General features: G+C 43.5%; 3 protein-coding genes across 3 annotated transcripts in view; 1 reads left to right on the forward strand and 2 right to left on the reverse strand.

Annotated features, from left to right (window-relative positions):
• The window catches only part of DSCAM (DS cell adhesion molecule), a 439507-nt gene extending 416783 nt beyond the window's left edge, over positions 1 to 22724 (forward strand). Inside the window, exons 32-33 of the mRNA XM_039729460.1 lie at positions 1305 to 1607; positions 21754 to 22724. Of these exons, the coding sequence (XP_039585394.1) occupies positions 1305 to 1607; positions 21754 to 22097 (647 nt within the window). The 3' untranslated portion in view covers positions 22098 to 22724. The remainder of the gene's footprint in view (positions 1 to 1304; positions 1608 to 21753) is intronic.
• Positions 22725 to 59847: 37123 nt separating this feature from the next.
• On the reverse strand, positions 59848 to 108440 carry PCP4 (Purkinje cell protein 4). Its single transcript, XM_039729488.1, has 3 exons — positions 108355 to 108440; positions 89923 to 89974; positions 59848 to 61820 (listed from the first exon to the last, which is right to left on the reverse strand). Exons 1-3 carry the CDS (start codon positions 108361 to 108363, stop codon positions 61693 to 61695), a joined length of 189 nt encoding a protein of 62 aa, XP_039585422.1. The 5' UTR covers positions 108364 to 108440; the 3' UTR covers positions 59848 to 61692.
• Positions 108441 to 128057: 19617 nt separating this feature from the next.
• Positions 128058 to 144179, reverse strand: part of IGSF5 (immunoglobulin superfamily member 5) — a 27662-nt gene continuing 11540 nt past the window's right edge. The window contains exons 5-9 of the mRNA XM_039729467.1: positions 141948 to 142076; positions 141461 to 141485; positions 137295 to 137407; positions 135996 to 136072; positions 128058 to 129082 (exon numbers count right to left, since the gene is read on the reverse strand). Coding sequence (XP_039585401.1) covers positions 129014 to 129082; positions 135996 to 136072; positions 137295 to 137407; positions 141461 to 141485; positions 141948 to 142076 — 413 coding nt within the window. The 3' untranslated portion in view covers positions 128058 to 129013. The remainder of the gene's footprint in view (positions 129083 to 135995; positions 136073 to 137294; positions 137408 to 141460; positions 141486 to 141947; positions 142077 to 144179) is intronic.

Here is a 144179-nt window from a genome sequence, read left to right on the forward strand (position 1 = left end):
TAACATCTGAGAGCTACTGCCTTCCTATTTGACCTTTGTTCTCAGCATTTTCCAAAAAAAAAAGAAAAAAAATGTATGATGGAAGAAGGACAAAAAGACTTTCCTTTCTCACCTGTACATAGCCCTAGTGAAATATTTCTGAGATGCATTAAAAAGATAAGGCAAAAAAAGCTGTTTCCTATTTTGCAAAAATCTGGTTTGTGGTTTTGAAACCTTTTGAAGGCATTTCAGATTTAGAGAAATCATTTTTTGTTGAAAAAGTAATATTTTTCATGTAGTAAAGGTTATTTTTTATAAAAGAAACATGACTTTAATGCTAAGGCATCTAATGCTGCTCACAGGATAAGGCTGCACTTTAGATTATCTGTAATTGTTGATTTTCTGACTAAACTAACACTTGTGAAGGCTGTCACTGTTAGGTTGGACGTGATACACACACACACGTGATGAGGATCTAACAGGAAAAAATTTTTATTTTGCGTGTTCTCCAGCTTGTATACTCTTAACAAAGCATGATCTTCAGTCATTAACTACATGACAATGATTTATTATATTCATTGGTGCAAAGCAATTAACGTCAATATAATTGGCAAAAGTTTTACAGAAATTTAACTAGGCACGTATACACATCTACTTATGCACATTTACTTAGTCTAGCTTACAAAAATATTTATGAATCTTTTCTAATCTGTTCCCATGCTGGTGGCCCTGTCTTCTTCCTTGCTGTAGGCACACTTGAAAATCATCAATTGTTATTTCTTCTGTGTCAAACCATGACATTCTGCTAACTCAGCTTTGCTTGTAGGCCAGCTGTCAAGCCCCTCCATAGCAGGCATTGAAGTAGATCCATTTAAATCACCTTGATAATTTCAAGGGCTCTCTGCTTTACTCTGAAATACAATTAACGTCGATATAATTGCTAAAAGTTTTACAGAACAGTAGATGTGTGTATACACATCTATTTATGCACATTTACTTAGTCTAGCTTACAAAAATATTTATGAATCTTTTCTAATCTGTTCCCATGCTGGTGGCCCTGTCTTCTTCCTTGCTGTAGGCACACTTGAAAATCATCAATTGTTATTTCTTCTGTGTCAAACCATGACATTCTGCTAACTCAGCTTTGCTTGTAGGCCAGCTGTCAAGCCCCTCCATAGCAGGCATTGAAGTAGATCCATTTAAATCACCTTGATAATTTCAAGGGCTCTCTGCTTTACTCTGAAATATCATGCTTGTGGCTTTCCTCCTAAAAACAGACTGTGAGATGTTTTCTCTCTCCCGTTGTTCCCCTCCTTGGCACTCAGACCGGGCGAGGAGCAGCATGGTCTCCACAGAAAGTGCCTCCTCCACCTACGAAGAGCTGGCCAGGGCCTACGAGCACGCCAAGATGGAAGAGCAGCTGAGGCATGCCAAGTTCACCATCACGGAGTGCTTCATATCAGACACGTCCTCGGAGCAGCTGACGGCAGGGACCAACGACTACACGGACAGCCTGACGTCCAGCACGCCGTCCGAGTCGGGCATCTGCAGGTTCACCGCGTCCCCCCCCAAGCCTCAGGACGGAGGGAGGGTGATGAACATGGCAGTTCCCAAGGCACATCGCCCAGGTGAGGCAGCAGGGAGAACGTCTGGGCCACCCCAGGGAGGGTTTCATGCCACGCCCAGGCTGGGAAGAGGGTGGATCACAATATTTGCTGTTACTCAATGACATAACCGGGGTGTTGTACTTGCAGGGATTCCCTGATGAAAGCAGGAATGATGCAACTGACTCCATGTTCTCAGGAGGCTGATTTATTACTTTATAATACTATATTATATTAAATAATACTATACTATACTATACTAAAGGATACAGAAAGGATACTTACTAAATGTTTAAAAAAAATAATGAAACTTGTGACTCTCTCCGGAGTCCCGACACAGCCTGGCCCCCGTTGGTCATTGAGTCAAAACAACTCACCCCAGAGTCCAATGAAACAATCACCTATGGGAAAACAATCTCCAAACACATTCCACACATGAGCAAAACACAGGAGAAGCAAATGAGATAAGAATTGTTTTCCTTTTCTCTGAGGCTTCTCAGCTTCCCAGGAGAAAAATCCTGGGCGAAGGGATTTTTTCAGAGAATGTGAATGCCATGCTGGGGTTTGTGCTGATGTCTTTTTGGGGCTACCTAAAAACAGAGGCCAGAAAAAAATAGGTAATAAAAAGTAGTTATATTTATTGGAGGGCCTTCAGGTACATTTAGGGCAGACAAAGCCCCTCAGGGGCTACACCCAAAAAGGGATGATGGATCAGGGATTTTCACACTTTTATAAGTTTGGTCCATTTGCATATTGGGGGTTAATCTTCCAATTACAGCTTCAGGTGATGAAGTCATTCACCCCAAGTTTGCTGCCCTCCAACTCAGTTTTGTTTCCATCTCTCAGGCCTGAGGCAGTGAGGTGTCCTTGATCCCCAGGCCCGGAGAGGAATTGTTTTGTCTGGCCAAAATGAGACAGCAGCAGCTCACACTCTATATGGAGTTTAGAGCTATACACTAAAGAATTGCAGGGTTACAAATATATGAAAAATATAAAAGCTAAAATCCTAATCCCAGCTAATGGAACATGTGAGCACATTCTCCCGTGTACAGAAAACTTGGGAATTTAGGAGCAGAAAGAGGCTGGCTGAGCCATCAAATCCACTCCTCACACTTGCAGCCATCAGGCCATTGACCCTCCTGGGATAAATAAGACCATATGTGGGTGCATCTGCCCATCTCCAGCTCCAACCAGCCTCTAATAAACCCTGTCTCACTGTGCTGCTTCATGCTTGGGAGCAAAAGTTGGCTCCCATTAACTGCTCATAAAGACAGATTGCAGGAGATGTGCTTGTCCCTTCTGCCTTGTGCCTTGTCAGACATGTAACAACCCTTTGGTGATGTCCTGGAGCTGTTCCACTCTCTCTCTTTGACATAACCCAATATCAAACTTGGGATATCTAAATCAGGAGGGAACAAAAAAAAAAAATAAAAGGAGAAAATTAAGGCTTCATCTCCTTGCTGCCTGAAGGTATGTTGCAATGTATTTACAAGGGTTAAGCCATAGTGTGCCCCAGCCAGCCTGCTTCTAAGTTTGTTATCAAAGCCTCAAGAATTTGTCAGAGCTACTGAAACAAAAATTGTACTGAATTAAAAAAGAAGAGACTAAGAAACCAAATATCAAGACCATAAAAACTAAATAACAAAAAACTATAAAACATCTAAACTATAACCAGTCTTATACTCAAAAAAAATACAAACAAAAAACAAATCAACAAAACAAAAACCCCAATCAAAACTGTATACTTAATAATTTATTTATATATATATAAACAACTTCTACTTAATCAAGTTAATCAGCTATACAGAAATCCTAAATTTCCCACAAAGGTACTTGAGGTACATTCAACTCTTGGGCTCAAACATATTTCCAGATCACAAACATGGTGTTTTACTGATGCCTTAGTTCCCAACAGCACAGGCAAATTTTTGTGGTACTCTGAGGTCAAGCAGGTTAAAAAATCTCAGAAGATTTGTCAGTCTTTGTTACAGAATAGAGGATGTGACACAGCCGAGTAGGATTCAAATGGGAAAAAGGCATAATTATATTTGTTTGCTTTCTGAAAACATGATTTATTTTCTTTTCAATTATTTTCTTTTGAATTATTTTCTTTTGAATTATTTTATTTTATTTTATTTTATTTTATTTTATTTTATTTTATTTTATTTTATTTTATACATTTGCCAGTGGGAGTGCTGCTACTCAGAACCACAGAAAGTAATCTGAGGTGCTCATCTATGTGAAAAAGAGTAATGAATAATCTCTGGAGAGTCTTTTGTTCAATATTCACTATAGCAAGCAGTGGTTGTGAGCACAGAGGAATGGAAGGGAGGCAGTGGGATCAGAAAGGGTCATTCAAAAGCAGGAAAACTGAAAAGAAAGCATCAAGGGTTTGGCTGGAGAAAGCTGAAAGAAAAATGTGGGAAGAAAAAGCCCAAGCAGAAGGGAGACAGTTGTAATACTCAAGGCAGGAAATTAGTGTGTCACACAGATAGATAAGAGGGAAAACAAGTAAGAAATAAAGTAGTGGGAGAAATTGCTGATTTCTGTGTAGTCAAAGGGTAGAACCACAAACCCAGGAGCTGTAGAAACAGATAAAGATAGGAATTCTTTTCATTTCTAGCTCCAAAGAAGTAAGATAAATATTTGTCCGTGCTCTGCTAAAGGGAAGCATCTGCATTCACAGCTAAGTCAAAACTGAACTCTTTCCTTCCAAGCAGTCAACAGATATTTTTTTTACTATTTCTTTAACAAATATCTCCCTCTCTTTCCTTCCATGTTCCAAACACATTACTTTTGCATATTTAGTATTTGGAAATATTCTAATATATTCCATATTAAGCTCATTTTCTTGAGGGCAGATAGAACCAAAATTTGGTCCCTGTGCTTGAGCAAAAAATCTTCCAGGGTTGGAACAACCTTAGAGCCCCTCCAGTGATTTACAGACTTGTAGTCATGTTTAGCTCTGTTATTTTAATGGCTTTATTTTTTCCCCTTACTTTTCTTGATTAGCTTTAGCTTTCCTTTGCAGCAAAGAAAACAAATGTATTATAAAATTAATAATTAGCTTCATTACCTTGAAAGAATAATTGAGTGTTCCAGTGGGGCAATTTGAATGTTTGCCCATAAATATTGAATAATGTATTATTAAAGGTCACTTTATGAAGGGTTTTAAACAAAACATATGGATAGAAAAACTTTCAGCAGTAGCTGACAGACCAATATTTTAATTTTCAAGTCAGTGAGGAAACACTTACTGGGCATCTTTCTTCTTTTACCCACCACTTCAGAAATTTGCCAGAGGTAATTTGTAATTCAAATACAATTAATCAAAGTCATTCTCCATTTAAGGACATGGCAAAGAAATAAAAAAACTTTGGGTATTTGGTTTCAGTTGACGAGAACATTTGAGATAAATCACTATGCTGCTTCAGCACACCTTTATTCTTCCTTGAAGTAAATCTTTTCTTTCAAGAGGACTTTCACCTGTTTTCATGGTGCTTTGCTTTTCTTCTCAGCCAATTCAATCTTCCTGGGAAAATGTAATTTTCACTCACTTCTGCCTCTTGTACCTAATTTCTGTCCTCCATTTTCAGACTGCTGCCTGTTGCATCTTATGGGTGCAGTAAAGTTTTGAGAGTTTGCAATAAGTACTATTTGTTTTTCAAAATAATTCCCAACAATTACAGGACAGTCTGAAGAAAGACTGTGAGAAAAACTTATTTTGATAAGTGGGGCATTTGGCAATGAATCCACCCAATGGAAAAGGCTGAAAATTATCTCACAGAAGGTAACGATGGAGTTTGCTGGTGAATTCCTGTGATGGAGATGAGGCTCGGAGGTTTCTGCATCCTCTTTTTTGTCCTTCGCTTAGACAGGAGTGGCATTTGCTTTCCTCCAGTCTTCAGGCACTTCTCCCAATCACCATGATCACTCAAAGTGATCAAAGTGACTCAAAGACTACTGACAGAGGCCTCAATGGCATTGCCAGTTCCCTCAGCCCTTGCAGGCACATTCCATCACAGTCCATGCATTTACACATATCCAGTTTGCTTAAGCATTCCCTGACCTGATCCTTGCCCACCAGGGCTGAGTCTCTTGCTCCAGACCAGACTGTTCCACTGATCTCTTGGACCTGGGATTCCCGAAGGCTGCCCTGCCAGGGAAGACTGAGGCCAGTAAGGCATTCAGGGTCTCAGCCTTTTCCATGTCCTGTGTCAGCAGGTTCCACTCAGCAGTGGGGCCACATTTTCCCTGGCCTTCCTGTTGTCACCATAAACTTACAGAAAATCCCTTCCCTTTTTCCCTTCCTTCCCTTTTTATTTTCTTTCCTTTTCCTTTCCTTTTTCCTTTTCCCTTTCCTTTCCTTTCCTTTCCTTTCCTTTCCTTTCCTTTCCTTTCCTTTCCTTTCCTTTCCTTTCCTTTCCTTTCCTTTCCTTTCCTTTCCTTTCCTTTCCTTTCCTTTCCTTGAATAATTTCTTAACTGGGATCTCTAGTTTCTTACTTTTAAAAAGGAAATTATATTGTTTTGGAGAGCAATTCAGTATATTTAAAGTGCTGCTTTCAAAGATGTGCTAAAATGTTGATGAGATCAGTTACTTTTATTACAAATTTTTTGTATTAATTGCCAAGTAAATGATGTTAGGCTGAATCTTACTCAGCTGCAGTAGTCATTACTAAAGAAGAAAAAAAATTCTCAATAGAGAAATGGCAATCCCATTGTCTTTGACATCCCTGGACAGATTCATCTTCAGCTGGGCTTGGCCTTTCCTAACCACATTTCTGAATGTTTGGACAATGTCTCTGTATTCCCACTGGGTTATTCTTGCCTGCTTCCACCCTCTTGGGTACTCCCTCTCTGTGTCTGAGTTTTTCCAGGAGCTTTTTCTTCATATATAGAGGCCTCCTAGAATTTTTACCTGAGTTTCTGCTCACTGAGCATGGAGAAGGTGATCCTTGGATATCAACCAGCTCTCCTAGTCAGGAGGACACTTCAGCTGATGGTACAAGCAGCTGTAGATGTTTTCTGCATCATTGTCCTCACACCAGGCGAAAACTTTCAAGTATATGGAAAACATTTTTAAGCAGTCTTAAATTAAAAAAAAAAAAAACAACAAACCTATAGGAGTTTCTCTGAGTTTTCAAAAGGAAATGGAACATGGAAGTAAGATATTTTTTAATTAATTCCAACATTTGGTGTTTTGAAAGCATGTCCCACACATCCTTGTGTTCTGATCTTTACAACATCCCAAGCAGATTTGTGGAAAAAGATAAGATGAGAACAGATTGTCCAGAGAAACTGTGGCTGCCCCTGGATCCCTGGCAGTGCCCAAGGCCAGGTTGGACACTGGGGCTTGGAGCAGCCTGGCACAGTGGAAGGTGTCTCAGGGTGGCACTGGATGATCTTTGAGGTCCCTTCCAACCCAAACCATTCTGTGATTATTTGTAGTTCATGCCTCGTCATTAACAACAACACCACTACTTTCCCTTTTGTATTACCACATTAAATCTGCCAAGCAAACTGGAATTGCTGCCTAACAACAGCCTTGGCACAGCTTCCCAAAAGTGCAGGGGTGGATGCAGACCTGCCCAGGAGGAGTTGTGGACTGCACAGAGCTCTCAGACCTCATCTGCCCAGACCTTGGGTGTGAGCACCTGTAGATGGTGACATTTTTCAGGAAGCCATCAGGATAGTCATCATTAACAACACCACTACTTTCCCTTTTGTAGTATCACATTACAATCTGCCAAGCAAACTGGAATTGCTGCCTAACAACAGCCTTGGCACAGCTTCCCAAAAGTGCAGGGGTGGATGCAGACCTGCCCAGGAGGAGCTGTGGACTGCACAGAGCTCTCAGACCTCATCTGCCCAGACCTTGGGTGTGAGCACCTGTAGATGGTGACATTTTTCAGGAAGCCATCAGGATAGTCATGTGTCCCAGGAGGCACCTTAAAAAGAAAATTGAAGCAGTAAAAACAGCACAGCAGGATTTTAAAGCTGTGGGATAAATCCCATCCTTTACAAAAGTGAGTCTTCTCAGCCCCTGTGCATTGTTAAAATCCTTCAAGCTGTAAAAATGGTGGCAACACATTGTTTTCCTTGCATCTTTCTCAGCATCAAAACTCCCAGAAATTTGGGATTTGGATTATTGTTCTCCTCCCCACAGCTGTCATACACTAGCAGTTTGGTTAGTTAGATCAGGTCCTCAAGGAATCATTTAAGCAGGGCAAAACTGAGGCAATTTTTCATATAAATATTCATAAATTTCAACAATTGTAAACCCAAGTTTACCTGTGAGGTTGACAAATGAGCCAGTCCCTCATCCTCCAAAAAAGGGACAGAAATTGGAAAGAAATGCAGTCTCTTCCTACCTCCCACTGTGCCATCAAAGGGTCTGTAATGTAGAAAAATGGAAGATAATTGTAGAGGTTCAAAGAGTTTTATAATAATGTTCCCTTTTTTTCTGTTTTAAGAATAATAATCACAAATTGAGTTATCATAACAATTATTCTTCACTGCAATAAACATTGCTGGAGCAGTTTATTAAAAATAGATTCCCATTATTATAAAATTAAATCTCAGTAATAGCCTCAGCCAAGAAGCCTGTTGGGCTTTTTCTTCTCTTTACTCCTAAATTATTGTGCTGGAGAAAAGAACTGCTATTAACTGGGAAATATTTTGATACTTTTGTTTTTGCATCCTTATTTATGTCTGGGGTTCTTTTGTGGACAGACCACTTATTTGTATCCCCTGGCAGTGGAGTTCATGCTTGGAAGGAATAACATCAGATGAGGGCTTGAATGGGAAATATCTAGAAAATTTTAATTTCTTTCAATTTGCAGAAGCTTCCTTTCCCACAGGGGTACTGCAAAATCAGATCCCAAATTTTTCTCTTTTGCTAGTCAGCAGTAAAAAGAACCTTTGATTATATTTGACATTGCCCTTAGGGGTTTGTTTGACTTGGACCAGGAATTTCTCTACCTGATGTCACAAAACAAGTTCAAGGTCATTTTTGACCATCCCACCCCCTTAAAAGTTGGGAGAGATCACATGAAGGACTAAAGCATCCCAAATATGACCCCAGAGAAGAAATGTCTCTCAGGGATCTCTAGTAGATTTGGAAATCCATCCAAAGCATCTCAAGATTTTATATCTCAGAACTTCCTCCACAAACTTTCAGCTGGTGAAAGGAACCAGTTTGGAAAGAAGCCTGCTCATAAGCAGGGACAAACGGCATTTTTGAAGAGGCAAACTCTGAAAAAAAAGATTTTCAGGGACTGATTTCACAGCTATGAAGATTTCTGGGACATCCCACTCTCCACAGGGAACCTGAGTGCTTTCCTGGGTCCTTCCGTTTGACATTGCCCCTAGTTTGTTTGACTTGGACCAGGAATTTCTCTACCTGATGTCACAAAACAAGTTCAAGGTCATTTTTGACCATCCCACCCCCTTAAAAGTTGGGAGAGATCACATGAAGGACTAAAGCATCCCAAATATGATCCCAGAGAAGAAATGTCTCTCAGGGATCTCTAGTAGATTTGGAAATCCATCCAAAGCATCTCAAGATTTTATATCTCAGAACTTCCTCCACAAACTTTCAGCTGGTGAAAGGAACCAGTTTGGAAAGAAGCCTGCTCATAAGCAGGGACAAACGGCATTTTTGAAGAGGCAAACTCTGAAAAAAAAAGATTTTCAGGGACTGATTTCACAGCTATGAAGATTTCTGGGACATCCCACTCTCCACAGGGAACCTGAGTGCTTTCCTGGGTCCTTCCACCTGCACAAAGCAGGAGCTCCCCTTCTCCCAGCCCTGCTCCCCTGGAAGCACTTTCCTCCTGCTGTCCTTGTGTTCTTGCCTGAACAGCAAGAACACCATTTCTCTCCATTTTCCAGCCCTTCTCCTTGGCCCCCATGTCCCAGAGGAGGCTCCTTGTGTTCTTGCCTGGAGAGCAAGAACACCACTTCTTTCTCTCCATTTTCCAGCCCTTCTCCTTGGCCCCCATGTCCCAGAGGAGGTTTGAACAGCTGACATTGCCTTTTAACATCAGCCCAAGGCCTGCTCTCAACCCAGCCCTCACCATCCAGATTTGGGCACTTTTTGGGTTTTCACAGCTGGGCACCTCAGACCAGCAGCCCCAGTCTAGCTCTTAAACCTACTGCATATTAACTAGGAAAAAATACTGATTTACCTCTCCAGCTTTGCTGAATGATCAGGTTCTCTCTGTATTTCAAATGCCTTAATTAGCATTTTTGACCCAATTTGGAAATTTCTCGCTGTTTTGACTAATCCTGATGACTGAACAGCAAAGCCTTAACATGCAGACAAGCCTTGAGCTAAAGAATGCAAGTAATTTATTAAAAGATTTACCAGGGTCCCTTAAATGCAGTCTGGATATCACCTGCAGTGCCTAAATGTTGTTTTAAACACCCAAGTCAAGAAACAAATCTTCTTTTCCAGAATTCAGTCACTGCAGCTAAAAATAAGCTGCTTAGCATAATGAGAAAAATAAGAATCAGGCAGCAGTAGAAGGCACAGTATTTTTCCAGTGTCAGCCCCGAGATGTGAACTCTTTAGCACTGCCCTGTGAGTTCAGGGGTGAAGGAGCTATTTCCCTCTGACACAGGGATTGGAGTCTGTTTAGGGACTGGATTTTTGTTGGAAAGCTGCTGACAGAGCTCCACTGACCATGGCTGAATCCGACACAAATTCGGCCACGGGGGATTCAGCAAAGGCTGGGACTCTTGGCAGCTCACCTTTAGCCTCCTTTCCCCATGCCTGTTATATGATCCTGACTGAAAATGGGGAATAATTCCATTAATTCCATTGTTTCCAGATCCAAAACTGAATGTCTTGAGGATGCAGAGGAATCTATGTATCTTTCTGTTGTTGTTGTTCAGAAATCCCACAGCAAAGTACACAAAGGCTGAGATAAGGGTTGTTTTCTGGTCTGGTTTTATATTTGCACTGTCTGGTTCGAAATGCAGAATATATATGAAATCTATATATATGAAAATTTTGAAATAGAATATATATGAAAAAATATGAATATATATATACACACACGCTGTGTATCATGTGTATACAGAACAAAGAAATCCCCATCCTGACTCTACAGGGGGAGACCAAAATTCAGTTTTGAGAGAAGTACATAAGGAGACAAATCAAAATAAGCAGGTGGAAAAACAGAAGGACAGGCATAGAGTGGGGAAAAAACCTTCTTGTCTACATTTTTAACAGTAGTAAATACTCTTAGCATGACTGTTAATTTGTATATATATATATATGTGTGTGGTGTATCCTGAAGTTACTCCCCTAGATGAGCATCTCTAATGTTTCCATATTAAATCTTCTGTGCATGGAACACCTTCTCTTTAGTTTCTGTGCACTGTTGGAAAAGCAGGAGCACGTCACAAAAAGACAGACTGTGCCATTTGCTGCTTATCCTAGAAATGGCACATCAGTGATGAGAGGAAATTGCCTTTATCTTGTCTCAGGTTTTATTTCTGTGGAGTATCAAGAGCTTTTTCTCCCTCAGCTGAGAAAAGCTGAATGTTCTGCAGGGATGAAAACCATTTAATTCTGCATTTAATTTGATGTGACTACATGCTTGATATTGTTGGCTTTGTTTTTCATTCTGGTGGATTTGCAGACAGGAAGACTCACACTGCAAGTTTTTTAACCATGCCAGTACAATAAAAATGAACTTAAACAGCTTCAGATCAGAAGCTGAAATACTCTGGGATCAGAAAGGAAAACAATATCAGTGTGAATCTTGAGTTTAAATAGGAGAGCTGTTCAGTTACAAGATTTCTGTGCAATTGTGATGTGGAAGTTCCATTTTAGGTACTAGGGGAGATGTCTGCAACATAAATTGAAGTCACTGGTGGCACTGGACCAGGTTTTCCAGAGAAGCTGTGGCTGCCTCATCCCTGGATGTGTTCAGAGCCTGGCTGCACTGGGCTTGGAGCAGCCTGGGATAGTGGAAGGTTTTGAAACTAAATGATGTTTAACATCCAACTCAGACCCTTCTGTGAGTCTGTGATTAAAGCAATATAAATTATTTTTAAAATTGTCACCTCTGAATCAGTGATAGTGATGTTAGGAAGAGATTTTTTTTAATTAGAGGAGAGAAACAAGTGGTACCAGTTCCTCAAAGACACTGTGAGGAGTGTGAAACAGAAAAATTACCTCCTCCTGTTGCTTCCTAATTTAGTCTTTATTTTGATTTCAAAATAACACTGGCTTTGGAAAAAGAAACAGCATCTCAAACTCTGCTGGTTCAGGATACTCTTGGGGGGTTTTTTTACCATTTCTTCCAGACTAAAATTTGCACATTAAGGAAAACCCCTCCCTCCCTCCAAGAATGCTCATTTTCTATATTTTGATTAGCAAAAAAAAAACTTACTAAAAGTGAGCAGTTTTTAAAATTTTATTTTGGTTTTCTAAAGTGGATTATTTTGTTTATATATACATATAAGCTGCAGCTATTAGACTACCCATGTTGTCTGTAGCTTTAGACACATTTGATTGAGCTGAAGTTACTGAAGAGTTTTATGCCTTAAGCAAGGATTACATTTATCAGTAAATTTTCAGCTACTTTCGTGTTCTTACATTCGTAACTTCAATATTAAATTGTTAAAACTACCAGCAAAAGTTCCAAATCAAACCAAAGATGCCGTGTCCACTTCAATAAACACAACAGATATTTTATAACACTTCTGCGAAGTGCCCCTAACTTGAACCTCACTTCTACAAAAACTAGATTTTTAATTTTGAAAATGCCAAATAATTTCACCTTCACAGTGCTGGGACACAGTGTGTGTGATTTTTGCTGTCAGCCAGCTCAAGGCTGGGATTTCCATCCAGACAAGAACAGATCCAGCCCTGCTTTAAAGTCCTTTCAGACATTTACAGCCGTTCCTGATTTAATTAACTCAGGCTCTGTTGTTCCCCCCTGCCAAGAGGACCTGAGTGCAATCTGAGCTCTACAGGAGAGCTGGCACTACCACACCTGAAAATGGAAACCAAATCTTACCTGCAAGAAAGGTCATGCTTGTGCTCTTCTTGGGAATTAAAGCAGGAAATCATACCACTAGAGAAAAAAAAAAACTTTCGTTTTTAACAGTCCTAATCTGACTGTAGTGATGGTCTGTGCCATCCATGGAAGAGCTTTAAGTGCCGGCCTTGAAAGCACAGCTCTGCAGATGGATTTCAGTGTGGAAATATTCAGCATCACTAATTTAAATGTGAGAGCTGTGAGAACCCCTGCTCCCAGGGGATTCATTAACAAAAATGCAGTGGTGCACCCTCAGCACCACTCAGGGGATTCAGACTAATGGACTTGGGGAGACTGAGTCACAGAAATTCCTGGAGAAACTCCCCCCTGCCTCAGCAGAGAGCAGGGCAGTGCTGGTGTTGGTTTCCTTGCTGTAGCCTGACCTGCCCAGCTCTGTGAGCAGTGGTTTTGCTCTCCTGTTGTCGTGGCATGGTCAGGTTTATCCCTGAATTCACAGGAATGGCTCAGAGCTTGGAGTTGGAAAACCCCAGCTCTACAGAGACAGGGCAACTGAGAGGCATTTTAAAAGATTTTATTCCATTATAAGTCTTGTAGACGGGTGAGACACAAGAGATGTAAAACTCAATGCCATTCTATCAGAAGCCACCCTATTTCCTGGTTACAATACCCTATAAATGTATTTCAGCCTATTAGACTTTGCCACACAATGCTGCTAATAGTTCTAACACCGCATATTATTCTGAAAATGTCAAATTATTTCATCTTCACAGTGTTGGGACACAGTGTATGTGATTTTTGCTGTCATCCAGCCCAAAGTAACCAGCAGCAGGGGTTTCCATCCAGACAAGAAGAGATCCAGCCCTGCTTTCAGGTCCTATTACTAGGACCTTATAAATAATAGGTCACCTCTTATTTTCCTGCACATTGCCTTGCTACACTGCATCTTTCACAGTTCTAATTCTCCAAAATATCTGTGTTTTATTGCAAGGCCATCTTTTGAAACTTGTTTCTAGTTCAATCTCTCTCTCAGCCATGCCATCTCTATTCCACAGCCTTCCTAAGTCAGCACACCTTCTCTCAGAGTTTGCGTGCAAACTCTCAAATATATAAGGCTCTGTGAGCTTTCAGTCAGCTTTTGAGAGTCCTTTACAAATCCATTTCTCACACCTGGAGAGGTCAACGGAGCAGCTCCTGCTGATTCCAGTGAACCCTGGAAACTCCTCACCTCTCCAGCCTCTGTGCTGAATCCAGGCTCCCAGCACATCTCAGGAATAAACCTGTTTCCATGGAGCCACCATCGATTTAACCCCCAGCCGAAGTGATGTATAATTGAGCAGCTTCACTGCACCCAGGACCCGCAAATTAGTTTCAAAAGTCCAGCCTTGCTAACCAGGGGCACCTCGCTGAGGTTTCCAGCACGGTTTTCCAAGTTTTCCCAGCCACTGGGCAGGAGGGTGCTGTGTCAGAACATCCTTAAAAATGCATGAAGCCGCTTGCGTGACAAGGCGCAGACGGGGAGGGAGCGCTCCTGGCCTTACCTTTTCTGTCACCATTTCATTATTTATTGACAGATTTGCTGACTTTACTCCTGGGGTGGGTATTGATTTACACAGTGAGGCCCCTTTTACATGTTTTTATAACTTAGACACCTCATTAAATCCAAGCAGGAAGGGATTAGTTGTGCAGGTGCAGCAGCCCTGTGAGGCTGGAGATCCACATGGCTTATCCACAGGGTCTAAATCTATCTGACCCCTGGAGTTAATCAATTTTTCCCTTCCTTACTCAGCTCAGTGTCAGAGAAACCCTTAAAAATACATCAGTTCTCCTTAAAGTTACTTCTGGAAAGGACAAAGCATCTGGCAGGTCTTTTGAAAGTGCAGCACTGTGTTAGAGACCCAAGTTCTGCTTACAGAAATGCAAACCAAAAACGTGCTTCAATTCCTGTTCCATTAGATCTTCCAGGAAGAGGTAACAATGTGATAATCAAGGCTCCTGCCATCCTCTCAGGCAGCTGCACAGTCTCTTATGTCGGTGGAGTTCAGACGGATGATCTCAGTTCAGCTACAGCAGTCATGCTTTTGCTTTAAGACATCTTGATCAAAGGCTTTTTCTTGGAATCAGAAGGCTTAAATCTAAATAACAAAATGAATCACCTTTTAAAAAAGAGAAAAAAAATCCACATTAGTTGGAATCCTCATTTTCAGTCACTTAAACCTAATCTCCAGTAAGTAGAAATCAATTTAAAGTCTTGCTGAAATCAATAGAGCCAGTGATTTATAGCAGTAGCAAATTTGGCTCCTGAACTACAGATTTCCTGATAGCCTGGTGTTCCTTAAGAGATAACTCCAACGATTGTAGTCAACAGCAACTGTTGTTTTTATTTTGTTCTGTGAATCACAGCTGGTATTTTGAGTATTTTTATGAAAATGCCAGTTCTAGCAGACTGCAATGTGAAACACTTAACTAGGTGTTAGGGATCTCCAAACCATCCATGAGGGTGCAGTTTTTGTGTAGAAAGTCACAAAGTACAGCCCTGCAGGGGTGACAGGGAATTCTCATTTCTCCAGCTAGAAATGGGAAACCTGGCTATTTCTCTAGCATTTTTCACCTATTTAGGTGAAAAACATAAACAGCAAAAGGGTGAGGTGTTTTTCTGCCTGCTGAAGCACAGAGAGAAGCATGAGAGGATGTGATGCTGTGGGTCAGGGAGCCAGGAAGGGCAGGCTGGCAGCTGAAATGAGTCCTGCATTCAGTCAGTTTAAAAATACCTCCCAAATGCTGAGCACATTAATATTTTTTCCTGGGCACCTGAGCAGAGGTTGAAGCTGCTCTGGAGAAGGGAAGGGCACGTGCCTGCTCTCACAGCAGCTTTTTCACTAATGAGGAAGCTGTGCACTGTCTCCTCCTTCCTTCCTTTCTCCTTCTGCTGCTTGGCTGTTCTCAGACCTTCTGCCATTTATTCTGGATCACCTGAGAGGATTATTAAATCCAGTTTTTGTCTTGAAAAAGTGGCCTGAGCAGGAGCCTGTGTGTGCTGATAATGGTGTGCTCCTGTCACAGAGAGTGAGCTGAGATTCTCACTCATATGGCCAGTCAGAAATTTGCACATGGAAATTCCATCTCCATTTCCATTACTGATCAACACTGGCTCTAGAGAGTGGAGCCCTGGCATTCAAAGCACTCTTCAGAAATTTTTACTCTATTTTTGGTATTTCACTGCAAGAAAATAACAATTATCAAAAAATTGGGAAGGCAGCTCCACACTGAGCAGATCCTGGGACCTGTATCGGCCGAGCAAGGAGGTGCAGGACTGATCCTCTTCACCCTCCCTTCTTTGCCAAGCAGGACACAGGGCCAAGCTAAGCAAATAATTGGCTTTATTGCTCATTAAATGTGTTTGTCCCTGGTGCTGCAGAGCCCTGCAGGTGAGGGGATGGTTTCGGCGCAGTGCGGACACGAGATGGACAGGCAGGGAGCACCAGCAGCTTTCCAACCCTGACAGCAGCAATTGTGAGAAATGTTACTGCTGCTATCAGCCTGGCTTCAGACCAAGCTGCTGCTGTCCAAGAAAGCTTTGCCTGCTAGGTTTTTAATGGTGTGTCAGTTCTGGATGTGACAAAGGCCTCTGAGCATCACTTACACTAGTTTGTTTTTTTTTTCAGCAAACCTCTCACCTTGTCCTTGCAAACTCTTCACTTTTTCCTTGTTTCTAATGCAAGTTTTCCCTTATATGCAGTCTTTGTCCTGAAAAACAGCCTGTGAGTAGCAGCAAAGGCTTCACTGATTTATTTACCGTGCTAGTGAGCTGGAAAAACCAACTGTAATTTTTTAATCAGCATAAACCTGAGCTTGGAACTACGTCAGCAGCTCTGTCTCCTTTGCTTCCTTTCAAAGAAAAACACAACATCCCACCAGTCCTTCCCCTTCCAAAGTCAGCAAAGCCAAGAGATGCCCAGCAGAGTGGGACTCCATCTGCACAGCACTTGTACACCCCCAGCACTGCACAAGGTCATAATTTGCTGCTAAATCAACATAATTACATAATCAGCACCTTCCCTGAGCTTACAGGGCTGTAGGGACTCCACCCTGGCAGGGTTTCTGATCCCATGGAATCATCCCAGAGAAATCTCTGAGAGCTTTTTTTCTGCCCACTCCCCTCTTGAAGCAGGATGTGTGAATGCCCTGTTCAAGCAGTCTCATCCTTACCTTTGTTAAATAAAAAACCCTGTCGCAGTCACCAGCCCTGCTCCTCAAAACCTCCTGAGATAATCTCTCAAATAGCACAGAATTTCCTCCACATGGCAACCACAACTTGAAAACCCTCAGGCTGTCACCCTCACTGATGGTATCTCTGTTGGAGTGTTGTGAAGACAAATTGCTTTTGCTTTAGTGGAGGCTCTGATTCATGAAAAAATGCATAGACCTCTCATGTAAAAACTTGGTAAGAGCATCTTTTTTTGCAGTCTGTGATGATCCTTGTATTGAAAATAGCACAAATCCTTAGAAATTTTTTTTTCTGGAGTAGATGAAAGCAAAAAGAAAAACACCATGGAAGCTCTCTGGCATTTGAAAGAGGAATGAGGTAAATCTGTTGGGAGAAAGGAGTGCTTCTCAGCTTGGTTTAGTTCTGCAGACGAGACAGCTGTCTTGAATAAAATCCAAGAAAAATTCAGCAGTGATGTTTTTCCCTGCATGTAGCCTGTCAAATTCATCCCAACCCTTCCCACACCTGAAGCTGACCTCTGGAATATGGCTAAAAATGTCTGTTGGTTTTTTTTGCAAAGTGTTTTATATCAGCTTAGTTGTACTGAAATAAGGATAAATTCTTTTTATTCAGTGTTGCATTAACTCAGAAAATACTCCTTTTTTTGTAGAATGTGTTGCTTATTATAAATATCACAGTAAGTGATTTTTAGCATTTGTTTACAAATATTTATTTGAACTAACATTTTCTTAAATGTACTATACTAAATAATTCATTAGAGGGCTGGCCATTAAGAAAAAAAAAACTGAGGTAGCTCTGGTTTAAATTGCAGCATTCAGATTTGACTGGGTGCTTATTATTTCTGTACAAACTCAAGGTTCTTATACAGCAAATTCTCCTTTCTTAAAAATTGCAGAATCACTGAAAGGTCAGGATGGAAAGGGACCTCTGAAGATCATCCAGTCCAAACCCCATTTTTAAAAATGCATCAGAAAATTGTAGTTTTAGAATGTCTTTTGTACTAATTAAGCCAAAATGCATGAATTATTAAACATGCTCATTTACAGTGCTCATGCACTTGAAAGGTTTGCTTTCATTACTAATAAGGCACAAACATAGCTGAAAAGAGGTAATTAGAGCATCAAAGGCAATGAACCATCCTGAAACTTCATAATGTTTTGCCCAAAAAAACGTCATTCAGCTGAACAGCAAGAAACCAAAAAAATGCCTACACTGTTGTGTCCAGAGGATGAGAACGAAAGTCTTCCCAAGCAGCTCCAGAGATACAGCAAGAAGCATTTTTTCCTGCTCAAAAATACCTTCAGAATTGATGTAGGAATGGCAAAGGTGAACCCCTGTGGTTACATTTCAAAGATTGTGTTTTCAAGTCAGAAACCCATTAGTTCTTCTAAATCAAAGACTTTTTCTTTTTTTTCATCCTGCGAGACCGTTTCAACCCTAGCACAGAAGAAAAAAGTTCCATTCTCAAAATTTTTCTTTGCCAGTGATTTTAATAATGTGCCCTGTTTTACAAGCAGTTGCAGGGAGAGATGCTCCTTGCAGATGAGAAGGAGCACTGATGCTTTTTATGATGGGGAAATGTGTACATCACATCAAATAATGAGGGCTCTGCATAAACCATGTCAGAGATTGTGCTTTGAGTACCCAGCTTTGGAGAACGAGTTACACTCTGTGGTTTCTCATTACTGAAATCCTGCTGGAACTTTGCCCCCAGACATTTAGAAAATTGCAGTAAAATGACTGCATATTGTTTACACAGATTATTGACTATGCTTTCTTATGTAGATTTAAGGAGGGGGGGAAAAAAGCTCTTTTTTACATAGCTCCAAGCTCCTAAATACACTTGAGAAATGTCTAGACAGCAGCTTGAAAACCAACCTCCATCTCTGTAAGGTTCAATGCTCATCTTTTTTGTAGTCCACTGATACCCGTGGCTCTCAAGAAGCAGCAAATGTGCCAAGCACAGAAGCAGCTCCTGAGGTACCCAAGGGAGCTGTCAGTGAGCCACGCTCCAGCTGCTGCTCCACACCAGCTCCTTCCTGGAAAGTCAACCAAAAAAACATAAGGCAGAAAATGAAGTAGAAAGAAGTAGCAGGTGTAAAATGTCCTGGCTGGTGTTAACAAGGCAGTGGCAGCCCCTCACGGGCAGTGCTGGGTGACAGACACCTTTGGGAAAAGGCCGATTGTTGTGGGAAATGGAAACGTGGAGTGGTTTGGGTTGGAAGGGATGGCAAAGTTCATCCAGTTCCAACCCTGCAGCCACAGGCAGTGACACAATCCACTGTGCCAGGCTGCTCCCAGCCCCAGTGTCCAGCCTGGCCTTGGGCACTGCCAGGGATCCAGGGGCAGCCACAGCTGCTCTGGCAATTCCATCCCAGCCCTGCCCACCCTGCCAGGGAACAATTCCTCATTCCCAATATCCAGTCTAACCCTACTCTCTTTTAGTTTAAAGCCATTATTCCTTATCCTATCACCCCATGCCCTTGTCCCAAGTCCCTCTCCAGCTGTCTTGGACCCCCCTTAGGCACTGGAAGGGGTTCTGAGGTCTCCCTGGATCCTTATCTTCTCCAGGCTGAACAACCCCAGCTCTCCTCTCCTATCTCCAGAGCAGAGGTACTCCAGGACTGGGTTCAACATAGAAAATTTTTCTTCTTCTGCTGGGGCTGAGGGACCCCAGTGGAGCATGGGAGTGGGAGAAAAACCCCCTTTTCTGACCCCAGCAGTCTCCAAACATTCCTGGCGGGAGGGAAGTCATCACTTTGGCATCAGAATTAGTCCCAAAGCTCTCACACCTGCTGTTGCCATCTCTGAGGTGCATTTTGCTGGCCCTGACAGTGAAACCCCCACAGCTGAGACAGCCAAACCAAGCTCCTCAAAACATCCATTGCACAGAGGGCAGAGACAGATTTGGGGAACATTACACTCATTCCTACACTCTCTCTGCCACTGGGGAGGAGTGGGGCAGGAACAGAACATAATTCTCCAGGATATTGCAGTGCTGCACAAGGCACAGCCACAGGGAGTGAGTGGCACAAGAACTTCCCATCCTGGCTGTCTCCTCCCCTCACAGGGAATGCTCCTTGGAGCCAAGCAACCCCACAACTGCATTTTGGAAGGGACTTGCACTACAAGGGGATGCAGAAGCAGAAGAAGTGATGTGACCAAGGGTGCCAGGGGGTCAGGGCAGGTGTTGGATGTGCCCACGGGCAGCTTGGCTCAATGCCTGGGGAGAAGTGCAGTGAGTTGGTGCCTCCCTGCTCCTGTGTCCATGTCCTGCTGTCCTTCACCCCAGCAGCAGCAGCAGCAGCAACGTTGCTGCCTCAGCTGAAACAGGTCTGACAAGCAGAATTGTGCTTGGCATGAAAGGTACTGCAGGAGAATCAGGCAAACCAAGGAGTAAAACCAATTAAAGTTAACACCACCCATTCCTCAAGAGGCAATCAGAGTGATTATCATGACAAACCTCCCCCTCTCCCTCCAACTCCACGGTGTGTGTCAGGCTCATCTTGAGATACTCCACGGGGGTAAAACACCACGTGCTGCGAGCCTCTGCTGGAGATGCATCCAGAAAAAGACATATGGTGTTAGACTGTGCCTGAGGGATTTCTATAGGAATAAACACAGATTCTGGCCAAATGCAACTCCTCAGCAATTCTCTGTCTGTGACCTGGAATTACAGATAGAGCAGATGCTGTTGGTCTTTTAGCTAAGACTTGCTGTGCCGTAACTTACGTGGGAAAGCAGAGGACCTGTTTTATTTTAGGTCATTGGACAGCTTTTAGCTGGGCTAGAAAGAACAAAATTGTTATACATTGTTTTATTATGAAGAACTGCTTTCCTGGTCTGTTGTTTATGCCACTGGCACAGGTCAGCCTTAATTTCTCCTGCTGTAAATAGCTCACGGAGAGCTACACAGGTGGTGTGGTGCCAAGAGTCTCCTGCTTTAAACATTCAGGATGCATCCCATCTGTAGATGAGGCTCTGGGTTTGATGTCAACCATAAAAAAAGCAGCTCCTCACCTGCAGAGATCTGTAAAGAAAGAAAAATACTGCTCTGAATGCTTCTGTAACTGTGCTTTTTTTCATACATAGGTGAGGTTACACCATCAAATATTTTTAGAAGGGAATGTCATTATGTGCCTGATTGCCTCTCATTTCCTTGAAGGATCATCATGAATGCCTAACAGGCCCAGGAGTCAGGGGAAATAATGAATAAGAGGTTTTCTTGACAATACAAAGCAGAAAGTTGATGCAAGAGCTCAGCTGCCAGTGCCAGTGCATTTTGTTACCACAAAACCAGCAGCACCTTGGTGGTCACAGTGGTAAAAAAATTATTAGTGAATTAAACACAGTGCTGATGGCTGACAGTTAAATTCTGTTATATGAGGACAAGAATGCTTCTGTTTTAGTAAGAAATCTCTTGAAGACTACAGCCTTAGCACTCTTGCACACATTTAAAATAGTTTAGTCATTCTACTCAAGATTGGGGCTCATTAATTGGAATTGTGAAAGTTTCCATTTAAAATGGAAAATAAAAATCGGAAATTTAGTGACCCTCCACATTTTCCAAGTTTTTGACAAAGGAAAACCAAGACCTTTTCTTTTCAGATTTTGAGAAAAAGCTCCTGGTCTTTTCATTTTATCTCCTTCCTGCTGTGAGAGTATGTGAAGAACATTGCACTTCTCATTCCATTGTGAAGCAAATATTAAGAGCGAATTCCTGTGGATCCTCCCAAAAGGAATTTGTTGCACAATTCTGTAAGATCATAGCACAGTAAATGGCTGACAAATAATCTGTCAGTGATGAATTCTGATCACAGATCCTCCCCTTTGGTGGCCAAACCAGCTCAAGCCACTCCCGCCGGGCAAGCGCCGCGCAACGCACGGCCCAAAATAAAATCTCACCTCTCCCTTTTGCCTCCCCAGGTGATCTCATGCATTTGCCACCCTACCTTAGGATGGACTTTTTATTGAACCGTGGCGTGCAGGGCACGAGCAGAGACCTGGGTTTGGGGCAAGCCTGCTTGGAGCCACAGAAAAGCCGAACCTTGAAGCGTCCCACCGTGCTGGAGCCGATCCCCATGGAGACATCCTCCACGAGAGATGTCCAGTCATGGCAACCTGGTGCTGTGGCAACGTTACCTCAGCGAGAAGGAGCTGAGCTAGGACAGGCTCAAGCAAAAATGAGCAGCTCCCAAGAATCCCTGCTGGACTCCCGGGGCCACTTGAAAGGAAACAATCCCTACGCAAAATCTTACACCCTGGTATAACGAAAAGAGCATGGCTGGACAGTGGCTGTAAATATTTACATTGAAAAACAAAACAAACAAACAAACAAAAAGTCCAATGAAAGCTACCTTTTTTTTATTGAATTCCAATATTTATAATTAAAGAAGAAGATTGCCAAAATATTTGACAAAAAAATAATAATATGAACGACAGACAGTGCAAAGACTCTCTTGCTTTTTTTCTGTCTGAGTGTGAGCTTCATCTGACTGGACATCTGAATTTTTGGGTAAAAGAGTCCAGTTTTCTGATCTTCACAAGCGTTTGTGTTTTTACTGATTTTCTACGAAGTGCATGGAGACTTAACAAAAACATTTTAACTGGAAGTTCCATCAGACAAGATTTAAAAGGGAAAAAAAATCACAAAAAAAAAAAAAGAAAATCACCCTCTTTGTGAATTCAACAGGAACATTGATTTGGAAAAACAAAAAGTCTTTTGTCATGTTTGCACTTTTTTTTTTTAATTAGAAAATGGGTCCTTGATTGTTCTTTTTTTTGTTGTTAATTAGGATGAGTGATGTCAGTGGAGTGAGGAGATTGATTTGGGTTTTTTTTTTAATATTAATTTAATGAGACACTCTTTGCATTTTGTCTATGCGAAATAAAAGGGTCTTCTGCCTTTATTTGTGATGTCTGCTTCCATCACCTTTTGCTGTGGTTTTCCCAAAGGGTGATAATCATGTCAGTGCCATCCTCTGAGTAATGTCTTCTATTGCCTTGGCAAAAAGGAAAAGGAACTCAGGGGTCACATTTTTGGAAAAAAAATTGGGATTCACCTTTTTTTCTGCCATGAGGCAAAGAGGGCAAAGGCTTCAAGCCCTGAGTGCTCTGAACCAAACCCACCCAGGACTCAGCATTTGGTCCATCTCATACCAGGAGGTTTTGGTTGAGCTTCAATATTTTTTGGATCAGAAGAAATGCGTTGACGTTATTTTACTTCCTCCTTAGAAATGGATCTTTATTCCATTTGGGAGCAGCTCTTATGGAAATTCTTTGCTTACGTAAGGACTGGGGTGGAAAAAAACCGACAACTTTTCCCATAATAGGAAAAATGGGAGGAAAAAAGTTATTCCAGGTCTTTCTCTAGAGGAAAAAAAAGCTTGTTACGTGGGAGCTGTCAGCTCGCATTACTTTGTTGCATCCTCTGATTCCATGAGAAGTGATATTGCTTGTTTTATGCAGAGCATAAATTATTGAGTACCACAGTCGGTGTTTTTAACACAACAGCCTCGCTAAGTGCCTCCTCGTGTGTGCCCTGGCCACTTGTGTGTGCCCTGGCCAAGGCAACACGGAGCAGAGCATCCCAAATTGGTGCCAAAACGCTGCTCAGCACTGGCTGGAGGTGCCAGCCATGCCCTGGCAGCAGCAGAGCTCGGAGTGCTCGGGCAGGGTGGGAGCTCCCCGCGATTTCCGTGGCTGTGGGCATTGCTAATGCGAACATTTCTGCACCGTGCTCAACTCAGATTGCTCTAAAACACAAAAGTGCAGCAATGCCTGGTTGTTTTGTCACTGTTTTTAATGGGATTGTGCTGTTGAAAGGGCACTAAGTGAGCCAAGTACTTTAAGTGTCTTGAAATGAATCAGGTGGAGCTTGCACCCCTAGCTCTGCCAAGCCCAAGGGCTAAAGGTCTGCAAAGTTCAACAGAAGAAGCCAGGTGAAGACATCCTCAAGGTATGTACGTCTTCTAGACCTGCAGATTGCTGAGATGTCACTTAAGGGATCATTTCCCATCTAGTCTGCATGTCTGACCAATATGGTTATAAACATTTAAAAAAATTTTTAAAGTACACCAAAATATAAACAAACAAAACCCCCTCTCCCCCCCAAAAAAAAATCCAAACAAAAAAAAGCAACAGCCAACCTTTTGCCTCCAAAGCAGAAATTAAAAATTAAATGTTAAGAATTACCCATGAAGTATTTCCAAACAGAATGAAGTAACTATCTGTTAGCATTATGTTTTAGTTATGGGGGTGTTCGGTCAAAGGTTGGGCTCAATGATCTTGGAGGTCTTTTCCAAGCTTAACAATTCCATGAAAAAAAAGATTAAGCTATTCATTTGCTTTGGTTTGATGTGTTATTTCCTTTTCCATAGAGAAAAATGGTGTTAATAAGAACCTAATTAAAACATGCAGAAAGAAATTTCTTTTACTATTTCCTATTGAAAAAACACAGAAAATGAAACTTTTATAGAAGATTTTGGGGCAATTCAGTCCTATTTTATTCCCTCAAAAGTCTTTCTGCTGTGCTCAGCTTGAGGTGGATGGGGCATTAGCACTGCCATGTAGAAATAAAAATTGATTTACTCGGTAGCATTCAGGACTTTTGAGTCTCCAAACACTTTCATATTCTACATTCAAAGCTTCCTCCTTGTCCTCTGTAAAAAGGTGAAAAGCTTTTGGACAAAATTGAGGTTTGATGCATTTGTTCCTGTGGCTCTTGGCTTCCCTCAGGCACAGGGGTGATGGGTCCTGTGGCTGCCCATCAAAACTTCAGTGGCAAGCAAGAATGAACGAGCAATGGAGGCAGGAAATAGGCCCATCAGTGGCAGGCAAGAATGAACGAGCAATGGAGGCAGGAAATAGCCACTTTTTTTTTTAAACTCCTGGTGATAGTGGAAATATTCCAGCATCTCCCTGCATCTACATTTGGCTGATGATCTGGAAAAGTGTCAACCGTCCTTGACTTAATGAGACTTCCTCCTCATCTGTATTCAATGTGCCTGCTAATATCCATCCTCCTTATGAACTAAGGATGCCTTTGGGGGGCCCATATTCAAATAAATCCACTGCAAGTCTCCTGCTGGTTGAAATCAGAGTGGAACCAGGCTGCTGCTTCCCACAGGAGGCTGGGAGCAGTGGGAGCCTGGCTCCGTGCCCGCATCCCGGCGGATCCGCAGCGCGCGCAGCTGTAAACACAATGTCCTGGATTGAACAGACAGGTGTCTGCTCAGGAAGGCAGGAGCCTCCCCTGAAATGGAAAATGTAAACCCCCTCCCTCTGAATTATTATAATGTTGAAATTAAGGAGCTCTCAGCAAAGATAAGGGAGTAGGAATAACAGTTCTTTACTAGTAAAAATAAAAACAAATGTAATAGTACAAACAACAAAAAAACAAAATCACTGCCAGAGTCAGAACATGCCCTGTCCCGCTGACAGGCCCCTTGGCTTGGGGCTTTCACTGGATTTTCATCTTCCCAGCAGATAGATAAACATGGGGCAGGGGCTCAGAGGGCCTGCCTGTTCTAATCTCATCCAGTCCAAGCAGAGGAATCTTCTTAGATCAGGGCAGCCAGGAGCAGCTGAGCCCCTGCTGGATGCACTGAGTTGCAGGACCCAGGTGACAGCAAAAAAGCTGATGTGTCTCTGCCAGCACCATTTTAAACACTGGAAGAGAGCCATCAAAATCCATGGATCCTGTAAGCCTGCATCCTGGCTTGTGATATGCTTAGAATTGTGGCATCATTAAGGCTGGAAAAGCCCTCCCAGCCCACCAAGGCCAAGCTGTGCCTGATCCCCCCCTTGTCCCAGAGCTCTGAGTGCCACATCAAGGCCTTCCTTTGGCACCTGCAGGGATGGGCACTGCAAAGCTCCCTGGGCAGCCCCTGTCAAGGCCTGAGCACCCTTTCCATGGGCAAATTCCTGCTGCTGGCCCAGCTGAGCCTGCCCTGGCCCAGCCTGAGGCCGTTCCCTCTGCTCCTGTCCCTGTTCCCTGGAGCAGAGCCCGACCCCCCCGGCTGTCCCCTCCTGGCAGGGACTTGTGCAGAGCCACAAGGGCCCCTGAGCCTCCTTTGCTCCAGCCTCAGCCCCTTCCCAGCTCCCTCAGCCCCTGCTGGGGCTCCAGCCCCTTCCCAGCTCCGTTCCCTGCCCTGGACACGCTCCAGCCCCTCCAGGTCTCTCCTGCAGGAGCAGAACTGGGCACAGCCCTGGAGGGGCTTCTCAGAGCCAGCACAGAGGGACAATCCCTGCCCTGCTCCTGCTGGACACACAATTCCTCATCCAGCCCAGCTGCCAGGGGCCTCTTGCTCACCTGGGCACACTGCTGGGCTCACCACTTCCCCCATTGCACCAAATGCCCTCTTGGAAAATATTCACAGCAGTGAAAACAGCAGTTGGCATCAGCAGGAGCTCTCCAAAGAAAAGCCCTGAAGGTATCAGAACATCAAGGTATCAGTGTGAGCACATCTTGCACAAAACTGTGACTCCCTCTAGCCCCCAGGGCAATTGGGGACTTTACTTCAAAAGATGAATTTAAGAACTAAAATTCTTCCCTGTCTTTTGTCTCCTAGAAATCACACATCCTGAGAGAGACTCACTCTTCTTCACGCTACACTCTTCCTCATACCCAACCTCAGCTAACCCTTTAATGACTCACAGATAGCAATTAAGTCTCCCTTTTTGTCTCAAGTGACTTAGCAACTCCCTCACTCCTGCCTTTTCTAAGAACCCTTTTATCCTTTATTCCATTACTGTTTCATTTAAATTGTCTGATTAACACAATTGCACTTTAACTCAGTAGAGCTTTTCCCTCTCCTTGTTTTCAGGTTGAAACTTGCTTTTCGTATCCACAACCAAAGAAATTTGGCTGTTTAAATGTTTATCTTTTGGTCATTTAGTTTTACCCTGGTGAGCTCCACAGCACTGGTACCATAGCTAAGAAGAGTTAGGAGTTATGAGCAAGATGAGGAGTTATTCCACCAAATAACACAGTTGAAAAACAAACAAAACCACCCTGGGCTGCCATTTGGGACAAAAGAGAGTCCAGAGGAGCTTTGTGCAACCACATTTCCCATTTTCCCAGGTAGCTGGGGGGATGATACCCATCCCTGGACTGCAGGTGGGCAATAGGTCTCTTGTTGAATCCATTATTTCAGTGATTAGGGGTAAAAGTCACAAGGCTTTGACACCCAGCTCACTTTGGCAGCACAGCCAGATGTGTATGAAGAGGAGGTTTGGCTTGGGTTTTTATTTTGGGGGATGTCTTTTTTTTATTCTGATGATATGAATAGCCAAGATTTGGGGGAAAAGGGGCAGCTGGACAGGCAAACTCTGCCAGCACATTTTCCTGAGCAGGCTGAAAAACTCTCCCAGGGAAGGAAGCTTTATTTTAAAAGGAAGGAAAGTAAAAAGAAGGAGAAAAACCATACAGCCTGCTCATAGTTTTAGTGCTAGTCAGGTTATTTTAGGTCGCAGCAGTTGCTTAATGGGCTCTCTTGGTTGACTATGAAGCATTCCAGCAGGGAAAAGAGAGTGCTTTTCACCATTAATTTTCTCTGAGCTTGCCTGAGCCTCCCAGGGGACAGCTCCCCTCCCTGCCCAGAATGAAAATGCCTTTGTGGGAAGTGCAGGAGCCCAGCACACCCTGCTCACACTGCTGGGGGATCCTGCAGAACACCTCCCTGGGGAGCGGGCTGGACTTTCCTAACTATTCCTCCTTTTTCCACAGTGAGCGGGGTGCTCATTTGTTTCAGGATTTCAGGACAGAAGGTGCTAGAATGGACACCAAAAAAAGGCTCTGTAACTATTTTCAGGGTTGACAAGAGCCCTGCAAACTTCCCAGCAGGAATTCAGCATGGGAGAGTTTGGCATGGGGGCTCCACACCCTGCAGCACTCTCCTCCTGCCTCTGCCCTCCCAGATTGAGGATGTTCCCCTTCACAGGCACCTGATTTTTGGTGGGCAGATGGTGGGCAAGGGGACAAGTGACAAGGAGAACCCTGAGACAAACACAGCCACAGTGAGAGGGGACAGATTTTCCTCCTGTTGGAGCAGCCATCTGAGCATAAAAGGCAGGCCTGTGTCCCTGAAAAGTGTTTGTCAGGGGAAAAGCTGCTGCAGGTATTTGTCCTATTGCTGCTGGACACACACTCAGAATTTCTAGCCAGTGAGTCTTTAAATTATTTTTTTATTAATGGGAAATATGTGCACATGAAAGATTCTGAAATCTCTGTGACTGAACATGAGAAACTGCCCTTGCCCACGGGAAGTTTCTCGCAGTGCCTAAACTAAAATATTTGCTTTGAGAGAAATTGGCAAAGGCCCTGTTTTTACATTGGAACCACCAAGATTTCATCCTCTGAGCCTGTCAGAAAGCACAACCCACCCCCTCCAGAGCTCAAACCTTTGGACTCTTATTTAATTGGAAGTGAGAAAGATAGGTGTTTCATAAAAAGATAGCACATAATGGTGAGAGAAATCCACAACACAATGGCAAGAAAAGGTGGGAAACCTGATGAAATGCTGTCATTAAGGCACCTTGTCATCACAACAGTAATATGATTTTGGAATATTGCCCAAGCTCAGTCAAACCACATCTTTGCACCTTTTCTTTGCACCTGAAGTTTTCCTGTATGCTTTCTTTAAGGGCCCCAGTCTCAGTGGGATAGCAAAAATCACCTGATTCAACACTTTGACAGAGAAAGCAGAAGTTTCAGGGCTATTTGTAGTGCAATGGATGCTTTGGGTGGTGTGGGGAGGGAAGAGAGCCTTGCAGCAGGGGCTCAGAAATAACGAGCACATACTGAAACATTTATTGCCATCACTTTTCCATTGCCTATGGCTGATCCTGCAGATTTTCCCTGAAGAAAACACACAAACAGCTTGACAATCATCTCTCCTCCCACACCCTTCCAGTTTTTATCCTTTCTCCCCATCCCATCCTGCCCTCAGTTTTCAGAGGGTTGAAGAACCTCAGTGCAGCTCCTCTGGATCCTGGGGAACATCTTCTTCCCCTCCTCTCTGCTGGCATCTCCAGCATCTCCCAGTCCCTCTCACACCCCAGGCTGAGCTCTTGCCCCTTCCTCTGGCACCCACCACCCTGCTTCTGCAAAACCACAAAAGTGGGGCCCTGTGGCCAGGACAAGTCTCAGTGCAGACCATTCCCAAAATTCCGGGAATATGAAGCACAGACAGCTCAGCTCTAATGGAGAAGGGGCTTTCCAGAGGACTGGAAATCAAACAGCCACCCTGCCTGCAGTGCCTGCCTGGCCAGCAGCTCCCAGTTCTCCCAGGCAAAGCCCTCCTGATTTATTGGAGAGGATAAATACCTTGGCAATGTTAAAGACCTCACCTCTATTCCCAGGTGAGGGCAGGTCTGCTGGAGCCCTCCCAGCTCTGGGCATGTCCCACTGTCACCTCTGGTCTGCCAGAGATGTGCAGGAAAAGTGGGAACTCACTGGGACTCTGGTGGATTTAAATAAAATTATACCAAAAACACAAGGCAGGGACATTTCTGCTCATGAAGAGAAGCATTAGAGAGCTGTAAGGTTCTGCTCTGAACCAGATTCTTCACCTCTGTGTAATTGCTCCAACATTAGTAATAGTAAAATTATATGCTTCCATAAGGAAATTTAAATTAAATGTAACCTAAATCTATTTAAACTTTAAAACACTGAGCTCGTACCACCTGTTCTTCCTATAGAACAAATTATATTTAAGCCCCAAGGTCAGCAGCAAAGGGAAAGCTTAATTAAAGTTGATAGCAGACTACATAATCACACCTGAACCTACATACAAATAGATGAAGAAGCACCAGGAGCCATTTATTTTATTCTGATATCCTTGCCTGGGCTCTAATAAGATTTTCCTTTTAAAATGGCAACAGCCTCAGTTGCATTTCATCTTACACAGTACAGGAGGGAATGGATACCTTGGCAAGCTGCTCTCCACCAACCACAAAAGCTCTTTTCATTAGTCTCTGACACGTTGGGCCATAGCTCTTTGCACTTCTAATTAAAATATCATCTCTGAAGGTGAACCCTCTCCAGTATTTGTAAGCAGAATCACCTTAGGTGGAGGAGCCAGCGTGCTCGGGAACACAGAATTGATGAGGTGCTGCTAAAAATAACTCTGCAGCTTTGCTGTCACTTCAAAGGGAGCCAAGACAACACTCCAGAGAGAGGGTGAAGATGGTTTTCACTCTCCAGGGTTTGTCTCAGCCCTGTGTGTGCACACAGGCAAATCTGAATTTTTCTGGCCCACCCTTTAGCCAGTATTGCCCTATCCAGGAGAAAATGTCCCCTGGTTATCTTCATAAAATGTATTCTGTTCTTTCCCCCTCACAGCATGAGGTTGAGCTCCTTAATCCATTCAGCAGCAGATCACAAGTCAGGGACTTGTAGAGACAAAAGCTCAGGGCAAGGTGAAGGGAGTAATTTACACTGAACTAGAAGAGAAGAAAAGGAATTGGATGAAGCCTAAATGCTAGGAAGTTTCTGCATCAAGCCTTAAAGGTATAGATGTCCATGATCTCCCCTCACAGCTGTGAACCACTTTTCAGGCCCACATTCTGCATTCTCATCTCTGATGAGAATTCTCACATTCACATTTCTGCATTGACAGCTGCCCCATCCCTTCCAGAGGAAACAGGAACCTCACAGCCATTTCCACAACTGGCACGTGGAAATGGTCAGTGTTTTCCACCCCAGGAAAATGCAGAAAGTTTTATGCCAGAGGTGCCAGTGTCAGGAAGAACAGGTTTGGTACAAAGATTACTGCTACTAATTATGATAGAGGACAGAGTCTCAAACTACATCAGGGAAGGTATAGGTTGGATATTAGGAAAAAATTTGTCACTGAAAGAATAACAAAGTACTGGAATGCTCTTCCCAGAGAGGTGATAGAATCACCCTCTCTGGATTTAAAAAAAGGCTGGACATGGCACTTGGTGCTGCAGTCCAGATTCTGAGTTGAGGAGTTAGGACATAGGTTGGACTCGATGATCTTAGAGGACTCTTCCAACTTCATTATTCTGTGATTCTGTGATTATTCTCAGTACAGGATTTCCAGCACAGCCTCATGTTTAGGGATCTCACTGGAAAAATCCACACATTTCCACAATTTTCATGCCAGTCTTCTATTTTCAGTAACAACCAGCTTAAAACCAACATGGTTTCCTTCCAGCCCAATCAGCAGGTTCAAGATGAATGAGAGTTGTCTTTATCTGAGATTCTGAGGCCAAAAAAACCTCTCCTGGCATTCCAAGGAATGGCCGGCAAAGATGCCTGTTGGTAGCCTCTTTCTTCTGGATTTGGTGTCCAGCAGAAGCTTGTGGGGATTCAGCTTTTAGGTGGGGCCTTTGAGAGTCCCTTCCCAACACCTGGGCAAATCTCCAGCCTTTGGGTGACCCTGGACACTTCCCTCAGTTTCCAGGAAGCAGCCCAAGCCACCATCTGTAGCCACAACAGGCTGGGATCAGAAAAGAAACATTTGCATTTATGATTTTGCAGGTTTTTTCTTTATAAAATGAAGTAAGGCAAATTCAGGATTTCCATTCTTCTGGGAAGCTGCAGATCTCTTTTCCCTGAGAGGCAAACACAGGATTTCCAGCACTCCCAGTATCTAAGAGAAAAGAGTGGTTTTGGCCACATCCAGTGATGGGCACACTAACAGATTTTCTCTGTGCTGCTTTGTATGGTGTCTTGGTTTGAACAGACAGGTGTCTGCTAAGGAAGGCAGGAACCTCCGGCACAAATTCCAGCCTAAGACATCTGGAAACCAGAGCAGCCAGGACCAGGTCTGGGGCTCAGCAGGTTTGATGAAATCAACCCAGGGTAACAACAACCAGCCCTTACTGAGCCCAGGGTACCAACAACTTTCCTGGAGCTCAGTGAGGGTTCCCATGCAGCACTTTTAGCTGTCCGTGCTGGGAGAGGCTTGAAATTTTGCCATGGAAATTAAGAGTAGCCCAAATGGCCAGGCAGCTGAAGCAGCAGAGCTGGAGCTGGTGCTGACATGTCTGAACTTGGCAGGGAGACTGAGATCCACTGAGCTCGGGGCACATCCCAGTGCCAGGGACAACCTCCAAACACACTAAGGAAAAGCAGAATTTCTGGAGGAAAACAGCACAATGTGTGCATGAGAATGAAACCATTTCCAGCCCATGAGATCTAAGGAGTCTTTGCAGCTCAATAAAGAGCATTAGCCTGGATCATGTAAGAAAAAGTGCAAGTCTTGCCCATTACCTAGCAAAATATTGACTTGTTTCTTACGTGGTTCCATAACAGAAACTCATCTCCAAAGCCTGCACACTTCCAGTTTTATTTCCCAGTAAAACACACATCTAGCTCTGACAGGGCAAATTATTCTCACAGCCACTGAAGTCCCCAAGTCTTTAGTTGGGGTTTATGAGGAGAGAAGCAGGCAGATAAGTGGGTGATAAAGACAGAAAGTGAACCACCATGGGAAGAAAAATGGTAGAAACCAGGAATGAAGGCATTGGCAAAATTCATCACAACTTTAAATTCACAATGGTGTGCACAGATGATGTCTATGTGAGGACAATACAGCTTCTATCTTTTGCAGTTTTAATCAAAAATTTCAGCATTTAGTAACAGGCACAGTGCTAAATATTAATGTGACCCTGAGAGTGACATGATGCAGCCTCCAAGAGAGGAAAATGTTAATGTCAGATGTCTCTGAGCTTTTAATTTGGTCTTATTTGCACTGGAAAAGATGGCACTCTTTATACCATTGTATTAAGAGTGTATATATATATATATGTAGTTATACCCTGTATAAGTACAGCAACATTTCCTGTACTAAATGCTCAGGAGCTGCAGACCTCAGAGGGGGAAAGCTGCAAGTAAAGTAAAGGTAAAGTAAAGGTGAAGGGGTATAATAAAGTAAGGTAAAGGTAAAGTAAGGTAATTTGGTATAATTATACCAAATTTTTTATATATATATATATATATTTATATATATATAATATTTATAAATATATATATTATTTATATGTTTATATATTAAAAATATATGTATATAATTTGGTATAACCAAATAACTCAGGGGGCTGAGTGCCTTTCAGGCCCCCCACATGATGGTGGTGGAAGGGAAAGCTGCAGGGATCAGATGATTTCCCCAAGGTCATTCTGGACACACGAGATTTCAGCCCTCTCTGCTTTACACAGAGGGGATTTGGCTCAGCCTGAACCTGGTGGCAGGCTGCCCAAAGAAGTTCAAAGAATATCAGGATCTTGGAGTGGTTTGAGTTGGAAGGGACCTTAAAGATCTTCTCTTAAAGATCAGCCTGGCCTTGGGGACTTCCAGGGATGAGGCAGCCACAGCTTCTCTGGGTACCCTGTGCCAGCAGTTGCTTAATAAACGAGGGAGAGGACCAGAGGAAGGAGCCTTAAGCTGAGACAAGGGAAATTCAGATCATATATCCGAAGGGGAAAAAAAAAATCACTGTTAGGGTGGCCAGGCATGGAAATAAATTGAAAAATAAGTTGAACAAATTGCCCAGGGAGGTGGTGGAGTCACCGTTCCTGGAGGTGTTAAAGGGGCATCAGGAGATGGTGTTGGGATTTAGTGGTTATGGGGTCACGGGGTCAGTGCTGGGTTAATGGTTGGGCTCCATGATCCTAAAGATCTCTGCCAGCCTTGATGGTTTCATGATTCCATGATCCTAGGAGGAGAAGGAGAAGGAGAAGGAGAAGGAGAAGGAGAAGGAGAAGGAGAAGGAGAAGGAGAAGGAGAAGGAGAAGGAGAAGGAGAAGGAGATCCTGTGCCAGGTCTCAGGACTCCTCTTGCCTCTCTGGCTGGCAGTGAGGTGACCTTGGCCAGCCCTCTTTGATCTGTTACAGCCATTTACCTTGGCTTTTCACATACAGAATGCTCCAAGTATTTCCCAGCCACGACCATAATGTGAGGTCCCAAAAGCCAGGTGGGATTTTGTCCTTCACGTGCAGGCATTTGCTGCCTCATCTCACCATGACCCCGTGCAGAGGAGCTCAGGAATCTCTGTGGAACTCTTGGACACCATCTGACAGCGTCCGTTAAGTGAAATTAGAGTCAGAAAATCTCCAGGGAGACAATGAATAAATTTTATGTTCATTTCAGCCTCTGAACAGTGAATTCTGAATAAAATACAGGTAGTAGAAAAGAAAAATGTCCCTTTTCCTGTGAATAGGAGTGGGCTGGGGGAGGGGGGACGGAGGGTGGTGGAGTCAAAACCTGTGTCATAACACATTTAATCATGGGAGAGCAAGAACCATTAATACTGCAGGGGTATCTAATTCTGGCCTTTCTCCACTTCAGATGGCTGCCTTTGCAACCCAGTTATTTTTGATGTGCTTTACAGTGTGCAGAAACTTTCTGATGGGTTCCTAACCAATGACCTTGCCTGAAAAGATCATTGATGGTATTTTAATGACTTTCAGATAACTTTTATAGAGCTGAGGTTTTCAACCAGCAGGGTAGTCTTGGGTCTATACCTAAATATATTCTGTCTGAAAAAGTGTCAACTTTAAAAAAGCAGTGAATGATGCCAATTACATCTCAACATTCCCCAGAGTGCTGGAAAATATCAATACATATATACATTTGTTAAAAAAAAAATCACAACAAAACAGCAACAAAGTATGTTATGCTGGAGAAAAACTTGCAAGCTTGACTTATTTATAAAAATTGAAATATTTTCTGTACTTTTAGGAAAAGGTTGCTATTTATCCATCTCTTTCTTTATTTTTTTTTTCTGCAGTATTTACTACATTATTTCTACAGGCATTATTTGCCTTATGGAAGTAATTTTTTATGCTGTTTGAATATATTCAGAACATTCAGTATAGGAACATAGCCAGAATATCTTGTGAACATATTCAGGATACATTCAGTAGTCTTTTACTGCAGGACACCTTTATTCCAGTACTCTTCATTATCAAAATAACATTTTCACTTATACAGAAAACATCCCGGGACTGTCAAATATTGGTCACATCAGAAGATTTCAGGTATAACTTCATTCTTCAAACAGCTGAGCAATCAGATTAGAAGAAGATTTAAATTAGAAGAAGATTTCAAGGACAAAACCAGAAATTTCTTTGACACATGCAGCCCAAATGCCTTCCAGCTGCAGACACAAATCTGTATTTATGGTGGATTTCCAGCATTAAATGTTGGCTGGGCTGGGTTTTTCCTGGGCACTCAGCTCCAGGGATGGTGCATGGGACAGTGGTGCCAGCCTGCTGCTGGTGGCACTGGCTGATGCCACCCTGAGGAAACCCTGAGAGCAGAGGGGCTGAGGGTGGGGAGCTCACTCAAGTCATGGAAATGCTGCTGCAGGCTGCTACAGCCACGTGCTTTGGGTTGTTTTTTGTTTCCTTTAAATGCAAAATCATTTTAAAGGTCACCATCCCTGTGACATTTCCATGTCTCTCCTCTTGCTGGTGGTGGTGCAGCTGACAAATTGAAGCCAAAGTGTAATTCGAATTACTGCTCTCTGGAGTGCCCTGCTTTCCCTTCTCGGCTCCCTCTGCTCCTGGGGCTGCTCAGAAATGCTACAGAATGCTGAGCTGGACCCCTCACAGCCCAGAGAGCATCTGTCAAACCCCAAAAAACAGCTCCTGACTAATGGAAGAGCAAATAAAAATATTTTAAACCCATGTGATCATATGAGAGAATATCCAACGAGGCTATTCCATCTTTTATGAAAACTTTAATAATTGTCATTACACTTTTGGGGGGCTGTTCACAGCTGTTCTGTCTCAATATTAGCCTCCAAAGAAGCTATAATTTCTGCAAGAAAGCTTTCCCTGAACAGCTCCTGCAGGGAGAGATCCCTGCCTCCCTTCCCTGTGTCCCATGAAATGGGAGCTCAGGCTGCAGGCCACATCCCCAGCTGGTGAAACTGAGCCCTTCTTGTCCAGCTGAGGACAATTTATTGATTTCCACTACTAATGAAACCAATCTCCTCCTTTTATTTTAATTTTTAGGGGGTTCTGCCTACAGGTACATAAATATTTTTGTATCTCTCTGTACAACATGCACCCTTTTAAGTTACAGACACCTGTGTATGCACACACATTTAAATTGATGTGTGCTTGTAACACAAACAGCAAGTCTTCAGTTCACATGCAGGTATTAGGTAATGTATTACTTTATACATAAAAGTAATTGAGGTAAAGTGTATGGGGAATAACTTTTGTTAGACCAAAGGCTGGAAAAACAGAGAGGTTTCAAGGCAGGTGAGTTTTCTTCAGGTCATTTTCTGGGCTGTTGTACCTCCAAACTTGTCTTTCTTCCATTTTTTCTGTTAGGTAAGCTAAAAATAATTGTATTTTTACCCCCAACCCTTTTTTCACCTCATAGACCTAACCCATCGTGGTAGCCCAGGGCTGAGCAGAAATTGGTGCTTTCTCCTGGAGACATCACAATCCTGAAACAGCCCAAATTTCCCCTTTTCTTGACTTTTCTGGGGTGTGTTTGGGTTGTTTGTCCTCTCCCAATCCCAGAAGCTGCAATGCACAGCACAGCTCCTCTGTCTGGGGACCACCTGGGGCCTGAGATCTGCTAATTTCTGTGGTAATTGAGGAGAGAAGGGTTAATTAAATCTGTCCATCAGGAGGTGAAAAATTCCCCTTTTTTTTTGTTTTTTACAATGGGAAGATACACAGATAATTGTCTGTTCCTGTGTCACCTCCTGTGCTGGGGCTGCTGGCACAGGGCAAGGAGGAATTCTTCTCTGGGGGTCAGAGGGAAAAGGGGAGAAAATGTGGGGAATTTGTCCAGTTTTGGAGAAGCATCTGGGAGCAGCCTGGGAGAAATTCATCAGTTCTGCAAGACGAAGCTCAGAAGCTGAAGCCTTTCTCCTTCTTTAAGAGCTGGCTAAAAGTAAACCAGGTTCTGCTGCCATGAATTATTAAAAGCAGTTCATTTAACATCATTGTGATTTGGCTGAAGTACAGACAGGGCAAAGTGGTTTCCCAAATCTTATTGACTTCCCTAAGTGTCCTATTAGAGGACAAAAATGTGAGTTTGTCAGCAAAAAAAAAAATAAAAATCTGCTGGACAAAAGAACACAGAGTAAAATGCTCTTTGGAGAAGGAATTGAATTGGAGCTCCTGGTGAACAAGCAAACAAACAGAAATTTTTAAGTTGGTATATTTTATTTGTAAGAGGCTTGATAAATAAAAATGTGCTCTGAGTGTTGTGTCACACACCAGACTCCCCCTGTCTTTTGCCATTTTCTGCCCCGGTCACTATTTTAATGAGTCATATTTCACATTCTGACTTAAGGGCTGACTGGTGCATGGCAGAACTGGGGGAGTCACAGAAAGGTTTGGGTTGGGAGGGACCACAAAGATCCCCCAGTTCCACCCCTGCCATGAGCAGAGACATCTCCCAGTAGCCCAGATTGCTCTGAGTCCCATCCAACCTGGCCTTCAGTGTTTCCAGGGATGGGGCATTCCCCACCTCTCTGGGAAACCTGTTCCAGAGCCTCATCCTGCCCACCATAAACAATTTATGCTTTCTATCTAATCTAAACCTGCCCTGAGTTTGAAGCTATTGCCCCTTGTCCTACTGCAGCAAAATGCTGCTCTGATTCTCCTCAATTCTTACAGCAGAATTTTGACTTTCTCCAATTATTCCTTGCTCACAGTTCCATTTCTCCCAGCCCTGTTAGCTTTGTCTGCAGGGCTTTTAACTTCTCGCTTTTGCAGCCACGAGTCCCAGATCACTGAGGGACCCTAAAACCCAGGCTGTGAAGTTCAGTCTCCAAGGCAAAGCTCCCTTTAATTCAGGATGGTCAGAATTTCTTGTAATGGATCTCACATAATAATGTGAGGGTAACTCCCATTCCTAATGGAAATGCTTTATGCTTTAATAAATGGATAATGATGCAGAAAGGCTTTAGGGCTCCACTTTTCTCTCCTTCCCTTTTTCTGTTCTTTAATATATGACAGAAAATAATAACTATCTCTGAAACAATTAATTAAAAAGGAAAAAACCCCGCTGTAAATACATATTACCAGCTGAACTGTTTAATAAAGAAAATTTAAATACACAATCCCTGAAGACAGTTCCAATATGTCTTGCATTGCTGCTACTATCAGGAAATAAGTAAAATATGCAGAGAACCACACTCAGTTCGTATCTGACTAAAGTTTTAAAGAGCTCTGTCAAAAACTATTACCACAAACATTTGTTTAATTTTTGTTTTCTTCTAATTTCAAGCAGGATGGTCCAACAAATGTCTGTGGAAAACTGACATCTTTAAAATGAATTGTTGTCTTCAGTTAAGTTAGGAACGGGCTCTGGATCTCTAGAAATCCTGATGCTTTCTCCCAGCTCAGTGAGAACAGCTGCTGGAATTCTCCATTTTCATTCTCCTTCCTTCCTTCCTTCCTTCCTTCCTTCCTTCCTTCCTTTCCATCATATTTTATTAGCATTTTGTACAGCTCTAAGCAGTAGGATCTGTAATGAGGGGTCTGCCCCTGTGTCCCCTCAGGTGAGGGCCCACCTGAGAGCTGCCCCAGCCCTGCCCCAGCCCAGGGAGGAGCTGGAGCTGCTGCAGAGAGCCCAGAGGAGGCTCCAGGATGAGCAGAGGGATGGAGCAGCTCTGCTGGCAGGAAAGGCTGGCACAGGTGGCATTGTTCACCTTCACAGGAGAAGCTTTGGGCTGAGCTCAGGGTGGCCTTGCAGGGCCTGCAGGAGCCCCAGGAAAGCTGGAGAGAGACAATTTCCAGGGGATGAACAAGGGATACAGGGAATGGCTTCAAACTGCCAAAAATTAGGTAGTAGGAAGGAATTGTTCCTTCTGAGGGTGGGCAGGCCCTGGCACAGGGTGCCCAGAGCAGCTGGGGCTGCCCCTGGATCCCTGGCAGTGCCCAAGGCCAGGCTGGACACTGGGGCTGGAGCAGCCTGAGACAATGGAAGGTGTCCCTGCCACGGCAGGGAGTTTGAACAAGTTCATCTTTAAGGTCCTTTCTGTCCTGATTTAGGGCAAATTTGGGAGAAAACCTCCACAGGGGGCCCCTCCAGAAAGCAAACCCACAGGGCCCCTCCCCACAACCGGTTCAGGAAGGATTCCTCAGAGAGAAGTGGAGAGAACCTGTTTATTTAACAGGCAAAACACCCCCAGCACACAAAATGAACAATACTGGATGACAACACTCTTTCACTGATCTGGAAAGGATGACAAATTCAGAAAGTCTCTCCTGGGAGAGGTCACTGTTATCAATCCCCCGGTGCTGGGGACGGCTGCTGCAGCCACGAGGTGCAAACCCTCGGTGCTTCCCTGGTCCCAGTCCAGAGCAGGTCTGAGTGGTTCCAAAAAGGGGAAGGAAAACAGTCCAGGGGAAATTCGGACTGCCTAGCTGAACTAACTAATGAGCAGGAGCAAAGCAGGAACAAGGGCAAAGCAACAGTCAGAGCAGAAAGCACAAGCTGCCCTATGTGCTGCCCTGTCTGTGTCCCACTGACTGCTGGAGGAGTGAGCAGACTGATAACTGATAACAAAACAAAAAGCTTCGCTCTTCAGAGCCAGTCTTGAAGCCACAGAAATAATATCCAGCATAAACAGATATTGGGGATACAAACATCATAACTTCACCCCAGGACACCTTCTAACCCAAAGCATTCCATGATTCCATCCTCATTTGCTCCTTTCTAAAGCATGATGGGCAGTCAGGATGTTTAAGATCCACAGGCAGGAGGATCCTTGGGAAGCCCCACAGGAATGCTGTCCACACTAAATCTAGGACAGGTAGAAGACATGTGGTGGTTTTCATTTCCCTACTAATCCTGGTGGTTCCCTCAATCTCTTCAAGAATCAATGGAAATTAGTTTCCTAAAGAACTGCATTTTGCAGCTAATGGGAGTCCTTGGTTATGATTATTTCCTAAATGGAAAAAAAAATGCACATTAACATGAATATTCAAATGAGGCTGAGAATCATTAAAGACCCATTTGTTCTACAAATAGAGCTGCAATGGCTTTTTGAATAAATTCCTCAAGAAAAGCAGTTTCCTATAGATGTGAGAGGCCAGAAATTATTTACTTACTGACAGAAAAGGGGGAGGTATCTGTTGCTTTGAAAGAGAGCAACTAAACAGACCTAGGAGATCAATCTGTTTTTCTGCCTGGGTTTTCATAATTGCTGGGTTTTGCCATTTTCAACAGGATAATCAAGTCCCTAGGTGAACTTGAATAAAATTCTGTGTTCTTTTGAGTTTGATGGACTGGTTATTTTTAGTCAGGTTTAGATGCTAGAAGGAAATTCAGGTTTTTTTAGAGAGTTTGCACAGATCCTTAAGGATTTTTATAACACTTCAGAGGCACAGGGAAAAGCATTCTACTGCACTTATGATGCTTTCAAAGTATTTTAAGATGCTTTCATGAAAAACTTTACAAAATCTTGTCAAGAAACAAGAAATATGCAAGAAAGGTGGAGATTATTTACAAAGGATGGAGTGACAGGACAAGGGGAATGGCTTCAGGCTGAGAGAGAGTGGGGTTAGGTGGGATATTGGAAAAAAATTGTTCCCTCTGAGGGTCGGGGGCCCTGGCACAAAACATTTGTGGCTGCCCCATCCCTGGAAGTGCCCAAGGCCAGGCTGGACAGGGCTTGGAACACCCTGGGATAGTGGAAGGTGTCCCTGCCCATGGAATTGGATGATGTTTAAGGTCTTTTCCAGCCCAAGCCATTCCATGATTCTATATATCTGTATATACATATATATATATTGAGTATTTATAAGAGTATTTATATTCACATTTCCTTGTGAACTGTACTACAAAAGCTGTTGTTAAAACAAGGAAAATAAATAGGGGAGCCCAGGTCAGCATCCTCAGACTACTTCAAAGTATTTTGGTCTGCAAAAAATGATAAATTTGAGTTGCACCCTTGCATATCCAACAGTGTTTGTGTGCAGCCTGAGGCTCTGGGCATTTATAAACCACAGCTCTCAGCTAATAAACACTGCACAGACCCTGGTACACCCTGCAAATTTCCCTTCCTATTTCTTCTTTCCTTTCTTTTTCTTCTGATTTTGCTGAGGAACTTTACACGTGGATGCTGAAGCACTGAAACATGAGGTTTGCTCTTTCCTTCACCAAGGCAGGCTGGAAGTGCATGTTTTCCTCTTTTGATGGCTTTTGAGGCTTGGGAAATGGATATTGCACTCTCAGTGCACAACGGATGCACGGTGCACAGATGCAGAGCCTTGGAAAACATTTGCATTGACTATCATGATGCTTTCCTAATTAGATGCCTCTGAATACAGATCTATTTCCAGCACGGTTTTTACGTCGAACTGCACAACAAATTCAGTTCAACTGGCAGTTTAGCTTATCCAAATGCCATCCACGGGAGGTAGCTGAAATAAATTAAAGAGGCAGTAATGTGCTCGTGGCGTTAACATTAGCATTTCGTGGCCTTTAGCTAGCTCAGGCAATAAACAAACCCGGATTGGGAAAAGTTTCCTGCTCATGTGGACAGAAGGGTGTCTGATGGCTGAGGGCTGAGTGCTGCTTCTCATCAGGCCCTGCTGTCACTCCCCTCTCCTGACAGGGCTCCTGAGAGCCCTCGGCACGCTCAGAGAGGGTTCCACCCTCCAAGAGAGGGTTCAAGGTGGGAAATCAGTGGATCCATGGGGATTTCATGTGGTTTCAAGAGCTGGTGTAAGGTGCTGCAGCTGGATTGGGGCAACACCTGGTAAAAACACAGGGTGGGGATGACAAAATTGAGAGCAGCCTTGCCAGGAAGGACTTGGAGGGGCTGGAGGGTGAGAGGGTAGACATGTCCCAGCTTGGCAGCCCAGAAATTCCCTTGGATGTCCTGGGCTCATCCAGTGTAGCCAGCAAAAAGGGGGATTCTGTCCCTCTGTCCCCCACAGGTGAGAGCCCACCTGAGAGCTGCCCCAGCCCTGTCCCAGCACAGGAGGAGCTGGAGCTGCTGCAGAGAGCCCAGAGGAGGCTCCAGGATGAGCAGAGGGATGGAGCAGCTCTGCTGGCAGCAAAGGCTGGCACAGCTGGCATTGTTCACCTGCACAGGAGAAGCTTTGGGCTGAGCTCAGGGTGGCCTTGCAGGGCCTGCAGGAGCCCCAGGAAAGCTGGAGAGAGACAATTTCCAGGGCATGCAGGGACAGCACACAGGGAATGGCTGCCAGTGCCAGAGGGCAGGGCTGGATGGGATATTAGGCAGAAATCATTCCCTGTGATGGTGGTGAAACACTGGAATAGGTTGCCCAGAGATTTTGTGACTGCTCCTGGATCCCTGGCAGTGCCCACGGCCAGGTTGAACACTGGGGCTTGGAGCTACCTTGCATAACGGAAAGAGTCTCTGCTCATGAGAGGAATGTTAGGACAAGATGATCTTTAAGTTTCCCTCCAACCCAACCCTTTCTATGATTCCATAAAATGGAGCAAAGCGGGGCACAGTGGGGATGGGTGTCAAAGGAGCCCTGCTGATGAGCTGATGGATGAGCAGGGTTCCTTTGACAGGCTCCATCACTGCAGGCAGCAGGTCCCCCTCCCTGGCTGCTGCCTGCAGTGACGGAGGGAGGTTTGCTGGCAGAAAGCAGCCAGGGTGGATTGCAATTCAGGGATTTTCCCTCTGCTTGTCCTTCAAGCAAACATCTCGTCTGAGATAGCGGCTGCAGGGAGAGCAAGGCCACCTCTGTCAGGATTTCTGGTGAAATTCAGAGGAGGCATCTGTGTTTTCTCATATCATCCTCCTCCTTCCACAGCTGATGGAAGCAAAAATTGCTTTGAAGTACCTGGAGCTGCAGATATAAATTACAGCTGAATTAGGATTTTGAACACTGCCTCGGGCTGGTTTCCTGGAGTCTCAGACAGGCAGGGACATATGTGACAGGGAACTTGCTGCTGATAGAAGGTGTTTTTTCTAGAAATTACCCACCATAGAGAGAAATATGATTCTGCTCAGTAATTAATGTCATGACTTTATCAAATTGTAGAACAGGAAAGGAAGGGACAGTGCAGAGCTGGCAGAAAGCACAAAAGAGATGGAGGAGCTCTTCTGGCAGGACAAAATGGTGCCAAAAGCTGAGCAGAGATGGAAATTAGGTGAGGAGAGAAGGAGAAAAGGAAAAATCTCACCTTTATGAAAGTCCAAACTGTGTGCAATTGCTGTCATTTTATATCAAATTGCCTCTTTTTCCTCCTTGAGGAACATGGATTACCTCAAGTATTGGGACTAAAGAAGTACTGCAGCAAAGGATAAGCTCAAAACGGAGTTATTTAAACAGCTGAACCCTATGCTTCCCCAGGAGTTGTGTGCTGGAGCCCCAGACTGGGGTAAAGAAGGAGAGCTGCTTTCTGCCGTGCTTGAAACAGATTTCCTGCCCCAGGTTTGACTTCAGATGGGCAGGAATGAAGTTGGGCTCTGACAAGAAACCCTCAGGCAGGAGGGAGCAGGGGACAGGGTGGGTGGGTTTGTGGCCCCTGGGGCCTCTGCCCTGCCCTGCTGCTGGAGCCCTGGAACAGCTCCAGAAAGGGGCAGGGACCTGGGATGAGCCAGGGGTGATGGTGAGAGCTTCCCCACCTCTCCACAAATCATGGAATGGGTTGGGCTGGAAAGGAACCTTAAAGCCCATGGGCAGGGACACCTTCCACTGTGCCAGGCTGCTCCAGCCCCAGTGTCCAACCTGGCCTTGGGCACTGCCAGGGATCCAGGGGCAGCCACTGGCAGTGCTCTGGCAATTCCATCCCAGCCCCTCCCCACCCTCATAGAAAATAATTTCTTCCTAATATCCCATCTAAACCTGCCCTCTTTCAGTCTAAAGCAATTTCCCCTTGTTCTGTCACTAAATGTCCTTGCAAAATGTTTCTGTCCACCTGCTGAGTGTTTGAGCTGGCCACCACACGCTGCTTTGTTTCCCCCAAATGAGGTCATCATTTGAGAACAAATTCTAGGATGTTATCACCAAAAAAAATTTACATAGTGCCACCAAAGAATTGTCAGTATTTCCATTAATTTATATAAATACGCCTTCAGCCACCACGAGGACTGCAACTGCAAAGAGCAAACATTTTAATCATGTTCCAGAAGATTGCAGTTTGCTCAAGCACCTGCCAGCTTTATCCTGGCAGGCCAGGCTAGGATTGCTCTGGCATTTTACTGTGGCTTGTGTTTGATGATCAATTTATCCCATAATTTTATTTTTTTTTCCAGGCAATAAATACTCACTGCGTGTGTGGCAAAGCATCTGGAGCCACTTGTTAGTCCAGCACACAAGGGATGCAGAGCAGTCAGCACAACCACTGTCTAATTTTGAAGCTAGAATTTATTTATTTATGTCAGCTGGCCAAGCTACATCCTTTCCTATGTTGTGGCTGTAAAAGTAACTTTTATAGTCGTGGTGTGTGACTTTTAAAAGCAGAAGTGGCCCATCAGGGAGGCAAGGGGCACCTCCAGAAAGGAGAAAGGGTTCCTGCAGCAAAAATGTGGGCAGGTCTGCATGGCAGAGCAGGGAGCAGCCCTGAGATTTAGCACAGCTCCAGCTGAAGGCACTGGCAGCTCCTTGTGGGGCTGATTGCCAGGCAGCTCAGCAGCAAAGCCTGGGACAACAACAATCCAAAACCCACTTCTGTTGCCTAAAAATGTGGGAATACAGCAGGCAGCATGAGTGCTGTACCATAAAAAAACCAGCCTGCTGTTGTCCAGGCTTGATCTCATATTTTAGTTAGATAATGACAAAAGGTTGTTTTTTATTGTATTTGTGGGGTTCCCAGATGAAGGAAGGAATGATGAATCTGACTCCATGTTCTCAGAAGGCTAATTTATAATCGTTTTCCAGGACTTTACACACCTTAAAAAATAAAAACCTTGCTAAGAAGTGCATTCCTTGCATTGTCAGCCACATATCAGCTGAGGAAGGTGGCAAAGACCTGATGAAGAGAGGGGAGCTGGGTTTTGTGTGGTCACTGCTGACTCAAATCCATGTCAAAATGTTCCCAATTATTATGTGTACAATTATTTCAAAGGGGAATAGGCTTGGATAAATATTTCCAAGGCTGGAGTGGATGGTCAGCACTGTTTGCAAACACAAACACTGTGGCACCATAAAACTGTTTTGTTTGTGCAGCTGGTAGCACTAAAATCAACTTTTGAAGAGATCCCTGCGTCTTCAAGTGGAAAAGGGAATTACTGAGTGCTTGTGTAGCTCAGGAACACACAGAACAGGAACCACACTCTCTCTGAGACAGGAGTTCAGCTTCTAAAAAGACAGGACAGGAGGATTCTGTCACGTTTCCCTCCCTGCCAGCAGATTGCTCCTGTCAGCCTTGACAAAGGGGAAACTTGGAGGCACAGAGGGCTCAGCTCTGCACGTTCTGCAGGTACAGCACATGACTCTTCAATGTTAATTTATATTTGCTAAGTTGTGACTCTTAAGCCTCTTAAAGATGGTGAAGATGCAGATGGGCAAATGCAGATGTTTTTAATACCAAAAACTATGGCAGTCTTATAATTAGAACAATCTCATCTTGTACGTGCTGAAGTTTGACACAATATATTAGCTGAAGGTAAAATTACAACAAAGTACAGCTGAAAAGTTCAGAAGAGGAAAACTTCTCTTAAAAAACCCATTAAATTATTTAATTCACTGCCACACATTTCTTCTCCAGTAGCTGGATTCACATTTTGAGTTCTGGGAGGGAAATTTTCATTCCCTGTTCGAAGTAGTTTCTGAAGGAAGGAAAAAGGTCACTTTGAAAACTGTTGACGTCTGCAAACGGGGGAAAACTCCTGATTGATTTATGTTTGTTTGTACCATGTGTGATGGGAACTGAAATATTAAGTAAAGGGTGTGGGGAGGGTATCAGGAATCCTGTATTAGAGAAGGTCAGGCTCTATTTTCAAACATCTTTATTTTTCAGGACTCTGGCTTTCTCTCACACTTAATAGTGATGGCATTTGCTGTGTAAATTCCTAACTCAAATATATCAGCAGAAAGATGACCTTGCCAGATTGCAGAAATATGCTAAATATTAAATCCCTTAAGGCTTAGGCTTCGCTCACACATGCAAAGAAGTTTCAAGAAATGATTATGAAATACAAATATACATCACAGCTACACTGAAGTTACATAATATCTTAGACAAGAAAGTTAAGTTTTAATAACCGACTTTTAGATGTCACTGCCACAGGAAAATTCAGGAAAAAAGATCATCTTGGGATGCTAAGGGAGATATACTCCACCAGATCCCCTATTTTTCATCCAAGAAAGGCAGAAGCTCTCTTAGCTTCCCTAAAACTTGAGCTGAATCAAAATACCAAATCAAAATGCTTTCATCTCCCAGAATTCTTTACATTTCCATGTGTTTGTGCCCACATGGGCAATAGCTGGAGCTAAACACAACGATTGGATGCCCTGGCCAAAAACTCACCTGGTATCTTCATATCTCAGAGCTGCTATCATCTTTAATTGACCTTGACAAAGGGGAAACTTGGAGGCACAGAGGGCTCAGCTCTGCACGTTCTGCAGGTACAGCACATGACTCTTCAATGTTAATTTATATTTGCTAAGTTGTGACTCTTAAGCCTCTTAAAGATGGTGAAGATGCAGATGGGCAAATGCAGATTTTTTAATACTAAAATCTATGGCAATCTTATAATTAGAACAGTCTCATCTTGTACGTGCTGAAGTTTGACACAATATATTAGCTGAAGGTAAAATTACAACAAAGTACAGCTGAAAAGTTCAGAAGAGGAAAACTTCTCTTAAAAAACCCATAAAATTATTTAATTCACTGCCACACATTTCTTCTCCAGTAGCTGGATTCACATTTTGAGTTCTGGGAGGGAAATTTTCATTCCCTGTTCGAAGTAGTTTCTGAAGGAAGGAAAAAGGTCACTTTGAAAACTGTTGACGTCTGCAAACGGGGGAAAACTCCTGATTGATTTATGTTTGTTTGTACCATGTGTGATGGGAACTGAAATATTAAGTAAAGGGTGTGGGGAGGGTATCAGGAATCCTGTATTAGAGAAGGTCAGGCTCTATTTTCAAACATCTTTATTTTTCAGGACTCTGGCTTTCTCTCACACTTAATAGTGATGGCATTTGCTGTGTAAATTCCTAACTCAAATATATCAGCAGAAAGATGACCTTGCCAGATTGCAGAAATATGCTAAATATTAAATCCCTTAAGGCTTAGGCTTCGCTCACACATGCAAAGAAGTTTCAAGAAATGATTATGAAATACAAATATACATCACAGCTACACTGAAGTTACATAATATCTTAGACAAGAAAGTTAAGTTTTAATAACCGACTTTTAGATGTCACTGCCACAGGAAAATTCAGGAAAAAAGATCATCTTGGGATGCTAAGGGAGATATACTCCACCAGATCCCCTATTTTTCATCCAAGAAAGGCAGAAGCTCTCTTAGCTTCCCTAAAACTTGAGCTGAATCAAAATACCAAATCAAAATGCTTTCATCTCCCAGAATTCTTTACATTTCCATGTGTTTGTGCCCACATGGGCAATAGCTGGAGCTAAACACAACGATTGGATGCCCTGGCCAAAAACTCACCTGGTATCTTCATATCTCAGAGCTGCTATCATCTTTAATTGATTGATTGTCCAGAAAGAAAGAGCTGGAAATAACCTGTGCTTTGACTGACAGTTCAGTTAATGAGCTTAACCAGATAATCCTGGGAGGTCTGAAGATAAATATCACAGGTAAGGAAAGGTATTACCCCTGGTTTTCTCCTCCTGACTTTATTGAGTGCACAGTTCCAAGACAAAAGACAAGGGGCACAGCCCAGAGCCCAGAAAAAATCCCAACTGCTCCAATTGTTTTGTTAATGAAGAGCAAGGACAGCCAACTTCCACCAACATCTCAACAAAGTTTTAAAAGGTGGCTTCTCATTTTTTTCCTAGGAGAAATTACATGACTCTTGAAACTACTCTAGTAAACAAAAAAACCCCAGAAAAAACTACAAACAATAGGAGAAAAAAATAGAGAAAAAGACCTTTTAACCCCATAGACTGCAATTTTTTTCTTATTTTAGCAATGCAGCTCTTACCAAGGCGAGGTAGCAGAGGTGCAGTGCACTTTTCTAAAACTTCAGCTAAATCCAGAATCTCTCATGTTGCACTAAGTGGGAGAATAACACAGTTATTCTGCTGAACAGGGTATTTAGAAAGCAATCTCTGCTAGATCAATTAACTTGGCTGACTGTATGTAGGCGAGAAACAGATTTCTCTGAAATATTTGGCCTTAGTTAATCAGAGGAGTGATCAGGCTGTGTCAGTGTCAGGCTGTAGCAATGAGCTCTTTTTCTTTCTTTTCAGGTTAGAGGAAGAAGGAGCCTGTAAAAATTGTCAATTTTCTCCATTATGATACCCAACTAATTTTTGACTGCAGAATGAAAATCCCTAAATTGCCGTGAAGTCATAAATACCCTGGGTTATATAACCCAGCCTCACATCCTCATTAAAAGTGATGTCTTCAGCATCATTTACTAATTCCTCATTTTTTCCCAACTTTGGTGAAAACTGCCTTGCAAGGAGCCCACCTCCAACACTTAGCCCCTGCCCTTGAGGGGTTTATTGGATGAGCTTCTAAGACTCCATTAACTGTGATTTTCCAATCTATTAACTATTTAGGTCTGGTGTCACATGGGCATTTCTAACATAAACCCTGCTGCAGTGGACGGGGATGGCTATTGAGCCATTATTTATATTGATAAATATTGAGCCGTGTTTATATTGATAAGGAAGGAGCAGTGGATTGGATCAGCTCCATCTGGAAATGGGACAAACTCCTCTCTGTCTCACCAAACTGAGGTGGTTTTTCTGCAGAAGGAGGCTGGACACTTTCAAGGGTTGGAAGCCAGACTAAAGCCTGAGGAAGGGCTTAAATAGGCAGTGGTTGCTGTCCAAAAAAGGGAATTTCAGCACCAGGAAAAGGTCCTGTTCCTCCAGACTCCTCCAAACTCTCTCTGCAGGCAATTCCTGCACAGCAGATAATAGATGCTGATATGTAACCAGACAGAATTTGTTTGGCTTTGTTTCTGATGCAACAGACATATCAAAAAACAATCAGATGTCACTGCAGCTACATTTACAAATGGATGGCTAATAACTGGGAGCTGGTGCAAATTAAGTCAGATTTATTTCGCTCTAGGTGAGAGCTTGTTAATAACAGTGAAATGCACGAGGAAGAGAGGCTCTGCTAAATCTCCCTGCTTGGCAGAAGCCTCATCCATCACAGAATTGCTGCAGTTGAATATGGCACATTTACACAGTCTGTGAAAGATTTGCAAAAGCACCCAGGGGATTAAAGTGCACGAGTGCCAATGACTTTAAATGGTACTTGCTTTTGCAAATTTCATCCCCTGAGACTTCAGTAAACTTAATAATGCACAAAAATACAGTCTGAAGTGCAATCCAGCTTTACATAAGCTGAGCAAGTCTTGCTTTTGTTTTAATGTGATTGATATTTTAAGGGAAAAACAAAAATGACTGGGTTTTCTGGGGTTTTTTTATGAAATGATCAGACTGGAAAGTAGATTGTTTAACCATGCTTAACTCCAAGGATGACAAATGCAAAAGTTCCTAACAGCCAACAGATCAGATTTTTTTTTTCAGTGGGAATCAACAGGTTTTATGTCAGAGAAGAGACAGGCAAAAAGAATTAAGTGGCCTTGACTAATCATCTCACCTAAAGAATATCACTGCTGACAGAGCACAGGAAAAAGGAGTTACAAGAGGGAACAGAATAGCCTAAAGCACACAAACAAAAGTAACCTTTTAAAGTTGATTTGCATCAGAGGCTGTGGACCATTGTCTAAAAATACTAATGTTGACTCCAGCAGCCCCATCAAGCCTTATGCAGTGTATCAGGAGCAAAGCTTTTCAGCTGGGAATGCTTTAGCAAGGAGCAGCAGGAAAACAGAGTGAAATTCGGTTGCTGGGGCAAAGAATAAGCAACCCAAGTGCGTGCCTGCTCATTCCACGATAACTAAGGCATGTCCTGAGAGGTGGAAGAGCTGGAAACCAAACTTTCTGTGTGCCTGAGTCCTCCTTGGCCGTGTGGTTTTATATTCCTGAGCTGCAAAACATTTTTCAGTGGCGTTTTGCCATTGAAAATCTGCTTATTGTCATCTTATTATCATCACCTGCTCATTGTCAGCTCTTTCCAGGGCAGAGAGGGAGGAGGACACTCCAGAAGTGACAAGTAGGAGAGGATGTCTTCAAGGTTTTCTGGTGAATTATTCTTTTGGATGAAGCAGTGGCATCCACACACACAGAGGGTGACCTGTTTTGTATCATATATTATAATTTCACTGGGGTCTGGATGGGATGGGAACTCACCAAAGCAGCCCAAGGGCTTCCCCCCTGTGCCTGCAGAGAATCCCAGAATTACTGAGGATGGAAAACCCCTCCAAGACTGAGTCCAAGCTGTGACCCATCCCCTCCCTGCCACCAGCCCAGAGCACTGAGTGCCACCTCCTTGGGCACCTCCAGGGATGGGGACCCCACTGCCACCCTGAACTTCTGTCCCAATGTTCAACAATCCTTTCAGTTGGAAGACCTGAATTCCAGAGGAAATTGGAAAAAAAAACACCTCCAAGGTTGGAAAACACCTCCAAGACTGAGTCCAACCTGTGATCCATCAGGGGATCTGCCACCAACCCCAGAGCACTGAGAGCCACATCCAAGGACACCTCAGGTATGGGGGCCCCACTGCCACCCTGAGCACAATGTTTAACAATCCCTTCAGTTGGAAGACCTGAATTTCAGAGGAAATTCCTCCTGATGCCCAGCCTGAACCTGCCCTGGCCCATCCTGAAGCCCGCTGCCCTCCCCAGCAAGGGAGGCTGAGCTCCAGCAGGCTCCCAGCCACGGGGTGATAAATCCTGAGGTGATAACTTCCAGCAGCAGGAGCGAGGCAGCAGCTCCAGGAGTTTTATCTCACCTTTATGGAGCACATCCTCCCTCGTGCTGCAGCCCTGCAGTGAGGTGGCACCTGAGGAAAATCAAAATCAAGGGCAGGAGCAAGGTTCTTAGCCAGGGAAGCAGCTGCTGTGCACATGAGCCTGAGCTCTGACTGTGCACTGGCACTGAAGGAAATGCTGTGCAGATGAAAAAGGGATGTTTATTATTTGGGTTCTTTTTTTTTCCTCAAAGGAGAATTATCTGTTTCTGTGCAGGCAAAAAAAAAAAAAAACAAAACAAAAAACAAACCCACAACTGTCAGATCTCACCTAAAGAATATCACTGCTGACAAAGCACAGGAAAAAGGGGTTACAAGAGGGAACAGAATAGCCTAAAGCACACAAACAAAAGTAACCTTTTAAAGTTGATTTGCATCAGAGGCTGTGGACCATTGTCTAAAAATACTAATGTTGACTCCAGCAGCCCCATCAAGCCTTATGCAGTGCATCAGGAGCAAAGCTTTTCAGCTGGGAATGCTTTAGCAAGGAGCAGCAGGAAAACTGAGAGTGAAATTTGGTTGCTGGGGCAAAGAATAAGCAACCCAAGTGCGTGCCTGCTCATTCCACAATAACTAAGGCATGTCCTGAAAGCCTGGAAGAGCTGGAAACCAAACTTTCTGTGTGCCTGAGTCCTCCTTGGCCGTGTGGTTTTATATTCCTGAGCTGCAAAACATTTTTCCGTGGCGTTTTGCCATTGAAAATCTGCTTATTGTCATCTTATTATCATCACCTGCTCATTGTCAGCTCTTTCCAGGGCAGAGAGGGAGGAGGACACTCCAGAAGTGACAAGTAGGAGAGGATGTCTTCAAGGTTTTCTGGTGAATTATTCTTTTGGATGAAGCAGTGGCATCCACACACACAGAGGGTGACCTGTTTTGTATCATATATTATAATTTCACTGGGGTCTGGATGGGATGGGAACTCACCAAAGCAGCCCAAGGGCTTCCCCCCTGTGCCTGCAGAGAATCCCAGAATTACTGAGGATGGAAAACCCCTCCAAGACTGAGTCCAAGCTGTGACCCATCCCCTCCCTGCCACCAGCCCAGAGCACTGAGTGCCACCTCCTTGGGCACCTCCAGGGATGGGGACCCCACTGCCACCCTGAACTTCTGTCCCAATGTTCAACAATCCTTTCAGTTGGAAGACCTGAATTCCAGAGGAAATTGGAAAAAAAAACACCTCCAAGGTTGGAAAACACCTCCAAGACTGAGTCCAACCTGTGATCCATCACCCTCCCTGCCACCAACCCCAGAGCACTGAGTGCCACATCCAAGGACACCTCAGGTATGGGGGCCCCACTGCCACCCTGAGCACAATGTTTAACAATCCCTTCAGTTGGAAGACCTGAATTTCAGAGGAAATTCCTCCTGATGCCCAGCCTGAACCTGCCCTGGCCCATCCTGAAGCCCGCTGCCCTCCCCAGCAAGGGAGGCTGAGCTCCAGCAGGCTCCCAGCCACGGGGTGATAAATCCTGAGGTGATAACTTCCAGCAGCAGGAGCGAGGCAGCAGCTCCAGGAGTTTTATCTCACCTTTATGGAGCACATCCTCCCTCGTGCTGCAGCCCTGCAGTGAGGTGGCACCTGAGGAAAATCAAAATCAAGGGCAGGAGCAAGGTTCTTAGCCAGGGAAGCAGCTGCTGTGCACATGAGCCTGAGCTCTGACTGTGCACTGGCACTGAAGGAAATGCTGTGCAGATGAAAAAGGGATGTTTATTATTTGGGTTCTTTTTTTTTCCTCAAAGGAGAATTATCTGTTTCTGTGCAGGCAAAAAAAAAAAAAAAAACAAAACAAAAAACAAACCCACAACTGTCACCAAGAGAATTTCCCTTCCTTGCTGGATACTTTCAGGATTTCCTTTATTCTCTTTACTTTTACTTTTTGCCTTGTTGCTAGTCCTTGAAGCTTTGGCAGCTCTAAACTAAAAATACTATTGAAAAGTAATATTATTGACTACAAAGCATGCAGGATTACAATTTGCATGTGCAGCACAGAATCAAGATAATGGACTTTTAATTCAGATGACAGGCACTAAGTCATGTACATCTGAGAGAATGAAGCAAAAGCAGGTAGATCTCTGATGCCAAGAAAACTTGTATTAATGGAAAGTGCTTCTATGAAAGGACCATTAACTTTTTCTGTATAAAAGTATTAAGAATATGATGCATACTCCAAGCTTTCCCCTTGTGGGCATCCACACAGCAGTTCTGAAAAAGAGAAGAAATAGAGGAGCTAATCATGCATCTTTTTGCTATGCAGCAGATGTCAATAAACTGGAGTTTGTGTTCCATTCCACTAAAATCCCAATGTCCCAGGCAATAACCTGTCCTTCAATAAACACAGGGCTAATGTCCATTGAGATGTGAGCTAATGCTGAGTGGAAAATGGCTTCTCTGTTTACCTACACCCAAATTGCATTTTATTCATTTTCATTCACCAGATAAAAACAATTGATTGCTCCAGCCTGTCCTTTGTAAAGAAAAGGCCTTTGTGAACAGGGGAACATTGATGGCACAAGAATTCCAGCGGAATAAAATTGCTTTTCCCGCAAACAATGATTTTAATTTCTCCACAGATGATGTCTCCCAATTCTTTTTAAGCCCTGGATGCAAGAGGTGGTTTGGGTGCTCTCCAGAGGCTGTAGGCACCATATGTCAGGGGGAAGACTAGAGGGCAAACTCCAGGCTGGCTGATCAGACAGTGAGGCTTTTATTTTTAACTCTGCCAGAATTTGCAGCGCACAGCTGTGCTCCTCCCTGCCTGCCAGCTGCCTTGCATAACCTGGGCACGCCAATACCTCAGTGCTGCTCCCAGGTATCCCTGAAGGCACCGCCACGTGCCCCCTTTTACATAACCAAAGGGGAAATCTCTGGAGCAGTTCCCCCCATCAGCTCAAGAGTGAGTGGGAAATGAAGAGCTGCAGCTCCCTGGCACCATCACCTCCCTGCCCACCCTTCCTGCCAGGCTCTCTGCCCACAGCCTGTGCCTCCCCTCAAAGAGCTGTTGTTACACGTGTCCCCTTCACCTTTTCCAAACCCCTTTCACTGCAGAAATCCCCATCCCTGCTGCCATCTCCCCCTTCTCCATGCCCTCCTGTGGTACCCGGTGCTGGGGCTGCTCTGGGCTTTAGGGCAGGGTGGTGACTCCACAGCCCCGTGGCTGATCAGCTTACAGCTCTCATGCTGATGCCTCTTTTGGCCTTTTTTGCTGGTGTTTCGTGCTGTAGATGGATAATGAGATGATTGGCTCTTGCAATTAAGGGATAACTATTGTGTGACTGTTAAGAAAAGCTTTATTGATGTATAGTTATGTTATTGTAGTTTAGATGTCCTCTGATCTCCCCACGGTTCCCTTTTCCCCCCTGTACTGTTGCCATCAGCCAGCCTGGGCTGTCCAGGACAGGTAGAAGAAGGAGTGCACATGTGTGCCTGGCATGGGACAGCTGGGAATGGAAAAGCTTGGTGCTTAGGGGGTGAGGCAACACCTGATCTCCAATCCAGTTACAAGAAAGCAGTTTCCACTGATAAATGGCAAAGAAGAGCTGACTGACAGACTCTGGGAGGGGCAGGGCTGGCTGATGCAACCCCAGGGGTATAAAAGACAGAACATCCATCTTGAAGATGAACCAGCCACGTGGTATCCATGAGGGCAGTTCCCAGTGCTGTGAATTCTTCCTTGTGTAGTCCTTTCGTTGTATTTTTGTCAAGGTTTAATAAACCCTTTTAAATTTTCAAAGTGAGCAGCTGTTGCTCACGTTTGGCAATGGGATTTGCCTGTTCAGATCACCCAGGCAGGCAGGCAGGTATGTGCCCCCATCAGCCCCTAAAAGGCTCCACCCCAAGGTTTGCAGGATTGGTTTGAGTTTTGTCAAAACACCTGATGCTCTACACCTTCCTGAAGGGAGGCTGTAGACAAGTGGGGGTCGGTCTCTTCCACCAGGCAGCACTGACAGAACCAGAGGACAGTCTCAGCTACGTCAGGGAAGGTACAGGTTGGGTATTAGGAAAAAAAAAAATTCACTGCAAGAATAATAAAGTACTGGAATGCTCTTCCCAGAGAGGTGGTGGAATCACCTTCTCTGGATGTGGTTAAAAAAAGGCTGGGCATGGCACTTGGTGCTGTAGTCTAGATTCTGAGTTGAGCTGTTAGGACATAGGTTGGACTCGATGATCTTAGAGGACTCTTCCAACCTCATAATTCTGTGATTCTGTGATAATGGGAGATCTGACACAAACAGAAGAGAGCCTAAAGGGCACTGCTCCATCCCCAGGTGATCCTAAAGTGGGGAGCAGAGATGGGGGAACTGGGATGGTGCCAGCCCTGGGCAGGGGCACAGCAGGAACATGGCCAGAAATGTCCCTGGTGCCAGGGTATCGTTGATGCTGTGTGTGAGGAGATGCAAATCTTGACTCCATGTTTCAGAAGGCTGATTTATTTTTTATATATATATATATATATATAAATATATAATATATTTATATATAAAATATCTATATATGCCTAACTTCTAATGAAATAAAGTCCTATTTGCTTAATTACAGTAAGAGTGAATCCTTTAAGAAGCAGAGAAAAATATATATATATAAAATATTATATATATTATACATTATATATATTATATTTATTATATATAATATATAAAATTTATATTATATATATTATATTAAAATTATATACTAAAAGCTATACTAAAAGAATAGAGAGAAAAGGATTCATCAGGCGGCCAGAAAGAACAGGAATGGAATGAATAACAAAAGCTGGTGACTCTCAGAGAGTCCAAGCCAGCTGCATTTGGGATTGTCCATTAATCAGAAACAACCAACACGCACCAATCACAGCTGCACCTGTTGTATTCCACAGCAGCAGATAGTTAATTGTTTACATTTCTTTTCTGAGGTTTCTCAGCTAGAATAGGAGAAAAATCCATGATATTTTTCATAAAATATCATGGCTACAGCTGGGGAGACAATTTACTGCCCCTGTGGCTGGGTTGGGCCACAGCAGGAGGAGGGTGACAGCTCTGCCTGTGCCACACAGAGAAAGTCTCACTGTGGCTCGTGTGTATGGTCTGAACTAAATGTGTTTGGAGAGATCATGGAATCGTGGAATGGTTGGGGTTGGGAGGGTTCTTGAAGGTCATGGAATTCCAGCCCTGCCATGGCAGGGACACCTTCCACTGTGCCAGGCTGCTCCAGCCCCAGTGTCCAACCTGGCCTTGGGCACTGCCAGGGATCCAGGGGCAGCCCCAGCTGCTCTGGCAATTCCATCCCAGCCCTGCCCACCCTCACAGAGTACAATTTTTCCCTAATATCCAATTCAAACCTGCTTCTTTCCCCCTTGTCCTGTCACCAGTTGCTTCCAGTCTTCTGGAAACCTGTCAGTTTCCCCCCTGCTGCAGTAATTATTGTATCTGTTATTAATCATTGCCATCATCTGCTGGTTATTTTATTTTTTCAATAATTCACCCTATTAAATACAGGCTTGGCTCCCAACAAGAAATTCCAAGGAATACAGGGGTATAATTTTGCCAAGATCTGCAAGCCAAGCACAGAAAGTCACTGTACTTTGTGTACTTTGTGAGGCCAAGGGATCGTGTGCTCACACCCCCTCCCTTTGTCACATTAGTCCTGAAGATTTCTGCAGGAATATTCCTGCTGGAAACTACCACTGAATGTGAGTAACAGTGTAAGTTTGGCCTTTGTGAAAAGATCATTAAATCACAACGCACTGAGAAGGGACAAGAGTCCTCAGGCTTATTTCAAAAGCTATTTTTAGCTGTGGATATGAAGACTTTTCTTATCAAATAATTAGTCATCAGCAGTAAAGGCAAGTTAACTTTTCAGAATAAAATAGGAAGTCATTGAAACATTTGCTGAATTTCCAAAAAAGGTTGATTTAGAGATCATTGAAGCCTCTGCACCTGACTGTAATTATTTATAACAGAAAATGGGAAAGCACAAAAAAAAAATTTGAAACTATTACAATTCCTGCCTTATTTGAAGGAAAAAGTGCTACAGATATTCCTACCTTATTTGAAGGAAAAAGTGCTACAGATAAAGACATTTACACAGACTTCTGTGTCATCCCAGTATTGCAGAGGTGCAGGGGGACTATAAAATTTTTAAAATAAAGATATTTTACAGCCAGAGTAGTCTTCTGAAGAGAAAAATAAAATAAAATAAAATAAGAAATAAAAAATAAAAAGGTGAAATCCTGACCAGCCAGAGAGATCACAGAGCAGCTCCATATTCTTGGGAAATGATGTTCTGACTACAAGCCAGAAAAATAATGCTGCCACAAAAAAAATGCCAAAAGCTGTGTAAATTTGTGGTGGGGGGCTCGTCACTTGTAAAATAGTGGAGATAATTATGCTGCTGTGCCTGGTACTGGGTGCATTTCATCTGGATGGCTGCATTTCCTTCCAGGCACACAGATAAACGGGCAGAGTTCAAAGGAGAATAGCAAAAAATAAGGAAAAGGGTTGAAAAGGAGACCTACAAGATAAGATTAGGGAAACTGGGTATAGCTGGACTGGAACAAATTAATCTAAATGGCAGGAGGGAGGATTTAGGTTTTAAGTACAAACCAACCTTTATAGCTTTAAGAAAAGTTCAGCCATGGAACAAGCTGCCAAGGAAGGTTTTAGCCTCACCACCACTAGAGATACTAAAAGGCAGGAGACCATCTGTCAGGGAGAGTTTGGGGATTAAAAAAAAACCCAAAAAACCAAAAAACAAAAAACAAAAAAAAAACAAAAAACAAAAAACCAGAAAAAAAAAGCACTGCCTTAATTTAAGAATTGAGCTAAATAACCCATTCATGACTAGACTTTAATGGATTAGAAATGGCAGAGCTTTTCTTTTGAGGGGAAGTTCCTGGATCTTCCCCCTCTGGAGATTGTCTTGATCATATAAACCAATACAAGGGATTTCTGCTGTTTTCAGACTGAGAAGGATATTTGCATTTAAATGCTTCCAGGAGATAGATGTCTAAATATTAATTTCATCATATTGATAGTACACTCTGGTTTTTCCCCATCAGGCTGTGAACACTTGTATAGAGCTAATACTGAAAATAGAATTCTTGAATCATGGAATATCCTGAGTGGGAAGGGACCCACACGGACCATCAAAGCCCAGCTCCTGGTCCTGCACAGATATCCCAAAATCCCACCCTGTGCCTGAGAGCTTTGTCCAAACACTCCTTGAGTTCTGGCAGCCTTGGGGCTGTGCCCTCTGCCCTGGGGAGCCTGCACAACAAATTGTCACCTTGTTTTAATGTGGGACACTTGGCTCCCACACCTCAGCTCCTCTGAGAGGCACTCAAGGGAGTCCTGTTAAAACTTCTGGAAAATCCAGGTGTCCCTGGCTTCCCAGTTCCCAGCTGTCATCCCCACCAGCAGCAGGTTTGGGAATCACAGCTGCTGGTGGTGATGTATCATGGCTGGATCATCCCTTTCATATCTTTGGTTCTCTCTCAAGACTCCTAATGAAGTTGCTCTTTGGAGATCACTGAATTCTGCTAGAGCCCTTTCTAAATGACATTTCTAAAATATGTTGTTAATTTTCCCTGGAGCTGTGGGAGCAGTGGTTTGAGCAAGGCAGATGTTGTGCATCTGAGCTCCTCCACCAGCCACGGCTGAACCTCGTGCACTCCTGGTGATTTGTTGGTATTCATTTGTTGATACTGAGAGAATCAGTTCAGATGGGATATTGGGAGGAATTTCTCCCTTTGAGGGTGGGCAGGGCTGGCACAGGGTGCCCAGAGCAGCTGGGGCTGCCCCTGGATCCCTGGCAGTGCCCAAGGCCAGGTTGGACACTGGGGCTGGAGCAGCCTGGCACAGGGGATGTTCCCTTCCTATGGAAAAGAAGATCAGAAAGAGCTGAGCTTTAAGAACCCTCCCAACCCAACCCATTCCATGGCTTGATTCTGTGATTTTGCCAGGTTGCTCCAAACTCTGACTGAGTTGTGGGAGCCTCTGCTCTGGGCATTCATCCAACACTCATTTCTACTTTCTGTAAAGCCTCCACTTCCCCACTTCCCCCTCAGGTTTGGCTGTGTCTTGCTTTTCTCTCTTTAACTTGACAGACTCCACATTCTTTGCTGATTTCCTCGTGTGGGCATTCCTGTGCTTTTTGATGGCTTTTGGTTCCTTCTGTTGGTCTCCTCTGTGTTTATTTCCACAGGTTATTTTACGGTCCAGGCAACGATGTGAACTAAGGATTTCCCAGGCTCTGGCAATTGTTGTGATCACTCAGCTGTGGGTTATTCTCTTTTGGGATAATCTGGCAGTAATTTGGAGCAGAGGCAGCATGGATGTGTCTGGGGAGGGTGTGGGTGTCAGTGGTGGGAGCCATAACCCCGTTTCCTGCAAAATCTTCTGCTCTGAGTATTCTTCCATGTTACCTATGGGAACTTTGGGGTTATCAGCACGGATATTCCCCCTAATTTAAATCTTTCTTTCCATTACTGCGTTACTCACAGTGAGGCAGAGCTCAATGAGTGTGTGGAAGTTAAAAGACCCATGTTATCCCTGGAATATTTAACTGTCCTCTCTCACCCGTCCTGGTTGAATCCAATTCCTTTTCTCACCTCAGCCAGACCCAGAGAGGGCTTTGAAAAGTGTGAGTTAGTGGAAAAGAAATTAACAGCTGTCACCTTGGATATGGGCAAAAGATGATTGAAGAGCAAGACTCAGGAGCAAGAAAGCTCTCCTGGGAACATGAATCTGTGTGCAAACACATTTATTTAAAAAAAAAAAAAAAAAGGAAATTGCCTGAAAGGGGCAGCCACAATTATTCCAAATTTCATGGCAGATCACTGCTTCCTCGTTATGTTTCTCTGTACATTAGGGCTGTGTCTGTAAGATGCACTCTGAACTGCACATTGAAGAAAAGCCCTGCTGCTGAAAGAGCCATAATTCATTTACTAACAGCCCCTGTAGCTGTGCTTCAATAATGCAATCATTTTCTCTGTGTCCCAACCATATGATTATTCCTGTTGTGTAGGAAATTTAAGTCCAAGGAATGTCAGATCAAATATAAAAGCCTAGTGCTTACCCATAGTTTTTATTCAATTAAGTAGCCATTACAGAGCTCATGCTGTTTCAAATGACATAATGCAGAACACAAATGCAGTCTTTTATTACAAATATATGTTCATCTAAACAAAATGGCACCAAAACAATCCAAAGCCATTACAATTTTTAGATTATTATGCTTAGGCTATCATTATATGGTGAGCAGTTGCTGTGAAAGACAAGTGGGGGAACTGGGGCCACACTTTGAGCACAGCAGCACTGTTATTTGAGGTTTATGTGTGACATTCCTAAATGCAGAGGAACAGTGCTGATAAAAAAAATAAACAATGAAAGCACTGAGCTGCAGCTTGGAGGACACTGACTTTGCAGGTGATGAGTGGGAAAGTCATGCCTGACACACAGAAAGAGGTGCCACAGCAGGGTCTGGGTGTTCCCTCCCAAAATGACTTCTAAAACACTCTGTGCCTTCCCACCCAGCCTCAAGCAGCTCACAAATCATGTTTGCACATACTTTCTTCGCTGCCCACAGGATTTCTCCTGCTCAGCAGCCCTGAGGGCTCCCTGTAACCAGCACAGGGCCAGAGCTCTTGGCACCACCTCTAAAACAATGCCCAGCACCACAAGTGCCTTAACCTGCAGAAAGTTTTTCCTTTTCCTTTGTAATCCCACAGCACTGATGGGCTCCTGTGGGAAGGCCAGGAGATCCCTCCTTTCCCTCTGCTCCTGCCCCCTGCTCTGGCTTTCTCTTTAAAAGTGACTAATGATGCATTTGTCCCTTGCCCTGCTGATCAAACCCTCCTGTGGAAGGTGGGAGAGGAAGAAGAGAATCCCCGTGGGCAGAGCTGGGAATGACCCCTGGATCTGTGCCCCCTGAAGGAGTGAAAGGCTGGCAGGCTGTCACCACTCACCTCCCCATTTCAGACACGTTGTAGCTGCTTTTTGTTGGTCCAAAGCTGGGCTAACACAGCAATAAAGGGGCTCAAAGCTGAATACAGAACAATATGGACACAGGAAGCCTGTTATGATTTACTTCTCAAACACTGAAAGTCATATGGAAACAGACAGATGGCACAGAAACAGTTGCTGCTTATGTAGAGACTGAAAAACTGCATCAAGAAATAGAGTTTAGACAGTGAGTTTCTATTTTTACACACAAAAATGAATCCCAAACTTCCAAAGGTATTTTGTGTCTGGTTTATTATTTTCTTTCCATAACAGTAAATGTGGTCCAAGATCTCTGAATGTTATCATGCAAAGAGGAAGGACAGGCACAATTTCCCCACTCAAACCACTTTATTGACACTTGCAAGACAAAAATAAACTGCTCCCTGCTTCCTACACCCCTCATGCCAGCTTCTGTCTGCAACTTTTCTCTTTTTTTTTCTTTTTATACTTTCAGCTCATTACAAGAAAGTAATTTTATTTTCACATTTTGCTGGCAGCTGGAATTCTCCAAATGAGGGAAGCAGGGCTGAGATGCATCTATCTCATCCCTCAGCAAAAATCCCTGCAACATACGGTGCTGTTATGACTCTGAGCTTTAGGTGGAGAGGGAAACAGGCATCTGGGCTGGGTTCATTTGTAACGCTGCACTTGCTGGATTAATATGGAAAGACAGATGAAGGCAGACACTTTAATTACTTCACCCTAACTTTTTATTACAACATCAAGTAAAATGGTGAGTTACAGAGGATAATGGGCGTGAAACATCTGGGATGAAGTCGCACACAAGCTCATGGGTTGTTATCTGCCAATGGGGTTTTAAATATTGATAATTTCTGTACATGCATCTTTGTGTTATTTCTGATCTCGATAAATCATCTCAGGATTACTTTGTTTTGAGCTGTGAGGTAGCTACTAGGACTGGGACCCAGCTTTTTTCTTCTGGAATTTTCTGAACTGGGACTGTATCGCCACGGCCGCCCGCTCTGTCTCTGGCGCGTCCATGTCTATGTCAAACTCCTCTTGGACCTTCTTTTGCCCATCTGCTCAAAGGAAACAGAACAAAGACATCAACAGCTTTTTTCAGACAGGGATGATCACTGAACAGCACAGGTGGGAAATTCTGCTTCTTTCTCCTTCTTCCCAAAGATCCTTTTTAAATACCAAGTTAAAAGCCCTTTATCCCTTAACTGTGTCTGGCTCTCAATTTTCAGACCAAGGAAAAAGCATCCATAGACACAGCCATGGCAATGGGGAACAGATTCAGGGAAAAAGCCTGGCACAAGTTACATCAAACCCCTCCCAGTGACAGAGTTTGGGGAGCTGGGCACTGAGGAGCAATATCCAGAGGGTGCTCAGCACTCATCCAGCATCAGGGCAAGTCCCCCAGCCCAGGGAGCCAAGGGTGAGGGACAGAGGGACTCCTCCTGCCACCCAGAAGGAAGAACTTAAAGTTCCTTTCCAACCTAAATTATTCTATGTTTACTCTAAAAAAAGAGGCAGATTAAAATATTTTAAAGTAGAGGCATTAAGACCCTGTTCTTATCACACCTCCAACATGAGAGGAAGAGATAATACTTCCTAAGGCTAATTTCCATCCTTTCCACTCATTTCCTGCCTCAATCCCTTCCAACACGCACAGCTCTTCCCCTCTGAATCATTTATGTCCAATCTCCCCACCACTGTGCTGCTTCCCTCACTTCTCTCCAGGCTCTGCTCTTGTCTTTCATCCTCAATCCTTGGCTCTTTGCCTTCCTTTATTCCCAGGCCTCAGCTTTCCCTTCAGCTGCATTCGGCCTCCACGTGGACAACCCAGCTGACTCTGCTGAATTTTCCTTCACCCACCTACAAGTTAAAAGTGCAGCCCTGGGAAAATTCCTGCCCTGGTTGCAAAGATAACCCTAAACTGCCTGGACTGAGTGGGTGGGAGCACACATTTGCCCCACTAACCTTGTCACAGCACCAGCTTTTTCACCATAAATTGGTTTGTTAAACTCACTGATGTAAATGTTGTGTGCCAGCCTGCAGTGCACGTCACACCAGGAGTCTGCAGGGAGCTCTTCTTGGGGGAATTCACCCATTTTGAACCACTCTGCTTTTAATTCTTGACATTAATGCCTCCAGGATGCTCATCCCCAAGTAGCATCAATGCAAATAAAAGCATGTATTCAATTCAATGTATTATTAAAATGAAAATAAACTTCTGCCCCATTGTCTCTGTCCTGCACACTAGAAAACAGGGATGCCATTCCATGGTTTTAGCATGAGTCTTGCAGGATTTCTTACCTCTACTTCTGGTTCTTACTCAGAACTCAGTTTTTGTGTCCATTTTCTATGGAGCACTCTAAAGGGAGGAAATATTTGAAGGGAAGGTTTTGCAATATCCCATATTGACTTTATTTTAACTACAGTAACCAAATAAATGTAGCTGTGCTAATGTAAGATAAATGTTCACTTTGTTTTTTGTTTTATTTAGAAAACATTTAAGAAGAAAGATGAAAATGGAAGAAGAAAGAGAAAATCTGGATAAAAAAGAACATCTTGAGAGCTCACCAAGTTTTATTATAGAGGCTAATGAAAAGCTAAGCTATCAAAACAAAGATTTCTGTGGAACAAAATCAATCCATTAACTTTATGTCATTAAATCACAGAATCATGTCATTAAATCTGAGAATCTGCATGGTTTGTGTAGCTATTCAAGCAATACAACCACCCTGAGTACAGAAATACAATTATAGTTTATCTTCCGTGGGGAAAGGGACGTGAAGGTCAGAAGTGACACAGCCAAGGAGAAATTGGAACTGATTTTTATTTGGTACTTATGGGTTAAAGGCAACCTAAGAGTAAAAGTGGACTCTATCCATCGATTTTAGCCTTTCAGTGGAATAATTGCTGTCCTTTGGAAATGCCAGTTGGGAAAACCAGATGGGTGGATGAATAGACACAATTGGGTCTGTACCTCTTGATGAAATCTGGCTTGTACAGCTCATTTCCTATTACAGCCAAGTTTTAGCACTGTCTTAACTTGCCACTGTGACTCAGCAATCTCACGTTAAGACTTAGGGAAATGCAGCATTTAGTGTAATCTGTGAAATTTCCAGGACACTTAAATCTTTGCTTGATGTGTACCATCATCACTGCCTTAAAATCAACTGTAATACAACAATTTACACTACCTTAAGGTTTTACTTTCTTTTATTTTTTTTTACTACAGTTGTTGACATCAAAACCAAAATTCCACATGAGCTCTTCCTATATTTCTGCGTTCCTATCACCAGGAAGAAATGCTAGGACAAGAAGTTTTCAGCCACGACTTAGACTTGTAATTAAAAAATCAGAAGTGTTCAAAAGGGTCAAGATATTTCTATGAATAAAGAAGAAACTCATAATTAGCAGATGGTAGGGAAATATAATGATTACACATATGTGCATAATATATAAATAATATATAAATATATAGAATATAATAATATAAATATATAAAACAACATGTGCATTATCTATATAGGTAATGTAATATAATGGACATATCTGTATATTTTATTTCTCCCTATGCCCATATTTCACTTTTTTACACATGGATGGTCCATCCATATTTCCATACATAGAGAATATATATTAATATACAATTGCACAGACATATTTCCTTAAAGAGTTTAAGTCCTATGTTAAACTGAAAAGAGCTGGATTGGGTATTTCCCAGATTTTGGGAGTGGATTTTCCTGGAGCTCTCCCCAGACCATTTCCTATTGATACCTGTCACAACACAGATACTTTACCAGATGGACTGTCAATCTGGAGAGAAAATTCAGTGAGGGGCCAGCCTGGGCTTTGTCTAAGGGAATAAAATTTTAACTTTTACCTTGAGCTGTTTCCCTAAAAGCAGCCTTGTGATTTAAAAGGTGTCACACCCTGCAAACAACATGGTTTTACTGGTTGGGAGCAGGAGTTCCAACTCCCTTGGGACAGAAGAGCTGGAACCAGGTGATCTTTAAGGTCCCTTCCAACCCACACCATTGTCTGATTCTACAAATTAAGAATTAACCAATTAATTACAATGGAAACCCAGCCTGGGCCCACGACCTGCACAGACTAGAAATCCCCTCACTGCACTGATAAAAAGATTTAAGCCTTTTTGCACTTGCCTCCTCCATATCCACCCATAGCACAGTAACTTTTACCTGTCAGTAGCTGTTCACATATCTCAAGGGTGCAGGCTGTTGGATTTGAGTCCTCAAATCATTAAACTTCTGCAGAGAGCCGAAAGCAAGCCTGTAGAAATGCTCCTCTTTCATGCACTCCTGGTTTTCCTTTCACAAGGGATAATTAGCTTGGAAATGGTCTGAAAACCCAGGAAATTCTTGCTCTCAGCAGGCCAGAGCACAGGTAAGCACTGGCACAGGTTTTACTGCTGGATTTGATTTTTTGTATTCCAGATGGTGGGGGCCAACCATTCTGATGACAAACCACATTCTTCCAAGCTACCTTGATGTGGCAGTAAACGTGGATCAGGATTCCCTCCCCACCTTCTGCCACACACAACCTTTTGTTGGTATTTTCACTTTCTAAATTACATGATTCCTTGACATGGATATCTGATGATTCCTGGACTACACCCATCCCCAGGTGAAAACCAGGGAAAACAAAACTGTTGTCAGCAGACTTAAACTCACAACCTTCTTGTGATTTTACAGGATTCAGTGATGGTTGATGAGCCCTGGCCTGCATTTTCTGCTTTCTGAGGGGTGATCTGCTTTCACAATAAATAAATTTCCCTAAACTCAGCTATTTCAAGGCTTTCCCTGAAAGATTCCTTCATACTTTGCTGGACTCTTCTGACACCCTGACAAACCAGGGCAGCCAGTGCATGCCCCTGCTGGGCTCTGACCACTGCCAGCAGTTGTTGGCCATAACAAAAGATTGTTACCCAATGAATTTCCCAAAATCATGTGTTTACCACGGACTGGTGCCAATTGAGGCAAATCTGATCAAAACTGTTCTGATCTGAGGCAAAACTCTTTGGAGCATCAACTGCCTGCTGACAAGGGGCACCCCACATCCCAGCACCACCAAACTGCAGTCAGAGACAATTTATAGGGCACAGGTTTTCCCTCGCCACAGGCAGCACTCATCCCAGCAGGAGAGCCTGAAGCAGCAACTAATGAGCTGCTTTCCAAGTCTCCCAGCATCTTGCACGGCTGCAGCTGAAAAAAGATCTATGTTTTCCCCTTCCAGATGAAACAGCATTAGAATGCTGCCTCCATGATCTGCTACAGCGCCTTGTGATCCATGGCAAACACTGGGTGGATAATGAAGCCGAAGGAAAACAGTAAAATCTTACACATAAATCTACCCATCAAACTCTGAAGAAATGTGGTGCAAATGTAATTATTCACAAATGTGCCTCCAGCTATTTCTTTCATTTACTTTTCAGCTATGAAGTAAAATGAGTTGTGATAACGCTGGGAAAAGGAAACATTGCTTATTCCATATGGGCCAAAAGTTTAAAGCAGTCTTTCGTGACATTTGAACACAGCCTAAACAGACCAGTCCTTCCCAAAACTGCTCAGGGAAGGGAAAAGGTTAGTGGGGTGGAAAAGGGGACTCAGTCTTTATTCTCAGAAATTCCCATCTTCCAGATGAAACAGAACTTGCTTGTCACATTCTGCAAAACCAGTCAGCATGAAAAATCACATGGGCTGAAGCCTCTACCTGGCATTTCGTGTCTCAGGTGCCATCCTCTGCTCCTGCTCCCCCTGCTCACATCTAACAGGAATTATGGCACCAGACCGAAGATGGAATACACTCATAAAAATACTGCATTTTTCAGGGGCTAAACTGCAGCGTTTGGGAAAAAAGATTCAATGGAGTGTGGGACAGAATCACAGGGCCAGAAGCAGTGTGTGCCTCAGGCAGGATCATTACCTCCCGCTGCTCCAAAGATTTTTCAAGCTGTGACAATCTTTATCCCAAGCTATTACACCAGCCTGTCCAGTGAGGCAGAACAGCCCCTAATTAACGAGGACCAAAATGGGCAGGAATCACATGGATGTTGACATCCATGTGCAGGACTATCTTTATGTGATGGGAAGAGTCATTTTGTCTGCCCAGACTCCACAGAGCAACCAGCCAGCTGGACAAAACATATGGAGGCTCAGAGGTGTGGAGGCCACACTTAACTCCTCACGAGGAACAGTTTTAAAAACCAGGAGTTGATGTTGGCCATTCTTTATCCTCTGTATCTACTTGAGGGTGAGGAAGTAAATGACTCATTTTTTAGAGGAGTTATAGAATCATGGAATGGCTTGGGGGGGAAGGGACCTTAGAGATCATCCAGTGCCACCCCAGCCATGGGCAGGGGCACCTTCCACTGTCCCACACTATTCCAAGTCCCAATGTCCAGTGTGGCTTTGGACACCTCCAGGGATGGGGAATCCACAAAATTTCTGGGCAAACTGTTACAGTTCCTCACTAAGATCACAGTAAAGAGTTTCTGCCTAATATCTAAACTAAACCTACTCTCTGTCAGTTTGAAGCCATTCCCCCTTGTACTTGGAATTGTCTCTCCAGGTTTCCTGGGGCTCCTTTGGGCCCTGCAAGGCCACCCTGAGCTCAGCCCAAAGCTTCTCCTGTGCAGGTGAACAATGCCAGCTGTGCCAGCCTTTCCTGCCAGCAGAGCTGCTCCATCCCTCTGCTCATCCTGGAGCCTCCTCTGGGCTCTCTGCAGCAGCTCCAGCTCCTCCCTGGGCTGGGACTGGGCTGGGGCAGCAGAACCCCACAACCCTCCTGTCCCTGTTCCCTGGAGCAGAGCCCGACCCCCCCGGCTGTCCCCTCCTGGCAGGGACTTGTGCAGAGCCACAAGGGCCCCTGAGCCTCCTTTGCTCCAGCCTCAGCCCCTTCCCAGCTCCCTCAGCCCCTGCTGGGGCTCCAGCCCCTTCCCAGCTCCGTTCCCTGCCCTGGACACGCTCCAGCCCCTCCAGGTCTCTCCTGCAGGAGCAGAACTGGGCACAGCCCTGGAGGGGCCTCTCAGAGCCAGCACAGAGGGACAATCCCTGCCCTGCTCCTGCTGGACACACAATTCCTCATCCAGCCCAGCTGCCAGGGGCCTCCTTGGCCACAAACATTCAGCTTCTTCATTAATAAGCACAGATTTTTTTCTCTAATTAGATTAGGAACAACAATAATTTTCCTTCCTGCTCATGAGAAGTGCTGCAGGGTGAGCTGCTCGTTTTGTGACAGGGATTCCATCCCTCCTAAAGCCGCTCCTGTTTTGTCATTCCAAAAGGAACCCAGGCATTCCAGGACCACCTTCCAGAGTCCAGGGCTCCCTGTTGTGTTTGTCAGGAGAGAGGCACTCGATGGTGGGGAATCACAGCTTTGCACAAGGTGTTTTTGTTTTCAGGTTTTTGAAGGTGGAAGATGCTGGGGAAATGTAAAGTCCATAAAGGAACCATCTCTGAAACTGAAAAGCAACGCCTGGAGCTCAGCAGTCTCCTGAGACTTCAAAAGTTCCATGTGGAAAAAAAATAAAGGTTATCATTAATGATAAGACTAAATGTAACATCTATTTTTATCTGAACTACACCAACTGGCCCCAGAATATCACTCAAAGCAAGCCAGAAATAATTAATATCATTTGATTCAACTGTAAATTACAATTTGGTATAAAGAACATGACCTTATTAGGCAACCAGAATATTTTATTTTTCAAATTGACCTTTACTTTCAGAATATGGTGTTGCTATCTCGAACTTGAAAAATTAGTTTTGCTGTAAAAAATAATGGTTGTTCTTCTATAATTTTAAAAATGTTATTTCAGCATGAGGCTTTTGAAATGTCTGATTAATCTTTTTTTTTTCCTAGTTGTAATAATGTTTGAGAACAGGAATATTATTTCTGACATAAGATAAATGAAGTAGCACAAAAAATATGTATACTGGGGTGATATAATGGAATGGAAAGGAATAGTAATAAAATTCAGTTTACAAAAATTGCATTCTCAAGTAGATTGTAGCCAACTACAGATGAATTGATTTTGCTCAACAATTAATATAGAGACAAATATTGTTTTTCCTTAAATGCTAATATTATTTAAGCAATTATTCCTCATCTTCAAAGTAATTAATGGATCACTGCCAGCCTTTTAAAATGGTTTACAAACGCATAACTGATGCACAGATAGGTACATAATTCATGGGAGGCATTCTGGGAATGAAACCAGAGGCCCTAATTCACATTCCCCCATGGAGATCAAACTTTGTGCAAGTTTAACTGGGAGCCTAGCAAATAAAACCAGCCTGTTTTCAGCTCTGTAATCTCATCTCTCACCAGCTAAAGCTGTGTCTGAGGGATGCTAAACTGGCAAATTCAGTGGGAGCTCTGGGATCTGAAGGGAAATGGTGCTGGGGATCAAGTGCTGGTGCTGCCACAGAATCACAGAATTTCCTGACTTGGAAGGGACCCCCAAGGTCCCTGTGTCCCTGCAGAACGATGCCCCACAGCAGGGATAACACACCCAGCCCTAACTCAGCCTCTCCTGCAGGTCAGGATGCCAAAATCCTCCTCACAATTCAGCCCAGAGCTGTGGGAGTCTCGTTCTGCAGCTGCCCGTGATGCCCAAGGCTCCAGCCAAGTTTGAAATGGGAATTGTTACAACGTGGTTTTAATTTCCTCTGCCATTTCCAGTTCTCATTTCCCAGTTAAACGCAGTGCCTTTATCCAGCTTTGCTGTGGAGGGAGCTGCATTTCAGCAGTGCATGAAGCAAGCTGCCCTCCTCCTGCCTGGCTCCTCGACTGCTTGATTAATATATGATCAGTTATTTCCCTATTATGGTAGCATGCAGGCGCTCCCAGCCCGAGCTGGGAGCCCTAATGTGGTTACAAATGCACAACAATAAATTCTTTCCCCTCCACCACCCCTCAGTGCTCTGACCTTTGCAGAAGTGTCTTCAGCAGTAACGTTTAAAATAACAACGGGAGAACTTCCTCGGGGCTACCTCGACCCCAGCACATTATCCACGGCCCCAGCACAGCTTCCCTAAATATCTGAGAGCTGGTGCAGCCACGGGCATGGCTGGGATTGTTCCAGGCAGACTCTGCCAAGGGACTGTGGTGGCAGAGAGTGGGACCCCTGGGGTGTTGAGAGAAAGAGTTTAGCCCTCTTGAGTCAAGCCATGCTGCACCACTTTGCATCAAAACCATATAAAAGGCTCTCAACCCATTTTGTTTTCTGAGAGGGACGTTGCCCCCAGCACTTCCGAACACTTTCCTGCTCCAGACTGCAAAGGAACTGCTTCAAAATGAGCTGGCACTTGCTGTTCATCGTGGGGTGACCGATGATACCTGAGAGCACTCGCCAGGAAAACAAAAAACAGAGGATTTCATCTTCCACTGCCTCCCTCAGCTTTGCTTTGCATGGATGCTCCCTCAAGAGCAGCTGGGGAAGGAGCTGGGAGAAGTGGCAGCGATCACAACATGCCACACAGGAGTGGCAGGAAAGGGGGATCAAAGCCCTGCCTGCCAAAGTGACAGGAGCTGGGGAAGGTGGCACGGGTTACACAGCAAAGCCTGCCAGTCACACAAAGGAGAGGAATCAATCAAAAGCACCGTGGTAATGGAGGCAGAAGATAGTTTTTTCCACACACAAAGAACAGTGAGACTTTGCCCTGCTCATCTTCAAATTGGAAAATAAAGGCATTTTATTGGAGTCACTGGATACCAGCGTATCTGTTAGCAACTAATGAGGGGCTATTTTAAGTTTACAGGGTGATTTTAATAAAAACTACTTTATCAGCATTTGGAAAGTCACAGTGAGAAAATACTCTCCTCTTGTAAAATCTATCACAGCTTTTAATCACAGATAACTTAATCCCACACTCAGAGGTAAGGTACAGGAACTGAGCTTTGCCATTCAATATCACATTCTGAAGCAAAAGAATATTGCAGAGAAATCCTTCCCTGGGAGGGTGGGCAGGGGCTGGGATGGAATTGCCAGAGCAGCTGTGGCTGCCCCTGGATCCCTGGAAATGCCCAAGGCCAGGTTGGACATGGGGGCTGGAGCAGCCTGATCTAGTAGATGTTCCGTTCGTATGGAAGAGGTGGTTGGAACAAGATGAGCTTGAAGAACCCTTCCCATCCAAACTATTCTACGATTCTATTTCAGTATCTTCTAAGCCTTGTAAATATTATCAGTAAGAAGCACTCTATTGCACAGATTAAGAGCAAGAAACAAACAACTTTAATAATGGCCAAACAGTGCAGCTTTTATTTGCACAAACGTGGGCATTGAATGCAGTAGGATAAACTAATTTAGCACAAACACACCACAATAAAAGCCACTGCTTTAATTCACGTACCATATTTTTTTTAACATCTTGCACTACCTGCCAGTTTGGGGATGCCTGTGGAGGCAACTAGTCAATAACTGGGTAGAAGTGGAGCTTGTGAGGTTAAAAATGCCCAAGGAAGTATCTGGAGTTCTTTATTGACAGAACAGAATTGCCAAAGGGTAAAAAACAGGCTGGGATGAACAAACCTGCTCTATGAGATTCCTTCAGGAGAGCGTTTGGCAAAAGAAAGTTTGTCACCCCTCTGTAAAACCAAACTCATCCCTTCAGGAGAGCCCAAGAGATGTGAGGGATATAAAACCCAGGCTTCTGCAGCAGCTCCAAGGTAGTTCAGCCTGAGCAAAGACCAGGAAACTCTGACAGACATCGATTTACCATGAAACTTGGACTGCCAGTGGGTCTCACATGCTCCTGCATCACTTGGCTTTGTGACTTCTGCTCCAGCATCCACAAGCTCAGCCAGAGTGCTGGATAGGCTCAGTCTGACCAGAATTTTACTGAATGTTCCACAGAATGAAATTTTGTCACAAAAGGTACAGAATTTTAACATCTCTGACTCCTGAAAGCAGTCACCCAGCTGTAGTTTTCCACGATAAAGCAAAGAAACCCAGGAGGGTTGGTTCTAGGAAATTTCCACTGCTTTCTTTTGCTTGGGCTGTTACCCGAACAGAATCATTAATTTGAGTTTACATGTCTCCACTGAACGCAAAAAGCCACATTCTCTGTTTATTTCCCCTGCAGGCTGGCTTGCTTAACTTTCTTAGGAAGAGAGGAGGGGCTGCTCAGGAGAATGAATGTAGGATAACACTGAAACAGCAGCACAGGGGAGATAAATTAAGATCCAGTGGCAATGTGGTTCTGAAAGAGGATGAGAAGGAATTAAACGCTGGAGGGTACCATGAGTGTGTTTCAGGCTGTCTTGCCCAAGAGCCACTTGGAAAGCCATGTTACATGTTCTGCAGAAGCTCGTTAAGCCAAATATTTCAAAACCAAATTCCAGGTAAAAAGATCTGGCCAATTTCTAGGGGGGAAAAATCCTTAATCTAACTTAGAATCACAGAATCATTTAGGTTGGAAAAGATCTCTGAGATCATCAAGTCCAGCTGTAAAGGAAGCCAAACTTGCAGGTGTTTAGAAATGGAGAAAAGCAAGGATTCCAAGGGTGCAATTCCAACATTTTTTGGACAGCATGAATCTCACCCTTGAATCCCCTTCCTTCACTCTGCATTAGTGTTAAAGGCAGCTCAGAGGGACTGGTTCAGATGTAGGTATTGTTCCTTAAACGAGTTACATTGCCTGAGCCTGAGTGGTGCCTGAACTACACACTGTAGAATTTCAGATGAACACACTTATCTGCTATTTCATGAGAAATTCTTCCTCACCAAATGAATTATTTAGCCCTTATGAAAAGTACTACACTGAAACTGCAGCAGCTAAGAAATCTTGTTTGCTCCAGGAAGGAAGAAAATAAAATAAAGGCAGGCACACCTTCTCCCACAATTCCAATTCCTGTGTACTCTGATCCCATGGGATGGAGAAGAAGAGAACAGCTCACCTTCAGCAGAGGGTCAGAATGAACATTTGTTCCCTCTGCTGAGATGGCCAGGGAAGCTGCCAGTTGTGGAGCTGATCTGGATCCTCTCATGCTCCCTCAGGAGCTGACTGAACATTGTGCATACACTTTTCTTTTTATAGAAATATAGTTGAACAGACCAAAAAAAACTGTATCAGCACCTCTCGCTCTCCTTTCAGTTTAATTCAGAGATAGTGAATTTTTGTGTACGCTGTGTGCCTTTATGTGTACATCAATAAGACTCCTTCTATACCTCTAATAAGGGATTACAGCTAACACCACGACAAGCAATATCAAATGCTTCATGTGAACAAGCAGCCAAATGACAGTTTCTGTGAGAGCTGTAATTGAATTCAGCAGCTACAGCAAACACCAAACCTCTGCTCTGCTACTTAGCTAAGAATGAGCCAGGTGATGGCTGCTGCCATCCTGAAGGGTGGAGGTGCTCCAAGGAACCTCGCTGCACCCAGAATGTGGCAAAGGCAGCCAGAACAGTGCTGAGAATGCAGGAGGAATAAAATGTGGGTGTCAGATGTGCTGGGTGGCCATCTGTAGAAGACCAGAACACTTTAAAAGGTATTGCCATGGTTCTCATGGCTGATCCAAGCCGAGGATCACTGACATCAGACTGGGATCTGCACGCAGAGCTCAGAAAACCACAGTGACCACCTCCTAGTGCAGCTCCCCAACATGGTGCACTCAATAGAGAATTCAGATTTCACAGCACAATTCCACTCACACGTTCCTTACATGCCAAAGCACACAAGTTACTGCTTCATCATTCCTTAATGGAAGAAATCCAGCTCCACCACACATCCTTGCCATGTTTTTTTCTTTCCCCTTCCCTGCTGTGGAAACTGATGCTGAGGTGGACACGACTCTTGGCTCAGATGCAGAACTGGAGCACAGCTCTGCTCTTCCACTAATTTCCTGTCCCAGAGTAATAAAAAAGGCCTTATTGTCACATAGGACAATTTACTGTTTAGCATAAGGGAGTAAAAAATGGCAGTGAACAGATCCTATAAAAGAGGGGGGAATGAATCCAGAAGGGCAAGGTGTCCTTCTGTGCAGCCCTTTCATTATCCCAAGGCAGTTACTGTACTGGGAGGCTAAAGCCTGGAATTGTAACGAGTCAATACCAAAGCTCTGTGGGATTTCTTGTCCCTGCCTTTAGCCTCTGTATTTATTGAGTGAGGACTGATGGTTGTAGGGTAATGTAATTTTCCAAGCCTTTCCAAAGCAGCAAAGATAATGAGCAAGGTCGGGCTCCAAAGCCACTAGACAGTACTTCAAATCCTACTTCTGCATTTTTTCTCCTTTCCCCCACCTCATGAAAAAACAGAATTCCAAACCTTCGAGGTCCTAGGCACTGACTCAGCAACATCCTCTTCTGAACCTGATGCTATTTCAGAAAAGGGTGGAGGGGCTGTTCTTCCCTAAGAGTGCAGTTCTGTGTTCTGACAAGCATCTGACTAAAGTGTAGATCATTAATGCTGCCCTGCAGTGGGTTTATTCTCAGGTGTGTAGCAAGGAGGAGCATCCACCTTTTTACAGCCTGTGTATTGATTAATCACACCCACACACCTTTTTATTTTATTATTTTTTTAATGTGGGTAAAAGCAAGCATGTTTTTCCAATAAAGCCCCTGCAGAAGGAGAAAGCAGGTCCATATTCCGAGCTCTTTATCTACATCAGGAGGTTATGGAGCAGGGAAGTGAAAATGGTCTCATTATCCTGACAGATGGTGCACTTAACAAACCCACACAGAACACTGAGGACACAAAGGAAGGTTGTACGTGCTGGAAGTGTGGTGCATTTCTGAGCTGCCAGAGAAGTGGTGTGTGAGGTGCCACACTGGCCCTCCAGCCTTGCTGCTTTCCAGTCCTCAGAGCTGGAACAAATCCCTTTTGTCATCCTCTGCCTCCTTCTCCAGAAGGGACTGTCCTCCCTTTTAATCCTCCCATCCTGCAACAACTCTAAGAAAGCTCAGAAATATTCCTCTGTAATTTCTTTTTTTTTTTAATGCAAAAACATGTTAAGGCAAAACAAAACAAAAGGCAAGTTTTATTAATATGAGCAGTCTAGAAGAAAAGGAGCCTTCCTATTCATCTTATCTTGGTTTTCACCTCACTAAGTTTTCACCTGGTGCCTTTTAACAACGGCTATTTAAAATCAATTTTATCAGGAGGGGTGGCCATTGATTTAGCTAAGTGCTGCAATTGCAATTAGAAAGTTATTAAACCCTGTGCCAGATAGTCTAATTGAAATGAAAATCTGACTGAGGCTGGGGGATAAAGGTTTCCCTCCTGCTTCAGCTCTAAGTTTATTGCACACATAAAGCCATCTTAAAAGAACATTCAGGTTGCAAAGTTGAACACGAGAAAGATAATAAATGACAAAAAGAACTGATGCCATCACGCAAAATTAACTGAATCATTGAGTGGGCAACTTGAATTTTTGACATTGAAACTTCCATAGTCTTAGGAGCACAGTGTTTCCTAAATTTAAAGCACAAAAAATGTATTTTGATGCAACATATGGACACCCACATGGCTCCTCAGCTTGGAACTGTTAACACTAGTTTTAATGGAGTAACTGGCAGTGGTGGGAGGCTGCTGTCCTGTTCCTGAATCAGCAGGAAAGGGAAGGAACTTGACTATTTTTTGGGTGGGATTCATGAAGCTGATGGGAAAGGAACAATGAGAAAACTGATGCCCTCAGATGTGGTGGCTGCTCCTGCTCCACCTCGTCCATCCCAGCTCTGCCCCAGCCCCGATGCTCACCATGGCTCCCAGCACACCCCAACAATGCTGTGTCTTTATCTGGCTACTCCTGCTCCCCAAAACTGCTCCAGGACATTCCCTAACCTCAAAATTCCAGCCAGTTCATACTCCTCCCTCCCGGTCCCCATCCCAAAAGTATCAAATCCTGCCTAATCCTCTGTGGTTCCAGCTTCCTGAGGAGCCTACTGAACTCCTGTGTCATCCCATCCTGTGACCTCCTGCTCCAGCTTCTGGGACCCTCTGCTCCCAAGCAAGGAGGCACATTTTTTCCTAAGCAACTGTGATGTTTTGGGAGCACAGAAAGGGCACAATCCTGCATTTGGCTTCAGCTTCTGGCCAAAGCATCGCTGAATGTGGCAGCAATTAAGGAAAACTATGATTTCCTTAAGCCTTTCAAAGACAGTGTTGGTTTAATTGCTTTAGTGTTTACTATTTGGCTCAGTGATGTTGAGTTTTCACGGAAAAAAAAAAATAATTAACTGCTTCACTGAACTCACACAAATGTAGGACTTGTATAACAGATAGAAAAGTCACATCCCAGATGACAAATCTCACATTTCTGTTCAAAATGACAAAGGCTCAAAGCAGTCACACAAAAGGCCACCAGTAACTGTTTTTAATTTCTTGATGTGCTAACATTTTGCTCAAGCCTCATTTTTGGAAAGTACTGGAATGACTTTGCTGAACCCTTCCAAAATAATTCTGCTTGAGGCAAGCAATCAAAATGACAAATTTCAGCCTGAGCAATTGGATTTTGGCAAGGTTGTGTACAACTGAAAAGGGAGCTTTTAACCAGCAGAGTTCAGCAGCTGTTAATCGGCCTTGCCACCAGTCCAGATTGCAATAAACAAAATAAGTACATGTAATAACAGTGAAGGAATGTAAACTAAATAAAATAAAAGTTACAGATAGCTGGAAAATCTTTAAAAGGGATCAAAATCAGAGAGTGAATGTTACTCTGCGGCTGTTTTGAGAGTTGCCAATGACTTCTTGAAGATTTAAGCACGGGAAAAAAAACTGAAAACAGTTGAGTCACTTAAATGATTACATGGAAGCCAAAAATTAATCTGAGTAGTGCTTTATACATTCGATATTGAGGATTTCTCTCGACTTATCTCTGCTACTCATTTAAAAATTCTCTAGAAAACATTTTCCCTTGTGTGAATTTAAACCCTGACAGGCACTTTTTAAGGTCTGTCTGGATTTACTGACATGTCAGATTGTCAATAAAGCTGATCAGAAAGAGCATGTGAGCTGACACACAAGGCTGGCCATCCTCAGATCATCTCTCCAGCCCATGTTTTCTGATCCAGAGAGATCCATTCTTCCTCCCCCTGTTTCTGAGGATTACAAGGACAAAGCTTACAAGCATCTGGAAGAAGGACTAAACCTTTCATGCATCCGCTCTGCTTCAGAAAATACAAACTGGGTTGGTCCAAGGAAGGACTTAAATTTGGACTCACATCCCTCACTGCCTCCAAAATGCTGCCATGGGCAGAATGCCACACCCAGCACATCCCAGTCCCTGTTCCACTAAAACCCAGCTAATTGTCTTTACTGCTCAAATTTTAGAACTGAATGTAAACAGAACCAATTAAATTTCTTTTTTCTCCTCTTTTGCTCAGGAAATCCAATTATGTCCTTTCCTTTCCTTTCCTTTCCTTTCCTTTCCTTTCCTTTCCTTTCCTTTCCTTTCCTTTCCTTTCCTTTCCTTTCCTTCTACTTTAAAAACTGCTTTGTCTCTAACATGTGTTTCTCTCCTTCCAGGTGTCTCCTCACCTGGCCCTTCCTTAAACCTAGTCTAGGAAATTGTTTGAGAGACTGGAGAGAAATGAGAAACTTCAGGTGAGGGTCACTATGACCCCAAATGAGAGCATCAGTCAGGAACCTTCTTTTTGGCAAATGAATTTTCTTTACTAATGAAGCAGACTGCAAATTTGCCTGGGAAAATAGGAGGGGAAATGAGGCAGTGAGAACTGGACCTGCCTGTGCTGGGAAGACACAAAATTCTCTGGGGAGGGAGAAGGAATGAGAGGTGAGACAGAAGAAGTGAAGGAGACAGGAAGAGGGGCAGACAGAGAAGACCCTACTTGTGGAAAAGATGAAAGGCAAACCTCAGGTTTTCTGAAGGAAGTAAGGAACAACTGACTTGACCCATCACAGCAGCCTGGCCTGCCTGGCAGGAAGGACCAGGAGTTTGGATTCAGCCTGGAGCATCCCACTGCACCACAGCCTTCGCCCACTCCCATGGGCACACTCACTTGTTGCCTGGAGCAAGGGGCCTCAGTGGCAGGAAAATATCTACTTACACAAGGCAGTGACTGGTTAGAAACTTCAATATTGTGAGTGAATGTCTCTTGGGCCTTGCAAAAACCAGCAGAAACCACTGCCAGGAGAGCTGTGGCAGCCACAAATCTGAGTGTTTTCTAGTGCTCACCTCAATCTGTGCAGCCTCTCCTGACGAGCAAAAAGCAAAACTTTCTTCTTTTTTTTTTAACCAAATCGATCAGATTTTCTCCTGAAACAACTCACTGGTGAGGACAGAATACCCTGGAGGTTTTTTAAACTGCCTGGGCTGGAAGTCCATATTGCTTTTTGGTTTTTGTTTTGTTTTCTGGCACGCTTGGCCAAGCTTATCAAGTGTTTTGTCACATTCAGACAGCATCACTTACAACAACAAAAGGTATCCCTGACACCAGCAAATGAGGCTGCAGCTCTGGGCTGCATCACTCCCTATCTTAGCAATTGCACTGAAATAAAATAAAACAAAATTTAAAAAAACCCTCAGCCTTTTGCCAGAAAAAAATAAACTCTGCCAGGCCAGAACCCCCAGAAATCCACGGCACAATAGAAGCAGCTGCTCTCTAACTCAGCTCAGGTTAATTGTTGGTTTCTACTCTGCAAGTTCTGTCAAGAAATTCAGCCCCAAACATGCACCACAGTACTACAGAATCCTGCAGAAAACTACTTACAGCCACAGAAAACTACTGTGGTGTCCAAGGAGCTGTGGGAGGCTCAAAACAAGGGTCAAATTTATGGTAGTTATAAAATCTTTTCATGCCAAGTTTCAAGTAAATTTGGATATATTTATAGTTTGGAGAGGAAAACAGTAACTTCTTAGTGGCCTCACACAGTACCCACTCAAAAATAATGTCAGTTGTGGATGTGCTTATATTTAACTTCATTTAAACTTGAAACTTAGAACCAAACTGAGTTGGAATTAAAAGCTCACATAAACAGTTATATGTGGAGAAACTACAAAGCACTGGAAGCCCTTGATGCAGCTTCCTTCACTGGCTTTTTTTGTGTCCATCATCTACTGCAAAAAGAAAAAGAACTAAGAAAAGAAAAGAACTAAGTATTCTAATTCCAACTCAGTCTGGACTTCAGCCAGTCCACCATGTAATAGCAAAAATGCTAATGTTAGCTGCAGTAATCTTCTTAAGATGATGAATAGAGACCAAAAATCTACACAATTCTGCTGTGTCTGAGAACAGCTTCTAGACTGTGTTGTCCCCAAGGTTTGCCCGTGGCATGGGGAGGAATGGCAGGGAATTGCCAAAAATCACATTTTCTTTTTGATGTTCTTCCATAATGGAATGGTTCTGAGCCAAGGAACCTCCAGAGGATTCCATCTCATGACTTAAATCTTTTGCTTTTTATTTCTGTGGTCCCTCCTGTGAAAACCATAAATACTTACACAAGAATTGTGACACTTTTCCCTGGCAAAGCTCTGGAAAAGCTTCACAGAGATCCAGCAGTGAGAGCAGACAACATCCACCAAGCCTCCCACACCTGGTCCCGCTGGGCAAACGGCACAGGAATATACACCATTGTTTATGGATCATTAATCTCCAAACTCCTTCCCACTGGGGTCTAGAAAAGCTATTTCTTTCTCTTTAATTTGACAGAGGAAGGAATTTAAGCCACAGAAGTTTGTCTGAGATGAGACCAAGTGGTGCTGATGGAGAGAATGATTGATGGGCAAAGCCAATGTCATGCCTTCTGCTGACAGCATCCATCACCCTTTGACAGAAAAGGTCCAAACCTCCACATCTTCCATTTGTCTTCTTACCTACTTGGCTAAAATAAGCCAGCAATGCTTTTCCCCCAGTTTCTCCACATCTTTGCCTGCCACGGGCAGAGCTCACACGAGAGACACAGATCTCTCACCAGAGACATGGAGTTTTGTTGTGAACAGATTCATTGGAAAGGTCACCAAGAAATTTCTGCCAGTGACAAATGCAGCTGTCTGCTTGATGAATACAACCATTAGGTGAGATTAAAATCCACATTTTCTGCTGGGAATTATTCTGCTGGCTGCTAGACCCAGAGGTGGCTGCTTCAGGACACCAAACAGCCTTGGATCCTGCTCAGGTCTGTCTCAAAGTCCTTCCCTTGGTGGGTTCTGTCCCAAGAGTTGAAAAGAAGGAGGTTGTCTGATCCTCACCTGTGCTCTATGTACCTGGATAAGCCAGGATGGAGTTTATGTGCTCCCATCATCCCTCAGGATGGAACCCCAAAGCAGCTGGAGGTCTGGAATACACAAACGTGTATCCACACCTTCCCTCAAAGGTACCACACCTGATAACCTACCTTCAGCTCTGAAATCCAAATAAACAATAAAGAAATCAGAATAAACAATTCTTCAGGCTTAATTAATCTCACCTCTCCCATCCTTCTGTTTGGTTCTACCACACAACAAAGGATGTAACCCAGAATTTTCCCCACAGCCAATTCCTGTAACCCAGAATTTGCTCCACGGCCAATTCCTGTAGCCCAGAATTTTCCCCATGGCCAATCCCTGTTTCCTGTCAGACACCTGGGCCAGAAATCCTCTGCAGTGTCTGTGGGCACTATAAACTAAATTTTAGGTGTCTATCAGTATGAGATCTTTAACTTAGATTAGGAACTGCACTGATAGTTACTGTTGGATTAGCACAGGCACACAATGAATTCCAAAATCCTTCAGGAACGTGTTGTGCTCCTGGCTATTAGCCTGGGTTTTAATTAGTTTGTGCTAATGAATATATTTGTACATGTCCATCTTTTATTGGCAGCTTTTACAGGAGTAGTAAATTGGTCACTGTGGAGTGCCAGTGTTTCACTAAAACCTAAGGAATAATTAATGCTTTCTCCACCTAGAGTCAACCAGCAGTCTCAGGGGGTTTTAGGTATAAATTAGAATGAAAGATGAGATACTCAAAATACAGTTAGAGAACTCATTCATCAGTGGTGATTAAATAATGTCACTGTGAGACCCTGGAGAAGTGCTGAGAGCTGATTTCCAGCTCTGGAATACCCACACCATCTCCCAGGAGCTGTTAGAGCACCCTGCCCTATTTTTTTTTTTTTCCACTGTGACTTTCAAAATGCCTTTTCCATATCCGGTGCTATCCAACTTTCTTCTGTTCTTGGAAATTCCTCCTTGGAAAATATGTATTTTTCTCAGTCTTTCCTATTCCTAACCCACTGTGGGCTGGGGGAAAAATGAACCAATACTAAGAGTGCTTGGCTAAAGCAAATGCTTCCATCAAATCCAGTATCCTGCCTAACAAAATCCTTAAGTCAGAAAATATTTGGATGTTTTCACAGATAAAATGGCTCTGAGAGCTGGCACAAGGTGGTCAGGATAAGACAAATCTGAAAAAGAATGGAGTGGTTTGAGATGGATTTAAGGAAAAGTTAAATGCCCAGGTACAAACCATACATTCTGAAATACCCTGCTGAGCATCCACTTAACTCCAGAGATAGACAAAAAACTCTTATATTTATGATTTATTTTATTATGTTGTTTTTATTGTTTTGTAATGTTAGTATTACCCACAAATTCCTCAGCCTTGAGAGAGCTAAGCAAATTAGAAGCCTAAATCAAATTAAGATCTATGAACACCAGGCTCTCCAGAGGAGGTCATTCTCACCAAAAAAAAGTCACCAAAAATCACATTTTTATCTGTTGAGAACAAACAGAGCTTTAGGCCTCTCACACAGATGTGCACCCAAAGAGCCAGACATGAAGAATTTCACCCCAAACGTACAGAGAGAGGCACAGGAACCCAAGACACATGTGGGGCTGGCTTTGAGACACCCCTCTCTTCCCTTGGACAAGCAACCTGAGCATTTTAAATAAGGTCCTGAAATACTCTGAGCATGGAGACTGAAGGGGAAGTGTTTTGCTGGTTCCTGATGCAGCATCTACTTCCTTCCTGCTTTTTGTTCTGGCCACCAGTTCAGCAAAGGACCACATTTTCATCATGTCTGTAACACTCCTGCTGTTCTAAATTCTGGTGCCTGCTTACACAAGGGAGCCTGATAACACCAAATTACAAGCTAATTTTGGAGCATCGAGCTAAGTGCCTGAAGACAGCTGTGTGCTACAAATTAAAATCTTAAAAACCTTCAGAAAAAAAAAATATGATTAATCATTTACCGATTGCTAACGGAGGAGCTCTTAAGTAGGAAAGTATTTTCATTCCATTTACAAACCCAAGCCAGAAGAAAACAAAAGCCTGTGGTGTGAAGTAAAACAGGTCTGTGTACAGTCGTGTGTACAGTCAAAAAGAAAAGTGATGTTTCCACAACAGTAAATCCTGGTAACCACTGTTGGGCATTGATTGTGTTCCTCTTTCATTTTTCACTTCCACTGAATTAAAAAAAAAACATGCTGCTCAGCTATATGCAGCTCTTGTAGCCTTTTAATCATGTGTTGTTAGTGTCGGGGAACGTGGAGGGATGAATCTCCAAATTGTGCCAGTCAGCCCAGCTCCATACATTCCCAAGGTAAATATTCCAGCTCCCACATCCCAATCCTGAAACACCCCAAACTACCCTTGGTGATGCAGGGGCAGATTAATTTTAGAGGTAACTTTAGAGGTGCTACCAAGATTATTGAGGGGCTGGACTGAGCTGCGTCCTCCCTTTGGGTCAGCACCAGCACCAAGGCAGAACTAGAGGCTCCTGCTCCCAAAAAAACCACATTTTCCAGGCAGTGCACATTTGTGGAAGGCAGCCAGTTACGTGCCAGTCAGGGAAAGAAGGCTCCTTCTCCCTGGTGCACTCGCAGGCAGCTCACTGATAATTACAGACTGATTTCCAGAAGAAATATGGCACTTGTCAAAAGCATCATTTCAATTCTGTCTTTCCTCGTTAACACTTGATGGGAACTCCAGCATATTTATGACTCATCCAAAAGGCAAAACCCACCAGCATCACCACAGCTTTATTTTCTTTTGCTTAATGTAATTTTTTCTTCATTTCTAATCACTGACTTTTTTTTCCCCCCTAATGACCTTGGCTGATTTTCCAGGCAGTTTCTCAGATAGGAGCTGGGCTACCACCACCTTTCAGGTGTTCAAATTCAGACTGAGGCACCTCACGATGATTTCCCTGGGCTTCTCCTGATCTCAGCACTGCAGGAATGCTGCAGTCCTACTGACTTCTACCTCCTGCAAAGGAGCAGACTGCAAGGGACCATATAGAAATATATATAACTCCTGTACATGTGTTCATCTCTCACATTTTTAGAAATGCAGCCGGATTTCGGATTTTTGGATGCACTGGCTTTGAGAACATCGCATCCACGCAGGCACACAAGGTTCCCGAGCTGTGTGCAGGCACTGTGTGCAAAACAAAGATCCCATAAATTAATCAAGTTGTTCTCCTGGCAAGCTGGAAAGAAAGAGGTGGACCAGGGCAAGAATTGTTATTGTTATCTCTATTTTTAAATATTTGGAAGACTCTCAGTTACTATGGTGGTGAGGACCATATAAGTACCTAGAGAGATTCACTGGTAGCACGAGTATTGTCTGAAGATTCTCCTTGTCAAAGGTACCAGTTAATAGAAGGTTTATATTTTGAAATAATTTCCCATTTTTAAAGTCCTTAAAAAGCAGATTCAAAAAGCTGAAATTTTTATTCTATGCTTGTGCTGTTATGCTCCGTGGTTTTTATTCCTAGTAGGACTTCTGCATTAAAAAAAAGAAAAAAAAGAAACCCAAAACATGCAAGAAAAAGCTGCATAATTAACATTATATAGCAACATACTGACAGATATCCTTCATGTGGATAGTGCTATTTTCTTTGTGTGGGAAGATGGACTTATATGGGAGTCATGAGAGTGGTTATAAATGATACACAAAATGAAAACTTGTGGGGAATTCCAGAGCCAGGGCACAAGCCAGACTACAAGAGCACTGCTATTAATTGATGAAACTTTTAATACAATCTTTTTTTTTTAAAAATGTTTCTGCCTAAACTTTAAAAAAAAAAAATGAAAGCTTCTCATTACCAGATGAAGTGCAGATGTAATGCACAATGCCAACCTGACAGGCAACAGAAAAATAGGAACAATATCTACTCTTTCAGAAGTATTACTTCAGTTTAGATCAGACATTGATTAAACTCCCCCAGAGGCTCCTCTCCACGAAACCAGATGGTCACTGCACATGGACTGGCACACGTGGGTGTAGGTGAAGTTTCAGTGCAGAAGGTGCCCACATTATCTCAAACACACATAAAAATCATCACTTCAGAAGTTTTGTTGCTGGATAAACACCAAAAACTTGCTGATCAGAGAATTTTTGTGAACAATCCTTCGCTGCCTTCATCACCCCAAATAAATAAGCACACAGCATCCCTCTGGGGAAGACTCATGCTCATCCCTGGTCTCCAGAAATGGAAATTCACCGAGGAGAGGAAATAAAGTTCATGTATAATTCCCTTCTCTTCCTCTCAGCATGCTCTCCAGGGAAGATCTGTGAACAATCCCAGACCCTTTTTATTAAAGGCTCAATCTGCCTTTAGCTGAGCCCTTGCTGGCTGCTGCAGGGATGGAAACGTTCCTTGATAAACACACCAGGATGGGCAAAGGAAGAGAAGCAGGACAGGAAAGCACCTGAGACATCGTTGGTTTGGTTCTGGGCAAACTTTATGTGCAGCTGTCCCCAGGAAAACACCTAAACTGAAACTCAGCAGTTCCCTGCAGTGTTTGTGCCTTGCCTTGAGATGGGATTCACCTAGAACTGTTCACTTGGGACTTTTTCCCCTCTGATCTAATCCACCCTCAGCTACAGATCAGAGTGTTGAGTTCCCACAGGATTTTTACACCTCTCTCTGAGCCTCAGTGATCTGTACATGACCGAAGACAACTTATGTAACCATGCTGAGGGTTCAGACACTTTTGGATTTAGGCTCTGTGAAGGTGTTATGGTATTTGGTGGTTAGAGACACGTCTGGGAATGTTGCTGAGGCACAGACTTTTTATTTTAAGAGATGTGGGATGAGGTACAACAAATCATTCTCATTACACTTCCCAAATCCCCACTAGTACTGGTTAGACCAGATAAAATAGGGCAGAATTTGGCTTTGGATGTAGGCTGAAAGTAGAATAAGAGAGAGTGCATTACAGGGAGATCATATCCCTTGAAGCACCACTTAAAAGGGATGAGAGAATTTTAGAACACCACAGTGAAAAGAGACAACAAGGCAAGCTAATTTCCCTGCCAGCTCTCAACCTATCACCCAGGAAAACTCAATATTAATTACCTTCATCCAATACTCCTCATCCTAACTTCTGATTAGTGCTGTGGGGGTGAAATATCAGAGAGCAGCAATTTGAAAGGGTTGGGTGGGGTTTTTTTACATTGATTCAGCAGTTGCTGGCAATACGGAAGATTCATCTCTTGCCACACAAGCAGTGTTTTGTGGGAAAGAAAATACAGGAGCATTGCAATGCAGAAGTTCAGGCTCTGTCCTTTCCTTGGACTAAAAAATGTGACCTCTGGGCCCGAGAAGATACAGCAAACCATGTTCCATGAGGTCCTTTGAATATTTATACAAATTACCCTCATGTGTTCCCCTCCTTCCTCAGAACCCTTTTTTCCACCAGTAAGTTTATTTGTAGGGCTGTTCCCAAAAACAGCACATTTTTTTACGCAGTCATTGGAGAATATTAGTGGAAAATTAATTTTGAGTTCCTAAAGAGATATTTATATTAGGCCATACTACAATAATGATCCTGGCCCCTAGCCAGGAACTGAAGCTCTATTAAGCTAAGCACTCTACATAAATAACTATGAAGATTAGTATTCACTCTGTCAGATCTGGCAAGATTTTTTTATTTTTTTTTTTTTATTCCTGAGTGCAGTGAGCAGAATTTCCCAAATTTCTTGAGTAGAGGGAGTGGGTGAATGGACTGTTGATAACACTTCAAGATGCCTGTCCCTATACCAGGAAAGCTTACTAGAGAGACATCTCTGCTCTCCCTCACAGAATTGCTTTGCAATTACTTACCCTTAACCTTAATGTTTTCTAGAAGCATTCAGACTGAAGTGACTCCAGTTTAGATGTAAAATATAAGAATTTATCTTCAGAAATCTACTGTATCTTCATCTTTTATGTAGAGGCATCCCATGGACAGGATGAAACACAGAATATTTATTCATGTATAATTTTCTGAATGCCCCAAAGCAGAGTTCATACACTGACAAGTGTTTGGCAATGAGAAGAAACTGAAAATACAACTGACCATCTTGCTGTGATTGGATTAATCCACCATGACATCTCAGTTCATGCAAAACCTACTCATTTTCATTTCACTCAGAGCCAGGAAGGCATAGAATTTGTCCCATGAAAACACTCACTTTGTTATCATAAATATTCATGTTACTGAATGATAAATCTCATCTTCCAAGAAAAAATATTAATACCAATTAATAATCACATGCTTTATGTAGTTTGAAAAGAAAGGGCGAGATCTATTAATAGGAAAAAGAGCGATTCTAAATTTGAAGACAGAAATAATTGCTTCTGATGCAATTGTTTCCCTGGCAGTTGTGCTGGGCTATTAAAGAGTAGATTGCATGAGAGCAGCTTGCAAATTACACCACAAGAGAAAAAAAAAAAAACTAACATAGAGCAATGTGAAACAGAACAAGAAGTGACAAGTGTTAACCTACGAAGGAACTTTGTGACATTGCCAAGGTCAAAGAGAAGAATCACTTATTCATTAAGAATAGTTGGGGGGAACATTCTGTTTTCATATTTGCATCTGCAAATATGATTGTCCCAACTAATCAAACCAGGTGAGCATAAAAGAAATTACAGCTTCTTATCCCACACTGAGCTGTGTGGGAACAGCAGTGCTGTCTTCCCTGTGGATTTTCTACCACAGAGAACAGCGTTATGGAACGGGTTTAGAAGTTACATTTGCAGTTTCACCAACAAGCATCTCCTGAGTTTCAGGTACACTGAGGTCCTTCAAGGTCCCAGTGAGGTGGGTTCAGCACTGGGCCCAGATTGTTTAACTTGTTCACCAGTGACTTGGATGAAGAAGCAGAAGCCTCCTCAGCAATTCTGATGATGACACAGCTTGGAGGAGCAGCTGGTCCCTGCTAGGGCTGTGCAGCCCTTCAGAGGGACCTCGACAGGCTGGAGAGATGGGCAGAGAACTGTCTGAAACTCAGCCAGGGCAAATACAGGATCCTGCACCTGGGAATAAATAACTCTAGGCAGCAGCACAGGCTGGGGGTGACCTGCTGGAGAAGGATGTGGAGTCCTGAGGGACACCGAGCTGTCCCTGGGCCAGCAGAGTGTCCTGGGGGCAGGAATGCCAGTGGGATCCTGGGCACATTGCCAGCAGGTCAGGGCTGATCCTGCCCCTGTGCCCTGGGACGGCCCTGCTGGGGCAGGGAGGTGGCAGCAGCTGTCCCCTGTGGTCCCTGCCATCCTCACCCACCCTTGTGTGCAGCACAGCCAGTCCCTGCTGCTGAAGGGAGGTTTGCTAAGAGCTGCCACTGCTGCTGTGGGGGTAGGAACTAAACACAATTAAGGATAGACTGTTCCTGTCCAAGGAAGGTCAAACAAGAACACGCGTTTGTGCCTACCCAAACCACCCCTGCTATAAAAGGAATCCTCAGAGACTGAATTTCCCTGAGCGCTGCACGGTGACAGCAAGGCCATACATGTCTTCAAAGAGGAACACTACTGATTGCCATGGTTATTATTTTATTTTCTTCAGTTTCAACCTAACCTAGAGGCAAGCCCAAAATTCATTTTCTGCTGCAATGCACGAACAGAGATGAACCCCAGAGTGTCTCACGGCGTGAACCAAACCCTGAGAAAAGCCAAGCATCTCTGCTTGTTGTCTGAGCCAGTTTTCAGCAGCATTCCCTGATCTGTAAACAAGAGCAAAGACAGCAACCAGACTAGTTTGCCTTTGCAAACACTGTCAGAGTATGACTTTTCTTTTTTTTTTCCCTTTCTTTTTATAGGATGAAAGAGTTTTTTTGGTTTCTCCACCCTCCCTCCTTTTCAACAAAAGGGAAACAAGAGGGAAAGTTTCTTTTTGACAGGGAAACAAACACTTGAAGAAGAGGCTAATAACATTGAAGACATGGACATATTGCAGACTTCTGGCCAGAAAAACATGGAACAGAGGATTTATATTGTGTATGGAGGTTTCCAGCACACCCCAATTTTCAGAGCAATAAATCACTGCCTGAGTTTGAACCACACAGAGCTAATAAGGACAAAGAGTTACACATTTCTGCTTCTTTGATTTAGCATTCAATCTCAGGTTCAAAGTTCTGATTCTGCTTTATTTTTATGCAAGCATGTGGGCTGGGGAGATCAGAGGACTCTATTCCATCTCCCCTGCTGCTACTTTGTTTTATGTAGGTGACAGTTTTTCTGCTGTAATTTCATTACAAAAAATAATTGGTATCTATTTACCCAAGATTAACTGTGCATCTGTCTGTGTATGCTATACATAAAATTATGCTACAACTAGAACCATATATATTTTTGAATTAATGATGCAGCCCTTCCTCACTCAAAATCCCCACTAAGAAAAAAAAAAGGCTTTTAAAAAGGCTGCAGAATCAGTAAATCTAAGCTAAACTTGACAACAGGATGATTTTATTTGTGAAGAAATTTTTATTTGGGAAAGAAATTCAAGGCAAATGAGCTGAGTTCATAATGTGCTCAAACAGAAAAGAGAAAAACACGCTCCCCATGCTGCCCGAATGGCTGACATAATTTTCCTTGCTTTCCTTCCCTGTTAACTTGAAAATGCAAATTGCTTTGCTGTCAGGGTACATTTGTTCCCACTAATTCAAGACATTATAACAAGCCAAAATATTTATTTGTTGGTTTTTTTTTTCCCCACTCCAATTTGTGTTGTATCATAGTGGAAGCATCATCTATGGATTTCATTTACTGAAGCATTATGCAAACAGCCCTTATGGGAAAGTCACCTCCCTGTAATAGGAAAACTATCCATAAAGAAGGCTCTTAATGCTTTAGGATGTGTTACCTCAAAGGGCCCAAAAATTCTACTCTGACCAACACTTAAAAGGCCAAAACATATCCAAAGTAACTGCTCAAATGACCCATTGGAAAAACCTTGGCTTTTCAGAGAGGGGATTTGGATCTTTCCTGCTTTTCAGAGGATGGGATGGACATAGAACACGTTCTTTTAATTAGAACTGGATGAGCAAACAGAAGCAGAGAGCACATTTTATAGTTCAATCCTCTTTCTGATGCTGCTTCTTTTTCAGCTGGCTGTGTTAAAAAAAGTAAAATATTTTAAAATATTTTCCTTTGAAAAATGGTTCTGATGGTAACCAGCTTTTAATCAATTATCACTTGTGTGTAAAGCATTTCTGCTCCTGTAAGAAATAAAATCAGATTTCAGCTGATAAAACCCCAAACAATTACTGTTTTCCTGAAAAATCCATTTTGCTTTCTTCTGGAGGAAAAAAAAAAAAAATCAACATTTTTAATTAGAATTGTTTGTGCCACTTAAAGGGCTGAGATTGTTCTCTGCCAGCCCCTTTTTTAAGGTCTGAAAAAGCCCCATGAGTCACCCCTTGGAGGAGTGGAGATGAGTCCAGACCACTGCAGTGATGAAATTTGGAGCTCTTTGCCATCTGGTCCTTCCATGAGAGCTGCTCCATCCATAGCTTCTCTCTAGCAACACTCAAATGAGCTCTAAACAAGTGGATTTTAACTTTGGTGTCTTAGTTCTGGGCCTGAAATTATGTAGGATTAATCAGATTACAGAAACTCTATGAGCAAATCCTTTGAAACTTTATTTTTCGTCACCTTCCTCATTCATGGAGCAGCTTCTAATACCCTACCTTGTCTTTTGGTGTTTTACACACATCTATGCTTGTTTTAGCCCCATTTGTGTCTGCTCTGACTTCTGTGAAGTCCTTTGGTTTACCACAGTGAACATTCAGAAGAGACTCTACTTTAGCAAAGGGTTTAAACATGCAAATAAAAAGAAAACAAATCCACTGAAGCTCTTCCAGTTTCTCAAACACAATCAAAAGATAAGTTATGACACCAAAGCCTTCATGACAGATATCTGTCATTACAGTAAAAAGTATTTTGGCTCTATTTTACTTAGTATTCTCCATCCAGAAATAAAGGCAACCCTTACCATTCTCACCAGACGTCTTGTCTTTCCCATTTGTAGCCCCGGTTCCTTGTCTCTGTTAAGAGGGACAAAAAAACACAAAACAAGAGGTCAGAACACAACTGAACATGCATTTTCCCTTTGGAATTCCTGGTAATTACAGCCTGATTTCTCCTCAATACATTGGATAATCCATTCACCCTCAAGCAACGCTGCTTCGAGACACTGCCAGTGAACCAGGAATGCTTAGTTCCATTTCAAGGCTGGACTTTGTGATCCTGGAGTTCTTTTCCAATACAAAATACTCAGATTTAGGTCCAGCTGCATCACTGCTTGTGCCCCTGGATGTAATTTTCACCATGAGTGATATGTATGTGTGTAATCAGGCTCCCAGCAGTACAAGGGGAGGAGATGCTCTGCAGCATTTCATTTCTTCAGCTCCTTGCTGTGCCTCCCCTTCCATGACTCAGGACGACTACAGGGAAGTCATGAGGTTTTGCAGGGACAAAATTATAAGGGTCAAAGCCAGCCTGAAGTGAATTTGGACAATGCCATAGAAAAGACATAATCACAATGTTCCCTAGAAATACATTAGCAACGGAAGGAGGGCTAAGGAGAATCTCCAGATCTCATTTTGGCTAGAAGATTCCTTTTCTCCTTTGGCCACAAGAGAAGATGGAATTTCCCACCTTAATTCACTTTGTCCAAAGAATAGCCTCCTGAATTTCCATGAGAAAGAACTGCTTTAGATCACTCTGCTAAGTGACTGATGGCAAAATCCATGTTTCCACCAGAGTAGTGGAAATATTCGCAGTGGCAGAGTACCAGAGTGGTTACAATAGTAGGGAACTTCCCAGCTTAGGAGTGGTCACTCTGTGAAAATTATTCTGCATCTCCTAGAGATAGCATCTCAAAATGGATTAAGGTATTTAAAGGTTATGGAAAAATTAATATTTCTTATGCAAAATTATTCTTGCTTCTGTGTGTTACTGAAATAGAACTAAAGAAATAGTCCTCTAGGGTTGCACACGTAAAAATCTGGGAATATTAAATTCAGAGAATAAATCCAGCTGCACTCAGCCATCAGAGGCAGCATATCCCCAAGCACCAGGGGAGTGAACAAGTACAGGAGCACTGCAAAACAAATGTTTTTTACCAATACCTGGACAGTCATGTGGATTCTCCCCAGAAAATTCATACAGCCATACTTATCTGGAGGCATTTTCTCTAAAATTTCTGGTTAAAACCATCTCTGCTTTGGTTTCTGTCTTTTGCCTTTCCAAGCAGTGCTATTTCCAAGGTATTTTTTGTATATAATAGACCTAATCATGAGGTAAGTACAAAACCTTCACGGGTGCTCTTAGCTCTGACATGGAAAATGGAAATACATTTGTTTTTTCCCTGGAGCCTCCGAGCCAAGACAAAAACTTGGCCAATAACAAAGAATGGGATTCTAAGGGGATAAACACCTTTGACAAAAGCCTAAGTTACCAACAGCCAGAAATCAATATATCCACCCAACAGCCAGTTTTGCTTTGTGCCTTTATTTAAAATCTGGTTAATAATTCCATGTTTCAACTCTAAACTGCACTTTAAAGAAGATTCTAGTGTTCATTTACAAAATACTTTATTTTTCCTATCAACAAAAAGATACCTATATTCCTTTTTCTTCCCCTGTATGTTTTTAAGTGCTTTTTCAAGTTGTCTTATTTCCTGAGCATTTCAGGCTGTGCTCCTTAAGCTTTATGAAAGCTTCTCTTTCCTCCCTAGGCTATACCTGTCAGGTTCAGTCTGCTTATGATGGAGTGCTGGAATATGGATTCACACATTTATTTCGTGTCTCGAGATTTCCCCTCGGGGAGAGCAGAATGTTGTCAAAGAAAAAGAATAAAAACTTGGGTTTGGTAAATTAAGGTTTTTCTATTCATGAGGTCACGGTATTTTTCTTTAAGTCTGAAATCAGTTGCAATATTCTGCAGCCATTTGTTTGATTGGTGACCACTGGACTTGTACAGAGAGAAACCTGAAAATCTGCCAAGCCAGCTTCTGAGAGCTTTTCCTTTAGTTATAGATGTATTTTGATCTATAAGCCCTGTGCTGTCTTCCAAGTGACTGCGATGGATTTGAAAGTCAGAATCAGCTGCTCATTAACAAGGCACTGAAACCCAGGAAAAAGCCAGATACAATGGGATCATCCTCCTGCAAAGCCTTTAGTCTTTTATTTCAATACATTCAGTGGACCTACTTTTCAAAACATTTTCAAGGTGTTGGTATTATTAGCAGCTGGAGTTTCTTTCTTCTTTCATCACCTTTCATGATGCTACTGCAGGTTGCACAACAAAGCTGAGCTTTTTTTATGCGGTTCAGAGCAAAAGGGGACTAAACACGAGGAGGAGTTACTGGGGGTATTTTCAAGAAGCAATGGATGAAATGCTGGTATGGCAGATATTGTCCATAGATAAAATAGATGAAATTAAAATCAGTGAAATACAAGAAAAGCAATATTAATTTCTGGGATCTGATAGGCTGAACATCCCCAGCACCCTCAGCCTTTCCTCTCCAGAGAGGATTCCCATCCCCTAGAACTTGCAGCCCTTCCTTCAGAGACTGCTTCTGGAATTCCACAGCATCTTTTAAGGTAAGCACCAGGACAGGAACATTGAATAAACTTTCCACCAGTCATCAAAGAAACATCAGAGCTAAAATGAACATGAGTACAGACCTGTAATGATTATACAGTAAAACATGATAAACAGTTTTGTTGCTATGTTGCGTAGGAGGAAACAGAGTTTATGACTGCTTCGGGCTATATTAATTTTTAACTCAGTGGTTTTACAAAACACCAAAGACACATAATTAAAAATGTCTCCAAAAATCAAAGTGACTCCCAATTTGTCAGCAGAGGAAGTTAAAAAGACTTCTGCCATATGCTCAAATTCCCAGTAAGAAAAGAACAGGTTTGCTTTCTTGTTAAACTCTCAGAGCTACACACAGAGGCCACTTAATGTGGTATGAAAATCTGTACTAAATTAGTCCCCAAGGCGAGCAAACTAAGGTCAAAAGTGAACTTGCAGCCACGAGGACATTTCAAGAAGAATGTTAAATTACTGCAGCAGCTTTTTGACTCATTCTTCTAGCCCCTGCTGCACCCCCAAGCCTAATTTTTGCCTTTAATCTTACATTCTGTTCTTGTCTTGAAATAGCCTGACCTTTTCAGCGATGCTTTTAATTAGCACCTCAGTGTAAGGGATTGCAGCCAGGTGTTGATTAGAGAATTTTTGGGGGCAGAAGGGTTGTTTGTTTTATGGTGAGCCACAGAAAGTCCAAGATCAGGGACATGAAAGTGCCAGAACGTTCTGACAAATGGGCTCTTCCAGATAATAACATCATGCCAATGCTTCAGCTCAGTGCAGGGTCAACAAGGTACAGAGGGCTGAATCCCAGGAAAGCAGTGGCTACAGATTTTCAGCAGGATGTGTTTCTCCATAAAAGAATGGAAAAAAAAGATCCAAGAGTGGAATTAAAATAGTAGAAACAGGTGGAAAGTCTCAGTAAAGTGGACAGCAGAAAAAGTCAGCGTAGACTGACAGGGTGACACACACAAAAAGTTATTTAGGATGTTCTGTACTGGCAAGAAGAACAGCAGGGAAATTTGTGCATGTCCTAAGCTTTTCCTAAGCTTTGTTTTGATACCTTAAGGTGTGACAAAAGGAAATACACATTGGTGCTAAGCAACATAAAAAAAGCTGTGGCTTTGCCAGCACTGTGCCAAGCGAGCCTTCCCTCTGCATCACCACCCATTCTCCATACAAAGATTTCTCTTTAAGAAACATAAATCAAGTCCAACTGAACTATTTCATAAGGACTTTTTTAATAGTATTCTGCTTTAATTTAAAACAAAAAAACCCCAAACCCTCAGCTGTTTCAGCTTTAATGTGAAAAAAAGTACTGAAAAAATACATACCAAAGATTTATGGAGTTCATAATCTTTCTGCAAATAAAAATGTCACTGAAAATACCTGCTTAGAGACTTGTGGTGTTTTCCAGGCAAGGAGAGCTTCCCAGTCACAGCAGAATGATCAGGAGATAATCAGAATCTAAATGAAAATCCCAAATTTATGTAGGGGCAAGAAGCAAGCAGTATCGTATGACCTGAGTGGCTACACTGCAGAATTTGGGATTTCAATATGATTATGTAGGGTAAATTCTCCTTTACTGGAGATTTCTGTGTCATTACCTCTTTCTAACGTCATATACCAAACTGAAACTGTGGCACTCAGCATTTCACACCCTGAAGTGTGAAAAACATTACTCTTAGCCACAACACAGTAATAATTTGGTTTAGAAATGGATCAAATAAATCACAATGCTTAAAAATAAAAATTAAGAGCAGGGAAAATTGTGCTGTGACAAAAAAGATTTTGATTGCTGAAGCTGCAAGGGATTCCAGTAATGGGACTGAAATTTTAGCACCATTAAAAAGTATTTTTTGGAATTATATATCAGAAAGCACAGAAATGAACAGCTGGGAGAGATAAAGCACACTGCTGGAGAGCCAGGCACAACTTCTATCATTTCACTCATTTCCTCCTAATTATTTCTTCTCCAAACTGGTCTGCAGCACAGACAGATGGCAAATCCCAAACCAACTCTGTGACGTACAGGTTCACTCACATCAGTCACCTAGAGAACATCTGCAGCCAGAGCTGAAGAACCCCCGACAGGAGCTGGGATAAAGCCATAAAAATTGCACAAGACATGCACAAATAAACCTTCCTCACTCGTCTACTTGAGCCTTTTACAAGTTCCTCCACTCTTCCACACATTTTTATAGATGTGGGACTGAATATTTATGAGATGGAAGTGTCCTTCAAAGGCCACATTTAAGGGAATTGCAGAAGGTACAGAACACCTAGCCAAGATTTTGTTGGAATGGTGGATAAATCTGGTAACGTGTCTGTTATTTCTGTCTTACACATCATTGTGAGAGATCACAGACCACACTTCCTGAGCAGCCTGACAGAAAGAAAAATTATTTATCAAATTATACTTCCTCACCTATATATCCCCTCCTCCCTGCATGCTTCTCTACTCCAAGGAAGTTTTCCACAGCCAATTTTCTGTCTGTTTTGCTTTGCCAGGGCAGCACAATGTTGCCAGAGCAAGAGCACCAAAATCCATCTTTCCATACTGACTGTCAAAGCTAAATGATCCCTGGCACTCTGACAACTCCTGTAATTATCCTCATGGGTCAGACAGTTTTCTACTTGACTGGGCTCCTGATTGTCCCTGATTTTATTAAGGCTATCCTACAGCTATTTTAATAAATTAAAACTACGCAGGTGGGCTGAGATGAGCTGATGGGATTCTAACTGCAGTGGCTTCAAGCTGACAGAGGGACAGTGGCTTTTTGGGACTTTTTTAGTCACTGAAGGGACATGGTTATGCACATGAATACACACTGTCATCCTGGAAAGCACAGTATTATCTGTCCAAAATGACAAGTCTCTGATAACTACAAATGGTGTTGTTTGCAGTGCAGCCATTGCCCATGTGGAACACACGTTTTTATTTACATGGCTCCACAAAATGCACACAGAGTGCTTAATCACAGGGCATTTGCTTTAGTTCAGGAAGCATGATTTGTTCATTTTTGTCCAGATAGAACTTCTGGCTTAAGGTAAATGCTCAGAGTGTACACAGACAGCAGGAGGTCCTTCAGGGCTGAGCACACTTAGAACCATGGAATGGTTTGGGTTGGAAGGGACCTCAAATCCCACCCAGTGCCCTCTGCTCATCCTGGAGCCTCCTCTGGGCTCTCCGCAGCAGCTCCAGCTCCTCCCTGGGCTGGTCCCCAGAGCTGGAGGCAGATCCCAGGATAAATTAGGAGGCATCTGATGAAAATGGGCTGAGGGAATCACTGCCTGGGATAGAGGAACCTACTTACAGTGCTGGTTTTAAATATTCTAATAGCACAGAAAAGAACTTTAGCTGTGCCCCACTTTTGCCGATGCTGGGCTGTAATTTATAAATCAGCACAGTGAGAACCTGCTGATTTTGTATTCAGATTCCATATAATGCTGTAAACTGAATATTTACACCAACACCAAATGTAATCAACGTAATTAGCACAAACAGTAGCTTGCTTAATATTTAGGTTATTAGCATATTTTGAATTAAAACATTATTTCTCCAAAGACATTGTAATCACAATTTTAATGGTTTTTTTTTTCAGAGGCAGGGATTAATGGAATCTTTGAAGTTAATTTCGAAAGCAGCTGCAAGAATGTATTTCCCAAATCCTGTTAATTACCATGCCAGCCATGAGAAGTAATCCCTTTTTTTTTTTTTCCTGGAGGAAATGGAAGATTTGATCCAGCATAGTTTATTTACAGGGCTAACTCATATGTGCACAAGGAGTTGCCTTCAACAAAGTAGAATTACTTTTAGGAGTGGAATTGGAACCTCCATGTGGTACTGTGGAATTTCCCTGAATTGCGTGTTGGGTTTTGTTCAGCAAAGGGCACAGAGAGTAAAATCAACCACAAAAAAAACCTTCTCCCACCAGCTGCCAAAAAATGACCTCATTTCTCACTTGGACATGGGTGATACAGCCCATATCCCAGTTACACTGAGGCCTCCTCTTTATCCATTTCCAAGGTGACCCCAGAGGAATATTTCAATTACAGAAAAATTTATTAAGCTACATGGCATAAATAAAAACTGACTGTGGTTTTTAAGGTGGTTTCTCCCTTTTTTTTGCTCCTATTATTTCTTATCTATTGGTAGCATCAGACCTGGCATTACATTCCCAAAAAGGGCATTTTTGGGCAGGAAACCTGCCTCAAGAACTCCTACTTCCCATTAGAGCCCAATCCAGCCACACCTTCCCATCCCCAAGGCCTCATTTCTTTGGAAACAATTGTTTGCAAGGTCACACAGAAAATAGGAGCACTGAAATGATTCAAGTTAAAAATAACCCTTCAGCAGAGCTGTGTTGAAAACAATCATTACAATGATCCAGCTAAAAAAAGAAATACATATTTCAACTCTTTCTGTTGATCATTTCAGCAATGTAGTTGATGTCTCTGATCCACAAACAGTTGTACCAGGGCAACCTAAATTATCAGCCTTGGTCCCCTGTGTAGGAAATACAGGCAGGGCACCTGATAAGGAACAAGAGAACCTTGGGGATTTGGAAACAACATTTGGATGACAGTACCCTGGGTATGCTTTCATATCCAGATAGGAAGAGTGTCCTAAGCCAATTAAGGGGTCAGAGTCTCTGCCTAGGCATAATATAACTGATTATGGATAGTGGTTTTGTAGCAAGAAATTTACTTGATATTTTATTCTTCCGAGTCCTTCTGAAGTTTTGGGTAATGCAATTTGCTGAGCTCTAAACCCAGCTGTAATTGAGTTAGAGGTTGTCCTCAAGGGCCAGCTTGGATTATTCACAGCAAAAATCGGCGCTGACAAATTGCTTCATCTCTGATCATATTGGCTGTCATTAATAAAACAGGCTCCTTCTTTCCAGACAGCAAAAATTCTGGTGCTTGTTTTTTTTTCCTGTTGGCATGTTTTTATTTCCAGTCGTACAATTAAAAAGAAAAAAATAATCTGTTTCTTACTTCCCTGCTGTTTCCCTACATATTTCAGAGGTAAACAGGTATTACCACAGTCAGTTAGACTGCTCTAGTAACTGGGCCAGCCAGGATTTTCCAAAAATATTAATTATGGCAGTTTCAAGCCACCATGCAAAGGAACTCTCTGCCTTCAGCCTCGGGCAAAGCCTTTGATTTTCAAGACAAGAGCAAGACCAAGTGGCAGGGACATTTCTGCATCACTTACTCCACTGCTCCACCCACCCTGGAGTTGGCCTGGTCCCAGGGAGGGGCTCAGAGCAGCCCCCAGCCATCTGCTGGGATGGCAGGAACCTCTCCAGGGTCATTCCAGCACCAGGGAATCTCTGGATCATGAGTGTGCCCAGCCTCGCCCAGGGGGATGATGCAAAGCTGGCACCCCTGGCTCTGTGCCACGGGCACATTGCTCCCAGGGCGATCCAGGATGGGCTGCTGGAGCTGCCCTTCACCTGGGGCATGGCTCAACAGAGGATTTGTCCAGCATTGCTCCAACCTGGATCGGGAATGACCCGCTGAAAGCTTTAGAGGAGACTGGGGGATGGCAGGAACCTCTCCAGGGTCATTCCAGCACCAGGGAATCTCTGATCATGAGTGTGCCCAGCCTCGCCCAGGGGGATGATGCAAAGCTGGCACCCCTGGCTCTGTGCCACGGGCACATTGCTCCCAGGGCGACCCAGGATGGGCTGCTGGAGCTGCCCTTCACCTGGGGCATGGCTCAACAGAGGATTTGTCCAGCATTGCTCCAACCTGGATCGGGAATGACCCGCTGAAAGCTTTAGAGGAGACGCTTTGTTAAGGAGGGGATGTGGTTCAGAGCAGAGCTCTTGGCACTGGGAGGAAAAACCACAGCCAAGGGATTGGAAACAACCCTGCCACAGTGAAAGGAAAATGGGCAGGGTGAGGCACAAGGTCACCTCAATGGCCACGAATCAGGGACAGAGATCAAATAAGCTCGTATGTAACAAGCAGAAGATAAGTCAGGTCACGGCCTCTGTCCAAGAGATGGACAGAAAATTGGGTTTTCCACAAATCAGAAACTCTGAGGACCCTGCAGCTGCTTGGGGAAATTGTTGCTGCAATCCATTTCATTGCTAACAGCAGCAGAGAAGATAAGAAAGCAATTTTCACAGAAAAGCTGTAAGAGTTTCCAGGTTCCCTGGTCCCAGCAGAGACAGACCAGGCTACCTGCCCTACAGCTAATTACCTGCCCTACAGCTAAATCCATCCCTGGCACTGGTTGGCCAGAGAATCTGTGGATGCCCCATCCCTGGAAGTGTCCTGGCCAAGCAGGACAGGGCTTGGAGCAACCTGGGACAATGAAAGATGTTCCTGCCCATGGCAGGGTTGGAACGAAAAGATCTTCAAGGTCCTTTCCAACCCAAACCATTATGTGATTCTATAAACTGTGTTTTCCAATTCAAATTCAATGCAAACTTGCAAGTTTCTCCATGTAGTCCTCTTTCACTCCCTCTGTCTTCAGTGTCACATTATGAACCAGGCTCCATTCTGCACTTTGTGCCTTGCATATGAAATAAAATAAAAAACATTTACACCTCATTCTCACATGAACATGACAAAACATCCTGCAATGCCATTAAAAACGGCCCTTAGGTGCTCCTACAAGAAAAGTCATGCATTTTGTTAATAGTCTCCCATACTCATCCTGTGACTAGAGAGAAAATAGGTTCCTTGGAAGTTCCATACAGAAAGCAGATTTAGATCCAGCTGTGCTGCCTGACACACTGCAGTCAGACAAAAACATCTATTAAAGACTTACATGACATGACTGCAAAAGCTATTGGTAGAATTCAGGTAATTTGCAATTTGGGTTCTCTGCAATGCACAATATTAAGGTAGGACCTTTGCTACCCATGTTCCCACACCTGCAGATCCATCCCCCAAGTCCAGTTCCAGCATGGAAGCGCACAAAGCTTTTGATCCATGGAAGGAATACAAAGAAAAACTCAGAATAAAAGCCCTGTGAGAAAGAGAGTATCTCCTGCAATCTATCCTGAGAGGTTCATTCAGTTTTCTTTGGGTGTTAGTGCTCTCCAGTAGCTTGCAAAATATGCTGAAGGAAAGAAGTGATAACTAGCCAAGTCTGACTGGCAAATTAAAATTGGCATCAAGCTGGCCTGCCTTAGGCATTTGGCTGCCCTGCTTAAACTGCAGCACATGTGTGCTGGCACATGCACCCTCCAATGTGCCAAGCCAACAATATGTTTGCTCTCTTCCAGGGGTGTGTATCTGTCAGCTCTGACTGCAGCAGTGATAAGTGTGAAGCAGCCATGAAGCCACATGGCTCATTTTCCCCCTCATGTCATCTGCCTGCCCAGCCATCCTTCCTCCTCCTTCCTTCCCATCAACTTAATGCTTCTAATTTCTGGCAGTTTATCTTCTGCCTCCCTTGACCTCACATTTTATAAGTACTCTTTGGGAATTCCAAGAAACAGATTTCCATGTCGTTCAGATTTCCTCCTGGAACACTACAGTAAAAAGTTCAAATAAAAGTCATTATTCAGAGCATTTCCATTAATGTTAAAATTATGTGCTTTACAGTCAACATGCAGAGTATTCAGTATTTTAATACAAGAGTAATTTAATGCTGGCTATTGCAAAGAAAAGCTTTTTTCCTCTAAGGGAAAAAGAGGAAGAAAGATCCCCAAGAGAAAAAAGAACCCCATTTCTTGGAACATTAAGGCTAGAGAATGATAATCACTAAAATTCAAATGGAGAACACACTTGTGATTTTTATAAGGGTTATTTTTCTGCCTCTATACCTCTCACCTAAACTTGGACTTTAGCCTTTTAAAATGTGTTTTCATATTTATCTAGGCATTGCACCCTGATACTCACCTGGCAAACCACCCTCAACCTACTGCCTGGGGAGGCAAACATTTCATGGGAAAATGCTATGATGTTTGTGGAAACCATCCTCACAAACCACTGGTCTTCATGTCCTGAGCATCACTAGGAAAAGGCCTAATATCCTCAAAATCCTGAAGAAATCACTTATGTCCTCAGTTCTATTAATTTTTGCTTCATCTGCTGTTACACACTTGCACTTTGGGAAAAGGCTGTTGGGATCATGGTACCTGCTGGGTAACCAGGCTTTTTTGCTGGTCACAGTGGACACATGGAGGTGCAAAACCATCCCCAGCTATTAGCAGTGGGTGCTGTCAGCTCCCCAACGCTCTGCCCAGGGATTTTGAAGATGTGCAGACCCCAAGTTTTCTGAAGATTTTTTCCACCCCCTGATTCACTCCAGAACAGCCTGTGAACTCTTGTCAAGCTGATTTAGCAGGACATGGATCTGTCCCATTTCCAGGGTCAGCCCTGGCTTGGGCATTTCTGAACTGGGCTCCACCATTGCCAGAAAAGGGGCACCTGAAATCCCTACAAATCCATCCACACCAGTGGGTGCAGCCAGCCAGGATCCCCAAAGGGATCTCTCCCTTTTAGGAGACTCCTGTTGTGCAGTGATCCAACATGAACCTCCACAGCCCTGCTCACTCCTTCCAAGTTTAAACCGCCATAAATTAATCACATTTGAGGTTTCTCTGGTTCTACTGCTACAGATTTCCACTTCTGCTGGCACCATTCAGTAGCTGTGGCCCCAGAACCCACCAAGAATCCAACTTCCAGCCAAGAAACACCAGTAAGGCTGGTGACAAAGCAGCTCAGACCTTTCTGTGAGACATTTGGACACTCAGACTCAATGTTAAAGATATTAAATGCACACCTCTAAGCTTTTTATCAGAGCTAGAGTCTGTGTTTCCAAGATCTGATGCCTCCTACCTGGTGCCACCCTTCTCACAGCTCCTTGTCTGAGCCCAGGGATCTCTGGTCTCCAAGGTCAGACAGAAGGACACCAGATTTTGCAAGTTTTTTTACTTTCTTCTTTTTCCTTTTGTTTTTTACTTTCATCTCTCACAAAAGAGCTCTCTAACATCATTCTGTCTACTGTTACAGCACTCTCAGTGTCAGCTACACCACTGGTTAAGGTCATGTTTCCTGCACTCCAGACTAAGGTGAGAATGCAAGAACATTCAGTGTCCATAAAGTAATACTTTTTTCTTTAAGAGGAAACACAGTTCAGCTGTAACTAATATTCAAGTCATGTAGGCAGACAATTTTCATTTCTTCTCTGACTAAACTTGTGCTTCTCCCTCCAAATTCCATGTTAGTGCATAAATAAGGCTTTATCCCTCTTGGTATGAACTGATGAGGTGAGACAGCACCAGCCAAAGACCAGCTCTGTGTGACACTTGCCCAATTTACCTCTAAGTAGACTTAGAGGAAGCAGACATGGAGAGTGGGATAAACTGTGACCCCAAATCCTGCCATTTATAATGTTTCACAACCAATTTATTTTGCAGTTGCTTGCCATTTATTTTCCTAACAAGACTAATGTTTATAGTCTGTCTCCCACCTCTGTTTTATAAGAGAACTAGAGATTGGTTTTCTGAATTAAAATTAGAAGACAAAGTTAAAAAGGATTATTTATTATTTGATCTAGTTTATAGGTATCTACCCTTTTTTTTAAATTTAGAAACCCAGTACCCAAACAACTGAAGAAACAGAAGATGTTTGTTTAGAAAGAGGGGAATGCATGTTTATCTTCATGAGATGATCCTGTGCCTTGCAGAGAACGTGGCACATGGCTCAGGGAATTTAAGGTTCTGTTGCCAAGTGAGAGGCTGAAGGAAGGAATTGCTTTCCCCCATCCTCTTCAGCCAGTGGGGTGTCTCAGGATTGACAGACCCAGTGTTTTTCCCACTCTGTTACAAGCTCTTCCATAGCCGAGTTAGAGGCAAAACATGCAAACACATTTTCCAAGGCATTCCTACAAAAAACTGAGACAGACAAGAGCAAATGGCAGTTTGGAAATCAAATATTTTATTCAACTTAAAAAAAAAAAAAAAACCAAAACACTACAACAAAAAAAACCAGAAATCTTTAATGGAAATGCCATTCGTGCTGAAGTTAACTGCTACTTTACACCACATTTCATCACTAGCATGATCTAGATAATGTAATAACTGTTGGATGATGACTCCTATAAGCTTGCCAATTCATTACAAATGTAGGGATTGGACTGGAAACTAATATTCCTCTGCAACCTGAAATTATATTGTACTGTCAAGTCCTGCAGCATGAAGGTTGGAATAAGTTACTCTTTTACAAGGAAACATGATATCAAAGCACACTATTAAATCTAAATGTCCTTTTTTAGTGTGTTGCCTGAATCTGTTGGCATTCTATACATGGCAAGAAAACCCGTGAGCTTCTGCCAGTGTCATCAAATTAAGATCAATTTCCAACATCACTTCTAAGTGCTATTTTAGAAGATGCTTGATCCCACTGAAACCACACTGATGGAAAGAGTAGGCAAAGTGACAGATGTAAAACTTATTGTTCTCCCTTCTTCCTCCTCTTTTGAGCTGCAATTTACCACTCAGCTAATAAATAGATGTGAGTTAAAATTAAAAACTGATGTTCATGTGCTTATCGATCCCACCCCCATCCTGTAACAGCTGCAGAATTTCCTCCTCCTCTCTGCCATGTTCTTGCTGGGGTTTTTAGAGCTGCACAGTTTTTGTACCTACTGTGGGTATAAGGAAAATCATTAACAATTGTGGCAATATCTGAAAAATGCAACCAGAAGGGCTCCTCCAAGACATCCACCAGGACTGGAAACACCAGAGCAGAGAACAGGAGCTCCTCTACACAAATATGGTGTGTTCTTCCCTTACAAAATGCAGTTCTCTGATTTAGTGCCATAATCAGGATTATGGGTGTATAACCCTCCCTTGTATTCATGTGGTTCCAAGATGCTAAATACCATTTCAATGGAAAGGTTTCAAGGAAATTTAGAAGAACAATGCAGAGAGAACCGCAGTTTTATCTTTAACCACCTGAAGCAGACACAGTTCCAGCCAAAAACCTCCACTTACACCTAACATTTCACACATTGCCTGTCCTTCTCCAAGAGTCTCCTGCTCAACACACCTGTCCAGAGGGACAGGGACATGTTTCAGGGTCTCCCTCAAGAAAAGGACATTCTCTCCTAGCCTGCCTGCTGTGGGACATGCCCAAACCATGGGGTATCACTTGTTGGAAAGCAGAGGCTGCCTTGCCATGGGTGTGTTACAGACACACCTCAGGCACTGGTGAAGCTCCTTTTTCAGAAGAGCATCTTTGACCCCAGGGTTATCCCATGTCAGCCTGCATCTTTGCTTGGACACCTCCTAGTGAGGGTGGAGCTCCAAAGGAAAGATTCAGCTCTGCAGGCTGCAGAGCAGAGCTGCATGAGCACAGCCACCAGGACAGCTCAGCCCCCAGGAACACCCTGCACCTCCCAGTCACAGGACACACAAACACCTTCCATGATCCTTCTGAAGGTGGGCACACCACAGCAAGGGCTGCAGGATTCTAAAGCCAACCTAAGACAAAAGGAAAGAGCCTGGTGTAGCTCAAAGAAGCAGAAATTTAGTGTCCTTTGCTTTCAAAGCCTGACCAAAAAATCTGCATTTATACAAAGATCAAGTCTACAACTCTTCACCTTCCCAACTAAGAGAGTCAGATACTAAAAGCTCTCTGAATTTCATGTGCCTGCTTGCTTGACACCTGTTTCCAAAGGAAAGCCAGAATATTCTTGCTGCTGTCTGGCAACCAGGCTGATTCTCAAATATAAAGGGCTGCTGGCTCAAAGTACACACCCCTCAAGGGGTGCACATCAGCACCCTGGCAATCAGTGCTGCACTTCACTCACGTTGCACAAGGCTCTTCAGTGCATGTTCTTCAATCAGAGGTGCCTCAGGCAATCAAAAAGTGATTTCCCGAATGGCTCTCCTAAAGTCACACATCTAAATAACATGTATTGAAGCTGATCTTGTCCCCTGCACCAGCAACACCACCCTGACCCTTTAAAATCAAAAGGAAATAAATGCATCCGAGGCAATCTCTGCTGGAGACTCCTCATCAAACATGAGCCAGCAATGTGCCTTGGTGGCCAAGAAGGCCAATGGCATCCTGGCCTGCATGAGGAATGGTGTGGCCAGCAGGAGCAGGGAGGTCATTCCTCCCCTGTACTCAGCACTGGTGAGATCACATCTTGAGTGCTGTGTCCAGCTCTGGGGCCCTCAGTTTGGGAAGGATGTTGAGATGCTGGAACGTGTCCAGAGGAGGGCAACAAGGCTGGTGAGGGGCTTGGAACACAAGCACTGTGAGGAATGTTTGAAGGAGCTGGGGGTGTTTAGCCTGGAGGAGGCTCAGAGGTGACCTTATTGCTCTCTACAACTCCCTGAAGGTGGGGGATTTGTAGACAGGTGGGGTCGGTCTCTTCCACCAGGCAGCACTGACAGAACCAGAGGACAGTCTCAGCTACATCAGGAAAGGTACAGGTTGGATATTAGGAAAAAGTTTTTCACCAAATGAATAATAAAGTACTGGAATGCTCTTCCCAGGGAGGTGGTAGAATCACCATCTCTGGATGTGTTTAAAAAAAGGCTGCACATGGCACTTGGTGCTACAGTCTAGACTCTGAGTTGAGGTGTTAGGACATAGGTTGGACTTGATGATCTTGGAGGTCTCTTCCAACCTCATTATTGCGTGATTCTGTGATCCCTGAGCCACTGGAGCAGCACCCAGGGCTGTAACACCACATTAAGTGCTCTCCTTCCTAAGCCCAGAGCTGATTCCTGATGACAACCACGAACATTCCACACAGAAGGCAGGAGTGAACATCACAAAAACGTCTGTGTGATTGAATGCTTCTTGTGAAGCCTCGTGGCAGGGGAATACCACGACCCAACATCATCTGCAACATGTCAGGGTAGTTAAATGACTGACCAGAGGATTCCCTGAGGTGAATCGAGTTTATGCCAGATGTGAGTCTAGAGGCTCACTGGTACAAGTGCTGACTGTGAATACAGGTTTGGCACTGGTTTGTGGGCACAGTAACCAAGATCTCTTCCCCCAGTTCAGCCTGTGTGACTGGAGATCTTTAATGGAAGCCAGGCTGCCTCTCATGGCTGCTCACTGACAGCAGCTGATACTTTTCAGCCCAGCTCTCCTCTCTAGGCTCATTAAAAACAGAGAACAGCCACAGACCTACAGAAAAGGCTCCCCAGTTATGTGAGGACAGACTTTCACAGCTAAAAACGCATTTCAGTGTACACTGACATTCCCAAGGAATTCCCATACAGCTAAAGGACATGTCTGCCACTAAACCAGGCAGCAGGAAGCATAAATCACAATTTGCAAAGCCACTAGGTCAGCTCTTACACCTCACATTCCCACTGACTACTTATAGGGCCAGACTTCTGCCCAGCAGAAAGAACTCATTAAACACATTTTCAAATACTGCAGAGAAAGGAATGTAATGGTCTTCCTGCAGAAAAGGTCCTTATCCTTCCTGAAAAAATATAAGATAGCTGTTAGAAAATAGAAAAGTGCTATAGTCAGATGAATAACTGCTTCCTTTTAAGCTTTTTCTTCCAGGAGATTGGTGATCACAGAATGGTTTGGGTTAGAAGGGACTTTAAAGATCTGGTTCCACCCCTTGCCATGGGCAGGGACACCTCCCACTATTCCAGGTTGCTCAGAGCCACATCCAACCTCTCCTTGAGCACTTCCAGGGATCCAGGAGCAGCCACAGGTGCTCTGCACAACCTGTTGAAGTCCCTCAGCACACTCATAAATCACCCCAATCACGGCCCATAAACAGGAAAGAAGTTAATTTTGCTTGAAGCAGTAAAATGAGAATTCATGCAAAGTGTCAGTAAATAACTCAGGGAGATGAAAGCTCTTTCCAGAAGTCTGTGACTGCATTTCCAGCGCTGCTCAAATCCAGGCAGCTGGTAACAAAGCAAGAAAAAAACACCTTCCCACCCTCCCAACACTGCTGTATGTGGGATAATCTATTGAAAAGAGGCTCAATTAGAGCCTTCAATCACCCTGTCCACTAATATTTGTAGCAGACTAAGCCAAAAATAAAAATAGCTTCCAATTGTGGCATTGCAAGATAAAACCACTGAGATCCCCCCAAACAGCAGTTATTCAAGATCTTCCCTTCTGCTCAGGGGGGTTTTTTTGCCTCATTTTTTAACCATCTTTTGCAGTGAGGTGGTTTGGGGTGGTGCAGTTGCTCTCCTCTGCCTTTTGGGGAAGAGCTGACAGCAAGGAGAATTTTCTTCACTGGAGCTGGGAGTGATTAACTCCCCAATTTTGTCAGGGGAATGACAGCAGCACTGAAGACACAGAGCAGTGCTCAGCACAGGCACAGGATGCAGCTCTGCACCAGGAAACATCTCCCAGCTCCAGGGGTTTGCCAGGAACACAGCTCTGTCAGGCACCAACAAATGCACTGGGAATACAGAATCCCTGTGCTGGTAGCAGGGAGGATCTTTATCTTCACTGTGTCTCTTCAAATCCAAAAGGCAATCAGTCTAATTCAAATTATGAAAGGTAATTACTGAGCAAATGCAACCCAGCACAAAGCTGGGACAAGAATGCCTCGTGCAGTTATAGCAGGTACAGCAGCACCACCCAAGCATCACTCCTCTCCATAAGATTTCCCCCAAAATTATAAATTTTAAATAAATTTTATTGCTGCTGCATCTCACAGCACGCTTCAGCCAGCCTGGGCAGCAAAGTCACAGTGGCTGAAAAAAGAAAATAAATAAATAAATAAAAAAGCCCCAAACCAACATGAACTCCAGCCAGGTGACAGAAATACAGGCAGCAGCAGCAGAGGAGAGGATTCTCATGAAGAGATCCCTGATCCCTGCAGGCAGCAGAGATGAGGATTTCCTCTGCTCTCCCCACCTGGCATGACCTGAAAGCCAAAATGTGAGCAGCTCCTCACAAATCCCTGCACCACAGACCAGGCTGCTCCTGCTTTTCATCTCTGCTTTACACCTCGTGGAAAACCACAGCTGAGTGTAACACCTGCACAGCCAAGAGTCACAGCGTACCCCGTGTCACTCTGAATTCTGCTTCTAAAAAAAGGAAAATCCCATTTGTTAATGGAGTAGCAGGTGTTTTGTAACAAACAGCCTCCAAAAATAGGTGCTGGGTTACAGGTACCGCTGCTGATTCCCAAAGAATGAGAATGAGATGGAGAATGTGGGAGCTCTCAGCTCAGCCTAAGGAGTCGAACAATACATTTAACTAAAAAAAATTCTACTCTGAACTTTTCCACTGCAGAGAGAGAGAAAAAAAAAAAAGAAAAAGGCAAGCAAAAACCCCACAAGTGCAAAATTTCAGCTTATTTATTTACAGGGCCTGAACTTTTCCACTGCAGAGAGAGAGAGAAAAAAAAAGAAAAAGACAAGCAAAAACCCCACAAGTGCAAAATTTCAGCTTATTTATTTACAGGGGGACAAGTGATCCTCACATGTTTGGCACTATTTACATTTTTTCGCCTCGATTGTAATCCTTCTCAGGACGCTACTTCCAAAGTTTACAGCAGCACCCAACCAAAACCAGAGCGGCTTTTTCCATGAGCTCTACCAGGCAACTTTCCCACAACTTAACCAAACCCTCCTTCCTACGGAAAGGATAAGGGAGGTACGAGATAATTATCGCGGATTTTTAATTAGGATTCTCCACCGGCGTGCCTGGTCCTTCAGAGGGCAAAACCCGCGCCTTGCCTTGCGCTCCGCAGGCAAGGCACGCACCTGCGGGGACGCGTTTAAAAGGAAACCGGGAGCTCCGCAGCGTTCCCAGCCCGGGACGCGCCTCTCCCTCCCCGAGGTGACAGCGACCCCCGGTTCTGCCCCGTGCTGTCCCGCCCAGCCCGGCTCACCTCGCTCATGTCGCGGCAGTGGCACGGTGACAGCGGCAGCGGCCCCGCCGGCGCTCAGCGCTCCCGCCGCCCCGCGACGCGCGTTAAGAAGCGGCGCCGCGCGCCCGGCCCGGCCCGCGCCGGCCAATCAGCGCCGCGCGCGCGCGGGCCCCACCCAATCGCCGCGCTCGCCGCTTCCCGAGAGCGCGCGGCGCCCCCTAGCGGCGCCTCGGAGCCTTCACGGCCGGGAGCGCTGCCCGCGCCCTCCTCCTCCTCATACTCCTCTCTTTTTTTCTTCCTTTTCTTCTTCCTTTTCCTCCTTTTCTTCTTCTTCCCCTTCCCCCCGCACTTCCCCGAGTGTCCGGCACCATGCGCGCCACTCTGGGGTGGCTTCAGGGCATCCCCACAGGGGAGAGACGCACTCCAGGTGTGCTGGAGGCAATGGGGAATTATTGCGGCAGAGCGGATGAATAAATTAAATGAGGAACGTTTTGGGGGGTTTTTTTTGTTTGTTTGTTTATTTGTTTTTTTTACGGTGAGGCACTGGAACAGGCTTGCCTGGGAGGTTGTGGATGCCTCAAGCCTGGCAGTGCTCGAAGCCAGCCTGGAATGGTGGAAGGTGTCCCACGGCAGAGGGCTTGGGGCGAGCTGATCTTTAAGATCCTCTCCTAACCCCTTTAATGTCCTGCGATCCTATAAACCAGGCGGAGAATCGCTGCTCTGCTCCCCCCTGCCTTTCCTCTCTGTCTCATCAGTCTTGCTGCCATTCCTGTTAAAATATACAGCACTTCTTCCACAGATACACGGAAAACGGCCCTTTCTATCATTTCTCTGAATGGTTAATTAAAGCAAGGCTTTGGGATGTGTGCTGTTGTGCTCCAGCATCCGTCTTTTGATGGAGCACAATCGCTATATTTGGCAATGCACGCTCAGATGCTCTGACTCACGTATCTGTGAAGATATATAGGTTCAATTAGCTCTGGGAATGCACTTAACTCCCTCAAATTTTTTTTCTCAAATCAATAAAAAAAGTTAAACTATTATGTTGGAGAGCCCAAAAAGCTTGACAAGCTCTCCCACTTCCAGGGACTACCTTGCAGCAGCCTCATCTCTTCGCCAACATTTGTCTTCTGGACCAGTATTTATAGAGGCAGGGAAATAAATTTGATGAGAAATCCCATTTTTCCCTTGGAGCTGGAGAGGCAGGAGGGGCTGGGCTCCTTCACCTGAGGATGAGGAGGCTCCACAGGCAGTGGAACCAGGGGTGTGTATCCTGGGAATATTTTAGGGATGCTGGCCAAATATGTAGGGATGGGATCAGGACAGCTGAAGCAGAATTGGAGCTGAATTTGGCAAGGGATGTGAAAAATAATAAGGGCTTCTACAAGTGTGTTGGCCAGAAAAGGAGGAGAAAAGAAAATTTACCCTTTCTGGAAACAAAACAGGAAATCTGAGGTACTGAACACATTTTTTTTCCTCTTTCATTATACCACTATTCCCAGGACCTCCACCAGCATCTGGCATTTTTTAAAATTAACATGAATTTTCCCAGTTTTTGGTGTGAGTGGCCCAAGCAAGCAACAAACATGGTAAGAGTTCACTGCATGAGCAGCTTCAGGAGCTGCCCTTTAGTGGGGACCCAGAATAAAGAAGATGAAGTTCAGCCCCTGAAGAAGCTGTGCTTCATGTGACACCGTTTTCCAGCGAAGAGCAGCTGTGGGTGTATTGCATTAGTATTCCTGCTCTGACAGGAGTGCCACTGGTCTGTCAGCTTATGGATACAAGGCACAATGCTAACATCAATTATTAACAGGGTATTGCTGATCAAAGGGCTCCCAGTCTCATGGGAAGGGACACAAACCACTGAGAGGAAATCTGTTCAGGTCCCTTTGACTCTGAGGGGAATCACATCGGTCTCACCCTTTACCCTCAAAATAAATGTGTCAAATCCAAGCAGAAAATCTCCTGGTGATAATTCAGGCTGCGTGCCCCGAGAAGCAGGTTAGTAGAGAAAGCTCTTTGCACTAAATGCTGCAGGAGAACACACAAAATTCTTATTTTCTGCTCTGTTTGGAGGAGGTCACAGTTTCAAGAGAGGCACCCCGGAGGGCACGCTGAGCTGTGTCGGGGAGGTGGCACTCTGGAAACACAGCACCCAGCCTGGTGCCTCTTCCAGGGGACAATGCTGAGGTGTGACAGTGCCCTCCAAGCAGCGACTCTGCTCTGAGGCCAACTTGCACATTTTGTGGCGTGCAGACGCAGTAAAAGGTGCATTATCTGCCCTCAGGTTCCTGAGTGAGCACAGAGCTCCCCTCTCCCAGGGAAAGCCTTTGACCTGCAGAGATGCAGCTGTTCTCTCTCTCTCCCTCTAAATCTTGTTCCCTGCCTCCCAGCTTTGCATGTCATAACTGCAGAAAATTTCTGGAGCCAGCCAGAGCAATCCAGATATGAATTTTGGGCTGAAATGCTCTGTGCCTCTCCTACTTCTCAGTGCAGCCCTGCTGAACTTAATTACTCTTCAATTCACAAACACAGATGCCTCCAAATCGTGGCTCTAACCATCTTAAATAGACAAATCCCAAGTTCTGGGAATGCAGCAGCAACCTGAGCTTTTCAAAAGGTTTTTACAATAAAGGTAACTCCAGTAGTTGTTTTATTTATACCCTGCCATTTCTGCTGTCTGATGGCACCGTGTTTTAGTTTTGAGGTACCCCTTTCCCTGTCAGCCTTTCTAACCCATGGCAATCCCTCAATTCAAAGGTGTCCCAAAGTTCTGCTTTTACTTAAGTGCACAGCTAAGTAGTAGCACTTCTAAGTACAGAAAATATTCTAAGCAATCTATTTTCAAGAGCCATTATATTCTGAAAATTGACTATTAAAATACCACCTTCTTATTCATCAAGTCTGCACTCAGTGTGTGTTCAATCTTGTCTGCTGGCATATGACTGCAATTTTACTGCCTTTTACTCCCACTTACCTGAAAAATTCAGCAGAGAGAAGAGACAAGAATCTGAGCTGGGTGTTGGAACAGAAAGGCTCTCAGGCTTTCAAGGAGCTTCACCTGTTTAAGGGGACTGAAGATGGCTCTTCTCTGCCAGACTGTGCAATCCGTAATTGGAGAACTGTGTGTCAAAGTGCTGGAACGATTTGGGTTGGAAGGACCTTAAAGATCACCTTGTTCCAAACCCTGCCATGGGCAGGGAATCTTCCACTAGATCAGAGGCCCAAAGAGTTTTCAGTTCCAGGGGTGGGGAGTCCACAACCTCTTGGGCAACCTGTGCCTGGACCTCACCACCCTCACAGGGAAGAATTTCTTCCCGATATTCCATCCATCCCTGCCCCCTGTCAGTTTGCATCCATTCCCCCTTGTCCTGTCAGTACATGTGAAAAATCCCTCTCCAGCTCTCTTGGAGCCTCCAGGAAGGAGCTCTAAAGTCTTCTCTTCAGGCTGAACAGCCCCAACTTTCTCATCCTTTCCTCAGAGGAGAGGTGCCCCTCTGGTGCTGTATTTGTACCAGGAGAGAGCAGATTGTGTGCCCAGTGTTTGTCACTGACAGCAACACACAACTGCACAGTCTTGCTTTGCTTTCGATCCCACCACTGAAGGTGAAAGTGAAGTTGTTTGATCACAAGCACAGAGTTGCTCCAGAAGAGACAGAATCACAGAATCCTTCAGCTGGAAAAGACCTCCAAGACCATCAAGTCCCAGCTGTGCCCAATGCCCATCTTGTCACCCAGCCCAGAGCACTGAGTGCCATGTCCAGGCCTTCCTTGGACACCTCCAGGGATGGGGAGTCCAGACCTCCCTGGGCAGCCCCTTCCAGGGTCTGACCACCCTTTCCAGAAGAAAATCCTCCTGATGTGCAACCTGAGCCTCCCCTGGCACAGCCTGAGGCCAGTTCCTGTTATCCTGTCACTTGTCACCTGGGAGCAGAGCCTGACCCTCACCTGGCACCAAACTCCTTTCAGGAGGTACCACAGAGTGTAGGGGAAGATCTCTCCTCAGGCTGCTGTATTTTTCAGTCAAAATTTGATTCACATCAAATCAAATCCAAAAAGATCAAAATGAAAATACGGCTGTGCCTTGAACAGCATTCCAAATTCCATCAGAGCAGAACTGCTCTGCTTGGTAGAATATATTTGAATTTTGACTGTGACTGCAAAAACTGAAGTTTCCCAGCATTTGAAATTGGTACAGTGAAGTGAAACCTCTGCCTCTTGCTGGTCTTACACTATGAATTTTTAAAGAGAAGGAACAATTTCGCACAAACTTCCTGGGGGAAAAAAAGTTGGTGTTGAAGGTGAAATTAAGGATGTTGATTTCAAATGGAAGGCTTTTGTTTCAGAAAGATGTATGCTTTTGAATCCTAGAAAGCAGGAGAGGATCTCTAATCACAGAGAACATGCTGTGATTATAGGCTTTGGTAGCAATAGATTTAACAAGCATACCTCAGATGCTGGATGATGGATGGCTGGTCATCTCAGATTCATCAGCTAATTTGCCCAAGAAAAAATCTAAAGAGACAGTTTCCACAGCTGAACTCCCATTAGTATGCCTTCTTACCTTTTAATTAAGAAGCTAATGGCTGTGGGTAGTTAATCAACAAAATCCCTTTAAAGATCTGGGCCTGAGGGCCTTTGTTACAAGCTAACCTTTGTTCCCATGCAAGAGGAATGAGTCAATGGCTCCAACAAAATCTTATCGCTGTCGTTGTCACAAAGATATCAAATATAATTTGAAAAATTGAATCTTTTCTCAGGAGAGTTACAAGACATGACTTACTGTAGAGTGTGAGTCATTTTCCATCCTAAAAAAATACAGCCCCAAAACCAATCACCCAAATATATGTGTCAATTCTTCTGTCTGGCCAAAGAGTTTTGACGGATTTAATTCAGAGCTGTGTCCTTAACTTGGACAGACTTGTAAAGAAAGCCATTCTCAGTTTAAGCCAAGCTCCCTAAACTTTTGAAAGCCTGAAGAATGTTCTGGGGTTTGAGTCCTTGACTGGCTCAGCTCTGCAGAGGATGTGAAGATGTGGAGCATTCAGATGTTACCTGGCGCTTACCTGTGGCAGTTCCCCTCTTAATTAGAAGGTAAAAAGACATCATAATTACCAGTTAACAATTTTCAATCTCTGTACAGGCAAAGGAATTAATGTGATTTAGAAGATCCACAATTATAACTTGTGATGTGGAGAGATAAGGAAGTTTTAAGTAGATTTGTTCCCTTACTTTACTTCAGTGAGTTTGGGGAGGTTAAGGGCAAATTCTCAGGGAGTCTCTTCCCTAAATCCTTGTTCAGATAATGGATTTAGAAGGCTCCCAGCTTCAAAAGGGCTGAGGTAACATTCCTATCAGTATTAACCTCTGGGAGGATCTTAGGGATCCCATCCTTTTCTCCTACCCGAGCTGCAGAGAACTGGTTTGGCCAAAAAGGAGACTCCATCCACCAAGCACCACCCAGCAGTGCTGCTAGGACTGGGGGAGCTGCTGGATTATTATTTTTCTTGGTCTCTGAAAACCAGCAAAAAGCTGAGGTTCAGAAGAGCTTCTCTCCTATTTGTCTTTCATCTTTTAGACAGAGCACAGCCCCCAAAACAACCTCTGATCTTTGTGTCGTAGCAGTCCCAAAATTTGCCAGACTTTTTACAGGAAAAAGAATAATCAAGTTGAGACATCCAAACCCTTTCTTTCCACTTCATCCAGAAACCTTTTTATTGCTGTGTTGACAGTAATTACACATAACATATTCCAGTAAAAGGAAGCTAAAGTCATCAGGTCAAGTGATGCATAGTTAGTGGCTGCCAAAAGAGGAAACAAGTATGAACTCACTTCATCTCTGCTCTTCCCTCATGAAAATGCATGTTGGGATTCCTCATTTTCTCAGAGGGCACAAAAATGCCTCTACTGTGCAGGATGGGCAGGGATAGGGCATGGATCAGGACAGTGCATTTTGCTGGAGAGGGAAAACCCTTTTCAGCGTAAGGACTCACACATAAGAAGGCCAGTGAACAGCAGGAGTTGTCACTATTGCTAAATCCCTTCTTTAAAATATATTTATGGACTGATAAGTGAAGTTTGGCAGTTCTCAGCCTCAGCTGCTGGGGCCTTTTCTCCCTTGCATGCCTGATTTTTGAACAGAGCCAGTTAGAATTAATGTTACATACAACATGGGCTGGAGGTAGGAAGCATGAAATGAGCTTGATACTTGAAGAGGCCCTATCTAGGTTTATTTTCTACATTCAATTTATTCACAGAGTAGAATCTCTTCCACTTAGCAAGGTAAAGGTATTTACTCAACATTCAGAAACTGAGCCACTCAAGGGAAAGGTGAGCTCAGCACTTTTTAATTTCTGAGCTGTGAAGTGCAACAACAGACTGAGACACATTGGGCTGCCTTTTAGAAATACCCATTTAGCTCTGGGCATAGTCAGAGACCCAAAACCAGGCACTTTAGCACAGTTTGTTCTGTCCCACTGAGTTAAATCTCTCCTTTTAGCCATGGTTGGTTTGCTGAGAGGAGTGTGAGGCATGGAAAGGAAAGGAGACATAAAGTATGCTACCAAAAAAAAAAAATAAAATAAAGATCCTGTTCAGCATCTAAAAACCTAAGATGATGAATAGGTGCAGCTAATTTGGCTGAATATTTTTTAATTATAGCCTTTGTAATTTTTTTTATGTTAAAAATGATAAAATGGAGGTGGAAATAAAAGCAACTCCCTGCTGACTGATGGAAAAGGATGACCCCTCACTTTTAACAGAAATAAATGCTTAGTTCCCTTTCCTTCATCTTTCTTCTGCAATGTCTGTGTTACCAATAATAACACCTCATTTAGCTATTTCCTAGGGGCTTATGGTGACATTTCAGCTTAATGGTTGATGACTTTTCTGAGGCCCTTGCCCACCTTGTACCCTTGCTAGAAAGAGCTCTCTCTGAGCCAGTCTCTTTATTTGAGGTTTTATTAAGTGAAGGTTCTTGCAAAGGTCAGCACAACTCTAAAATAGATTCACGTCCACAAAAGGGAAGTGGTTCTCTGTCCTGGCTCACCGTGGTGCCACTTTATTCTGAGTTTTCCATGGTGGTATTTCCAAAGCACCATCAGAAGGTGAGGTTGGAAGGTCTGAGCTCTTGGGGATCTTTCTGCAGACCACTAAAGGGAAGTTTCCCCTGAGGTAATTTCAGGACATAACTGACCATGCTGATTTGTGCCCTGCCAGAGCATCTCCCACTCCCTCCCCCTCCCTCTCCTTTAACTTTCTACTCAGGTGAGGGAAAAAAAAGATCCCAAACCTATTTTTTTGTCATTGTGGCTACAGCCCTAAGGGCTGACACAGAAACCTTTCTCCCAAAAGATGAAAGTCTTCCATGGATGGCACTGAAGGAGGGTGAGAACTGTGGGATCCCCCAACTCCAACCTCCCAGGCTGCACATCTGGCACTGTGCTGCTCCTACAGCTTTTTCCTACTGATGTCCTTCTTTAAAATGCAAGTGAGGGCACGTGGAGCTTGTTTAACACTTGCTGCTGCACAGAAATTAAAAATAGCTGCACTGGTTACCTGGGACTAGGAAAAAAGCACAGTGAGGTTTAATGCATTCTTGGATAGTTGGTTTGTCCCTGTGCACCTCAAGTGCCCTGAAGCACAAAGAGCTCTGACATTTACACCAGGATCTGGCCAGAACAAAAGTCCAGTCAGTGCTCCCTCCCAAATGACCAGAAAAAAAAAATTTGACTCAATCAGAAGCAGTTCAGGCCCTACAGTGTCCTTGGCAGTGTGATGGAGCACTGGCTATGAGCCTAATGGACAAACTAGATCTGATCTCAGCTACAAAAAACAGGAGTAGTCCTGGATTTACATTTTTCTTCATGCATTTTAGTTGTATGAATAATAAGTAGGTTCATTTATATAAATTACTCAAAGGAGTTTGCGAAGGTCAGAGGAATCTAATCCCAGGTTCTCTTAAATATTTAGTTTATCATCTCTTTGTATTTAAAGTTTCAGAAGCTGAAACTTTAATGATGTTATGCAACTGTAAACAGATGAGTTCACCTGATATTGAGGAAGTAAGGGTGTTAAATAACATAGCTCCTACCCAGGAAGGACCAAAAACCTGCTGGCTAATTTTACAGAGCACGTTGCCATTTTGCTGAGCATGTATCTACCTTGTTTCATGTTTCAGAGCAATTCAGTGGAATTCAAAACAATTCATAGAATCAAATAATAATTTAGGTCAAAAAGGGATTCCTGGAGGTCATTAGTGGAACAGCAATGAAATGCTGAATGCAAGGAAACAGTTCAAACATTTGATTTAAATTTCTGGATACCGTGTGCAAGGAACTCTGACCTAAACCTGGATTTTTTTTTGTTAGTGTGCATGAATTTTGTCAATAACACATTGTTATGGTGCCAGGTGGCATTAGCTATGTGACTTTTCACATATGACTATTTCAGATGAATAAAGAGGGGTTTTGTGTGAACTCAGTGTAGTTCCAGCCTCTAGCAGGAGATTTCAGTAGCCCTGACACACACTCACAGGGCGCCTGCTGCCATCTGGTCAGGAGCCGTTCCTTGGTTGAGAACTTTGGAGTTTCTATGAAGTATGCCCAAATTTTTGGGAGGCAGAAAACCTTCAAATCCAGGGCTTGAGGGGAAGGGCTGCCCCATGCTGGACCTGTCTTTGCCTGGGGCAGGAGGAAAACTCTGGCAGTCCTGTTCTAGCCAGCATGGGTGACACAGGACCTTTAATGACATCTGAAGCTTTACTTCCTAATGGGATTTTCTGCTGTTGTTTGTTCTGGAGAGCTCAGTTTGATGAGCACTGATCGGGGCAAACACTGACAAGTAGCTGAATGGCCACCGTATCCACATCCTCACTAATACCTCATTAAGAAGGTTGGTTAATTATACTCTCAGTGCTGAATCTATAAACAGTTTGTTTCTTATCTGCTTAGACCACATTTAAATCCAGGACAGAAAAGCAGTGACAAGTACTGTCACTAAGCTGTGCAATTTGTGGTGTTCAGGGGGAAAAGGCTCATGATTAGTGTAAAACTGGGGGATGTGGCTCTCAGGAGAGCTGTCGGCAGATCTGGGCTCAGTCTTCTCCAAAGCAGTGTCTTTCAAGAAAACAGCTTCAGATGAATGAGCTTTGGTACTGTTGGAACCCTAGATACTGAGAATTTTAGACTGTCTGTTTTGAAAAACACAGACCCTCAAGAAAGCACTACATTTAACCTAAAACCACAGAAAAAACTTCCAAAATTGAATGATGGAACTAAGATTATAAGTGTGTAGTTTAAATAAAAGTGTGTAATGTCACGTAGCAAAAAACTTAAGAGTTTAAAGTTTAAAAATATAATAATATATATAAAACTAAAATAGAAGTTTTAGGGTGTTAGCTAATCTTTCTTCTTCACCTTCTTCTTCATAAGTTTAAGTAGTATTTATAATTTGACAAAAAGTCCACATTATGAAACAAAAGTAATTAGTTATTAAATTAAAAATAAAACTAATTTAAGTGTAATTTCTTAATTAAATATTTTTTCCTTAAAAAACCTTAGTAAGATAGATACAGGGCCATTTTGTAACTTGTTAGTAAAATAATGTAAAACTCACAGCTTATAAAACTGTAATATAAATAAGAAACAGCTAATTCTGGACATGTGAACACAAAATACTGTCTCAAATACTTTCGGTCCCGATCCTAACCCAAACAAAATTAGAAAAAAACAACAACAACAACAACAACAACAAAACAACAACAACCTAAAAAAAAAAACCCAAAACAAACAAACCAAAAAAACCCAGTTGACAAAAGCAGAGAGGCTGCTCTTGCTGCTGCTGAATTGTGTCCTTCCCTCTCTGTCCATGTTCTCCCTCCTCCCTCACTGCTGCAGTGTCCTAGATGGTGACCAAGATTATTGCAGAATATGCTTCTTGCTGCTTTCTATTAATGCCAAGCAAAGAAATGTGCAAGTACATAAACACCCCAACAAAAGTCCATTTCCAAATTAGAGGTTTATTCCCCCTGTCTCATTACACACATTTCTAATTTACAGGAGGATGTGACTGATGCCTGGAGAGCAAAGGAACTGCTGTGTCCTTTTGAGGTTCTGTTTTATGAATTATCTTTGCCATAAAGTAAATTAAAATTGTTCTGTTCCAGGACCTGAAGGGAGCTTACAAGAAAGATGGAGAGAGATTATTTACAAGGCCCTGGAGTGACAGTACAAGGGGAAATGGCTTTAAACTGACAGAGAGCAGGTTTAGATTGGATATTAGGAAAAAAATCTTTACTGTGAGGGTGTTGATACCCTGACACAGCTGGGGCTGCCCCTGGATCCCTGGCAGTGCCCAAGGCCAGGCTGGACACTGGGGCTGGAGCAGCCTGGCACAGTGGAAGGTGTCCCTGCCATGGCAGGGTGGCACTGGGTGGGCTTTGAGGTCCTTTCCAACCCAAACCATTCTGAGATTCTGTGGTTCCATTGGGAATCACCATGCCCTGCACACTGAAATGCCACTTCTAACCCAGGGGCTGGAATCATTAACTGGCTAATGAAACTGAAAGCATGATAATAGATTTATTACTTAAATTGCTGATTATGCCAATTGACCTTTTACTTAGGTCTTTAGGCCTTCATAAAATCTTCTCTTCCCTGACAGGGAAAAAAAAAAGGGAAAAAAGCAACAACCCTGTGCTATCAAATCTGTTCATTTGACAGCTGTGGCTGAGAAGCAGAAAACAGCAAATGGAGCGAGCTGAGTTCAGTGAGCTCTCACCTATGGAGCCTGCAGCATGGCATCAGCTCAGGCAGTGTGGGCTGGACCCTCAGCTCTCTGCACCTGCAGCAGGAAAAGCAGCCACAGCCCCGCACTTCCATGGAAATTGTTGCAATTAGAGGCTGTTTAGCTGATGGTTTTAATTGCCGTGGTTGCTGGCCCACGAGGGCAGTGCATCCCTGGAGGGCAAACACACGGAACATGAGAGGTGCCGTGCCCTGTCCCTCACTTTGCCACGCTGAACTTTGATCATCCAGCAGCTCCAAGAGGGCACAAAGGACACGGGTGCTGCTTGGCAAATCCTGCTCCGTGGCAAAATTAACAAGCACCAGCCAAAGAGTGATTTAAGCGTTGTAATGTGGGTAACCATAGCTCGTGGCTCTTCTTACAGTTTCCATTTCAAAGCACCATCAGTGCCTTCGTAATCTCCTGACATTAATTGTATCCACCTCTGCCCTACCAGAAGGGATTAGCAGTTGGAATCAAGTAAACCAAGGCTTTGTAACTTATTAGCTGTAAGCTGCTGAGTGTAGCAATACAGCAAAAGAAAGAAAAGCTCCATGTTTTAGTGGACGGTCCTCCCAATATGCATTAGAAAGTCTTCATTAATTATTTCTGATTGGGTTCATTGAAATAATTGAATCTCCTCTGCAATGCAGGGCAGGATTTGTCAGCAGCCTGGCCAGTGAAGGGAAAGGATATAGATTTCCTTCCTTATTTCTTCTGCAGTGGCATGTGGCTGCTCACAGAGCTTGACAGCCAGCTGAGGAGCCAAGGCACCTTCTCTGAGGCATTTGGGTTCCTGATTAAACAAATAAAGCTCTGAGAGTCAACAGCAAACCGAGGGCAGAGGGGGAGAAAAGGAGCATCTGCAAAGAAGGGTGAGAAAGAAAACTTTCTGGAGGGAAATAAAACATTATTGGCAGTGGTGCTGCATAGTTCAGCAGTGCTTTTGTCGCAGCAGGAAAGGAGTTGCAGTGAAAAGGTTTCTGAACACTGAAGCAATTTTCTTTGGGCATCTGCTTAGGGGTGACAGGTCTGAGTGGCCTCTGCATTGATACACACAGGTGGCTCAGTGAACACACACTGATAAAGGTAAAAGGCCCATCTCCCTCTTCCCTGTGCAACCACGGGGTCCATTGTTATGTGGCAAAGGGAGCTTTGCCCCTGGGAAAAAAAAAAAAAAAAGGAAAAAACCCAGCCTGTCCCTCTGGGTAAAGGATGTTCCCACCTGTGCCCTGTGAGTGATGCTGTGGTTGTTTCAGAAGGAGCCCCCGTGTCAGGGACCACAAACAGAATCCCACAGAGCATCATTTAGGTTGGACAAAGCCTCTGAGATCAGAGTCCAGCCTTTGCCTGAACAGCATCCTCTCAACCTGACCACAGCACTGAGTGCCACGTCCAGCCATTGCTAGAGCAGCTCCAGGGATGGTGATTTTCCGTCCCTGGGCAGCCCACTCCAATGTTTGACCACCCTTTCCATGAAGAAATTCTTCCTGATGTCCAGCCTGAACCTCCCCTGGCACAACCTGAGGTCATTTCCTGATGTCTGGGAGAAGGGATCAGCCCCAAATTGCTACAACCTCCTGTCAGGGAATTGCAGAGGGTGCTGCTCTGCTCTGCCTCACTCCTGGTGGAAGGATGGCACTTAAATCTGGAAGTAATTCTGTCCCAGAGTGGATGGGGGTTACTCACCATAATGTGCAATCAGTGGAAGCTACAGAAAGTGCATTAACCACTTAGTTTGCATTGTCTGTAAAAATAACTTTTAAATCTGTCCCCAAAAGAATCCTTCCTACAACCTGAGGAATTCCTACAGCCCTTTGCCAGGAAACAGAATTTTTCTGCAGCTCACCAAGGCTCTGGCAGCAGCACACAGGGTCCAGGCCCCACCAGGCAGGCACCAGAAGCTCAGGGCTCCATTTTCTTCATGGTGGAAAAAGGCCCTTCTTTATTCACATAACTCCTTTTTAACCAGTTTTACAGACCTCATGTGGGACTCCAATTGGTCAGTAGTTTTTTTGCCAATTACTTTATTGATTAGTAACGAGTTTTTATTCTGTGTTGGTTGGTCACTCAAACTCTCAGTGGACACATGTAGGGAAGTTGTTTGTGAAAGATAATTTTCACCTTTCTATCTAATGGTGAAAAAGCAGTTTCTGCAGGTGCAAGTTGTTTTTTACCCAGGAATAATTGTTATAGTAACAAATTGCTCAAAACAAGATTGGTTTTGGATGGGAACTTGCAAAATGCTGGCTTTGACAAGGCCAGCCACTGATTCCAGGAGAGCAGCCTTGATTTTATGATTATGATTTTTCATAAATCATTTCCCTTTCTTTATGATTTTTCTACCTTACTGGGACAGGCAGGTGCAAGGTCCAGGCAGCCCAGGAGGGGCTGGGCAGTGGGCAGGGAGCCCTGGCTGAGGATTCTCTCTGCTCTTTCCCCCAGCTCAGCTGTGCTCACAGCAGTGTGAGGGAAGGTTACAGAGCATCACCTCAAACGCTGGCAGCAAAGCCTTGGATGTGCAGGGTGGAATTCCCTGCAGAGGAGGATTACAGGGAAAGGTGGCTCCAGAGGCTGCTGGCATTCCCAGGGCCCTGAGGAGCTGCACTGAATGCTCTCAAAATTACATTTACAGCAGCTAAGTCTTTGCAGCAGGTCCCCCAAGACCTCAGCTCTCAGGTATCAGCTCAGAGCAGTGGAAATGTGTGTGTACCACAGCCACCTCCTCCCTTACCTTGTACTTTGCAGCCTTGCACCTCTCAGTGTTCCATCCTCATTAGTACCTGCCTCTTGTAAACACATTTAATACACTCAGCTAACCTTTAAACATTATTAAAAGAAGTAAAATATGAAAGTTTTGGAAAGAATACATTTATTTGTAACTCTGGATGGTCCTATTGCATAAGAGAGGTATTTTAGTTTTAAAAATAGACTCAACCCCACTGAGATCAGCAAAGGTTTTGCATGAGCAAAGGGAACAGAATTTTGACTTGTCATTTCATAAAAAGTTCTAAAATGTCTTCAAATTTGGTTGCACAACAGAGTTTAGAATGTCACAATTCTTTTCAGGGTCTCTAGGGAAAGGTAATAGTGGAATCATAGAACAGTTTGGAATGGACCCTAAAGATCACATCTTTCCTCCCCCTGCCATAGACAGGGACACCTTCCACTGTCCCAGGCTGCTCCAAACCCTGTCCAGCCTGGCCTTGGGCACTGCCAGGGATCCAGGGGCAGCCACAGCTGCTCTGGGCACCCTGTGCCAGGGCCTGCCCACCCTCACAGGGAAGGGCAAACAATCAATAATTATTATTAGTAGTAAGCAGCATCACAGAATCCACGATGTAACCATCATATATCATTTTAGGGAGACGTGGTAGATTTTCTCTTCATCTGTGCAGCAGTTTCAGCTGTTCTCCCCATCCTTTGCTCCCTTTCCCAGCACAGCAGTGTGAGCACTGCTGGTGAGCAGCACTCCCAAACCACTCACTTGTGTTTGTGCCCTGCTCTGGCAATGGATAAAGGGAGTAGGGGAGAGGATCTGTTCCTCTGCCAGCTCAGATGCCTCTCCAGTGAGTTTTGGAGGCTGGCACAGGCACTGCTTCCCTCTTTGCTGCCTTTCAGTTGTCATTTTGCAAATGGAGTTGGGGGAGCAGTGATCAGATTTAAAGTGGTTTCTGAGCTCAGTGGTTTCAGCACCAGAGGGCTTGGCTGGTAACTTTAGATCTTCATCAGGGTGTTTTTAGAGGATCAGGGAACAGACTTGAAAATTTCCAAGATGAAGATCTCTACAAAACTTGTGGCTAAATTTGCTGGCATTTTAACAGAACAGTCTCTGGTTTAGAATCATCAGATCACAAAATGGTTTGGGTTAGAAGGCACTTTAAGGATCACCCCATTCCATCTCCTTCCATGAGCAGGGACACCTTCCACTGTCCCAGGCTGTTCCAAGCCCCAGTGTCCAACCTGGCCTTGGACTTTTCCAGGGATCCAGGGGCAGCCCCAGCTGCTCTGGGCACCCTGTGCCAGTGTTTTGCATGGCTTGAATGTGTCTAACTGCTCTGTACTGGAAAACATCACAACACAATGCTAATTTTCAAGCAGGAATTGTTTCCCCAACACAATTCCAGTTTGGATCAGCAGTTGTCAGGAAGATCAGGCTTCCCCATAGGTGCTGCAACATGCAAGAGGCAAACCCAAAGGGAGCAGTGCTCATCAAGGGGCTGTGTCAGTGGGGTCACACCTAAATGAAATCTTGTGGCATGGAATAATCCCAGCATCTGGAAGACTGTAGCCCCACAAAAAGGGGAAAGAGGAAAATCCGTCCTGGCAGCCTCTCTGGAAGAGCTGTGGGGCAGCAGGGCTGAGCCACAAGGCTCCATCCTTGCACTGGGGGTGTGAAAGGGGTGCTGTTTGCAGTGGAGAGAGCCAGGCTGCAGAAAACACAGCCCAGGAAAGACCTGAGCCCACAGCATCAGCATCTGCTGGCAAGGGCACTGGGATGAAGGGAATCCATAGCACAGATGAGCTGGTCCAAGGGCAGGGCAGGCCCTGGGCCCCTTTGATGGGAAGCTGATGAGTGGGATCTGGTTGACTTCTCTAATAAAAACCTCTCGGTATTGTTTTCCCTCGATTTTGGCATTCTCCCTCCAAAACAAAACCAAACAGAGCATTTTGCTGGAATATGTTTGTTTTTTTAAAAAAAAGCACTTGGTGTAGGCCTCATTTGAGGGAGTGATCACAGCACAGGAGAAAATAAACAATATAAATAACATCTGTGTGACACGAGCTCTGCTGTCAGAGCTAATGCCAAATGATGCTGGGAACTCCCAAACATTGATTCTCTGAGCTGGAAAGAAGTTGCAATATTCCTCTGAGCCTGCAAATATGCATCACTTAAATAAATATCTGTGCTAATCTAGCATAAATAATCCAGGGGATTATTCCCATTATTTCCAGGATAATGGGAAGGAGCTGGTACCAACTTGTACTTCCCAAAGAACAGAGAGCAGGGTGAGGATGGGTAAGAGAAAACTGAACTCAGAAGGGCAGAAATCTCACACAGAGCTCCAACCTGCAGCAAGGTGCAACATTCCTGTCAAATTCCACCTTCACCACAACTTTCCTGCTGGCTGAGAAGGTTTGGTGCAGACATATTAATCGTTTGGCTTTTTTTTTTCTGGTTTGGCTCTTTTTTTTTCCCACACCAACAGTTCAGGAAGGTCAGCTGAGGTGGGCACAGTGTCCTCCTGCATCCTGGTAGATGGGATAATGGGAATACACAGCCACCAGCCTGTGTTTTATTGGATCAACTGGTATTGCTGGCAATATCAGGCAAACTTTCAGGCATGCAAGCCCTTTTTCAGGTCTGAAATAGAAGCAGCAATTTTCAGAGCTAAATACAAGCTGAGAACAAACGCTCAGATGTTAATTAGGTATGTATCAATTAGGCCTTTGTTTAAAGGAAATGTATTTGGGAGCTGCAGAGGAGAAAGGATGGGGAAGAGGGCGGAAAATGAGAGACAGAGAAAGTTGAAGTTAAATGAAGCTGCTTGTCACCTGGGGGGAGGAAGAGGCAGGTAGTTTATAGCCTGGGGAACAAGAGTCAATCGTGGTGAGGAGGAGGAGAGTAATCATAAAAGTCACATCAGCCGAGTGCACGCTCCTCCAGATCAAGTGGCTTTATGAATTTCAATGCTCAGCCTCATCTTTAGGAGGGGTTTTGGAGGCTGTTGGGGAAAAAAGTACTGAGATGGCAAAGGTGTTTGGGGATCTGTGCTCTCCCCTTGTCAGCTGAGGTTTTGTTATAGCTTGAAAATATGAGCCCACTTTGGTCTGTCTTGATTGCTTAATTTTACTTACACGTTACCAGGAGGCCGCTGGATTAATTGATGGTGTTGTTGGGAATGTGAATGTGGGATTTAGAGAAACTCAGAGAGAGGAAGAATTGGGGGTGGGCCTCATTTCCCCACTTTGCATGGGGAAGATCTGCTTGGGTGGAGAGTGAGGGGTGAGAAAATGAGATTTCTCTGACACTTCAAGGAGACCATATTCCAGTCTTCCATGAGTTTCTGCTGGGGAATTTGGTAGGAAGCTGTGTTTTTCCTGCCTCATGCAGGATCTTTTTGAGGAAAGGGATGGTGAGCCCTGCAACCAAAGAGCTATTCCCATCTATGTCACTGGGAGGCCCAAATCCTCAAAAATGCTGCTTTTTAGGTTAACAGCACCATATATCGTACATTCTACCAAATAAATATTGAAAATAGAGGCTCTGTTCAATCAGATCAGTAAGAAACCAAATGTTCAGTCAATATTGTGAGTACTCTTCTGTAAGGGTTCATGTGTTGATTCCACTCAGCCCACACAAACCTGAGGTGCATTCTGTTGAAACAAGAAACCTCCCCGTGAAGCCAAGTGTTATTTTTAAGTGGTTTTGTATTAGAGGTAGCCTGAATTTCCTGTGAAATACTAAACTGGTGAGACAAGTTTAGGAAACCTTACTGTGGCATGAAATACTGTTTATCTTCAGTGCATTTTTTCCCTGCGTACACAAGCATGGAATTCAAATTAGAAGATTTTGTAAGGAAACATGGAAGGGTTTTATATTATCAAACTGTGCACAGTCTGTGAGCTGTAAAAGCTGGATACTTCTAGATTACTAAAATGTCCCTCAAGTCATAATTATAAATCAATATGCATGCATACAAAAGATTGGTGTCTCCATAAAGTGCCTGAAATTCAATATTTTTAGTCTACTGTGCCTTCTGAAAGTGCCTGTATATTTTATATTCCCTGTGAGCTGAAAATTGTCTCTGTATTTTATGTATTGTTATTTGTGGAGCTCTATTTGCAAACATAAGTAACAGCTAGTACTGGAGATGATATACAGGCTGTACAACATGCCCAAACAAACAAATCTGGAAGGAAATAAATGCCCCCAACCATAAATCCCAAGGACACAATGAGAATTTTTTAACCTCGTGCCAGCACTGTTAGGAGTGTTCCAGAGCTGTGTGGGATGCATTCCTTGAGCTGGCAGGGAGGGAAAAGAGCTCCAGCCTCTGGATAATGTGCACGTTTCCATGGCTGTGGTACCTGTTTGTGCAAAAAGCTTTGTTTGCCTGAGTGGGTGAGAGGTGCAGTCAGGGGTTGTTAATTTTGTTAATTCCTCCTGCTGCTGTGGGATGTTCAGGGGCATTTTTCTGGTGGTCCCTGAGGTGAGTGTGGCACCTTGGAGCACTTTTCCAGCTGCCAGGCAGGATGCACAGCTGGAGGGTGCCCTGACTGAGGCAGCTCGGAGCTGGCAGCAGGGAAGGGGCTCCCACGTGGTTCCCAGCTTTGGAACCTCACTAAGAATCCTAAAATAGTTTGGGTTGGAAGGGACTTTAAAAATCATTCAGTGCCATCCCTAGCATGGGCAGGGACACCTTCCACTGTGCCAGGATGCTCCCAGCCCCAGTGTCCAGCCTGGCCTTGGGCACTGCCAGGGATCCAGGGGCAGCCCCAGCTGCTCTGGGAAACCAGTTCCAAGTGCCTCCCCACCCTCCCAGGGAACAATTGCTTCCCAATATCCCATCCAACCCTGCTCTCTGCCAGTTTGAAGCCATTCCCCCTTGTCCTGTCACTACAATTCCTGATGAAGCGTCCCTTCCCAGACCCCTTGGAGCCCCTCTTCAGGTACTGGAAGGCTGCTGTGAAGTCTCCAACTGGTGCCTCAGGTTTAACTTTTCTATTTTCCACATTCTGTGCTGCTTCAACCTTCTCTTCTCAGCCTGTTCACTCACCAGCAGTGCCAGGGAGCCCTTTGGCCCAGCCACAGCCTGCAAACCAATTTTGGGAGCACTGCTGGCATCCTCTGAGCACCTGGAAGCACAGCCTGGGAATCTCAGTGGGGACTCCCCAGCACAGAAATCTCCTTGCTGCTGACACATTTTGTGCCCTCTGGCCCATGGCATCAACACATGTTTGATTTATGTGGAAGGATTCAGATTAAGTGGAGAAAAGGTTTTCTTCCTTCCTAGGTTGGCTGCTTTGCCATGACACCAAATAATATCGAAGCTAAGTTTGAAAATAAGGGCCTGGAGATAAACAAAGGAGCACAGCTTGAACCCTTTGCAAAATATATCCCAAAGAATCAACATTTTCTACTGGGAAACTCCACAGAGTTTAGAGATTATTTTTACTTTTCTGACAACCAGCAGGCCTTGTTAACAACACACATGAACAGAAAGCCAAAGCTCCATGGTTTTTACCCCCTCAAGTCCCTGGCTGGTGTCACCCTGGGTTTCCCTCTCTCATGCAGTGGACATTCCTCTAATAAAGTGGATTTTTTGGTTGTGTTTAGGTTGCTTTCAGCTACAGTGGTAACAAGTAAATGTCAGCAATAGGAATCCTTATATCAGAATGAGGTAGATGTTTTTCAACACGAGTGGTTAATTCAAAATAAAGATATTTTCAAGGAAAATTTCAATATGCCACAATGTAAATTGTTTATATTTTTGTCTGTGTAACATTATAAAATTCATTTCAAAGCCCCTCCTTAGGCAAACAAGATAGAAAGGCAGTAGATGGTCAGAATTTGAAAGCTTTGTGCACAAACAGCACATGGCAGACCCTGCACTTGTTCAGACAGACTGGCTGAAAATGCCACCAGCACACAAAATCTGGCACAAGTTAAGGAGACACCAAACGCTAAACGTGCAAAACAACTTCTCCTTCCTGAGTTCAGGTTTCAAATTCCCCAGTTTTGCTGCACAAAGTGTCACTGGAAGGGATTTGAAGCAAGGGCTTCTTTCAAGAGCACATTTGTACCAAAGATTAACGTGAGACACACTGAATAATTCAGAATTCTTTGAGTGGGAAGGAAGAAGAGTACACTGAAAATATCTTGTTTTTCTAGAAGAAATTTGCCATTTTGTAAAAGAAAAAAAAAAATAAAATAATAAGCTTGAACTTTTTTTATTGTGAAATAGAACATTTCAGACAAAATATTTAATTAATTTTAGATATGGTCCATGTGCTGGATCTGCTTTGTTGAGAAGCTGCTTTGGTAAAGTGCATTTCCCATGGTCATTATCAACTGTATCCCTGAGGAAAAAACACTGTTCAAAGTGAATTCCACCATTGCAGTGACACAACCCATCCCATAAGTAGAACAGAGACATAAAACATTCAAGCAACAACTCTTCAAAGTCAAGAGTTTCAAATCTACATTTTTCAACTTAAGATATTTGAATTTCAATTTTTTTAAAAAAGGATTTTTTTGGCACACGGGTGATTGGGTTTTATTTTGAAATGGAATTTTAAGGCAAATACTTCTTATAAAATAATGTATTGAAATGGAGAAATGTCATTTCTGATCCAAAGATAGTTTTGTTAGAAATTCTGAAGCAGCCCCATGAAAACCTCCCTTGATTTTATTACAGAATAGGAATGGAAAAATGTTGTTGATCTGAAAGCTCAAGATGATCAGCTGTACATAAAATGTGTTTCAAAGCATAGATATTGTATTAACCATTATTATTATTATTAACCAGTTTTTCTGAAATAATAAATATCTTGCATTTCCAGTCCTTGATCTTGCTGTAACATAACATTCCCATCAGACAGTTTTGCTGATTTTCTTGGGACCCAAAATGTGGATTCTTCTCCACAGTCCCATCAAACTCATTGTCTTGGAAATTAGGGCAGTCTATTGCTGTCATTTATGTCCATTATTTTGCTGTGATATCATGTGCTGCATTATAAAGGTTGCAATTTTATTTCATTGCACAAAGGAAAAAAAATAAAAGAAAGAAAAATAACTTATAAGTTAAACTGAGGCAACTGGTTTTAACTTTTTTCCATTGCATGAAGGCATCCAAATATGTAAAAAAGCAACTTCTTGGAGAAGTACATCCTACACGAGTGTCACATTCCTGATTTTCTTTGGGCTGATCAGATAATCAGTACGTCTTTGGGGTCGCACCTAGGGGAGAGCAAAGCCAGTGAGAGAAGTCAAAGAGATCCCAAAAAGCAGTCCCACCGTGGGTCTCAGGAGGTTACCTGCCAACCCCTCAGCCCGGAGCACGACAGCAAAACGAAACCTATCACCAGCAGCCCACTCAAAATCCAAACACAAAGGAAAGCACGAGAAGCAGAACGAAACAAAAGCTTCACATGCAACACTCCTGGGAATTCATGATCTGGTTTTATGCTGCCTGAGAACTTCTTGTGGCCTCTGCAGTCTGTGTGCTCTTAAGCAAAAGGTGATCACAGCATCACAGAACAACGAGGCTGGAAGAGTCCTCTAAGAGTCCAACCTATGTCCTAACAGCTCAACTCAGAATCTGGACTTACAGCACCAAGTGCCATGTGCAGCCTTTTTTTAAACACATCCAGAGAAGGTGATTCCACCACCTCCCTGGGAAGAGCATTCCAGTACTTTATTATTCTTTCAGTGAACATTTTTTTCCTAATATCCAACCTATACCCTCCCTGACATAGATTGAGGCTGTGTCCTCTGTTGGGTCTTTCTCCTCTGGTTCTCTTAAAGGAACCTGTTAAGCTGTAAAAAATCTGAATATTTGCTTTCCAAATCCATTAGACATCACAGCACAGCAGGATTTCACGTGGCTGGAAGATCACTCTCAGCAACTCAGTGTTTATCCAAGCCAGGCTTTTTTTAAACTTCCCAAGACTGCCAGGATTCCACTACCACTGGCTGCAGCCTGTTCTCACACTGCCCCCGGAGGGATCAGAGCAGGGCAAAGGCTCAGCAGCCTTGGAAAGCTTCTCCTCATCTGAAACAAGTGCAGGTGCATCTCCACTCCTAATTACTCCTGGGCTTTTACAAAACATCATTGCAGAGGAAAAGACAAGGAAAAATTCACTCTCAAATGCATCTGAGTAACAAAAACTGTGGATTTTTAAATGTAGTATCAACACCTCCTCCCTGTAATTCCTCATCTGGTCTCAAGCCCTTGGAAATTAATGGAAATTTCACTGTTTTTCTCAGTGAAATGTTTAATCAAGGCAAACTTGTTTCTCCAACTATTGACCAATTTTCCTGAGGTTTGTTCTGGAGCATTAATCATGCACAGTCTGTATTGCTCTGGTATTCTTCCAGTATTAAACATCTTCAATAATGCATTTGGTACATATACATTATTGAATAACAGATGGAGGCAAATGTTAGATAACAAATGTGGACAACATGGCTCTGGTATTTAATGAGCCCCAGCACCACTGTGGGATAAATTTAACTATCCTAGAAGCATTTCACGAGACAGCTGCCTTCTGTTTTAAACACAACTCTCTTTCTCCACCCTCCCATCCCTTCTTGTTGCTAGAACATGCTGCTGTTTTCTAAATTTACCCTTCTTTACTGTTTATTTTTGCAGAGAGGAGAGGTACTTTGGGGAGTAACAGCATTGCCTGGCTCTGTTCAAGGACCTTTTCCAAGATCCCTCTGCTGCTTAATTTCTTGCCCAAAGACCTCAGTGGTGTTAAGCAGAGGAGCTCTTTGTTACCTCTCCCACCAAAATAACAAATTTTCAAATAGAATGGGGGGGGAAAAATCTGAAAAAAATGACAAAGGCAAGTTTTGTGTTTGTGGAAGGGAAATATTCCCACCTATTGTGGTCTGTGAGAATAAAGGATACAGAACCAGTAGCACAGTGAGTAAGCACAAGGTTTCAGAGGGGGTCCAAGAACACTCTGTCTCTAAAACTCCCTGAAAGAGGTCATGTTTTGTATCCCATGTTTAGCAAAATACTGAGGTGAGAATATTTCCCAGAACTTGCTGCAGAAAAATATTCTATTGCACCAGATTTGCTAAAGGATAAAAGATATAAATCAGAACGTTCACCCAGCAGTGTTGTGGAAAGAGACAGTTTTGGGGCAATTTGGGGGCAATGCTAGAGGAGATTTAAGGGGGATTGTGCCCCCACAGGTGAGAGCCCACCGATTCCCTGATTTAGGTTTGTAGACGATCCTGAACAGCAGGGAGCCAGAGGACAAGCAGCAGCTGGATCCAGGCAGCCTTGTGAGAGCACTGGGGAAAGGATAACCCCACCAGGACTCTTTTTCTTTAAAAATCCCATCTTCAGGAATGAGGCATCCAGCCCTGTCTGTCATGGCACTTCTCTTCACCACCAAAGCAGGACCTGAGCAGAGTTTGCTCCCAGGGTGGGGCTGACAAAGGTTCACCCTTGCCCTGCTACATCTCTCAGAGTTATTTGCTTTAGAGATACTTCATGCTTGTTGTGCTCTGGTATCAATTAATGAATAATTTCATGAATTTCCATCAGCTCATGCTGTGTGCTGGCCCATTTTCTGGGAAGCTTTCTCTGAAGCAGCAAAGCCCTCCTGAGGCTGCACTGAAACAGAGGCTGCTGGTCACCGACCTAAAACTCATTTTCTGAATGCAATGGAAGATCTCATACAACACATTACAAATAAAAATGCAGAGGAGCAGCACCACAACAAGCACTTCCTATTCCTACCCTGATCTGCCGGAGCTGTTGCAGCCCCTGCTTGGTTTTGGTTTCAAAGGTGTTTCCTCTTTAGATTATTTCAGTGCTTTACTGGTCCTGCCAGTCCTAGTCTGAGGAAAAAGGGCTTCATAACTCATTATACCCTACAGATTGAAGGGGAAAAATCCCACCTCCAGTGGCTTGCTGCACAGCACAACATAGGAGTGAGTTTCTGAGGTGGTTCCCCCATCAGGAAGGATGTGCTAACATCAGCATTTCTTTTACATAGTTTTAAATCTCTTTGTACTGTCAGCTTGGCATCCAGTTAACCATGGATATCTGACAGTCACATGCTTCAAAGCCTGCCTGTTGATTTATCATCTGCCTTGGGTGCCTTTTCACAGGGATTGCTATAAAAGGATTATAATACTGGGAAAAGCTTCACATGGTTTGTTGGTTTGGTTGGGGAAGCAGATGCAGCACAGATCTTTTCATCTCTTCCAGCTCTTCAGCCAGACAAAAAGGAAGCTAGCAACACATGGATGAATCAGAAGGTAAACGGAGCGTGTTTCAGGGGTGAATCCTTCCATGGTGTTTTGCACACTGATCTTCAGTCAATGAAAGAAGGAATTCTGCTCTTACAAGCACGTTTCGGTCAGTTCTGCACCCTGTGTGATATGATGTGAATGATCTGGCCCTGTGGAACAGGACTGTGGTCTCAGCACTGAGGTGAAGGATGGCAGCTCCTCAGACACTGATGCTGTGGAAGTGTGTGATAAACTATTAGCCAGCCAAAAAATATTCAAGTCCAGCTGCACAAGAACAAAGTGCTGACATTAATGTGGTAGGAGTGCTCCCAAATTTGTCTGCATGCATCACATACTGGGCTAACAAAACAGAACAAAGAATCAGGGGGACAAAGCCACAGATTTCTGGTTCTGAAGGTTATTTCTCCCCCTGCCCTTAGCTTTCAATTTTGACTCTAAATTCACTTCTTTTACAGGAAAACACCCACCCCCATAAATTGTGGACACCCACAAAATAACCCAGATACACTATCACTTCAAGTACAAACCAGTTCCATCCGGTCAACTTTTTGGACACTCAGCACATTTCCCTGCTCACCAATACAGCCTGGAAATTCCCCCTTGTTTCTTCATGGGTTGATCCCACCCATATGCCTTAACTCCTCCCCTTCTCCCGCAGACATTTGGGGAAAAAAAAATCTGTAAACTGCAGCTGCCATTTCTTTATCTGTATCATCAATATTTATTGCTCTCTTAATCAAGATATGCTAACCAATGGATATCATAACACGACATATCTGCAGCCCATTTCATCAGCAGGGGCAAAATTGTTTGCTTTCATCGATTTATTTTTCTATTTATTGACCTTTTAATTCAATTTTGATAGCTTAATTTTTCTTTCCAACAACCCTCAGAGTCAGAGCAGTTCTATATGGGGCAATAAATGGAGCTGCAATTCATCATTCATTTCTTTCTCAGTATAAAACCACAAGCACAGCTAAATAATATTTCCAGTTTATAGAGTGTCATTTGGAGTAGTTAAGAAGAAAAATAGATCCTTGCCCATTAAGGGAGCCATGACTCACTCTGGACTGGGAAGGAGGAGTGAGGCCGTGGAAGCTTCCTGGGGCTGTGCTGAAGCCACAGCAGGGATGAGTCTGGCCCATTGGAGATGAGAATTCACTCCCTCATGGAAGGGGCTCCTGATTTATCACAGACACCTTTATAGCACATTAAATGAGCTCATTATGAAGCTCATCTAGGAGATTTCCCAATCCTGGAAGTTGCTCTGTCCTCAGAGCTCCTTCTGTGGGAACTTGGGAAACAGAGTTCCTTGGAGGTGGCACTGCCCCAAAATCTGCAAAATCCCAAGCAGGGGATCCCCCTCACTGCTCTTGGGTTTTGGAAGGAGCACTGTGGGTCAGGGAATGAGGAGCTGCTCCCTGAGTGGGATGTTGGTCCCTAAAGCTGATTTTTCTGGCAGCTCAGCCCTGATACTGGGAACAAGGATCACACTCGCCCATCCCTGACAGGAACTACATTTGCAATTAAACAGAAGCCTGCACCTCTGCTCTCAGTTTGACCTTTTCTCAGTTAATATCATCACAATGAAGACCTTCCAGCACCTCTGACTGATGTTTCTGGCTTCCTCTTCCAGTGGCTGGTCATTTTTCCCTCAGCTCAATAATTTGCTTCGTTACTCATCATTTTTTAAACGTCTCACACACCTTTGATTTTCCTCCCTTGTTCTTTGCCAAGCCTTTTGTTCAGGTTGTGAATTGATCAGTGCAATTACTGGGCAGCATTTATCTTCTGTGGACGTTTTGCATTAGTTTCTTATTCAAAGAGTTTGAATGGCCAAAAGCTGAGCTCAGTGTTTTTCTCTTGTCACCCTTTATGACACACACCAGGGATTTCAGGTTTGTAATCAGCTGGGTCTATGGGTAACAAATCCTGAGGAAGCAAAACCCGTGATATGAAGTCTCCTTCAAACTTCCAAATAATTTAAAATTGTAACTTTTTTTTACATCTGGAACAAAAGGGATCAAATTTGAAGCCCTTACCCTCAGAGACACGGGAATAGATAAGGTTTTGCATCTTCAATCTGCAATTTTTCCATCAGTAGATGGACTTCCTCCTCCTCAGGGAGGCTTTGGATTTCCCTTCCTTCTTCTTGACCTCTAAAGAAGCACTGCAAGGACTTCTGCTCATTTTTCCTGATTACCCAGGGAGAGAGAAGTAATTTATTGAGTCCACCCCTCCCTGACCTGCTTCACTATGGAAAAAATTCTCAGGATAACTTTTCTTCCTCCTGTTTTTTTGGTGTTTTTTTTTTTTGCTTTTTTAACCCTCTATTTCTCACTAAAAGGTCCTGGAGAATAAAGATTAGAAGTCTTTGGGAATGTTTCCATTGCTCAGCCAGGGAAAGCCAACTGAGAATCACAACTTTCTGTGCTTGGAAGGTGGCAGGAAGGCAGGTGGCTTCTGAACAAATTGTTTGACTCAGCACACCCACAAGAAATCCTGGGTTAGGTGGCCTAGGGGATCAAGTGGCCAGGGAAACTTTGGAACACAGGAACACAGCATAAAATGGAAATATTTATGATTTTCAAACCAGTTGTCCCTGGACAATATAAAAACTCTGTCACAGTGGCTTCTACCTGCATCAAGAGCTGCACACACATTCTTGAAAGACACCAAGAGAGAATCAAGAGGTGAAAATTGTTTATAACCATTTTCCACGTGTTAGAGGAATATTTAGCAATGTAGAAATGGCTTGGTGAAGACAAACTATTTGTCAGTTTGAACAGGGCTTCTCAGTATATTGTGATGGCCTCATTTGTGCATGCAGGAGCTGATAAAAGCCCCATAATCCTGTTCATAAGCATTCCAAACTCTGTCTGAAAGTGTTGCTTGGAGTTATAGATCTACACTGATGCCTCCACTGTTTGTGCAGACTTTTCAGCTTTGCTTTAACAGTATTTTGTTTGACAAGTAATTCATGTCAACCATCATAACTACCAGGCACAAATGCATCAGTGTCATTGCTGTTATTTTGTACTGGTATTATGTGATCATTGTTTTAATTGTTGATTGAGTGCTTCCTAAATTTCATTGTGTGCCAAAAGAAGTTGACACACTCTGCTGTGATTTATGTGCAGTGTCATCCCCAAGACAGATTTCTGCATTGTTCATGTTGAAGCAGCTCTTCAGAAATAAATGAGTTATCACTGTTGAAGAGTGAACTCAGTACCACATCACCGCCACTTTCACAAGGGAATATTGGCAAAAACCATCCCAGAGGTGCTAAATGGATTTCATAAAAATATGGCATAAATTAAGACTCACGTTGCTCTTGTGCTGGAAGCTGAGAGAGAGCAGCACCAGCCTTCAGAACGAGGCCACTGAGAATGGAGCCAGTGGAGGAGCAAACACTGAGCTCTTCTTTTTTCATTTTATCCCCATGAAAAAAGGGCAAAGCTCTGGGGCATTGGGTGTTGGGTCTTTGCTTTCCCTCCCAGCTCTTACTGCTGAGGTAACAAAGGTTTCAAGGTCAATGTAAAGTTCCTGATGGAAGCAACTTCTAGAATATTGGAAAATATAATCAAGAAATAATCCAGAGAAAATGCACATTCATTTACTCTCTCTGCACTGGATTTTGTCTGGAAAGGAACCTCAAACCTCACCTTCACAGTGCCTCCACCTTAGATCCACATCTCCTTCAATCTGAAGGAAAATGCAGTCAAGAATGCTGAGAGGACATTCCACTTACTCAATTACAGCTGTAATTGACTTCTAATTGTCTGCCTCCCCAAAATCTATGTCTGGCTCTAGCACAATACACACTCTGTGAAGAAGAAGAAAAAAAAGGTTGAAATATTCAAGAAATCAGCATTACCTTTGGTACAGAACTGATGTGCAAATTGTCATCAGGGCCAGCAAACTTGGAAAATACTGGGGGAAGAGAGGAAATTCCTGCAACAAGAATATAAAAGATTAGTTAATCAGTGTTCACCATGGCAGGAACCACAATGGCTAATATCAATAATATTAATTAATAATTAATAATATTAATTATTAATATTGTGAGCAAAACCAAGGGTTTTTTTTTTGCTAACATGGCCAGATTTTTGTCCTGGGGGAGTTTGCGGGGTGATTTCTGTGAGGTGACACCAGGAGCTGCCCCCAGTGTCAGACAAAGGCAGTTCCAGGTGGGTCCTGCCTGAGCTGTGACATTGGTGGCACCTCTGCCATAACTTATTTAAGAAAAGGTAAAAAAAAACACCCAGCACAGCAGGACCTGGGAAAAGGGACAGAGAAAGTGTGAAGGAAACAGTCCTGGAGACTCCCAGGCTAGTGGAGAAGGGAGGTGACCAGCTAAGGTCAACCCAGAACACAATCAAATATGAAAAAAGCCACTTCAGATTCCACTCTGTGGAATCAATTTGTCCAGATCCACTTAATTTTCCTTTTACTTCTTATAACTCCTGCATTTTATAACATCACACACTCTCAAAATCTTTCCTCTGTACTCATTTCTTCACCACTTATTTGTCAGAGAGGGAAGGATGTGTGCCTGGGTTACAGACTCTGCACAATAGTTTTATGCCATTAAGGGTTTGATTAAATGTTTTGAGAATAATGTGGTTATAAATGCAAGTGGTGGGTAACGATTTGGTGGAGATTTACATTTGCTTTTGAAGAGTCTTTGTGCTTAAGGACAAGAATTTATAATGCTAACTTAGTCATTATCAGCAAAATAATAGTTCACTGACATTATTGTTTCCTTCTTCTCTTTCTTTCCTTTTTTTTTATTTTTTTGTGTGTGTTTGTTGGCAGTGGTGGATTTTCTTTTGTTTTCACAGGCCAACTGCAAAATATTGCCTAAATTGCTGCTTGTATGAAAATCCAGTCCTCCCACATCTGGCCCCAGAAGACAATTAGAAGAACAAAGGCATCTAAAAAAACAAACCCAAGACTAAATCTAAATTTAATTGCAAAGAACTTGGGTGTTTCCTCAATATTTTTGGAGGATCTTCCTCTAAAACATCAAAAATGTTCTGGAGAGGTCCAGGAAAAGCACAAGTCCTTCACTAAATATTGTGAAACCTCACAATTTTAATTGCTTGACCTGTTGTCCAAAAGGCCCATGTTGAGAAGCAATTTGACAACCTGTGATTCACCAGCTCAGACTCACCTGGGCTTTGCTCTGTGTTCCACAATTCCTCTGGAATGTATCCCAGATTTTCACTGCCACTCCCCTGCCTGTTTTCCAAATCACCATCTTTTTTCTTCTCAGCTGAAACTTTTCTAGAAAACAAAAAGGTGTCATTAGAAGTTCTTCATGGTAGCAGACTAGAAAGAAAAAAGTAAATATCTCACATCCCAAAAAATAGGTGTAAAACATATTCCAAGTAATTATCATGGAAGTATTGCCCATGGAATTCTGTTTGGAAAGTTTCCATCAGCTGCAATGTCAAAACCGATGAAAATAAGGCAGCCTTCAACAAGTGTGGACTCTGTGCCAGATCGAAAATTAATTTTGATCCCTGATTCTGAATTGAGGATATTTAGGTGCCCAGTAATGGAACACCAGCCAGGTCACTCATGACAGCTGATCATTTTGGTGCCCAGCTGCAAAACCAAAGCATGTCCTCTCACACCCCCACAGTCAGGGATTCATCAGTACACTCTGAAGTTAATCTTTCACTCTGAAATTTACTTTACACCAGAGAGAAACTCCTTGGCTAAAGTTACACATCTCTGAATTTGCAGAACGGTGCCCTCACAGCTGCACAGGGAGAGAATGGTGCTTTTTCACCCAAAATTCTGATGCCAGAACAGATGCTACTATTGACCTGTTCCTACCATGGACCTGTCTCCAGGTCCACCTCTGCCTAGGTTTGAGTGTGGCAAACACAAATCCACCATGGAAAACCAGGAATTTTTGGTGGGAAGGGATGTTGGTGACGTTTCTGGGAACTGCTGCCGTGTCCTTGTACAAAAGTTGTAGTGAGGGTCAGGCTCTGCTCCAGGGAACAGGGACAGGAGCAGAGGGAACGGCCTCTCTATTTCTTTTATATTTAGAAGGAATCACTTTGCAGCCCCCAGAGCTTCAGGGGGGTGTTACTAATGCACACACAAGCCTGGTGAGTCAGCTCCCAGCTCTGGGACTTTTTTAGGAGATAAACAGGTTGGACACCACTAAGAGCCCTGCCATGGTTGCTAGAAAACAAAAGTAATTGTTTAGGGCCTCCACCCCGACATGTTACATGACACTGTGGTGTCTCTTTTATCTGAGCCTTAGATCCCAACAAACTCAGTGAAGTAGCCAAATAAAAAGCAGATACAAAAAAAAATTTTAAAGAAAAGGTGTGTGGGAGGCATAGGAGGATAGCCAGCCAAGTTAAAAATAAAGGTGGGAAATAAACCAGTGTATGTTTGGTCTCACTACTTCTTTGCTACCACAGCAATGGAGCTTCCAAATCTGGACATGCATCATCCTTTTTACTGCAGGGAAGTTCCCCCCAAGGAAAAAACATGGAGCTTACAAAATCTGTGATTGTTAAAAATTTCAGGGTCATTGTTTTTCAGACCTTGAAATCAACACTGAATCTCCAAGTCCAAAGTGAGCCTGAGAGCCTGAATTCATCCCTGTTTTTTTAACTTTAAAGTGCAGGCAAGGCTTGTGAACACAGTGAGACAACTCATCTTTAAAGTTAATGGAGAAATAGTAACTTTGTAGTACTGAGAGCTAAAAACATGCTTCTGCCATGAAGGTAGAATTGTTTCTGCCCAGACCAAATACAAAAACCCAGAGGGAAAGTTATGTCCTATTCTGGACCTGTTCAGGTTGTCTGAAAGAAGCACTGCAGATCCACAAGAGCAAGGCAGGGTCTGGGAAGGACACAGACCCCAGGGCAGGTCCTTCCCTGCCTGTTCAACTGGTTTTGCCTTTGTAGGGTTGATCCTTGTGGAAGTGTTTGGGATTCTGAACCAAGTCAGAATCCAAGCAATCCCTGCTGAGTTAGTCCTGCCCTATTTATATAGCTGCACTTGGCAAAATGATGAATTTAGCCCCACAAAGTAAGAAATCACACAGAAGTTTACACGTATGGCATAGCATAATAAGCATCATTTCCTTGGGAGAAAACAGAGGGTATCTAATTTCCTTATTTTGTTTCCCATCAATAAAGTGCTTTACAAATGGAAATCTGTCAACAGACCTGCACAAACTTTCCCCACAAGAGGCTGCTAATGAAACTGGGAATTACTGACGTGCCAGGCAGCGGGGTGGAACATTCTGCAAACTCATTAAGGGACGGGGACTTCAAACCCCACAAGCGTAGGCAGGGAATGAATTCTCAATGCTGCCTAAATATAAATAATAATATTAATAACCCCACTGCCACGGCTGTCACAGGTGCTGACAAAAAGGGTCTTAATGCTGAAAGCCACCAGTTAATGATGTCTACAGTTTTCCATCTCAGGGCAATAATGGAACAACAGCTTTGGACTGAAACACATCTGAAAATCACTGGATGAGGTGCTGATACTCATCCATGGGGCAGCTTTATAAAGTTTTTTTAGAATGTTTTTATTATATATAATTATATAATCATATAATATAATTATATATATTATATTAATTTTTTTATTATAGAATAGCTCGGGTTGGAAGAAACCTTAAAGGTCATCTTGTTCCAAGCAGCTTTATTAATTTTTAAATTAAAATTCCATGGGGTAGCTTTACCAATTTTTTTGCATTTTTATTATTATATATTCTATAATTATATAATGTTATTATATCTTATATTACTTTTTAATTATATAATAGGTTGGGTTGGAAGAAACCCTAAAGATCATCTCACTGCAAGCCCCTGCTGTAGGCATGGACACCTTCCACTATCCCAGGCTGCTCCAGTGAACACCCCCAGGGATGGAGAGTCACATCATCTCTGGACAACCTGCACCAGTGCCTCACCACCCTCCCAGTCAAGAATTTCTTAGTATTTAATACATAATATTATGCAGAGATAAGAATAATGCCCCAGCCAGTGATCTTGAATGGATCCTAGCAAGCCCTGTGAGGAACAGCTGAGTGAGCTGGGGGTGCTCAGCCTGGAGAAAAGGAGACTCAGAGGAGACCTTGTCACTCTCTAAAATTTCCTGAAGGGTGGTTGTGCTCAGATGGGGCTGGGCTCTTTCTCCAGGCAGCACTGACACAACCAGAGCACACAGTCTCAAGCTGTGTCAAGGGAAATACAGGTTTTTTTATCAGGAAAAAGTTTTTCCAGGAAGGGTGATAACGTTCTGGAATGGCTGCCCATGGAGGTGGTGCAGTCACTGTTTTTTTATCAGGAAAAGGTTTTTCCAGGAAGGGTGATAAAGTTCTGGAATGGCTGCCTGGGGAGGTGGTGCAGTCACCATCACTGGGGGTGTTTAACAAAGCCTGGATGTGGCATTTGGGGCCAGGGTTTAATTGAGGTGTTAGGGCATGGGTTAGACTTGATGATCTTGAAGGTCTCTTCAAACCTTTTGATTCTGTGATAACATTATTATATATATTATATTATATTATATTATATTATATTATATTATATTATATTATATTATATTGATATATAAATATATATCTATATGTAATATTATTTTTATATGTACAATAATATATCTTTTAATATTATGTATATTATAATAATTATATGTTATATTATTGTTATATATTATTATATATAGAAATATATTATTACATGCTATATATCACATCTTTTATATTATATATAATTATACATTATATAATATATATATTATATATTATAATGATTAATATATAATATTTAATTTCTTCTTCTTCTTCTTAATATCTACTCCAAACCTGCCCTCGGAGCCCTTTTTCACCCGTCTATCGGGTGGAGCTCGCCGCTGCCGGGCTGGCAGTGACATCCTGTGGCGGCGGCGACAATCGCCCGCCGGGCTCGGGTGGCCAGCCGCCCTCCCCTGCCTTCCCCGGGACAGCTGGGGGCACAGCCGGCTCCGAGGAACTGGCTTTGTCCCTTCACGGAGCTGGGTCTGCCCGCTCCGCGCTGCTTTGGGGTTCCCGTGGGGTTTTCAGCGCTGTGGGATCGGAGCTCACAGCCTGCTGCCAGCCTGGTGCTCGCCTTTCGTCCCTAAGTCAGTCCCCTTCCCTGGATGCTGTCCCCATCCCTCTGCTGTCCCACAGGGTCGCACAGACCGGCAGCACCGGGAGCTCTGGGATGATGGATGCCAGGACAAGGACACTGGCACGTCCCTCCTGCCACCCTGCAGCAGCCTCAGATATTCCAGCGAACACCACAAAAAGTTTTCCATCATCTGACTTACCTTATCTCATTTTGATAAGTAGATCCTAAAAATGAAAAAATTAAAAAAAAATGTTTAAAATGCAGGAAATTAAAATTTAAACTCTAAGTTCTCTAAGAGCATGTCCTGAGTTCCAGCTGCCACAGGAGCATCTATGTTTGCAAAATTGGGCAGCCCTGTAGAGCACCTTAAGTGGAAACTGGAATTAGGCACAGAGCACTGAAAATACTCTTCAATAAAGAACCCTTAAATGTCTTTAGAAGTGAATGTACTCCCAAAAAACATGACCCTCTGGCAGTTAGTGTGATGGGCTGACACTGACTGGAATAAATTAATGAGAAAAACATGACGAGGAGGATCTTGAACAGGTCATGGTTAAGAGAGCAGGATCTGCCTGCTCAATCTTCTGCTTACAGGTCTTTGTGCAGCATCAGAGCTGACACAAGTAGATTTATGTCTAATCAAAGCCACTTTTTAATGTTTAGGCCAGCTGTGAAGGTCCACTCACCTCTCCTCTTCAGGCAGCAGCGCACAGCAACCACAATAATAACGACCAGGAGGACAATGCCAAGAAATGAAAGCACAACTGCAACTACAATAACCCACGTGCTCCTGTTGTCTTCACTGTAATAATTTTCTGTTAAATTAAATGGAGAAACATTGGACTATCAGAGCCTCAAAACATCCTTTTCAGCATGTTTAGCTTTTTCTGGGAGATGCTATTAAGTGTTTGGTGAATATTTAACGAGGATTCTGTGTTTTCCAAATGACAGACTATATTTATAGATGGTGCCCAGGAATTTAAAATATTCCTGAATTCAAATCCTTTATTGCAGTTGTAGCTTCTCCCACTGCTACCTCTCTTCTGAAAAACACAGGGTTGCAACCTTCAAACTTAACTTTATTTTATAATTATGCTGGGCATCCCAGAATCCTTTGGAGACACCTGGGGAAAGGTGTTAAGATTCAGTTTAGGTCTCCATACTGCACATATTGAGTGTCTTGCCTGGCTGCTCTTGTCAGTGGAGAGAAAATAGGTATTTTGGGTTACAATTCATTTGATCAAATGTGTATGTGTCCCTTTTAATAAGGCGAAATGCTTTGAAGAAAAAAATGTCCATTTCTCCCCATAAACCACAGCAACAGTTGTACCATGAACTGCTTTGAAAAAAAAAAATGTCCATTTCTCCCCATAAACCACAGCAACAGTTGTACCAGATTAGTACAGTTGGTGATCTCTAGCCTGGAAAAAATGATTTTCTAATCAATTCCATCTTGGGATTTCTCTCAGTGATTTCAACAAGTGTTTGATTTTGGGATGTTCTTGGTGGGACCTCTGTTCCCCACTTAAAGAGCACCAAAGAGCAAAACCCGTGAAGAACACACAGCTACTGACCCATCTCCTCTACAGCATGCTCACATTTTACTGATTCCTTCATCTTTGCTGTAATCTACAGGGTTAAATAAGGGGATTTAAGAATAATTCAGTGTCTTGCTGAAATCAGTTGCTATGACCAAACAAGGGTCCCACGTGTGCAGAATTTTAAAAATATCTTGCATTTAGAATTATAGAATCATGGAATGATTTGGGTTGGAAGGGACCTCAAAGACCACTCAGTTCCACCCCCTACCACGGGCAGGGACACGTTCCACCATCCCAGGTTGTTTCAAGCCCTGGCCTTGGACACTTCCAGCACTGGGGAACATTTTTCAGGCAGGTGGATGTGCAAGGAAGGTGCCAGTTCTGCTTATCACATCATCCTGCCCTTTGGTTTGACCAAATATTCCAGAAGCACCTCCAGTTTGGTTTCCCTTTGGAAAGCACCCCCAAAACCCTTTTGGCAGCTGTTTAGAAACAATCTTCCAACCCAAATTACAGGTGTGAGACACGTGCAGATTTGGCACAGTTCTGTCCCATGGGTCTGTGATTGCCTTTTCCTCATTTGAGGTCCCAATTAACAACTCCATGGCCACACAGCCTCTGGAAAAGGCACCACAGGAATGAGGGTGACTAGGAGCTGCTCAAGGCCAGGGCAATTCCCCTGATGTGGGAGCCAGGTTTACCTGTGGCAGGGAATAAACTAAATCCTTTCCATCTACAAATTTTCCTGGGTGTGTGATTGGGGTTTGGAGGTTTCAGACTGAAAAGACACACTACCAAAACCTACAAAGCTTGAACCTCTGCCAGGAACCTGCATTCTCCAAAGCTCAGGTCACTATCATTAAGCAATTTGTTCCAGTCTTCTCTAATCCTAATGCTCAACCAGCATGTTTGGAATTTCTTCTGTTAGGGAAAAAAAAAAACAAGCACTCAGTGACCTGAAAATTAGTGGTAAATCCTGCAGGCTGCCATCAGTTGATGATAAACTTGTTCATAGTATTTTTATCTAGAAGCACTGCAACAGATAACTACATTTTAGTACATTTTGTTCCATAGAGATGCCACGGGGATTTCAAGATGACTAAAACATGAATGACATCTATTTAGCTAGAGGGGAAAGCTTAACCCTAGCAAGAAGGGAGGAGCTAAACACACCTGCACCAGCCCATTCCTGCTGCCTGCCACACCAAGGTGTTTCACTCCCTGCCGGGATCAGGTTATGTGCCAAAATATTTATGGAGGTGAAGGCAGAAGGACAGGGTACAACACAAACACTCCCAGAGCTTCAGCATTTTTGTGTCTCTGCAGTTTAGGAGGAAGCAGAAAGAAACTGAAGCTGGGTGTGAATGAGGAACTGCC

Source organism: Passer montanus, unplaced genomic scaffold (genome assembly GCF_014805655.1).
Source record: "Passer montanus isolate IOZ18808 unplaced genomic scaffold, ASM1480565v1 scaffold69, whole genome shotgun sequence".
Taxonomy (NCBI): Eukaryota; Metazoa; Chordata; class Aves; order Passeriformes; family Passeridae; genus Passer; species Passer montanus.

Coding starts and splice junctions, on each gene's coding strand:
- PCP4 (XM_039729488.1), bottom strand. Junction 61,821..89,922: donor CAAGACGTCTGGTGAGAATG/GTAAGGGTTGCC, acceptor TCCTTTGAGCAG/ATGGGCAAAAGAAGGTCCAA.